Consider the following 121,896-nt stretch of genomic DNA (forward strand, 5'->3'; position numbering starts at 1 on the left):
TTTTGTAAAACTGCTTTTTAGCACATAAGTAGAAACACCACATGAATTAATGTTACATGTTTGCACTTGCTAAGTGTGTCCCAAAAGAAAAAAGAACCAGAGGCTTGTTTTTCCAGCAAATGACGGTGACGAAAGCTCCAGACAGAGGATCCGACCTTTTGGAATAAAAAGAAAAATGCCGCATTCGTCACCGGAACTTACGACCTCTGCCAGAAAAACAAGCCTATGGTTCACGCGCATTCGAGATATGACGGAAGCTAGACATCAGCGTTAATAGCGCTGTCAAAATGGATATTTCTCTTAAACAAACGCATGGATTCGTTTCAGAAGACCTTTGTGAAGACCACGGAGTCGTGTTGAGCAGTTCTTTGATCGATGGATGCACTTTTTGGAGCTTCAAAAAGTCAACACCCATTCACTCCCATTCATTCTACCGCTTGGAAGTAAAATGATACGTGGTATTATAACTCCGACTGCATTATTCTTCAAGAAGAAAACCATATTAGGTTAGGATGCCTTGAGGAGGAGTAAAACATGGGGACATTTTGATTTGGTAGTAAAGTATCCCTTTAACTGACTAAAATAACTGGCATTTTCACCTGTCTGGTCAAAAATTACACTAAAAACACTAATAACAGGTTTAACTTGGCAAATGAAATGACCATGGTATAAGCGGGATAAACCACAGCTTGCCGTGCATTAACGTATTTTAATGCACTTCGCAGAGGTTCTACGTTTTAATGCACGGCTAGCTGTGGTTTATCCTTCACATAACACATGCGTTTTGTTTTCAAAACTGTTCAATTACGACGTAATGGATTGCTTTTACAAGGATACTTGCTAATATATTTTTGCAAGAAGACGTGAAAGAGAACTGAATCCATAATAGAGAACAGAAGGCTTTTGTTGAGTCACCGTGGATGAGCTTAACCCACGTCTTTTTAATTCCTATTGTTTATTGTCTTTTCTTCTTTGCAAGTTCATCCATATTTGCAGTTTAATATGTATTTCCACAAGCCAAATCGACTGAACAGTCACACATTGCCCTGATTTTCTTTTTTTGTGTGGAGGAATTGGCGGCAGGGGGCTGAGATTGGTTGATGACAGGTGTCAGAGATCATTCGTAAAGTCACCATTGAAACAAAAGCTGTGATTGTCTTCATTTCCGTATAGCTTCTGAAATTAGAAATAATGTAGGGACATTTAATTCAAATTCAATTCAATTTTATTTGTAAAAATATCCTTTCTCAAAATGAAGATGTAATTTACATAGAAAATGACTCTGTCCTAGATCTGATCCGTTCAATTCAATTCAATTTTATTTATACAGCGCTTGTCACAATGTGCATTGTTCCAAAGCAGCTTTACAGGAGAAAATAAGATAAACAGAAAAATACAGAAAAGGTCAAACACAGCACAGTGCATGGGGTTTATAGAACAGGCAAGATCGTTCTGATAAATAATCAATAATAAAAGCAGTTTTTGCTCTGAGCTTATGGGAGAGAAAGAGGAAGATTTATATAATGCTGTGTTGCACTGTGACTATACTATATACTGTATACTGTAAATATAATATATTTGCTGTAAACGTTATTGAACAATAATAATTATTCATTGTTTAAAAGTTACATGGTTAACAACAAAACATGGCGCCGAACAAAACGATGAATGAAAGTGTTCTGAACGTCTGAACAATGTTGAAACTTAACATTTCTGTCGTCACTGTGTTGCAAGCACATACAGAACAACATTGCCAGAGGAAAAATGAAACATGGTTTCGTTTTCCTATAAGCGTGACTGACAGCAGGTGCAGAAAAGAGGCGTGACTGACAGTGTTGTGGTTCTGTTTGCTGTGAAGAATCACTCTCATAACTGTGAGTTCCATTGCCAAAGGAAGACTTTAATATCAAAGACACAAAGCTGAGTTGCCTGCAGAACAACTGACATCTCTTCCTCCAGCCCAGCTGAAATACTCGTCTTCTCAGGCACATGCCACTATTATTAATTACCATAAGAAGTAGGAACAAGGGGTCTATTCTCATACAGCCCAATATGGTCACAAACACATGTCGGAACAAAAGGCCTATTCTTTGCATCCTGATTTGATTTTCAACATGTGATTATAATCATGTGAGCTGCAGACTCTCTCTCTCATGTGAGTAAGCTGTTCTCTCCCATCCTCCGTACGTGCAGCCATAGAAAACTACATTGCATAGAATAATTAAAATACATAATGGTAGAATAAGTTTATACTTATAAGGGATTATTTAGGCTATAAAATCTTCAACAACAGCAGGTACGGAAACTGAGAGCATGTGTGAATATGTCTTTATCCATTTAATAATGTAGATTTGTGTCCACAGATTAAGATTTTAGTTTCCGGTGTCAGTCGGCTGTTGTCTGTGTTACTGCCAAAAAAACATAAGACTTATCATGTTTTTCAAAGAATATCCTTTGTATTTCAATAAATATCAATCACATGTCCTGCGATTGAATACAGCTCTTTCATTATTGCTTGTGTTGACTTCATTCCCAAACTTTTCCAGGCTAAGAGAAGAATTGAGTTTTCTGCAGATAAAAGCTCTGGACCTGGATGAAGATCTTTATGAAGTCATTTATTAGTGTAAATAAACTGTTTAATCTAACTTGTGCATTATTTCTAAGATACAATGTCAATTTTGCCATGCTGCTTTATTTAAGGCGAGTGAAAACCTACGGAGCCCGTCTGGTCACCCCTCGGAGAAAAGAAAGTTAGACACGCAAATCCGTGCCCACAGTTTTGTAATTCGTTCCCTCAGTTTTTGAAATCTGTGCCCACGCTTTCATAATCCGTGCGCACGGTTTTGCAAACTGTAGCCTACTCGTGGAATTGAAGCCTCTGTCTGTCAACAGAACAAGCTCCTTCCTACAGGAACATTAACCAATATTGTATACTGTTTTATATATAAATTGTCCTAATGTGTTTACACACGAGCGCGTGGCGCATATAAAGCATGCGTTCATTGCCGCGTTTCACTGGCATAAAGTTGGTTTGACATTAAACTTTCATGAATTTAGGGACCATCTCTAAAGTACACATTAAAATACCCTTTTCCAACTTCAAAAGCATTTAAAGGGAATGACTTATACCCACAAGACTAACTGTACATTGTTCATGTGTGTGTCAGCTATTATGCACAACTTTTAGATTATTGAGTATTAAAATAAACCATCAAATCATATGTACATATTCCTATACGTATATTGAGCTTTAAATAATGGTATATTTGTGTATGAGACCATTATACACATAGGAATGTTTGCATGTGATTTGACGGTTTATTTTAATACATATCAATAATCTAAAAGGTGTGCATTCTATCTGACACACACATGAACACTTTACAGTTAGTCAGGCAAGTCATTCCCTTTAAATGCTATTGAGCTTTAAAATGTGTATATTTATGTATGAGCCCATACAGCAGTGAAACACATAAGAATATTTGAATTTGATTTAACTGTTTATTATAATAAATATAAATAATCTAAAAGGTGTGCATTATATCTGACACACACATGAACACTGTACAGTTAGTCTTGTGGGTATAATTCATTCCCTTTAAATGCTTTTGAAGTTGGAAAAGGGTATTTTAATGTGTACTTTAGAGATGGTCCCTAAATTCATGAAAGTTTAATGTCAAACCAACTTTATGCCAGTGAAACGCGGCAATGAACGCATGCTTTATATGCGCCACGCGCTCGTGTGTAAACACATTAGGACAATTTATATATAAAACAGTATACAATATTGGTTAATGTTCCTGTAGGAAGGAGCTTGTTCTGTTGACAGACAGAGGCTTCAATTCCACGAGTAGGCTACAGTTTGCAAAACCGTGCGCACGGATTGCGAAAGCGTGGGCACAGATTATGAATTCGTGGGTACAGATTTCAAAAACTGAGGGGACGGTTTACAAAACCGAGAGCACGGATTGTAAACTCGTGGGTACAGTTTATTAATCCGAGAGCACGGATTTCTAAACTGAGGGAACGAATTACAAAACTGTGGGCACGGATTTGCGTGTCTAGCTTTCTTTTCTCCGAGGGGTGATCAGACGGGCTCCGTAAAAACCAGTGGCAGCTGGTGCACAAATTTTTTTGAGTAGGAGGGTCTGGGGTGCACAGACGTTCTGATGCGAGCCAATTAGAGAGCAGCCTCAGGTCACCTGCCTGCCAAACGTTTGTTCGACGTCATGCGGCGCTGCGCATACCACAGGAAAACATTTAGTTATAATATTTAGTAATCAAGATAAAAAAATCTAGCATTCATAACATTTGATCATTGAGTATATATTGCACGTACTGTTTGTTCCCATATAAATATGATATATACACATATATACAGAATAAGTTAAATAAGACTTCTAGTTCCCAGCATGCTTTGCTTCTGACTGTTGAAGGAGAGTAAAATGAAGTTCTAAATGTGTTATTTCATGTGTGTGTGTTTTTTTTTTTTTTGTTAATAATATGGGGAGATCTGTTAGTGTTTAAAGTTGTATTATTTTGAAGTTTAAAAAGGTTTCTGGTATGTGTAAATGTGTGGGGTTAACTGGTGCTGAAGAACAGAACGTGTGGTCAGGAAAACGACTGGCCAATCACCATTAAGATTATATGTTGCTTTATGTAAAGTAAAGCTGGGCACTTTTCAGCACAGTGATTGGCTGTTCACTAGTTCTTATGAGAGCAGGTGTGCTTATGCGGTTGTAAACGGAATATGTTTTAAAACAGGAAACTATTGTAAATTATTGTCAAACATAAGAAATATATATTTCCATGTATGTGAGTAAATCAATATATTTGTACACATGCAGTATATCTCATCACATGTACATTTATACATTATAAAGTGTATTACTGAATATAAAATGACATATATTGTCACATATTTTTCAATACGAAAGCGGCAATTCCCTGTTGTAATATATATATATTTTAATTATTCCGTGTGTTCTTTATAATTTACCATTATGTCATTTCATATATTGATCATTCATATATTCGGAAATATATTTCCTTTTGTAAGGGAAATAGCGCTGAGACATTTCAATGAAGCTCTTCAAGACTCCATTTACATGTTTTGTACATTTGTAGTTAAGCAACTAAAAAATGTTTTTAATTGGTTTAATATTTGTAACACTTTAAGGAATATTTAGGTTCAGTATAACAAACAGCAGTCACAGAAGAAAGGTTCAGATTCAGTCACGTTACTGCAGCCCATCATGAGTTGCACCACTAGATGGCGCTGTACACATCACACGGACGATATAAGAGTCATGACAGACCATAGTCATTAATCACGTCTTTGTGACAGGTAAATTGAGTCCAAATGTGTGTTGCTGTCTGTTTTTCTCTGTAGAGTAGACTATTTGGTGTATTTAAACGACAAACAGTTATACTAAAATACAATACTCTATATTACACTGACATGTTTAGGCATTTATGTAGGTCTGATTTCTATTTGTTGCTCGTCCTTGAGTGTCATGAAAGGTCCTTTAAAACATGTATGTTGTTGAGTTGTGGTGTTATAGAATGGTTTGTACATCAATGAGCTGGTGTGTTATGTTGTGAGCTGGGTGTGGTGGGCCGCTCCTGCATGGTGAAGAAGTCCAGAGCCACTTTTTAGTCCAAGTTCGACCTTGACACCAGACATTGCTAGTAAAATCTGTCACAGAGAAACTGCTGAATTTGAATACATTTGTCTGTATGTAGAGGACTTGATGATAAGCAGAAAGCTTGAAGAACAGCATTTGTGTCACGATCCCTTGTTTTTGGTAGCTGCTTTGATATAATACAAATAAAGCACTGTAAAAATAAATCTGACTTGACTATATAATTAGATATTACATATAATTTCCTAGTAAAACCTAGGGTTGCACATTTGATTTTAATTATGAGTTATGTATTTTGTAAAACTGCTTTTTAGCACATAAGTAGAAACACCACATGAATTAATGTTACATGTTTGCACTTGCTAAGTGTGTCCCAAAAGAAAAAAGAACCAGAGGCTTGTTTTTCCAGCAAATGACGGTGACGAAAGCTCCAGACAGAGGATCCGACCTTTTGGAATAAAAAGAAAAATGCCGCATTCGTCACCGGAACTTACGACCTCTGCCAGAAAAACAAGCCTATGGTTCACGCGCATTCGAGATATGACGGAAGCTAGACATCAGCGTTAATAGCGCTGTCAAAATGGATATTTCTCTTAAACAAACGCATGGATTCGTTTCAGAAGACCTTTGTGAAGACCACGGAGTCGTGTTGAGCAGTTCTTTGATCGATGGATGCACTTTTTGGAGCTTCAAAAAGTCAACACCCATTCACTCCCATTCATTCTACCGCTTGGAAGTAAAATGATACGTGGTATTATAACTCCGACTGCATTATTCTTCAAGAAGAAAACCATATTTGGTTAGGATGCCTTGAGGTGGAGTAAAACATGGGGACATTTTGATTTGGTAGTAAAGTATCCCTTTAACTGACTAAAATAACTGGCATTTTCACCTGTCTGGTCAAAAATTACACTATAAACACTAATAACAGGTTTAACTTGGCAAATGAAATGACCATGGTATAAGCGGGATAAACCACAGCTTGCCGTGCATTAACGTATTTTAATGCACTTCGCAGAGGTTCTACGTTTTAATGCACGGCTAGCTGTGGTTTATCCTTCACATAACACATGCGTTTTGTTTTCAAAACTGTTCAATTACGACGTAATGGATTGCTTTTACAAGGATACTTGCTAATATATTTTTGCAAGAAGACGTGAAAGAGAACTGAATCCATAATAGAGAACAGAAGGCTTTTGTTGAGTCACCGTGGATGAGCTTAACCCACGTCTTTTTAATTCCTATTGTTTATTGTCTTTTCTTCTTTGCAAGTTCATCCATATTTGCTGTTTAATATGTATTTCCACAAGCCAAATCGACTGAACAGTCACACATTGCCCTGATTTTCTTTTTTTGTGTGGAGGAATTGGCGGCAGGGGGCTGAGATTGGTTGATGACAGGTGTCAGAGATCATTCGTAAAGTCACCATTGAAACAAAAGCTGTGATTGTCTTCATTTCCGTATAGCTTCTGAAATTAGAAATAATGTAGGGACATTTAATTCAAATTCAATTCAATTTTATTTGTAAAAATATCCTTTCTCCAAATGAAGATGTAATTTACATAGAAAATGACTCTGTCCTAGATCTGATCCGTTCAATTCAATTCAATTTTATTTATACAGCGCTTGTCACAATGTGCATTGTTCCAAAGCAGCTTTACAGGAGAAAATAAGATAAACAGAAAAATACAGAAAAGGTCAAACACAGCACAGTGCATGGGGTTTATAGAACAGGCAAGATCGTTCTGATAAATAATCAATAATAAAAGCAGTTTTTGCTCTGAGCTTATGGGAGAGAAAGAGGAAGATTTATATAATGCTGTGTTGCACTGTGACTATACTATATACTGTATACTGTAAATATAATATATTTGCTGTAAACGTTATTGAACAATAATAATTATTCATTGTTTAAAAGTTACATGGTTAACAACAAAACATGGCGCCGAACAAAACGATGAATGAAAGTGTTCTGAACGTCTGAACAATGTTGAAACTTAACATTTCTGTCGTCACTGTGTTGCAAGCACATACAGAACAACATTGCCAGAGGAAAATTGAAACATGGTTTCGTTTTCCTATAAGCGTGACTGACAGCAGGTGCAGAAAAGAGGCGTGACTGACAGTGTTGTGGTTCTGTTTGCTGTGAAGAATCACTCTCATAACTGTGAGTTCCATTGCCAAAGGAAGACTTTAATATCAAAGACACAAAGCTGAGTTGCCTGCAGAACAACTGACATCTCTTCCTCCAGCCCAGCTGAAATACTCGTCTTCTCAGGCACATGCCACTATTATTAATTACCATAAGAAGTAGGAACAAGGGGTCTATTCTCTTACAGCCCAATATGGTCACAAACACATGTCGGAACAAAAGGCCTATTCTTTGCTTCCTGATTTGATTTTCAACATGTGATTATAATCATGTGAGCTGCAGACTCTCTCTCTCATGTGAGTAAGCTGTTCTCTCCCATCCTCCGTACGTGCAGCCATAGAAATCTACATTGCATAGAATAATTAAAATACATAATGGTAGAATAAGTTTATACTTATAAGGGATTATTTGGGCTATAAAATCTTCAACAACAGCAGGTACGGAAACTGAGAGCAAATAAGAAGTGCTGAGATGTTAAAAACTAGGTGTTCAGGCTCTCCAGACTCCCGCTCAGTTTGAAGAAGGTAAAGATTTTTCCTTTTAAATAGCTCATGGAAGTATTTTTCTCTGCAAGTGTTCGGCTCGGTCATGTGTTCTATACATGAATACAGTAAGGGTTAGTTATCATTTTGACTTTTAGGAAGTTCATCTGCCTTTGTCTTAGTCTGTTGCTTTTTGCAGGACTTCACTGTCAGTTTTCACGTTTTTTCCCTTCAAAGGTTTTCATCCATACTAGGTGTGGACAGATTATACTGTAGAAGTTTAAACCACAAACAAAGTACTTGTATACAGATATTCTTGTGATTAAATCCAGGCGTTTTAATCAATTAAATTCAACAATTTGAATAAAACGTGATATAAATTATTCCTTCAAAATTTTCAAACAATAAAATCTCTTTATCTATTTATCAACATGTCTACCTTCAGTATACAATAGTCCCACAACAACAAACACAACTCTGTCTGTCTGCCTTCTCATGAAGACGCTGCTGTTTTTCAGAAGCGCAGCAGATTTTTGTCTTTTTAAAGCTACTTGAATAAAATAAAGTGATGTGATTAAATCAAGTTATACATTTTATCTTTCTCATTTCAGCTGATCATCTTTAGTCATCTTTACACACACCAAAAACAAAGAGCCTAGTGACATTGCTCAGGTATTGTATGATGTTTATAGTGTTTAAGGCATTTGAAACGGCACTTTTCACACGGCATGACATGATGGCATTAATGTTGACACTCTCCAGGACAGGATGAATAAAGCGCTTAAGAAAGAAGAAGAGCTAATCACTTAACATGTCCTAATAATGAATCATTTAAATGATAACCTTTTTTTCACTGGTATTCACTTGAATCTTTTTTTGTATGTGATCTGTCATTTCGACAATTCATAGATTAAAATCTGAAACATATGTAGTGACTTATGAAACATTTGACTCAAAATGCCTTTAAATGAGCAAAACCAAAGATGATCGAAATCGATGCCCATCACATAAACAGAAAAAATGGAAACTAGGTTACCTGATTACCTTAAAAATCCATAGATATCGCTGATACTATTAATACACTTTTTCCAACAAGCGGATGTAACGAGACCAGTTTACCGGTTTAGTCACGTGACATTCGACATCTGTCCTAACATTAGAAGACCAAATCCCTGCTGCTGTGAAGACAGATTTCCGTCTTATTTCCCTCTTCTCCGTAACTTTTGCCTGTCTATCACCATCTGTGTTAGAAACAAAATGTATAACCCGCTGACACGAGAGCCAACAGCGTGAATGGCTGAGGAACAGACTCATGATAGATCCAACTATATGGCTTGCAGATCCAAAGATTAGAGTCCAGTTTCACTAGATCTCTCTTCGTCAGGAAATGACTAAATCTGAACATATTAAAACTGTAAATCAACCACCAGGTAGACACAGAGACGAAGGGAAGAACAGCAGGCAGGAGACGAAGTGATGTTGAATAAAATGAAAATGATTTATTGAATCATCTCCGTTGTCCTTCAATGCTCAGTCGATCTCCGTCTGACTACGAACAGATTCAATAGATATTATTATATCTTTCTACTCAGACCTATCACTCACCTGAGCCAGAAGAGGAACCTCACACCATGGAAGCACATTCTGTTCCTAGCATTGTAGAGTCTGTAGGTCATAATGGCTCTCAAGCTATCCTGGACAGTATGGCTTTGACAGAGGAGGAACGGAGCGCCATTCAGGAGGCAACAATTGGTCAGCGCGACAATCCAATGTGGCATTTGTTTAGGAGAGGGAGGCTGACTGCCAGCAACTTTGGAGATGTCCTAATGTCAAAGGATGTGACAGCTGTAGTTAACAAGGTGCTGGGAAAGCAACCATCCCTGGAGGGTCATCCAGCTATAGACTGGGGTATTGAGAACGAGAGTAAGGCCATCCAGAAATTCATAGATGAAACTCAGAGGGAAGTCCAGGAGTCCGGCTTGTGGCTGTCTCCGTCAGGAGTGTTGGGAGCATCTCCAGATGGTCTGGTGGGGTCGTCTGAAATATTGGAGGTCAAGTGTCCCTACAATGCAAGAGAAATGACAATTGAGGATGCAGTGAAAATGAAGCGCTTCTATGTCAGTAAGGAAGGGGATACTTACAGCTTGCGCAGAGACCATCGCTACTGGCACCAAGTACAGGGGCAGCTTCACCTCACTGAAAGACAAACCTGCTACTTCGTCGTGTGGATGACAAAAGACAGTGTCATTATACCCATATCCAGAGATGACACATGGCAACCAAACCTGCAGGTCCTGGAAGACCTTTTTAAGACCCACGTGCTTCCAAGGCTGCCAGAAATTTAATTGTGAATATTTCTCTCTCTCTCTAAATATATATAATACAGTATATATAAAAACAGAGCCACTATACCTCAGTGGTGAGACAAGAATATACTGTTAGCCTGAAGATAATGAAATGTTTATTCTTCTGTCAATAAATATCTGCTTTAAACCCGGTATATTGTGTTGAGGTCATTGGTTTTTGAATTCAATATGTAAATATAATGTCTGACGCTGAGGGACACTTTTATTTATATCGCGCTTTTTTACAGTGTTGCATTGTTTCAAATGAGCTTTACAGGAAGAAAACAAAACAAAAAGAAAAACAGAAAAAGTAGAATACAACAGTACATGGTATAAGAAGGGTAAGACCATTCTAGTAAAGCAATGTTAATGGAATTTACAGAAACTAATCTAACACCAGCAGTCTCCCGGTGAGCAAGCCAACACTGGCCAGTGGTGAGGAACAACAACTCCAATGATGAGAAAAAAATCTTGGAAGAAACCATTCTTATCCGGGAGGGCCAGTGCCCGGATTTTTGACGGACAAAAATGGCTGAGTTTATGGAACTCGTTGAAGAAGATTACGTGCCAAGGCGAATATTTCGCGACAGGGAAAACCCTTTGGATCGTCTTAGTGATGAAAAATTGTTGGAGGATTATCGATTTGATCGTCGCGGGATACTTGAAATAGTTTCCAAAATTGAGGGCAACCTTGACCATGTTACGCAGCGTAACCACTCACTTCCTCCGGTGTTACAACTGTTAATAGCGCTGCGTTTTTTTGCAACTGGGAAAGTCGGTCCAGTCGGTCGTGGGAGATGTTTTCCACGTACACAAGTCTTCTGTCAGTAGAGTGGTTCACCGGGTTGCAGGGGCTCTTTGCCGTCATTTAAACCAAACTGTCAAGTTTCCATCTCGACGTGAAAAAGAGGTCATTCAAACCAGTTTTTTTCAGAAAGCAGGTTTTCCTCGAATAAGTGGTGTAATTGACGGAACACACATCAGAATACAGGCGCCCCGGACACACGAAGATCAGTACGTCAACAGAAAAAACTACCATTCAATAAATGTGTAGTTAGTGTTTGACCATTTGTGCAGAATAACAAATGTCGTTGCATCGTGGCCCGGGAGTACACACGACTCTAGGATTTTAGCAGAGAGCAAGATTGGGAGAGATTTTGAACCGGGAATGCACACTGGTCTCCTACTCGGGGACAGTGGTTACCCCTGCCGACCTTGGCTCATGACACCCTTCATGAATCCTCTTAATGCTGCACAGGCATGTCAATTATAAATTCTTATGTCTGTTTTACGAATGTAACTTTGGTGCCTAAAAGATTTGCATGCGTATGTAAGGTTTGCAAAAAAATTTATCCAATAGTAAAAAACTTAAAGTATGATTTTTTTGTAACACCTTTGCACCTTGTCGACCACTAATTTACTTTCCTGTTATTTATCTTATACCATTGTTGGTACTGATGCTGATCATGGATTTTCCCCTGTAGGAAAGATACAACAATGCCTTGACCCACACAAGGTCGATAAAAGAGAGGACCATCGGACAGCTGAAACGCAGGTTTCACTGCCTGCACAGCGAGCTGCGTGTTGAGCCTCAAAGGGCTTGCAAAATTATTGTAGCCTGTGTTGTGCTCTTCAACATTTCGAAGATGTATTATGCCATCGAAGAGGAGAATGAGCACGAGGAAGAACAGGGTCCTGAAGAAGTGCAACCGATCCATGAAGATTTCCAGCAGGCTGGATATGCTGCCTGAGATGCCATCGTCAATGCATTCTTTAATTAGTAGCCGTATAGCAACATTAGTAATTGGTGTATGATTATTAGTAGTAAGTTAATATTTAAGCTAATTATTGTAGGAACCGTTTCAAGTAGGGCTAATATTAGTGATGTTTATTATTATTAATAGCAGAAGTAGTAAAAAAGCAATGTCATTAGTATTATTTATTATATAATTTTTTTTATATTATTGTTGTTGTTATTATTACTATTATAACATTAAAAACACAATACTTTTCAGATCTGCCATACAAAAAGTATTTATTCCTCAAATGGTGTGATTGTTATTTTCCCTTCTCTCTGAAGCTGCAAAAGTTGGTTGTTTAGAATAATTTGATAGAGTTCCTGATTGTCCTTCTCCTTCCTTATTTTCTCAATCTCTAGCTGCAGTTTTTCTTTTTGTAGCTGCAGAACCTCTCTCTGTAGTTCCAACACTTCTTCTCTTGTTGGAACTGTTTGCGGTCTTCTGGAACACAGAAGCGGGAAGAAATTAATATTATAGTAGTTCCAAGTCAAAATAATAGTAGCTTAATACATTAGATAACATGCAGCAATAAATCCTCACATTGCTGTTGCCTGGGCAGGTGCTCTGCTGGCGCTCTGGCGGTGCTGTATCTGCTGTTCCTCAGACGGCTGTAAAGGTCTAAGTGTAAAAGGAATGTCTGAGCCACCAGAGTGAAGTTTAATGATACATTGTTTAATGTTACACTGATACATATTAACAATGTTGTCTCACTCTGTGATACATTGTTGCACTGGCTCAACTTCGCTCTCTACTCCACCAGGAATGCCAGCTAGGATAGGTGAGTCCGCCCCAAGGATGTCTTGCACAATTTTGGTACAGTCCGACAAGTCGGCCGGCGGTGGTCCTCCACCTGTTTGTTAGTTTAGTTTTCGTTAGCTCTCTGTGACACTATACGGCAGCACAACGCACTCTCCACTATACGGTGCAGTGATAACATAATCTTAAAAATGCAATAGTGTAGTTTTAACTTACCCGTTTTGTTGGATTCCCTCTTATAAAGACTCAGCTCTTTTTTAGCTACCACAGAGATGTTTTCGTATTTTTTTATGACCTCCTGAACCGTCCTCTTCACATCGAGATTTCGTGCGTTTATTTTTTCCGTTATTTCATCCCATTGCTTTTGTTTTTTTGACGCAGTTACGTTGGGATTTAGTTTGCTTTTTAAAATGGCCTTTCTTTTCCCATATTCATCTAGAAGAATACATTTCTCCTCCTCTGTCCAATTTGGCTTCCTTTTTTTGTTTTCTTTATCCATTTCTCAATGGGTTTTGTCCTCCAACTCCCGTGAAACCTCTGCCTGCGTTTGTGTAAACAGAAGCGTATCTATGGCAACGACATAATTTTATAACGGCAAACCTGCGCCGATGTCGTGAAACACTTAAACACTTCCCTTAGGGTAAGGGAAACCTTTAAGGGATTTTATGCAATGGCCTTAAGGTATTCCCTTAGATAAGGGGAAATCACCCCTTAAGTGTATAACTTAAGGGAAAAACTTAAGGTGCTTTATGCAACCGGGCACAGGTGTCCAGGTAACTCATTGATTAGTGAGGAAAGATAATTACTAGTGATTTATTACATTTACAGTTCCAGTTTTCATTTGAAAATCCGCCACAAAAGTCAAATGGATTATCTGATCCTGGATAGCAAAACATGGGGATTTCAAATCCAGACCATTATGATTCAGATTTAACTTTTTGAACAACTGGCCCCTGCAGTGCTCGCTTATATGAGATACAAACTTTTTAGACCAAACTTATGTTTTCTGATGTTGTGTGACGTGTGTGTGTTGTGAAAAGCTCTCACTTGTAAACATACAGTAAACAGCGAACCACACGCCCATCAACAGGTTTTCTTCCTCCTGTTCTTCAAATGTAAGTTACATTTCTGCAAGCCCACGTCTCTGAACACAGAAAAAGATATTTGGAAGAATGTTAGCAATTTTCAGTTCTGTGACATCACTGATGTAAAGTGACATCACCAGTTGAAATGGTACTCAAAGGTGCCCTAAACTGTTTCCTAAATTCTTCAAAATATCTCACTTTGTGTTCAACAGAACAAAAAAATGATACAATATTTTTTCCTACTATGGTAGTGGATGATGTCACAGAACAGAAACTAGCAAACATTCTTACAAATATCTTTCTTTGTGTTAAACCGGTTTGAAACAACCTGAGGGTGAGCGAATGATGACAGAATTGTCTGTTTTGGGTGAACGAGCCCTTTAATGGGTGCCAGTGTAGAGATGATAAAATTGGGGTTATGGGATCATGTTTTCTAGATCTGGTAAGAACTCTTGCAGCTGTAATCTGAACTAACTTTAGTTTCTTTATTGATGATGCGGGGCATTACAACAGCGGTTCTCGAACTGTCACGGAATACTTTCAAAGGGTCGCGAGAGGGATTTAGCATTTTTTGGGATTATAAGAATTATTTTTTCAACATTACAAGTAAATACTACAAATAAATATTTTCTGATTGTTAAAGATATTACTGATTAGAGTGCTTTCGCGACTCGAAGATATGACATCACTGTGCAGCGACAAAGTAAATCATCAGTCTGTCTAAAGAAATATGAAGTAAACGTATTTCAGTGCATCTATATTTCCCCCAATATGCACATTTTTGGACTAAAAGCCCTGCGATCACAAATAAACAGGAGCAGACGAAGATGAATATGTAACATCATATCAATAACATATTATTTTGCTTGTTTATTTTGCACTCCTGACATAAATGAACGCTCCTGACGCTGGACAGTATTTACAGTTAGTAACGATAGGGTGGTACGGTTTAATGATAATTAAAGTATGGCAGGATATCACTAACCATTGGACGTTTTTATCGCTGTTTATCGTAGAACCGGTAATGGTTACATCACTGTTTGCCTCAGCAGGCATACAAGCAGGGCGTTGACGTCCAGCCTAGAGATTACAAGGGCCTGGACAAGTAGTTGCGCTGTGTGCTCAGTAAGGTAGGGTCTGATCTTCCTGATGTAATGCAAATCGGCATGACCTTGTTGTTTTTGCAATGTCATCGCTGAAGGACAGCTGGTCATCGAAGATTACTCCGAGGTTCCTGGCCGTTTAAAAACACTTAGACATCACAAACACAAGGAAAATCAAGTAATCCACTACTTCACTAAACTCTTTTTGTTTTTAACACAGTAGTGTGATGTGTGAGACACAACTGTGATTGATAAAAGAGCTGTGACTGAACCACAAGAGTCCCAACTAACCAAACACTGATCTCAATAATCAAACTAATCCTGTTTTAATACTTAAATGTGATGCATTTGAATTAAACTGGGTTTAATATGTAAGACTACGTAGTCCTAATGAATTTAAAACGCATTTTATTTATTCATATTATTATATAAATCTTGTTTCATTTACAAATATCTTAAACATTTGTATCACATTAAGTTTATTACTTTGTTTAGTTTAAAAATATGTCATCCAAATGGATGGAAATTCTATATGTAATCAAAATAAATAAATCTTTTTTTTTTTGAGTGCCAAACAAATATGATAGGCTAGGTCTTCAATACAATTCAATCGTTACAATTGTTGTCATTTTTGGTTAATTCCTGCCACTTTAATGCAGGTCTTCACATTTTTCACCGTAAATTTAAAGTCCTCCTGTGGTTAAAATCAAGTGTTTCATGTTGTTATGATGAATATCAGCAGCCTTTTAAATTAAAGTAACAGTTGGGCCGTCGGTCGGGTGAGAGTCCGCTCTGATTCATCAAAGAATACTTGAGTATTGCTTTTCATTTCTCTAAACAAAATAGATCATAAATATACTGAGTTAAAATGAAACAAGATCATCATAATAAAATAAAAAAACTGGTGTTTTTTTACTTATTCTGTATAATTTATATATCTGCATGGCTCAAATGCTAGAGTTTTTTTTGGGGGGGGCAAGTACGCGTTTAGTTTCGATTTCCTTCAAGCGTGCGTGACTGACACCAGGTGCAGAAAAGAGGCGTGTCTGACACCAGGTATGGAAACCGAGAGCAAATAAAAAGTGCAGACACTTTAGAAAACCAGGCATTTAGGCTCTCCAGACTCCCGCTCAATTTGGAGAAGGTAAATCTTCTGTTTTCATTTTAAATATCTTATGGAAATATTTTTTTCTGTAAGTGTTTAGCTCGATCATGTGTTGTATAAGAATACAGTAAGTGTTAGTTATCATTTTGACTTTTAGGAAGTTCATCTGCCTTTGTCTTAGTCTGTTGCTTTTTGCAGGACTTTACTGTCAGTTTTCCTGTTTTTTTTCCATCCACACCAGGTGTGGACAGATTATAGTTGCTTAAACAACAAACAGGCAGAAAAAGTACTTACACTCAGATATTCTTGCACAGCAAAATCGCCAGTGTTAAAAAGGTCAAATTAACTCTCACATATAATCCACACTTCGATAGTGTGGATTATATATACACTGTGAGTGTTAATTGGACTTTTTTAACACTGGCGATTTTGCTGTGTGTTCTTAAATCCAGGCTTTTTTAATGAATTAAATTCAACAATTAAATAAAAATGCTTTACCATAAAACTTTTAAACAATAGAATCTAGATTTATCAACATGTCTACCATCAATCTACGATAGTCACACAACAAACACAACTCTGTCTGTCTGCCTTCTCATGAACACAACCGTGCTGTTTTTTAGAAGAGCAGCAGATTTTTGTCTTTTTAAAGCTACTTGAATAAAATAAAGTGATATTATTAAGTCAAGTATTAAATGTTTTCTTTTCCTTTCAGCTGATCATCTTTAGTCATCTTTACACACACCAAAAACAAAGAGCCTAGTGACATTGCTCAGGTATTGTATGATGTTTATAGTGTTTAAGGCATTTGAAACGGCACTTTTCACACGGCATGACATGATGGCATTAATGTTGACACTCTCCAGGACAGGATGAATAAAGCGCTTAAGAAAGAAGAAGAGCTAATCACTTAACATGTCCTAATAATGAATCATTTAAATGATAACCTTTTTTTCACTGGTATTCACTTGAATCTTTTTTTGTATGTGATCTGTCATTTCGACAATTCATAGATTAAAATCTGAAACATATGTAGTGACTTATGAAACATTTGACTCAAAATGCCTTTAAATGAGCAAAACCAAAGATGATCGAAATCGATGCCCATCACATAAACAGAAAAAATGGAAACTAGGTTACCTGATTACCTTAAAAATCCATAGATATCGCTGATACTATTAATACACTTTTTCCAACAAGCGGATGTAACGAGACCAGTTTACCGGTTTAGTCACGTGACATTCGACATCTGTCCTAACATTAGAAGACCAAATGCCTGCTGCTGTGAAGACAGATTTCCGTCTTATTTCCCTCTTCTCCGTAACTTTTGCCTGTCTATCACCATCTGTGTTAGAAACAAAATGTATAACCCGCTGACACGAGAGCCAACAGCGTGAATGGCTGAGGAACAGACTCATGATAGATCCAACTATATGGCTTGCAGATCCAAAGATTAGAGTCCAGTTTCACTAGATCTCTCTTCGTCAGGAAATGACTAAATCTGAACATATTAAAACTGTAAATCAACCACCAGGTAGACACAGAGACGAAGGGAAGAACAGCAGGCAGGAGACGAAGTGATGTTGAATAAAATGAAAATGATTTATTGAATCATCTCCGTTGTCCTTCAATGCTCAGTCGATCTCCGTCTGACTACGAACAGATTCAATAGATATTATTATATGTTTCTACTCAGACCTATCACTCACCTGAGCCAGAAGAGGAACCTCACACCATGGAAGCACATTCTGTTCCTAGCATTGTAGAGTCTGTAGGTCATAATGGCTCTCAAGCTATCCTGGACAGTATGGCTTTGACAGAGGAGGAACGGAGCGCCATTCAGGAGGCAACAATTGGTCAGCGCGACAATCCAATGTGGCATTTGTTTAGGAGAGGGAGGCTGACTGCCAGCAACTTTGGAGATGTCCTAATGTCAAAGGATGTGACAGCTGTAGTTAACAAGGTGCTGGGAAAGCAACCATCCCTGGAGGGTCATCCAGCTATAGACTGGGGTATTGAGAACGAGAGTAAGGCCATCCAGAAATTCATAGATGAAACTCAGAGGGAAGTCCAGGAGTCCGGCTTGTGGCTGTCTCTGTCAGGAGTGTTGGGAGCATCTCCAGATGGTCTGGTGGGGTCGTCTGAAATATTGGAGGTCAAGTGTCCCTACAATGCAAGAGAAATGACAATTGAGGATGCAGTGAAAATGCAGCGCTTCTATGTCAGTAAGGAAGGGGATACTTACAGCTTGCGCAGAGACCATCGCTACTGGCACCAAGTACAGGGGCAGCTTCACCTCACTGAAAGACAAACCTGCTACTTCGTCGTGTGGACGACAAAAGACAGTGTCATTATACCGATATCCAGAGATGACACATGGCAACCAAACCTGCAGGTCCTGGAAGACCTTTTTAAGACCCACGTGCTTCCAAGGCTGCACAACATAAATCAATAACAATTAATAATGTTTAATATAACTACATATATAGTTTAGAAAGAGTCATGTTTATTAGAGAGTTGACTAAATAATAATTATCATAAAAATTAATGTAAGGTAATCTGGGATTTGGGATTTAATATAGTTTGATGGGTTGAGTGTCCTGTATGTGTTGTTATGGTTATCAATTCTGTTACAAATTTTTGTTTAAGAACATTTTAGAAAAATCTGAATAAAAAATCTGTTGCCATTTTTGAGTTTTTGCTGACTGATAAATACACTATTTTTACTCCCCTATTGAAAAATGGTGCAAAAGAAAAGAGGTGAAATCAGTATGAGTGTGTATATCTAAATGAGTTTCAGCTGTCAATCTCAACATTAAAGGGGTTCAGTTCTACAGTGGCATGATGAACTCCATCTTAAATGGTTTATAAAGCATTTTCTTATATATTATCATGCAGTTTGGTGATAAAAATGAACAATGACCAGTCGCAGCACCAAATTATACAGCTTTTCCCTAAAACATGATCAATAACCTTTAACCTTAAACCAAACATGGATGTGTTACGCTTTAGCCGGCCACATCACATGTTTTGTGTGTGAATTTCAGTATGAGGTGGTTCTGCAGTGCTCAAGTGTGAACGGATCACGTATGTTGTGGTGTTTGTCGTTAGTTTTGTTGTGTTGTAATGAGTTGACTGAGGTTCTGTAGGATTTAACCACTCTTCACATGTTCTACATGACCCATAGACTCACACACAGGTACAACATGACCTTTGACCTCACACACATACACTCGTTTCATTCTGTCTTTACATCATTTTTACATAGTTTTTATCATCATTAATAATCTTTAATATCTTTATCATCATTAATAATGCAGCAGAGAGATCAAGCAGAATAAGGACAGATGACAAGGATTTAGCCCTTGCCTGCCGTACGTTATCGACGACAGACAGGAGAGTGGTCTCTGTAGAATGTCCTTTCTTGAAGCCAGATTGCTGACTGTCCAGAAGGTCGTGCTGTGAGAGATAGGCAAAGAGTTGGTTAAATACTACCCTTTCGAGGGCCAAGGAAAGGAAAGGCAGGAGTGAGATTGGTCTGTAGTTGCTGACCACTGAGGGGTCGAGTGTCGGTTTCTTGAGTAAAGATGTTACCAGGGCTTGTTTAAATGAGGTGGGGACAGTACCAGTGGTGATGGAGGTGTTTATAATGTGTGCGAGTTGAGGCAGTAGAGATGGAGAGATAGCCTGTAGGAGGTGGGAAGGGATCGGGTCGAGGGGACAGGTAGTAGGCCAGGTGGACATCAGTCTCCGAGAGGGGAGAGAAAGAAGGAAGTTGAGGACAGCAAGGGGTAAGAGAGAGATCAGGGATGCGTTGTGCAGAGAATTGCCTGCTGATGGTCTCCACTTTATCAGTGAAGAAGTTGGCAAACTAATCAGCAGTTAGCGAGGTATTGGCGGGAGGTGGAGGGGGACAGAGAAGGAGACGGAGAAGGTCGAGAAAAGTTGACGCGGGTTAGATGCAGTTTGGTTTTGGCTGCAGATATATCAGTAGCGAAGGAGTTAAGAAGATATTGAATGAGGAGTTGCTGCAAGGAAAAGACAGAGGAGTGAATTTCCAGGTGTTGGAAACAAGCAAACCTGTTCCCCTCCTTGCCCAGAAGGACGAGGAGTGTCTGTGAAGTTGTTGGAGAGGGTCGATGGAGTAGCAGTGTTCTCTTTACAGATCCATGATTCAGTCAGTGCCAGAACATTGAGATTAGACTGACTGGTGAAGGCCGGGATGAAGTCTGCCTAGTTGACAGATGACCGGAAGTTCGAGAGCCCTACAGTGATGGTGCTGAGGTCTCCGCTGTGTACGTTTGTAAGTGCGTCTACGGTGGACAGTCTGAATGTACTGGAAACACATGTAAGTAGCATAAAATAGACAGTAGGAAAGTAAGGGAAAGAAAAACTAAATAAAAGCTTAACGTGGCGTACCCTGCTGGTGTCGCTGCTCGGTGGTCTTCACACAAGGAGAGCTGCACACGAGAACTGTCGCTTCAGAAATCAGTGCTAATATGATACAGGCTCCCTGATTGCTTAATGGGTCAGTGATTGCTTCACAGCTGAGCCCACCTTCTCAATTAACAGCTCAAGGCTTCAAAGTGATTAAAAGTGCTAGGTGAAAACTCAAGCTATATGGCTATGTGCTAACAACAGCTACTTAACAAACAACAGTTCACCTTAAAAGCAGTGCAGTAAGTTCAATAGTCCTTTGCTAACAAACAGCTACTAGTCCAGATCAAGCAAACACAGCAAGTTCACTACAGCTACAGCTAGCCAGGCCAACAAAATGCTTCTCCCATTCAGGCTGGATTTGTTGTCATTCTAAGTGTAATTTGACATTTATTAAATATTCTGGATCCGTATGGAGTGCAACTCAGAAAGAGGAATCACTGTCTTGTGCTGATGTTGGCTACCGTACAGTGGGCCGTGGTTAGCCAATGAAAACATGACATTTGACCTATGTCCATCTGCGGAGAAAACATGTCGCTTTCATGAAATAATATGTAATTATTATGAGATAATATATCATTTTAACATTACATTATCCCGTTAAATGAGAAAATATCTCTCGTTATTATGACATAGTATTTCGTTTTAACGACAAATTATCTCGTTATTATGATATAATTGAGTGAAAAAAATCAAATGTATGTGGCAGCAATGTGCCACCGGACATGACAGATGCTATAAAGCCTTGCTTTAAAACTAGTACAACTTCTGTAATAAATACAATTTCAGTAATATTTTTATTTGAATTTTATTATGTATCATGAGAATGAGAACTCACACCTGAGTAAACTCAAATTAAAATGATTATTTCTATAAGTTTATTCAATCTAGAAAATAAAAACACAGTTGTAAATAAATTGTGAGTGGTGCTTTCTAATGTTCACTGATATTATGAATTACTGAAAGTTATGGGTTTGTCAAATTGCACCACCTACTGTTCAAAAGACACAAATGCACTGGATGAGTTTTCCTCTTTAATTCCTTTGATAAAGCACTGGACATTTTACAAGTGAAGCCGCAACTTTGACACAAAAAACAAGACCTTTAAATAACACAAATCATCATCTTGTCATGGTTCTGCCTCTCTTAGTCATGTCTTTCTTGATCTTGTGGCAGAATCATGGCAGGATCCCCTGTTTATATGTGGTGAGAGACATTCTGACCCTTTCGGCCTTGCATACTCTCTCTCCGGTCTCGTCTCTGTTCCCGCCCTCTCGTTCCTCTTTTAGCTCTCCATCAGTGTTTCATCCCCTACACCTGTCCCTTGTTAATGATCCTCTGTTAGTCTCCCTATATATTGCCCTCGTGTCTATTGTCCGGTGCGCTTTCGTTTTGCGTCAATGACTGTGTGAGTATTTGCCTTGCATTCTCTCTTGTGTTTACCTTGCCTTGTCTCATCCTGCCCTGCCTTGTGTTTTGACATTGTGTCATTGTTTAGTTTCTTAGTTTTTTGTCTTGCTGTTTTTTCCCCCCACTTGGGAAGTATTTTGTTTTCTGTTTTTATCATTAGTCCTGTCCTTGTTACCCCATCGTGGGTCTTTGTTTTTTGTATTAATAAATTCTTTGTTAACCCCTTCAACGCTGCCTGCATCTGGGTTTTCCTCTGACAAACATGACACATCTAGGAAAAATAGCCTATTAATACATTTCTGTCTCACGCCACTATGGTACAGATATGTGACGCAGACAAGAGTTGAACACATGACTCTTTTCAGTCAATGAAATCACAGCGGCAGCACCGAGATGACAGTTCGGTTGATACACTAACAAAATGTCATGTGGATTTGTGTTCATTCAGCATGCAACTAAGCGAAACATCATTATTGAAGAGGAGAGAATCAGTGCTTTGTGTGAACATGATGAAAATATTAATAACAATATAATAATATACAAAACGATTTCAATGCACCTGTTTATATACAGTATTTCATTATGTGTAAAGATTCAGTGCAGGTTTTAGTTTAAAGTGATAAACATCAGATGCATGCTCAAAGAGAAATACTACCAGTTGATGAGTATATTTCAACATGTTACAGTTTTCATTATTTTATTATTCATTTATTCTTCACATATAGGTTATAGTTTGATAAATAATGTACGGAACAATATGTTTTTGTCATGTGAGGTGCGTTTGGCGCCTCACCCGTGTGATAACCAAAATAGATTATGTTTGCAGAGAATCAGGAACTAAAACCAGCGCAGTCTGACTGAAACTGCTTACCAAGGCTTACAAGAAATCAGATGATTTCTTAACTCAACTCAACTTTATTTATATAGCGCTTTTACAATTTTCATTGTTACAAAGCAGCTGCACATGAGACACATTGACACTTAAGAAGAGACCGCCTCGAAAACTGAACTTGTTTGTGTCTGTTTATAAATACTGGGTTGAGGGAGAGACGAGCAGTTCAGAGTTCCTGACAGAAGACTTGTGTAGTTTTGTGTAACTAGGGACAGACGAACCCAGAGCTCTGTATGCTTTATTCATGTGGTGTTTGATTTAATAAATTTTTTGAAAAGAATTTCTACTCTCCTGAGTTATTGAACACGCGGACTTGAGGATTGCTTTGCCAAGTCCAACACAGTACACTGTAGATAAAACATCATTAATAGTTGTGGCACTATTTCGGGTTGACTACAAGTCAAATTTTATTTACAGGATCTGTAGTAATGTTTTCACTTTCAAACATTGAACATGTTTTCACTTGACCTTTCGAGTAAACTTTCCAAGTGTAGGTGAATCGTATGAAAACACCTCACCCCGAAATTAAACGAAAAAAAACTTTGCAACATAACTGTAGCGAGGAAGGCGGGGCGAGAGCCGTGGGGCAGCGTGTCGGGGAACCGGACCACAGTTTTTTTTTTAACATTTAACAAAACTTTAATCAAAAATAAACAAACAATAATCCAAGAATAAACGACCGGCCACACAAACATAAACAAACTTAACAGTTTCCGGGCCCGGGTCCTCTCTCTCGACAGTCCGGTCGTTCGTCCTCTTATGCTCCCGAGCTCCCCCATGAGGCATGTGGGACCCGTACGCACCGTACAGCTGACACTCATTGTCACCCACGCCACCGGCCCCGCCTTCCTGCCCCACGGCTCTCGCCCCGCCTTCCTCGCTACAATAACATTTACGCATTTGACAGACGCTTTTGTCCAAAGTGATTTACATTGCACTATACTACACATTTGTATCAGAGTTTGTGCAATCCGTGGGATTGAATCCATGATCTTGGCATTGCTAGTGCCATGCTCTAACCACAGGGCACTCACTTAATCCTTGGTGTTTCGAGTCAGATCCGTGGGCGTGGCTTGTTGGTTTTGACTTAATCTTTGGTGTTTCAAGTCTTACGAAACCTTTACCCTAACCCTAACCTTACTCTATGTCGTGATTCTGCCTCGTCGTGTCATGTCTTTCTTGATCTTGTGGTAGAATCACGGCAGGATCCCTTGTTATGTGTGGAGAGAGTCATTTTGACCATGTCGGCCTTCGATACTCTCTCCGGTCCTTGTCTGTATTCCCGCCCTTTTGTATCTCTCGTTATTGGTTGTTTATTAGTTCATGCCCCACACCTGTTCCCCTTTGATTTGTCCCTCTATTTAATGCCCCTGTGTTCTCTGTCTGGCGTCGGATCATTGTACTGTTATGTTGCACTGTGTCGTGTGGGTGAGTTCTGGTCATGTTAGTTAGTTAGTTAGTTAGTCTAGTTTATTGTGTCCCTATGTGATGTGTTATTAGTTTAGTCTTGTCAGTTTAGTTAATCTTGTTCTTGTTCCTCTGTTTTGTTGTTTACCCCCCACGTGGGTCTTTGTTTTGTATTTTGTCTTTGTTATTAAATGTCATGTTAACCCCTTAACCGCTGTCTGCATTTGGGTCCACTCTCCTTGTCTCTGTGTCTCACCTCACCCAAGAATCTTGACAGAATGACCGAAACATTTCGAACCCAGCAGGCGGCTCCCAAGGACGGCAAGGCGTCGTCTCCCCGATGCGGCCTGGCTCACTTTGGACTGGGGTTCCGCCAGGGGAATTATGGGGACCAGGAGTTCGCCAGAGCATTCTCGGCGGTGGCAGAGGCGACCGGGTTCAGTGATGCGGAGTTGAAGACAATCTTCAACTGCTGCCTCACCCGGCGCCTCACACCGTCGGAGAAGAGGCTGCTGGCTCCTCTCGGGTTTGCGGATATGGTCAGGTACGTGGCCAACCGGGATGATCCCGGGAGTGGAGTTCCATTTGGAACTTCCGCTCCACGGTCGAGCATCCCGGGGGGTTTCGTCCTGGCTGCCGCTGCCCGGGGGGACTCAGTACCCTCTGGCTGGAGCTCCATGGTTCCCGGTTCGCCTGGTGGCGACGGTGGCGAGTGGGGAAGCAAGGACTCGGGGATGACGTCTGGGGGTTCCCCCAATGCTGAATTACCTCCGGTCCCCACGGGTCAGCCAAGGATGGCTGCAGACCCGGTGGTGCGGAAAAGGAGGAAGGAGCGTTACGGGGGAACGTGCTGTCCAGTGCAGCCGGCCACCACTCCGGTGCAGCCGGCGTCCAGTCCGGTGCAGCCGGCGTCCAGTCCGGTGGTCCAGCTGGCGTCCAGTCCGGTGCAGCCGGCGTCCAGTCCGGTGCAGCCGGTGTCCAGTCCGGTGGTCCAGCCGGCGTCCAGTCCGGTGCAGCCGGCGTCCAGTCCGGTGGTCCAGCCGGCGTCCAGTCCGGTGCGGCCGGCGTCTAGTCCGGTGCGGCCGGTGTCCAGTCCTGTGTCCAGTCCTGTGTCCAGTCCTGTGTCCAGTCTTTTGTCTAGTTATGTGTCCAGGCCTGTGTCCGGTGATCCAGCCGGCGTCCAGTCCGGTGATCCAGCCGGCGTCCAGTCCGGTGATCCAGCCGGCGTCCAGTCCGGTGATCCAGCCGGCGTCCAGTCCGGTGTCAAGCCCTGTCCAGCCGGCCTTCCAGCCGGCGTCAAGCCCTGTCCAGCCGGCCTTCCAGCCGGCGTCAAGCCCTATCCAGCCGGTCTTCCAGCCGGCCTCTAGTCCGGCAGCCAATCCGGCCCCGGGGAGACCCCCAGGGTCAAGGACTGTTCCCCCCAGGACTCCTCCTAAGTCCCCTTGGACTACGCACCCTCAGGTGCAGCCGGGGACTGGGACTTCTCCCCATCCCCATGGACTGCCCCCTATGGGCTCTGGTTTGCAGTGGTGGACAGTAACGAAGTAAATTTACCCGAGTACTGTACTTAAGTACACTTTTTTGAGTATCTGTACTTTACTTGAGTATTATTTTTTTACTTGTACTTGTACTTTAACTTCACTACATTTGAAAGACAAATATCATACTTTTTACTCCACTACATTTATAAAAAGGTCAAAAAGTAGAAAATGGTTTCTATGCAGCGGGTTTTCCGGTGTGCGTCATTTATCTTGCTTGCGATCTTCCAGGACCTTTTACTGTTGCCAAGTATTTTATTTTTTCTAAGCTCGCGGTTTTCCGGCAAGCTTTGAATGGCCATTTAGCAAAATAATTACGCAAATCTGGCAACTCTGGGATCTTCCCCGCTAAACTAATGTAAACGTAGGTGCTGCTACACCATTGATAGCGCTCTAAAAAGACAAATAGAAGAATAAAAGACGAAAAGGGCACATGTTAAAGTGTGGTGTAATCATCTGTGGGTTACGATCAGTCAAAGATCATAGAAACATTGTCATGAAAATGATCGGCATAACGGCTAAACGGTAAATAAGCATCACATACACCTTGAGCTACGCGTGCGTGTTAACTTCTGATCTGCTGCTATATCATTTAAAGCGATTTGGAAAATGAATGATGTTTTTACTGAAGTTACTATAGTTGAAGTATTCCTGTTGAAATAAAAACAATAGAACCCTGCCCAAAATACAACAGAAAATGTAATGGATTTAATGGTTATAATGGGAATTGTACTATGGATACTTGTTGTCTACTTGTATGTGATGGATTCTATTGGTGGGATGGTAAATCCTATTGGAATAAAACCCAAAACACACTACAAAGAGGAATTTAATTTAAAAATCTCATTCTAATTCAAAAATTCATTGTTTTTTTCAGCAGGGATGGTATTTGCAGTAAAACCACAGTATCAACATATTTACCATTTTCTATATATGGGAACCATACTCCAATTAATAATCTTTAGTAAAACCACAGCAACTAAACATATAATGAACATAGTTCATTATACTAGCTATAGTTTACAGTATGTTTGTAGTTAAATTATGGTAATACAAATGGTAATAAATCCAACAAACACATGGCTTCTACACTTTACTATTTACAAGAACCTTACTACTTACTGGTAAATTGCTGCTAAAACTGGTAAAGGGAATATACAAAATAAAAGAACACTGCTCATAAATACATATAGGCCTAGGGGGCTAATGAGGATAATTAGGCTAAATGATCATACAGGATTATATCTAAACTAAACATATATGTGCTAAACATATAAAGCTCTTAAAGGAGTTGCTCACTGCAAAATTTGCCCCCATTGACTTTCCATAGTAGGAATAAAAACTACTATGGAAAGTCAATGGGGGCAAATGTTGAATTGAACTACTCCTTTAATACCACTGATACTGTGAGCTACTCTGTGTATTCAGTAGGTTGCTTCAGAGGCATAAGGTATACGACAATAAAACAATGCACAACTGACATAAAGGACATTTACTTTTAATACTTGAGTACTTTTAAAAGCATGTACTTCTGTACTTTTACTTAAGTAAGAATCTGTCTTTACAACTTTTACTTGTAGTGGAGTAATATTTGACCAGTAGTATCTGTACTTTCACTCAAGTAAGGAAGTTGTGTACTTCGTCCACCTCTGCTGGTTTGGCCCCTCCCATGTTTGTTATTTTTGATGTCCCACCCAAGTCCTGTTGTTGTCTTGTCATGTTTGCCCTTGATTTTGTTTTCTTTGTTTTGCCTTGTCCTGTCTGTCTCCCAGTCTGTCATGTCTTGTTTGTCAACCCCTTGGTGAACACCTGGGGGTGTTCATTAAGGGGGGGGGCTCTGTCACGGTCCCACCGTCTTGTTTATGATATTCTAGTCGTGTGGTGGGATTGGGGCAGAGTCCTTAGGTTATGTGTGGAGAGAAACATATTATTGTCCGTTTGACAATAATATACGTTCTCTCCAGTGTCTTGTCATTGACCCCATTCCTCTCTTTTCCTTGTCATCTTCTCCTGAGTGTTTAATTACCCACACCTGCCCCGTGTCATTATCCCTTGTTTGTCTTACCTATATATACCCTCATGTTTCTTTGTCCTGTGTTCGGTCATTGTGTTTGTGCGTGGTGTCCTTGCTATGTACTCCAGGTTCGCTGTGTTCCTGTGTGCTGTGTAAATACCAGTCCTAGTAAGTGTTTAGTCTAGTCCAGTCATTTAGTGTCTAGTGTTATGTTAGTTTAGTCCAGTCCAGTTTATTGTTCCTGTCTATGTTCGTGTATTATTTATCTGTTAGTGTTTAATCCCCTTGTGGATCTTTGTTTTGTGTTTTGTTTATTTAATTAAAGTTTTTTGTTAACCCCTTGATCTCCGCCTGCCTGCAATTGGGTTCTTTTCCTGCCACAGTCCTTGACACTCTAACCATCTAAACTACCTATGGTTGTTAAAATTGACGAAAAAACACGTTTGGGTGATCACGTCTGACTCGAAACACCAAGGATTTAGTGAGTGCCCTAACCACTGAGCTACAGGGAAGCATTTCATGCACACGCACACATGTCTGGTTTACTATCTCCGTGGGGACAGTCCATAGGCGTAATGAGTTGTATACTGTACAAACTGTATATTTATCCCCTATCCCTAACCCAACCCCTAAACCTAAAGATCATAGAACACTTTTTGCATTTTTAGATTTTCAAAAATGATCGTTCTGTACAATTTATTAGCTTTTGTGCCCATGAGGACATCAATTTTGAGAGGTGAGTCCCCATGAGTTGGTGTGCATTCAGGTTTAGGTCCCCACCAGGATATACAAACATGTCCGCACACACACACTGTTGACTGTCTTGTTTGACGAGTCACCTACTAGTCACACCTACTTGTGACTCATGTTTTAGTAACCAACTTTCGATTTCTTTAAACTGGTGACTGACAGTGATACCAGCTAAAAACCAGATGTGGGCTGAGAAATCAAGTAAGAAAGCATCTTTTATACTCTCCAGAGGCACATTCAACTCTGACAAGGTGAAGTTTATCTTCCATCATCTATCTATGCATTAACAGCAAATCTTTTCATAGGGACAACTGAGCTGTCTATATTAAAGTTACTTTTGTAAAAAAATAAAGTGAGATTATTACAGCGAGTCGTGAATCTCTTTTCAGCCATTTCATCTTTAGCCTTTTTCACAGACACACTGAGCATCCAAAAACATGTCTGAAGAGCCAGTGTTCAAGAGAACGAAGCATGCGGACATGATTTCATTGAGTCGTGTGAGTAACACTGTTCCATTTCCTGGTTTCTCTGCTTGGATAAAGAGTGTTTCGGCTCAAATTTTCAGATCACAGCTGAAGTGACACATCACTTGTTCAACCTCCACATCATCTAGTCACCTGTGCACATCATAAAAACAAAAAATTGCTATTCATGCTTTTCCTAATTGCTTAGCAAAATATATTATACTGCTTCTCTGTTGGATAGGTTTACACTCCGAAACGGTAAAACCTTTTCTCAACCTGTCAAGCACATTTTCTATACATTCCTACTCGATTTTTGAAGGGCCATGTTTGGATACAACTATTGCTTTTACTAGAACTATAGATACTATACTAGATACTAGATACTATAAGTTTCTATTGCTGTGCTTTTCAAGGGAAGATCACACGACAGTAAGGAGGTGTAGAAAATCTGTGCTGTGATTCTCTATCCAGCGCTGCTTGTACAGGGCTCTTTTCAAGTGTTTCCTTCATTCCTATTCTGCTGTAAAATAGTAACTGTATCACAATATTTGTTGAAACACAGTACACGTGTAAATTGAATCCTGTTCAATCTCTTGCAGTCAGTATCGTACGTACATTTTGTACTTTTGATATTGATCAAAATTGGCCAACTAGAGTGAGAGCGCCCCATGCCGGACCGATCGGCGATTCGTAGAGCAGGTGTGGGTAGGACCGATTACGTAAGCCATACAAAGATACATCCAGCTTTGTGCATTTTCAATTATTGTCATCAAAACTGTAGCCATAGTTTACATCAAAACTGACACTCTCGCTATATTGACAACATAGATCAAAAATGTGACTGTCTTGTTTGTAAACAATGACACAAGCACTAGCGATTCTGATGTCGTTGATGTGTTCATTGCATAAAAATGTACTTTTGAGAGATAAAGTAAGGATTTTGTGAGGGATGCATATTAACTGAAGCCTTGATTTCAGAAAGAGATGGATACGTCGAATAACACTGCAGATACAGAGACGCCACCGACAACCAACGACCTACAGCAGGTATATCACTAAACATGCACCCCTGATAGCAAGCAACCGTTGAATCAATGTTAAACATTGTTGATTTGTCAATGTTAATTTCATTGAATCAAGATCACTTTTGCACCTGCGAAAAACGAATGAAACGATGAAATCTCATCAAACCACCATTACTGTCATCAGTGTTTGCTTTACTTGAGCTCTTGACTCTTGGGTTTTGATGTTAAGTTTTCATTGTCTGTTGTAACAGTGTGCTAAAAGAAATGTGTTGGGGCAATGAAAACTAAGATCCATTGGGGTCAGGTGATGGTGATTGTAATCATTGTAAGGTTTTCTAAATAATTGTTGTTATTAATGTGTGAATATTGTCTGATAGCACAGTGCGAGAGTAAAGCAGTGGCACGGCTATCGAACTTCTATGAATTAACAGAAAATACTTAAAAAAATCAGTAAATTGTGAATAAGACATCAAGAATCAACGAATGAAACTCAACAGTGGTGACAATCATCAAAAGAACGCTTCTGTCATGATTCTGCCTCTTCAGGATCATGACAGAACCATGTGTTTTGTGTGGAAGCGCATGTGTATGGCTTGTTTTTTTTAGCATCATCTCGTTTCCCCATTAATTATCTTGTAATGGTTTCATGCTCCTCACTTGTTCCCTCTTGATTTTATCCCCCATTTAATGCCCCTGTGTTTTCTGTCTTGTGCCGGTTCGCTTGCTCTGTATCCCTGCTAATGACGTAACGTCTCTTGCTTTGTGAATTTTATTCTTCAAGTTATAGTCTAGTCATATCAGTCAAGTTCGTCTCAAGTGTCATGTTAAGTTTTATTTAGTCAGTGTATTGTTTCTTGTCAAGTCTGTTAATATTATTATCTCATGTTTATCGTGGTTTTTTGCTTTGTCTGTGTTTATTAGTCTTTTGTTTTCCACCACCTGTCTGCGCCTGGGTTCTCTGTGTCCCGTCCATGACAGCTTCATGCTGAGTATCAATATAGTACAAAACTAATTCGGGATTCCTAGCATGCATTGCGGTTCATCGGTTTATCTGAATTAGTATGATGATTGTCACCATAATTTTATTATTCTCATCATTATTTCTCAACTTTACTACAGCAAAAAGTAACCTACTCCGACGTACCTTAAAAGATCTGTTTCTTTATTAATGCACAAGCTTGTTCAGCACTGAAACACTATTGTACGCACTTGAAGAGGAAAAAGAAAGAGAATTCAAGATTCATACTAAAGTATGTTGAAACTTCAACATTTTTTCAACGTTAATTGCGGGTGAAAAAGTGATATTGATTCAATTCAATTAACATTGACAGATCAACAGTTTTCGACTCAATGGTTTTCACCTGCTCTCTTGCTATCAGGGACAGTATTAAATAATCATGAGTTTAATCAAAATGAGTTATTCTCTGTTTGAACATAAATCTGTATACGTATTTATCATTTGCAAAGATCAGCATGAATTCTTAAAGCTAAAAGCTAACTACATTAACATTGTTCTCAGAACAATGTTAATGTTCTTCAGGGGCAGTTGTGGCCTAATGGTTAGAGAGTCGGACTCATGACCAGAAGGTTGCCGGTTCGATTCCCAGGGCCGGCGGGTAACAACTGAGGTGCCCTTGAGCAAGGCACCTTACCCCTACTTGCTCCCCGGGCGCTGTAGTGATAGCTGCCCACTGCTCCGGGGGTACGTGTGTTCACTACTCTCTGGATGGGTTAAAATGCAGAGGTCACATTTCGTTGCCTTGTACATGTGCAATGACAATAAATTGAATCTAAATCTAAAAATCTAAAAAAGAAGTTTGCGTACTTACAGTAACATTAATGTGAACAGGAAAGGATGGATGAGTCACGTAGGAATGAAGTTGCAAATGAACCTTTAGAAGACCAGCAGCAGGTCAATCACTTAATACATGTAATAATTGATCATTAAAAATACAAATGGTTATATGTTCGTACATAATCGATTGTTTGTTTTCATTTAGCAGGAAGCAGAAGAGAAAACATTCAAGTATCGTTTAAACACTCAAATATATTCAGTAACTTGTGATACATCTATAACCGTACTAGATGCTCTTAATGCAACTGATGTCTTCAAGAAAGAAAAGGAAAAACATAGAAACAAAGAGCATCTTGTACTTCTGCGAAGATCTAAAGACATGCGCACAGCCGCTGTGAAGACGGATTTCCCCTGCTGTCTTATTGACAACGATGAGATCATAGATGTAACCTTCATTAGAAATAATGAAAGCGCTTCTACCAAACAAAACACGACTGAACAAAAACAACATAAACCTGACATGTTTGTCAATTTCTATGTTAACAAAGAGGGAGGTGAAAAAGTGAAATACATACTAAAGAGCAAAGCACTGAGAACCAGAGTAGAATATGTTTGTGTATATGCACACAAAGAAGAGACATTGAAAACCGCTCTTATGCGTGACGGGCGATTCACCGATAAAATGTTCCAGAAACACTGTGCGCTCTCTGAGTTGGGTACAGAGAGCAGACATGAAATGTCACAGCCGGTGAAACCTCTTGACCAAAAGATTTTCAAAGTAATTGTTCTCAATGACACCAAACAGCCCGATAGTCAAGATGATTTAGCTCGCGTCAAGACTAAATCCAACGTCACCTCAGATACTGATGTGGCAAATACCAGCCAGAAACCAGTAAACACCGAGCAAGAAAACAAACCCAACGAACACCCAGCAAAGCCCACACCTAAAGACACTTCAACATCAAACTCTAAAGAGATTCTGGAAATGTTCCGTGATCAGTTCACAGGTTTTCTAGAGAACCTAATGAACAGAGAGAACCTTGGGAACAAAGCTCAGGTGCAAAACTTCTTCAGAGAAGAATACGCTAAAAGTGTTCAGAGTTTCTTGGAGGTGAAGAAAGTGAAGATGCTTGCAAAGCTGTCTGATGCTGTCTGTCAGATTCTTGTGGAGGGTAGACCTGAGGGAACTGGCTTCTTACTCTTCGACAGATATGTCCTCACTAATGCACATGTTATTGAGCCCTTTGCTAGTTGCATTCAGGTGGATCCTTATCCATTAATACAGCTCCAGAAGACTGTAACGACTGTATTTAATTTTGAAGATTACCAGTCCAAACAACTGATAGAACTACCAGTTAAGGCAGAACTTTATGCTTTTGCATATGGAGAAGACAGCAAGGGCAGGCGTCTTGACTACGCTCTTCTTGAACTGGAAACCGATCCACCTGCTGACATTCCAAAATTGCTCGATCGTCGCAGCTTTACCCCTCCACGTGCCGGAAGTCAGATCTGCATTGTGGGTCATCCAGGTGAAGGGGTGAAGAAAGTGGACCCCTGCTTCATCATTGGCTTGGTGAATGCACAAAGACCTATGGATAATGCCCTTCATGTCATTACACAACAATACTTTGAAAAAAACAAGATCACTTATGACTCTTGTTTCTCTCACGGATCTTCTGGTTCTCCAGTTTTTGATGAACACTGCTATCTGATTGGCATTCACACTGGTCATTTTCCTTACAAAGATGAATCTACCACTGAACAGAGAAATATAGAATACGCCTTTTCTCTGCAGCCCATCCTGGAAGATATTGATCTGCAGATGGAGAGCAAAAAACGTTGTTGCTAGATTAGCTGAGTTTTGCCCAGCCCGATATCCTGAGATTCTTCTTTCAGACAAATACAGTCGGAGTTAGATTTCCATTTATCTCGGCTCTTCCAAGCTTTAGAATGGGAGTGCATGGAGAATGAGATTTTGAAGCTTAAAGGGATAATTCAGCCCCAAAACAAAATGACACCATGTTTTACTCACCCTCAATGCATCCTAGGTGTATATGATTTTCTTCTTTCAGATGAATACAGTCAGAGTTATAATAGCATTTATCCTTGGCCTTCCAAGCTTTAGAATGGGAGCGAATGATCCATGGATGCACTTTTTGGAGCTTTAAAATCTCATCCACCAAAGAACTGCTAGACCGTATTATTATACGACTGTATACGTCTGAAAGAAGAAAGTCATGCCTTGAGGGTGAATAAAACATGGTGTCATTTTTTATATGCCTCTAAAATACACCTTTACTGTCACACTTTTGGCAACCCGAGTCCTGGCTAAAGGTCCATTCCCGACCCTGACCCTTCTCTCTCCCATTTTGCTTTCTGTCCTCTTTCCACTGTATAACAAAAGGCCTAAAATAAATCTTGAAAAAAAATTAATAATCCCATGCAGACCCCACATGGATAATGTAGTGCGAGCGGGTGTTTTATACCTCTCTGTATTAATCTCTGCTCCTGCAGTTCCAGTGGAAGTGATTTGGATGGGCGGAGATTCTCTCCATGAGCACATCATCAAGTGACACACCCTCTTTCTCAGGCTCCACCCCTTTATCTTCATCAACATCTGACAGTAAGACTAAACGGAAAAAGCAGTTTGGATCATTCCCATTACCTTGACATCTCACGAGTGTCTGGACAATCTACTTTGACTTCTTGTTTTTTTCCATTATTCTGTTCTCAGTGTTGATTCCTTTTTTTTTTTTTTACTTTATTTTGCACTATGGGAATGAGAACGGGGGTGGGGGTATGAGATGTGCTTAATAGTTCAATAATAATTATAACTCTAGCTCAAAAAGTCATGGGTTCTGAATTATAAACTATTGCTTTGTGTGCACTGAATTCAGTCTACTAAATAAACGCATATTTTAATAAATTGCGAGTGGTGCTTTCTGATGAATCACTGATATTTTGGTCTCTAGATACCAGGCCTCACTCTTAAAAATAAAGGTGCTTAAAAGATTCTTCACAGCGATTCTATAGAAGAACCATTTTAGTTTTTTTAAGGTTCTTTAAAAGTGCCATGAATTAAAACAATTTTAAACACAAAACACAATTTTAACCCTAGCTTTTGTTATATAAGTAGTGTCAGAACTGAAAAACGCCCTTGTTACTGAGATTACATCTGTTATTGACACCAGGCCCAGCAAACGCCAGGTTCTGGAATGCACCTGTCTATGACGATAGGTTGAACACCGCCTGCACAGGAGAATATCAACGACTACTTCTCTAGCCCCACCCACTGGTTCACGCACGACAGTACTGAAGTAACACAAGAGGGCAAGTAACTCAGAAAAAGTAATTAATTACTAGTTAATAATTACATATTCAATAGTGTAATTAGATTACTGTACAAATTGCTCTCTCCAAAAAGTATTTCATTACTTATTACTTTCAATGTCCTATATCAACCTTGATTAGTCAAGCGATTCAAGGATAGAGATGAAACTGCTCTTAATTCATTCAAATAAATAATATTAAACTACATAAAGTACTCTTATTAACTGACCAAAGTATTACAAATGTGAGAATTATACATTAATGCACGGATTTTAAAGTTGGACTTTGAATTTTGATGTCAATTCTACTATTGCACACACATATATTACACAAAGTATTTAGTTTAATTACATCAGAAGTAACTAATTAAATTATAGAAAAAATAAGAGCACAGGACAGAAAACACAAGGGCATAAAAGAGGGAACCAAATCAAGAGGGGAACAGGTGTGGGGCATGAAATCGTTAACAAATTCTAATAAGGAAACGAGAGGGCGGGGACATAGATGAGCCTGGAGAGAGCACATGTTATGTCAAAACAAACAATGGCATGTCTCTCTCTACACAAAACATGAGGCTCTGCCAAGATCCTGCCATAAGACCAAGACATGACATGATGAGGCAGAATCATGACACATTATATCAACATGCCTTATGTAAACCATTATTGGTGTGCATCTTAAAACAAAACAATGGCACTGAAATATTTTAGGATGTGTCAGGTGTCATTTGTATTGTCACAATAGAAGAAACACAGTAATAGTTTGTCCACTTAAATCTTTATCTCTGCTTTATAACACATTACTATGGTGACCGGGAGGAGACATGCTCGTTTCACTTAGTTTTGTCGTGGCCATGAGATATTACCTCGTGGGAACGCGATATTATGTTGTGGCAAAGAGATCATCTTGTTGAGGTGATCCTTTCTCGTGGCCACGACTTCGTATGTTGAGGGAACGACTTCCTTATCTTGTGGCCACGACTTAAATGCGTGCGTGTCTATTAGCGCCTGGAACTATCAGAAATATATAGGACTATAATAATATGTATTTTTAATTAAGATATAGTGCTGAACTAATTAAAAAAACACACATTCGTTTCCTTTTAGTCAATTTTATTTTTTCCTGTGATAAATGAATAGGTTTAATTGCGATATGGCTGGGCTGCACGATTATGTCAAAAGCATATTTTTTACATTATTCCCCTTCATTGCTTTAGAAGTACTGCGCTTCTGGAGCACTCCGCACTTCTGCAAAACACACGTAACGTGTAACGTACTGTGTTACGTGTAATGTTTTTGTGAACGGTTAGGGCGGTCATGGTGAATGAAATTCTCTTGGTTTAGGTGGCTCAATAGCCACTTTCCTTATATTTAGTGCCAAATATAGGCCCAAATAAGATTTATTGTTGGGTTATTATTATGTAGTATATATTGTTGCTTTTTAAATGTTAACAAAAACTAATTAAAAATGACATAAAAAGTTAACACATTTCACATGATCTGGTGCTTTCTGATGGATCACTGACATTTTTGGTCTCTAGATACGACACGAGTCACTCATTCAGACAGAAGCTGTGACACAAACAGTGTGTGATGATAATACACAGCAATGGGTTTGTCACATTGTACCACCTACTGTTGAAAAGACACAATGACACACTGGATGAGTTTGCTCTTTAATTCCTTTGATAAGACTGAGATTTCCAGAGCACAAAGGGCCAAATAAACACACTACGTTTTACAAGATAAACCGCAACTCAATGAAAGTCCTTTAAATTACACACACAGAATCATCTTAAAATATAAATATCTTCTCTTATTTCTGTCTCACACCACTATGGTACAGATCTGAGACACAGACACGTGACTCTCTCTTCAGCCAATGAAATCACAGCAGCAGCCAAAGTTCAGTTCTGTTGATAAACACATATGAACAAAAGGTTTTGCAGGTAATAAATACACAAGTGGATTTGTGTCTATCAGCATGCACTCGAAACAACGAGAGAGACGAGTCAGTGCTGTGTGTGAACTGAACAAATACTCTGAAATCACCTCATCAAGATGTCCATTTACATGTTTTGTCCATTTCTGACAGTGTTTCAGTATCTGTAAAGATTCAGTGCAGGTTGATAAAGTAATAAACACCAGATACATGCTCGAGGTCCAATATACTGGAATATCTGTGGCATTTTAAGGAATATTTCAAGATAAAAGTATTTTTTTTAATAGCACCTGTATCCATGCTTTCCATTTCATCAAAGTTTGAATTTTGAGCCCTCGAGTGTCTTTAAGTCTTGATGAATCATATTAAAAAGCACTTCACCCTGAAATTAAAAGAAAAAAGATAATACAGCATATCATTCTGGAATTTTTATTACAATTCAGCACATCTTCCTCCCACATTCTCATTTGGAATTTATTTTGTTCATGAATGATGATCCTCATTAAATACACTGAAGACAAACCATGTATTTTTTTCATTGTGATGATAAAACTTAATTGTCCAACTGGGCTTAATTTTCATTAGGACAAATGAGTCTTAATTGCCCTAAAATAGACCTTCAGTCTTTATTCTTTACACACAACACAGGGGTCACCTGAAAACCTCACAGACTTGCATTTTAAAGTGATAGTTCACCCAAAATATCATTTACTCACCCTCACGTCTGTCCAAACCTGTATGACCTTCTTATGCAGAACACAAAAGAAGATATTTTGAAGAACATTGATAACAAACAACATGAACTTTCACAAAAGAGTCAGATTTTGAATGACATACAGTGAGAGTGAATGAATGACGACAGAATTTGTATGTTTTGGTGAACTTTCCAGCGTGAAAAATCAACATTTGTTGTCTGCAGATGTGAAATGATTCAAAATAAGATCAACAGCACGACACAAATGTTTTCAATAGAGTTTAACCTGTGATGAACCCAGAACATGTCCGGCTGATAATCATCGTACTAAACCGGTCAACAAAACTATTACTGTGTGTTAGAAAGTATCGTTTAGCATTTAAACCTCGATCTCATCTCAGATCAGAACCACATCACCTCATCTGAAGCCATGCCAGATGCTTTCTAGGTCACATTTTAACCCGAAATCAAAAGAAAGAAATCCTATTGAACATAAATAAAACTCATGTTTGGGACAATCAAGAACATTCACTCAAGTTTTCGTCACGATGTAAAGAAAATCCTATTTCCATTACTGCAACATGAGGGAAATAAAAGTATTTATACGTCAGTGTAGTTTTTGACTTGTGATGTTGGGGTAAACCAGTTCTTGAGAGGTTTTTGTTTGATATTCACAATCTCAACACTATCAGTCACTTGACGGCTTTACTGTCCATCACGTGTGTCAATGTGTGTCAGCGCTCACGTGTGTCTCCTGCGTCTTAAACAGAGCTGCTAATAAATACATTTCACAAGACAAAGATGTCAAGCACATGACAGATCCCCAAAAACACCACACGAGTTCCAGTGCGCTTTTCAAAAATACTGAATTCTGATTGTCTGGAGGTCATACAAACCCACACGTGTACAAACACAGAAGAAAAATAAATAGTGTAAATGTAATTGATCTGCTCTCAGCTTTCATAGACAGAAGTCCTAACAGACCGCCGCAGAGTTCAGGAGCGTTTCTGTAGTGTTACCATGACTGACACATCAGCGTGACCTTTCATCTCATCTGTACATCCGGCGCTCTTAAAGTGTAAACAGCATTTGTTCTAGTTCTAGTCTTTGTCTCGCTCTCTTTCACAGTCTGAAGACATTATTTGGTAAATCGTTCCCCGTGTTTCTCCAGTTTCTCCTCCGTGCAAAGCTTGATCTCTATTCCAGTGTCTGAAGATTTTACAGTGAAGGTGAGCGATGTTCTCGTTCCTTCATGCTCTCATCCACTTCAGCGTTTTCTCCGTCCTGTGGTTTCTATGTGTCCGTGTGCATGAGATGATGGAAGACGAAGCGGAGGGATGAGAGTGTTGAGGTGTTTCAGAAAGTTTGGAGGAGATCTCAAGACTCTGACGTCTCCACTGGAGCAGATTTTGGTGGCTTCGCCAACACGGCTTCAGCTTCATCATACAGCTGGAGACGACAAACACCATCAGACAGAAACACTAACACCATTAAAGGGGTCATATGGCACGAATACGTGTTTTTCTGTGTCTTTTGTGTGTTATAAGAGTTGAGTTTGTCGTGTGTTTGTAGCGCATGTTGTTGCTTTGTGTGATCTGCAAATGCAGACACGCGCGCAACGTGAAAAAAGACCTAATCATCAGTAATTATGTTCCAACTAGAGGCAACAAATGTGGTGTTTATAATGGGGTTTATTGTCTTTGTTGAGTCGTGACGAGAAGTGGCGTAACAAATCTTTATAACGTTGTATATAAAAGGTAAAACAGTTAGCTATAGTTTTTAACTATTTAACATAATTTTTTTTTAAAAACCTTACCAATCCTTTACATCCTGCTCAAGTCGCGCTGGCAAAGTTGATGTATCGGCTTGATCATCTTCATTTTCCCGATCAGATTCGGGCCCGATTTGATAAGAAAAGTACGGATGACATTTTATCACCTGTCAGAACAATTGAAGAGGAACCTGATGTTCCAAATATGGTAAGAGGCGTTACATTTCCCTCACACGCTTGCAGTATTCCACCAATCACTACGCACTGGTGAACTGGCCAATCATAGCACACCTCTCTTTTCAGAGCCATGAGCTTTGTAAAAAATCTGTGCGTTTCAGAGAGGCGGGGCTAAGAGGAGATACAAACATGCACGGTATGTGGAAAATACAGCGTTTTTGAACCCTAAATCGTGTATACATAATACCGAAACCATAATATTCGTTTTAGCCGTGTCATATGACCCCTTTAAATGTCCCCATCAACCTGTTTTTATGAGCATTTTTTGTGATGATGCATTAAAAACACTGGATGGACAGGCTAAGATGTGCATAATTTCTAATGCTGTGATCACACCAAACGTGAATTAAGTGTTTTGCACGAGTAAATTACATACAAAGTCAATGCAAAGATGCAAATGACACGAAAATCTCGTCTTCTGCGCAAGTTGAAAAACTTCAACTCGAGCGGGAAATCTGCGCAAAGAGCTCATTGACACCGAAATGTCCGGACGCGTGAAGACACTCCTCGTCGCGCGATGTTTTTCGCATCACTCGCGCAAAAATAACGAACTATTCCCGTGAGCGAGGAACGTGGTGCTTCGTGTTTGGTGTGAACACAGCATAAAAATGCGCATATGCGTTCAACTGAGTCAGAAAGCATAATTGGATTAAACAGTGGACCGATCTTGTGGCAAAGCATCTGGAATGTCGCTTTGGTGATTTTGAAAAACCTTAGCCGAAGTAAAAAAATGCATCAAAGTGGTATGTTCAAAATATATATAAAAACTTACAGTGGCTTTTCCCATTGCAAAAACCTCTATTAATATAGTGATATTTGACACCAATTTTTTCAGGAGGTTACGGTTTCGTTCCCTTCGGCTGGATGCAAATGGAGCTTTTTCGCAAACAATTAATGCAGTTCTGTGTATAAGTTAAATTTACAGCTTTGGATGGAAACACATCTAGAGACAAACTCAAACATCTAAAGCTATGAGCTTCATATGATCTCTGGAGGTACATTACATTAAATAAAATCTCGCAAAGTTGCATGTAACTGGAAAACTTATTTTAAAAACATAATAAAAGTATTATTTTAAAAGTCTTGGTGCAAAGACAAAGACAGGTCAAAGGGCGTTATTTCTTGGATGTTACAATATAAATGTGTGATGTGGTCACATGCATTTTGACCAGCAAAATGTTTTGGTCCTAGTTTACACCTGCATTTCTGTATAATTTTAGAGTCAACAAAATGACTTGTGATGGTTGCAGTGTGACTGAACAGAACAGAAAGCACACATACTGAAATGAACTGCACGTCCTGGAAGAGCTCCTGAATGAAGCGTCGTGAAGTCAGACGAAACGTGCAGTTGGCCAACAGGAAGGAGACCTCCGAGTAAAGACAGATGTCATCGAACGCGTATGGAAACTTCTCCTTTATCCTGTTATACACAAACATCACATGAGTACACTGTAACATCAACATCTGTGGCTAAAACACAAAAGCTACTTTTATCAAATAGTTTTTTGCCACTGCTCTTCTGCATAAATGAATCTGATTCCCACCAAAGGTCCTACAGCACGCTTACATCTAATAACACCTAATAAATCAACTGTCTGAGCAAACAGGCATTACAAAATACTTTTTTCTTTGTTAATGAACAATGAAACCCAACAATCTTAAAGGGACAGTTCACCCAAATATGAAAACTGTCATCAATTACTCACCCATAGGTTCTTCCAAACCTGCATAAATGTCTTTGTTCTGCTAAACACAAAGGAAGATATTTGTAAAAATGTCAGTAACCAAACAGATCTCATCACCCATTTACTGCCATAGTAGGAAAAATAAATACTATGGGAGTCAATGGGGGATGAGCTGTTTGGTGTTTAGCAGAACAAAGATTGTATAATTGATACAGGTTTGAAACAATCTGATGGTGAGTAAACGATGACAGAATTTTCATTTTTGGGTGAACTGTTCCTTTAAAAGTTACATCATTTCTGATGGCTTACTGTAGTCAGGGGCGGATTTAGTGATTTGGGGGCCCTAGGCAAATCCATGTATGGGGGCCCCAACTATGCGCCATTTTACTTTACTGCAACCCTTATTTTTCTTCCTCCTCAAAGCACAAAACTTTTCACCCCCAGTCAAAGTGACAGGGGAAAACTAAGCTTAATAAACACAGATAAATTCCCAAATGAAAACATAGGAAAACCCATAGAATACATCTGCAGGGTTTTTCCTGGCTAAAAATGAGGCGGAGGTTGTGCAACCCGCTTATAAAGTTATATAAAGCATTACATTTATTCAATCAAACAGAAAAGTTGACTTCACCTTCACATGTTAGGACTTTGTCCTAAACGTGGGACTTTTTAAGTAACCAGTCTAACCAAAGGAGCAAAGCTCTACTAATTCCGCCGCTGCGTTAACTTTCTCTAGCTAGTGTCGAACTCGTCTCGCGCATATATGGTGCTAATGGAATGGTCCACTCTAATCTATAATGGGGGGGGCAGTGCCTTCGTACAGATGTAATAACGTAAAACGTTATGGGATATCCCGACTATTTGGATGATTACTTATGATGATGACACGGCTTATTGGTTAAGTCCACCCCTTGCTTTTGGAGGCCCCTGGTAGCTCGGGGGCCCCAGGCGATTGCCTACCTTTACCTAATGGTAAGTCCGCCCCTGACTGTAGTGACAACAAACCAACCAAAAAGACACACTCGATATCACACACACTTGCGCATCATTTGTCATTGGTTCTTACGTGAGCAGTCCGGTTTCATGACCTTTGGTCCCGACGGATGAACTGAGATTGATGACCAAACGCAGAACCTCTTTTCTCAACAGGACTCTACAGGCGGGTCCGTCCTCAGATATGGCTTTACCACCTGAACACACATACACCAGTATATACATTACCCCTGTTACAATATCCATCTATGTGGTGTCTTACTCACCCAGTATGAGTTCTGTACTGGGAGTGCTGCTGGCCGAGCCCTGACTCACAGCGGCGTCACTGCAGCCCGACACGCCCGAGTACTTTGACTGCGCGACCACCTCCAGGTGATTATGGGATGGCTGACTGTGCCACTGAGAGAAGCCATCCGACAGATCTGACAACAAGTGACGAGAGAAACTCTGTATGAGCATTTGTATTGCATCATAATAAAAGAAAGTCACTTAAGGAATGTGTATAAGATTGACCTGTGCGAGTGTGTGTGTTGTTCAGATGGTTGTGTGTGTTTGAGTGGAGTACAGCGAGAGCGCTGCAGTACAGACAGTTCTCCTCCGTGTGTTCCTGTAAACCTGACGTCTCGTCATCACCCAGCAGATGATGCTGATCCGACCGACTGCTGTTCAACAGCTCTGTAATACTGACCTGCTGCTTCAGAGCGGGACCTCGACACGACTCTAAAACACACACAGATTTATATCAAGTATCGCTGTTAAAAATCATTTTTATACAACATGAAGAATATGATCCTTTACCATCCGTTTCTCCAAAAATAAACTGGGATGAGTTTTCTCCGGCAGGTGGGCTTGTTCTCTTCTGGAAATATGACGTTTCTTTAATCTAAACAATAAATAAATAACATTTCAAACCGTAACCAATATATATGCATAATGCACGATAAACTATTTGTTTTGGGGAATTATCATGCTTTTTTATTTGGCTTAGTTTCAAGCAAAAACACTTTCCGTCAGAGTGAGGGCTGCGCAATAAAGAAATGATGGAAATATTACAAATGTGCATACTAATGCAACAGTACTGATGTGTACCTGGAACAGATGGTTGATGTCCATGGGCAACGCGAGGCCGATGTAATCCTCACTGCAGCCAAAGGTGGCGCTGGAGACCATAGAGCGCAGAGACGATGAACGCTGCAGGGTGGAGTGATTGATCGGACTCAACAAGTCCTCTTTATCCAGAGACGCAAAACTCAAAGCTTTCAAAAACCTGCGAGTCGACACAAACACGCTGTGAAACATCAGCTTTATAGGCCAATATCTCTACTACACACAGACTCTAAAATCTGCACAACTTCTGTTTAGAGTTCACATAAAGGCTTGGGAACTTCAGGAGACCCTGTTCTACACAACACACTAGTTCATGGCTATTTGAGGGCATTTCTACATGACAACGTCTACAGTCTTCTATGATGGAAACGCTACAGCGAATCTTGTCTAATGAGAGGAAACCTATTCTAGAACCGTCCCACCCACCATGGTACCAGAGTTCTGGACATTCTGCGACGGCAGCTAACCGGCCCGGAGTAGCTGAACCTTTTACGAGAACTCCTGAAGACCAGCCGAGAAAAAAAAACAACCTACAACTTCTAACACAACAGTCAATTTATCAGAAAAGCTAAATGCGCTCTTTAGAACTAAAGGTCAATCTCACCAAACCAGTGAATAATAATAATAACACATACAGTACAGCACTCCAAAAATCAAAAGAGAAAATACAATTTTTGATTTTAATTTTTGCAGACAATTAAAATGACCTTTCATGTAATTTTAACATTTATTTTGGCGTGAAACAACATTTTCAACGGATTTCATGGAACTCACACAAGGTAAATTCAGAAAAATGAAAGTTAGCGTACCCGCGTGGTGTGAGGCGTGTGTCGAGGCTGCGTGTTTTCATCGTGATGGTGTCTGTAAACAGCACGTCTTTAGCAGGAGAAGAAAGAGCTTCGCTGTGGGACAGAGACGGGTGAATCCTCTGCTGCTGCAGACGCTTTAACATGTCGTATCCCAACGCGTCACGTGGACTCGTGTACATAAAACTGCAGTCCACGAGGCTATTGATGGTGGCCACGGAGGGAGATTTCAGTGACTGGGCCCTGCGAGGGAGCGTGTGCGCCGACCCGGGCGGAACCAGAGATGTGGAATTGGATTTTGACAACGGGATGTGGCCGCGAGCGGAATGGGGACTGAGCGAGTTTTGCATTTTCACAGTTTTGGCGCTCACCACAGTGTTGAGGCTGGCGCAATCCGTATCCATGGCGACAGCCGTCTCTCTAGTAGGGGAGGAGCTCATGGAACTGATGCCGCTAGTGGTGGTGTCTGTGTTGAAGCTCTGACTGCGACTCTTAAACGTGCCACCGCCGGGCAGCACGGAGGCGCCATCACACGTCAGTCGCTCGCGCTCGCTGTCACCCGGGGTCACGGCCTTGTGCTGACCTCGGACCTCTGAATCGGAGTTTTCGTCTGACAGAGCTTTTATGACCACGAAAGATGTCTCCAGGTTGACCGTCGGGCTGCGGGACACACGACCGCCGTTGCAGAACACGTCACCCTGTCCCGAGTGACCAGGAGAGCAGTTTGAAGATTCAGTTGTTGTTCGGCTCCGGCGCATGAGCCTCAGCTCCTCGGGTGATTTTCCCACATTAGTGCCTTTCGAGTCGCTCCGACCCTTCTTACTGGGGAGAGACAGAGAGTTCAGGAAACGGTTTCTGAGGTGTGACGGCGTCAGGATGGTGAACGGGCTTCGGTCATTCGGAGGTTTCGTGTGTACGAAGAGAGAAGAGTCATCGTACATGTCCAACCCTTCACGATCATCATCCATGAAATACAAACCTGACAACACACACACATCCAAGATCACACTTTCTGAATGTCAGAATGTACTGATATTATATTGAATCCACTTATTCATAACTCATGAAGTCTCCTCAACAAAAGAAAATATATATAAAACGTTAAAACATTTCTATACAAATATTATTCTAACTTCATTCATTTTTCAACACTTTGATGTGGGTTCAAAGATTTTATCCAGAACAGATTCAGAAGGATGATTCCTTCTAAGGAGCATTTTATTTTTCTGGATCTGTAGATGCTTTACTTGTTATAACAGCGCCCCCTACTGTATCACAGCGAAAACATGGAAAACCCAAAAACTTGTCAATGACCATGAAATGTGTCAATATGACTGAAAATCAGAAAAGACCTTATTTTGTGTTCAGAAGATACACAAACAGTGACAAACGTGTCATTTCGTAAGACAGTAAACAGTGATTTTGGACTCACTCGGCTGACTTTCGCTCTCACTGTTGTGTCGTGAGCTGGTGGATTCGGAGGTGAGACTGAGCGTGCTGGGTACAGATGAGAGTTCACTGGGCAGCGGAGCGTCCACCTCATCAGGGACCACGGGCCACTGCTGTCTTCTGCTGTGACGTACCGAATCCCATCCTAACACCTTCAGCGCATCCCCGCCCTGCCTCGTCCGGCTGATCACACCCAACACATACACACACGTACTGCACACAACACACTTCATCACCTCACTTTGCACTTTTCATCGCTATTTTAGGTCTATTTAGTTCAAAAGGTGAAAACATACTAATACATTTGGGAGGAAAATGTTATTGCTCGGTTGTTGCTCTTTCAAGAGATTTGATGGATTTTTATATTGCGTTTCATTTATGGTCGTTTACGTTAATTTATGTAGGTTGAAAAGGTAAAATAATCTGGATTTGGATATGAACATATGATTTGACAAATGTGAGCACAGTTTGACACATTGTTGACATCACTTCTGAAACTAATGACAAAGACATTTGTCAGATTTCGGACCCTTTTTACTCAAAAGGAATATCTGAGACGCAGATGAGACTTGAGCAAATCTATTTAATCTCACTGATGTCTAGGAAAAATACTTCAGATATTAAAGATGTCTATGACAGTCTTACCCGCGTACAGACAGAACCTCGCAGTGTTGTGCCAGTGCGATAATATCTGGCAACACGTTCTCCTCCTGCAGCAGGTTGAGTCCCCAGTTTGAGCTGCCGATGTTTCCCTGAAAACAAGGACGAGGTTTTCATTTCTCGTCAATAAAATGACACATCTAGAAAATGCTCAAAGAACGCGACTGACCAGAGCCCAGAGCACAGCTTTCAAGCGTTTAATGCCTTCCCATTTATCCAACATTGGAGATCGAACCGTGTAGCAGAGATCCTGAACCACACCCTAACAAACACACATAAAGCATCGTAAACCACCGGACTTCAGATGATCGGACGAGAAGCATGGGAATGAATACACACCTGTGCTTCTAACAGAAGACAGCCGGTTTTATCATGAACCAGCTGCCCGTACAAATGAACTGGAAGAAAGACGTTTGGCCTCTGTAACCTGACGTGAGAACGAGATGTCTTGGTTAAAATGATCGAGTGCAAAATACATTTCTTTAATAATACGATGAGAAACCTTTGGTTGCTGCGACGGACGTAGTTGTCTCCGTCGACAGGTTTGCGATAGGTCGTAAGCGCTTCGTTCAGCTGCTCTTCGATCATGTCCACATACTTTAAGTTATACTCCTGCAAACAGAAAAGCATTCGTTTAAGACACAATTAGATGTCAAACCATGAATTGAGGACTTCGAGGCGTTTACCTTCTGCCATATTTCCAGCTGTTTGTTGACGTAACCTCTTTCATTCAGGTATGTGAAGCCTTTCGGGATAGACAGAAACCTGCACGAGAGAAGACCGAAGACAACAAACAGAGGTCGGATAAGAGCACAAAAGATTCCTGTAATAAATCAAGACATTCACATAAAGTTCAATGAGTTTGACCTCAACAGCAGCAGAAGTCCTTTATCTCCCAGATGAGACAGCGCTGGTCTCATGTGAATCAAAGTGTGCAGGTTCGCCTGTGCTCATCAAACACACACCAGATACAAACACATTAGCATTCTGGCTAGATCTGTACCAACTAGCGATGAAACGATTCGTTCGGCTCACAATGTGATACGATACACAATACTGATTTGTTTTAGAAAATGAGCTGAGACCAATTAGAAATGAACAAGTGCCCTTTTATTCTTTCTCAAATGCTGCACATTTCTTTGTCAAATTAAAAGACCTTTTATGTCAAATAACAAAACCAAACCAAACAAAAACGAATCATACAAAAGTCTCTAGTTTAATATAAACTAGTGCTGTCAATCGATTAAAACAATTTAATCTGATTAATCACACATTTTTCTTTGTGATTAATCACGATTAATCGCACATAACATTAATGTTTTTACATTCTAAAAATTTCACATTTAATCTCTAATTTAATGTAGAAACAACAGATTTCTTTATCAACATCATTTTATGAATGAAAGACAACATTCTGATATTAGTACTGCAACTGACGTCTCCATTAAATTGATTATTTTTTCTTTATTATAACATTAATATTAGCAGTTCATCACTTAAGTACAGTGTAATTGAGAGCAATCATGTCTAACAGGTAGGAAATATACAGAAATTGAATGAAGTTCTCAAACACTTTACAGTCTTTAATGCTAAATTCTAAATTCTATATCCATGTTTGCCGTAAACACAGCGGCCCCTGCTGTTCAAAACATGTATCGCGATTCATTTAACATCTCAACCGATTTGCGTCGCATGTCATAATAAATTTTCAGCAGGCTCACAGTGAACCATTCCATCCCTAATATCAACTGTCTAATAAAAATCCCATGTTCGCATTTATTAATATCGCTAATGACAAATGATGTTAGCCGTGGGCTTCACCTTGTCCTCACAGGCTTCATCCAGGATGTCCAGCGCTTCCATCGAGATGGTTTTGTTGTGGTCGTGGAGCTGCGTGACCAGTAACTCCATCCCCCAGTTACTGAAGAACTCAACGTTAGCTCGCAGCAGCACGCGCAGATGTTTGGTGGCGTACAGACGACAGTTCTGTCACAAGACAAACACAGAGATCAGCACCGATGCATCTATACATGGTGTGTTTCATATAAAAAACATACAATCTTTAACATGTCCGTTTTGACATACAAATCAGAAATTTCCAGTAGAAATGAAAGAGAAACTATTACAATGTCCTTAAAAAGTGTGTTGCTGTGTGTGAATGTAAAGTCGTAAAAGATGTAAAGTCGAAAGTGAACAAATAACAAAGTTATTGACTTGGGAAAAAAGGAGTCGACTCGGAATCACGCGAACGAGTCGTCTGCCGTCTAATTTCAGTTCCAGGTCAGATTTGCGTCACTCGGTATAATGCCCGCCTACCTTCCATTAGCAACATTGTCACGCTGTACGCGGTAGACCAATCACAGTGACAGCAGACAAGCCCTCTGACCAATCAGATCAGAGTAGGCTGACAGAAAGGAGGGGATTAGACAGATGAATCGCCGAACGAATCATTTGAGAGTCACTCAAGAAGTACGGTAAGAATAACTGCCTATTATTAGAAAACGAAAGTGTTTTTATTGTTGAACACTAAAAAAAAACAAAGACCTTAAAAACCACAGAATATTTACTCTTAACACAATTATTATTTTTAATTTGTATGTTTTATTTACATAACCATTTGGAGAAGCAAGGAAAGTTTGAAGCGTCTTGACGCAGGCCTGCCTCAAGCATCCCTTACATGTCATGTCGCAAACACACACGTCAGGTTTTTATGTTTTATGAAGAACTTCCTCGTCTAGTTTTAATTGATTAGCTGTTTTCTCTGCTGTGACCAATACAGGTCTTGCATCATTTCAGTATCATTTCGTGCTATTGTAATAGATTTTTGGTTCATCTGGGACGTCTTACGTCAGTGGCTGCGGTGAGGATCTTGGACAGGATGACTCGAGAGAGTCCATCTCTGCTGTAGTCCAGCGTCGACACGGTTAACTTCAACAGATGCTCTTGGTTTTTCATTAAGCACATGTTTAACAGACTGCACAAACAACAACAAAACTTCATTACACTGAGCTACTGTCTACTAGACATACTATGAATTTACCATGTTTACCATACTCATAGTTTCTCTCCAAGTTCAATGTAGTGCTGTTCCCTAAAGTAACGCAAGTTATGTAAATACTATTATATATATATATATAAATGATCATTATTTACTACCACAGTATACGGCAAAGTACCACGGTTATACCATCCGACAGCATTACTTCTCTCACCACTGAAATACGCCACATTTCTCCAGCATCTTGACTCCGGCCGGCTGTGACGACAGCGTACCCACAAACAGGAAGTAGTGCTGACTGAGTGTGTTGAGGAGGCCGTTGCTATGGAGACCGCGTTCAGATTTGAACCCCGAGGAGGAAGCGAGCCACTGTACGACATCCTTCACCAGCTCCTCTAAATACATCTGACCGTCCTACAAAACAGAACAACACAAACTGTCGGGTTGCTGTCGAGACGAGAGTGTCTTGTTCAGCGAGGGCGGTGCGAGTCTCTCACCTCCTCAGAATCCAAGAGGAACTGCACGAACTGACATCCGGCTACCGTCAGCTGCCTGGATTTACTGTGATCCAACTCCAGGGCCGAGTACAGCTTACTGCTGGCCTTATAGAAATACAGCAACCTCCTGACAAACCTACACACACACAACAACATCACAGTGAAGATCACGAGACAAAACGCTGTACGTGTGGTGTGGTGTGTGTGATGACGGGTCACGCGGATCTTACTTGTGCATTTGTTCGTCTTTGTTGTTTTTAAGGTTCACGTTCGGCCACTAGAGGAGAAAACAAAGCAACCGGTTATAAACACAACTTACCTACAGTAGGAATGGTGAAGGTCATGTGACCAATCCAAGACATTATAAACAAGGGAGGGAGAGAGATGATTTTACCTTCAGTATAGTGATGATAAGAACCCAGTTCCACTCCAGATTCTGTTTGTGACTGAGAATCTGACTGTCCCGCAGATTCATCATCAGCGCCTCCTCAGTATCCTACACACACACAAACATATAAACACACACACATATAAACACACACACAAGCCGAGCAAGAAACAACTTGTTCTATAGAAGTTAGAACTATAAAATGTTTGAGCCGGTGAAAAAACGGTACAAACCCCAAAAGTATTTTTATTGTAAATTACCGTTTTCTACATAAATCTATATCATGTAAAGAACACCGTATGAAAACATAACATTGATATATTTAATAATGACTAAGTAAGAACATTTTTTGGATTGAAATCAAGGATTGGGTCAAACGCGACTTTCTGTATTTTATTGTACGAAAGAATCATTTGTGGTGTCAATACGTTATTTATCATACAAACAAAATTTGAGTTCTGTATCTTAAAATGAAATGTAAAAAATGTGTAATTATGTTTAAAAAGTTTAGTTTTCTTGAAAAATGACCAATCGTTTTGCTCGACAACACCCTTATTCATCGTCTGGTGTCGTTTAGAGCCTTTTGCAGCTGCCATGAAATTGAAATTTGGACCTTAACCAACAGCCCCCTGTTGAAGTCCATTATATGGAGAAGATCTCTGGAAAGCATTCCTAACAAACCTCAATTTGTTTTTTGACAGAATAAACACACAGAATAAAATTTATTATATAGTGAACTACTCCTTTAACGGCAAAGACGTAATACCTTTACGATATAGACGTCTTTGTGCGACCGGTGATCTTTCTTGTGTGTGGATGTGGCCGTCCTGCGCAGAATGTGATCCAGGTAAAGACTGTACGGGCTGGGCCCGCGACGTTTCTTCTCATGGAAGCGCTTCAGGTGGTTAACAGCCGCGCTGGCTTGTCTGAAGAAACACGAGATTGCGAAGATTAACAGCAAAGAGAAAAGCACGGCGCTGCTGGAAATGTAAAGCAGGCTCGGCAACATTCAACCAGACTTAAAACATCAGTGGAAGTGTATGAAATGACGTCACTTGCGTTGTACTCACAATCGTTTCTCCTGATCGATGTCAAATGAAGCTGCCATGTTGACCAGCGTTGGTAAACAGTGTAAATGATGACTGTGAGCGTGAGGAAGAATCGTATTGGCCTGAAAGAGAGCGGACGACACACAAACATGTTTATTTTCAAATATTACAGTCTGATGTTACTCCTGCTCCATGTAAATCTACGGCAAAACTATATCAGGTTTTTTAAACGATGTGGTTAAAAACAAGTTTCTGGACTGACGCTGTGTTTGAAGCAATTCATAACGGTAACGTCATCGTAATCTCAAACTGTAGAACACGAGACATCACGAACAGAATGTTCTCTGCATGTATACGTGAGCACTGTAGGTCAACTGTACCATGTGTAGAAGCTCTCCGAGAAGTACAGTAGCTCTGACTGATATCTGTCCATCACTGCCGGTCACCACCTCCACCAGACCCTGCGCGAAAACACACGCACACCATTAGCGTGAAAGATATCAAACACATCATGTTCCATGGTTAAAGAATGAGAAACAAATCAAGTGATGAAATCTTTTTCTACCTCCAGCAGTCCACTGTTGATAAAGGCTGACAGCAGCAAAGCCAGATAGTTATCCATCAGATCTGGTCTGGAAAAACAAAAAACGCCCAAAAAAAGATATTTCTTCCATGTGATCTGTTTAGACCAGTGTTGGGTCGCGGAGTGCACGGTCTAAAGCTCAGTTTATTCTCGTGCGTTGGACCTACGCCGCAGGCTACGTGTCGGTTTTCATTTATAATTCTGCGTCGTCGTCCGCGTCGACAGGCAATGACCACTAGGCGTCAGTGTCCACGCGCGTGTTGCTTGTGTAACCAAGACAAGAGCCGAAGAAGAAGCATTAGCAGCGATAGCGGCAAGTAAACGGTCCCTTTTGTTGCAGCTTGAGATGTTAAATACAGAATAACAAATAATATACTTAGACAATTCATTCGGAAATGCGTTTGAGTAAACATGACGCTATCGCGGAGTTTTTTCACCCGAGGGAGGGGTTCAAACAGACCAATCACAGCGCTTGTGGTCCGCATTGAGTTGACGCGTAGGTACTACGCACGAGTATAAACTGAGTTTAAGAAACAACATCAACAACAAAAAACATAATTCTAAATGTTAGAGACTTTTATTTTGAAAGACGTGAGTGAAAGGTGTGATAAAACAGTCAAATACTTTATGTAGCGTATATTTACCTGGATCGTGCTCTGTGAGGCAATATGACTTTGGCCTCGGCGGCTACAAATCCATCAGATAACCTCCAGCCGTCCTGAAACCTGCTGGGGTCTGAACATCACAATAACACGCTTCAGACATACAGACAGCGGAACATGCAAAATAAAGGACAGGCGTGACAACACATTACTATCAGTTTCTCACCCACACTGTGCAGGGCTTCCTCAAAATCATCCGTCACCATGGGAACAGGCAATCTGAAGATGTCATACATGACCTCTAATAAAGCTTTCTGTAGAAACAGACGCATGGCATCTCAGATCAGAACAGCAGCGGGGTTGGAAACGACATGACGGTGAGAAAATAAGACATTTTCATTCACAGGTGAACTAGATTCCTGCAGCTCAAACTGTGAATTCCAACGAATCAGTTTATAAAAGATTCAACGATTCATTTACAAGCTCTTGCTTATCTGAATCGTCTCTTGAACATATAAAAAATGTATTCGTTATCTATACCCTACAGCACCGCTTGGATGATTGAAAAGCATTAGTGAACCGTTTAAGACTCACCCTGACCTCCATGTTCGGTATACAGAGCAGACCGATCAAAGACTGAACGCCTGAGTTTCCAGCTTTACACAGATTGATGATACCTGCAGGAGAACACACGAGCAGACGACATGAGAGATGAGATGCGAGAGGCGGCGCTTTTCATCCAGACGGACACTGAAGTGGACGTCATACCTGACCATGAGCGGAACGCAGCCACAATGGCCATTTTACTGGATAAAAAACGACTCTCTCTGTCCTCTCTGTGAAAAATGAGGAGTTAGAAACACACTTATGAAGTCAACCGCAACAGATTTTTCTAATTGAAGCATACAGTAGTATGAGACTGAGTGCCAAGAAACATGAAGCTTATTGAAAAAAAATTGAGCTTATTATAAAAAAGGCTGAAAATTGTGTGATGTGAACGTGGTTTGGGTGAATTATTCATTAAAGTAGGATTGAAGGTGGTTAGTAAATAAGTGTGTAGTTAATTTGTACTAGGAAAAAAATCAAATACACACATATGAAGAAAGTACTCACTTGATCTGTGCCTCCGCTGTGTCGGGGTTGTGTCTGTAGTGAAAGTCTGTGTAAGGTGCAAGAATTTGCTGGAAAAGATAGATACAACGTCAACAACTAGAAAAAGATGTGAAAAGTGTAAAGTGAGAGAGATAGTGTGAGAGAGAGAGAGAGAGAGAGAGAGGATAGGGATGAAAACATGAAACGGGCCAGATTCAACATTTATAAATAACAGAAATATATAGACGGTTTCATCTTAACGACATAAACAAACGTTACTGCGCATGCGCACTTTGTGACCCCAACTTAACTTCCGGTACACATTCAAAAACAATAGACCTTTAGATTGTTTCTGATAACAAGCAAAAGAAATCGAGAAGAACCGTTACTTGGCTAAACTTGCCTCACCAAAAGTTTGAATTTAGACTGCGATACCAAACTCAACCACTAGATGTAAATGTACCGTACGGTTTCTTTAAATGCGACCAAAATACAGGACCCATTCAACAAATCCTTTATTTAATAAGATGAACATACAACAAAATTACAAATTTTGAAAAAAAAAATACAATTATGATACAGTAAAATAATAACACAAATGAATTATTAACATAAATAAAATAATATATAAATAGTTATATTATTAGAACTAGCCAAACAGAGGCCAGAAGTTAACTGGGGGTCCGCGCGTCCGATGAAACGTCTATAGATATAATGTAGACATAAAACAATTGTTGAATTAAAAACCAACATTTGTGAGATTTGTGGAACTGTTTCTTACGAGTTTGCTTAAAGCCCAAAAGCTTTTTGGTTTGTACATTAAAATGTGAAAATATTGTCAGATGAGTACAAATCTGAACTCTGATAGCTTCTCTATTAGCGTAAATACAGTGATAAGCGCCACACTCTCATGACGTGTTTTTACCGTAACAACAGATATAAGCATACAGACTTCTCATGAATGAGATCGCATGGGTGTTCGAATCGAGATCGCGATCTGATAACGATTCATGGTGCCGCTCTAACACATTTGATTTTGGAGTTCTGTATGTCACACACTCTCTTCATGCATCAGTTTGTGTGTTTGGTGTTGTGTGTGTACCTCTAGTTCAACATCAGCGCGCAGGTATTGTCGTGTTTGTGGGTGATTGAGCAGGTGCAGTATGGTGGTGATCAGAGCTTCATTGATCCGGCTCAGCTGACAGTCCAGAACGTTCTTTAGGATGGTGCTCAGACCTCCCTGCAGGGCCACCACCTCTGGATTTCTCAACGCTGAAAGACAACGAAAAAACCTTTCGCAGTGAATATCAAACACATACTGTACATTAAACAGTGATAGAGCTCACAACACGCAATAGAAACAGTAGTGGAAGCAAAGCCTCGATCAAATTGCCAGCGACAAATATGAAATATTTGAAGGGGAATAAATTGGTCAATTGGTTGAATGCAGCTTTAAACACACTAAGAGAATACAAAATAAGGAAAAAACAACAAAATAACTACACTCTTACCAAGTTCACAAATGGTGGCGATACACGCTCGCACCATCCGATCTCTCTGCTGCAGCCCATCGTTTCCCACGGCGATCAAAGAATTCGTCACCGACCTCGGGAAGAGCTGCGCGTTCACCGTTATCATCTGAACGGGAAAAATAACGGAGATTGACCACAGAGAAAGATGACAGAAACCATTCAAAAGAGAAACGAGCGTTAGGTCAAAGGTCGTAGTCGTACCTTTCTGACCAATCGGAGGGCTTGAGTTCTTTCCACCTCATTACTCTGCTGGATGTCAATACACCTGAACACAAACTCATACATCTCAGAACAGAAGACGTTTTGGCGTGTGAAATATGGAGGAAGCGGGCGGGCAGGTTTACCTGGAGATGAGGTAATCCACCTGCAGCTGAAGAACTTTCTGAAGGACGCGGCTCTCTCGGATCAGATGGCGCAACGCTCTCAAACCCGCTGCCCGAACCTCTTTCACCTCATTCAGCAATGCCACGCGCAAACTAACACCGCAAAAACGCGAGAGGATCATACAAACACATCATTTACGTCCACGTTATTCTCTGAAAATGAGTTCCGATAAGAAAAACAAAGAAGAAAAGGAAATAAACTTCAATCTGATAGTGTTTTTACTCTGAATAGTTATTTGTGATGCTCACCAAATGATGATTTCCTCAAATGTAAATCCTAGCTTTTCTTCACAATGATTGACACTGTTTAGGAGCTGAAAAAGAGAGACAGTTCATCTTTTCTTTCCGTCAGAAAACAAAACGTACAGATCTCAATTCATTATCATTTTATCTATAATAGCACTGTTTATCTATAAAATCTCTCAAAGCTCTGCAATAAAAAACAAGAGGAACACAAAGTGTTGTTTTCATGTGTTACTGTGAAGCTGCACGATGACCTTAGCAGGCCTCTATGCATGTGCACATGTTTGTGATGATGTCAGACCTCAGGCAGTTACAGGGGTCATGTGACCCCGTGAGAGGATTAGATCTCCTCTATGTCAGCAGCCTTAAAAGGCCACGCACACACACACACACACGCGCGCACACGCACACACACATGCACACACACACACACGCACACACACACACGCATGCACGCGCACGCACGCATACACACGCACACGCACGCACGCACGCACTAACCAGAAGATGAACAAGACATATTTAATATCTGGTGTGTGCGTATTTCAAACATGTACAGACACACAAAACTAAACACAAACTGCCTGTTGTTGTTTACCACAAACAGATCTGCCCAGAGTAGAAGAATCAACAAACAGAATAATATTACATTAACAGCTCTTTCTAGAGTCTGCATAAACACCCGCACTGAATCTAGATTTGATCATTTAAACGGTATCACAAAGCTAGGGTGTGTATTGTCACATTACATTTATGTGAATACGTTTAACACTTAGTCTTGGCTTAAGTGTGAACAACAGTAAAAGAAAGTCTTGCCCAATACTGAGGAGTCAAATATTTGGTCATGAACATCCCTAAACCTAACCATAACCTATGCAGACTTCCCCACAAAACGGCACAAAAAAAAAGAAATACAATTCTTTCGATTTTGTCCGGGCCTGGTTGAGATCTCCATGCTGACGTTGCGGCAACATTCACTGAAGCTCTGTTACCTTCACAAAGTTGTTCAGATGGCCAAGCTTCCTCATGTTGGAGACCCCGTGAGGTTTAGCGATGTTCTGCAGGATCTCACGCATGTTATCGGAGGGTTCTGTGGAAAGCAATAATCACAAGATGAAGATCTGTGTGCATCAGGAGAGATTATAACCAGCAGCGCATCTCCATGCACACCATCAAAAAGAAGTCTTTTAATAAACATTTAGGATCTTGTGTTAGCATGTATACGATATTATGACCAATATTCTGTGATACCGATTTCGTCTTTACACAAAAAGGGCACTTTTTATTTCAGATCGCGGTATAAATCACACAAGGGTGCAAGAAAGCATCAATGCACCTTAATAGCACTATTCATTCCAAATGAAACAAAGCCGTTGCATGACTAGGTGGTGGCTGAAATGATATACTTACTACCGACGTGAAAATATGATGTACTTTAAATCACAATATAATAGTAAAACACCTACACTTTAGTATTAACCACTGATAAACCGCAATACATACTGTAATAGTATAGCTAAGTTACGGTTTAAAAATACAATAACATCATCTAAGAATGTTAATAGAGAAAATACTAAAGTACTTTCATGTGGGTGTATGACACAGAGCTGACAGCGTACTTGAGGCATCACAGAAGATGTCTATTTGGGCAGTGTGTTGTGTTTAAGACACAAACATCATCTCATACACCCATATTCTTATTTCTCTGCAGGCCACAGATTGAGATGAAAAATGAAAACGGTGATGTAATAACGCTAGATTTGATTACTGTTGGGATATTGGGAGCCACACAGATGATGTTAATGGTGATAGGGAGTGTTGTTTATTGTCTTTAGGGGGACTCACCCCGCGTGAGATCCAGCGGTACATTCTCCTCCCCGCTGTCATTCCGACCTGGTAAACACACAGAATGACATAATAAAGATGCGCGAGCCTCAATTCAAGTCATACAAATTACACAAAAGGGAGGTTTATTAAAAACGCCGGCCTTTAAAGGAAACCGGCTTGTGGGTGGTGTTAACTTGCCTCGCATCCGTACACTCCGGGTCTGACGGCCGCGGATGCTGCCCGCCATGTTGGCTGGGACGGTCATCTTCACAACACCGGAACTCTCGCGATGTTTGTGAAAAGCCCTCTTCACAGATGCAACCTCAGGACCTTCTTATCTACATTTTTACGCATTTTTAAAAGCGACTTACAGTAAATTATTAACTATACGTTTTTATCAGTATCTGTGTCCATTTTTTTATTTTAATGAGTATTTTTATATATTTATGTGAAACATCTTTCGGCCTCAGCACCTAGTGCGATGACAGCTTTTAAATGTTTATAAAACGAAAAGCAATTTAATACGTCAATATTCAGTAATTATTAACTACAGTAATGATCACAATAATGTAATATAATTAAATTTGGACTGTTATAAATATAAAATAAATTAGGGCTGTCAAACGATTACCCACGATTAATCGCATCCAGAATAAAAGTTTGGGTTTACATAATGTATGTCTGTGTACTGTGCATATTTATTTTGTAGTTATAAAAACATACGCATTTATTTAAGAAAAAATAAAATATTAATAAACACATTTAAATTATTGGCAAATATAAATAAATACATGCAAACATTTTCTAAATATATACATGTTAGTGTTTATAAATACTAAATTAATATGCACAGTACAGACATACATTATGTAAACACAGACTTTTATTCTGGACGCGATTAATCATTTGACAGCCCTAAAAATAATAAATTTCTCCTAGGATTAAAATGAGAACTCTTCATTTGGAGGCATCATTTGATAAACTCCTTTAATATCCTCTAAAAAAACTAGTTTACAGATCTGTCTGTAAGCCTCCTTTAAACATTAATATTTCTGAAAATTTTCATTTTCGACAGGCAGCAGTCCGTTTCTAAACACTATTTTGGTAATTTCACATAATCGCATAAATAAACATAAGCAACGAAGGTGAGCATGACAAAAATGGTTTCCTCTGAGACAAGACGAGACCACGTGATGTTCAGTATCCAATAAGGTTAATATACGCTGCATGTTCATCCTCGCTTAGTCGTTGTCATAGATACACTCTGTAACAAACAAACAAAACATGATTTGCAGCAAACACAGCATAAACAACAACAACAAAGACAGACACATTTATCGACATAGGATATTCAAACTGACCTTCTCCAACATCATCATAAACAGAATCGTCCCTTAGACAGGAGGGAAAATGAGACCAAATAAGCTGTGTGAACCCAGTGAGCTTATAAAAAACAACCTTCCTTACTAAAATCTGAAGAAATCAGAAAAACTCGACTTACTGTTCTACATTAGCAGTGGACACATAACCAACTGGAATAGGAATAGAGATGTATTGTAAAATATATTTTTACATTAATTAAACTTCATTGAACCTTGAAACGACCACCTACTGGATAATAACATGATTTAAATACGACTTAAAAGTAAATAAATCATTATGTTTTGTCTGTTTATTACGTTACAAAAGAACAGTTTTTTTTCCATTGTTCCCTCATTTTACAACTTTATTCTCCTGAGGTAAAGCGCATTTGACTCACCTTCAGGATTAAATTCAAGGTCAGGGGGTGGTGGGGGGAAGCTGCCAAATCACGGTAAAATTACAGTAGAGATGATACAGGTTGCAAGTGAACCTTTTGTAAGATTGCTTTCAAATCCATTGCTCGGATGTTCAGAAAAATACTCACCTGAAATCCTCTTCCACATATGCATACACATCAGCATCACTTTCATCTGCTGTTACAAACCAATCATGCTCATTTACATTTCCTACAATTAATACGTGCTCAAATATCGCAATGGTCCATACGCATTTTTTTTACATAAAGAAAGTGATAGTTGTGGCTTACCAGCAGGTAAACTGAAAAAAAAAGACAATATCAAATGAAACCATTAAAGAATGGGATGCAAATAATCCGAGGAGTGTCCATATTGCTTTCTTACTTTTTGAGGTGATCATCCGTTCCCGTGTTATTGTGATTATACAAAACATTGCGTGTGATTATTTCAGTGCACTCATCTACCGTGTCAGGCTTTACAAAACCGTCTGTAAAAAACACACACGCAAAGTGAAAATAGCATCACGGCTAAAGTTAAAGCAAAAAGGAAGTTTGAAGAATATATAAACCGATGCTGCAGATGAGAACCACAGGAAATATAAATATGATCTGTCACATATGTGAAGTGCTACACGTTGACCTTCAATTTTAGTCCTGGTTTTAAACATGGCTTTATCTACTGCAAGTATTGTCAGACAAAATGTTAAATGCTCTCTCACTTTAGATAAAAATGTCTGTTAAATGGATAGACATGATTATGTTGAGAAATATGATTTTTGAATAAACGAAGACTACAATTTAGCAATAAGTTTGTTTCTTAGGGGACTTGTCATATAGAATATATTTATTTTAATTTAAAATGACTTGATAAAGGTGAATCTCACGAACCATGTCTTATGGGGCTTTTAAGATTTTCATTATCATGTCCCTGAACACACAACACGCACTGTGTGTCGCAGCCTTAAATTATGAAGTATAATCAAACTGGTTTACAAAAGTCATTACAGCTGAAAATGTTTCATCTTGACTAGCGTTGAGTTCAAGGTGATAAAACTGCAGACTGGAGATCTCTAAAATTGGTGGTCAACTCCAAAAGTGGGTGTTTAGGGTTAGGCGCATCGTGCCACGCCCCCTTTGAAATTTCCTGCCCATATTTGGAGATCTCCAGGTAACTTAAAGGGACAGTTCACCCACAGATGAAAATTCTGTCATCATTTACTCGTTGTTCCAAATCTGTATAAATGCCTTTGTTTCGATGAACACAGAGAAATATATTTGGAAGAATGCTTCCAAGCACACAGTTCTTGGTCACCATCGACTACCATAGAAAATTACAGTGGTAGTTAAAAGTGTCCCAGAACGGTTTGATTTCCTACATTCTTAAACAAAGAAATTTATAAAGATTTTTTCCTACTATGGGAGTCAACTGCGTTAAGCAATCTTCCAAATATCTTTCTCCGTGTTCAACAGAACATATAGATTTATACAGATTCGAGGGTGAGAAAATGATGACAGAATTTTCATTTTTGGGTGAACGGACCCTTTAATTTTGCTTTAAAAGTAGATTTTGTTTCACTTATTTTGATGAATTAATGTATAAACATATGTGTCATGACTTACGGATCACATCATTTTTTACAGTGTATAACTGTGTTTAACTGAGTATTTGATATGTCAGACAGACTCACAGTGGCCTTCTCTGTTTCTGGCCAGCCAGTAGCTCTTTGGGTTTTCAGTTGTGCGAATGATGTGGATGGTCTCGCCCCGTTTCAGCGGAAGCTTGTTCTTGCCGCTCTTATGGTCTACATTAGCTTTCACTGTTGAAACCACCATGACCGGACCTTTGATCTGTGGCACAGAAACACAGTGATGTAACATTATCACACGATCCACACACGGTCATTTGGTTTTCCTTTCGACTTGGGGTGATGAAAATGTTCTTGAGACGAAGATTCTTATAATCACTTTAAACTTTTTCCTGGCCTCCTGCTCTCTCTTCTCCTGCAGTCTCTTCTCTTTCTTCTCCTGCTCCGAGCGCTTCTTCTCGTCTCTATCAAATCTTTTCTTGACTGCTTTCGAATCGTTCGTTTTTTCTTTCTCACTCGATTCATTGTCGTGTTCGGGCCTGTGTGGGTAAAGAGAGCGTTGTTTTTCACATAATCTCTTCTGAACCGATTTGAAATGGAATGAAGCCCAGATGGTTTGCATCATCAGGCGTTTAAGAAATACAGTCAGTTATTTTTTTACTGTATTTGTTTGTCACTAATAGAACGCTCATCTAAAGATGGTTTGAATAGCTGTGAGCTCAAGTGTGAGCGGATCTCACCGGCTGCTGTCACAATCCTCATACGTTTCCTCATTCGACTCCTACAGCAGCCACGAAACATAAAGCAGCAAGAACATCAGCTTCACAGTATACCAGACATAAAAATCAATGAATAAAATCATTGAAAACTAAACTAGAACAGAGTTGACAGTCATTCATTCGTTTTCTGCATAATCAAACTGAATGTTGGTGATGATGTCACTTCCTGTTAAGACGTTTGCTTCTTCGCAGTCTATTTTTACTACAGTAAGTGTCACAAAAAGCCGTGACATGCAGTGATACAGTGAAGTAAACGAAGTTAAGGTTTTCTCTTTACCTGAAGATCACCGCTGCTTTTACCTAAAACACAAAAGTGACGATTAATTCAGAGTCAAGCATTGCTAATGGAACAAGTCGTCAGATATAGTGAACACGTGAAGTCTGACGTCTAAACGTCATTGAATTAGAGAACAAAATAATACACCAAATAAAGTTCAGAACTCCAACTTTTTGGAAGTCACGTTTAAAATACATCTCACTTGGTAACACGGTTTACTTTTTATGTCAATGTGCTGTACATATCAAGCATTAGTTTGAAGAACTTCTCTGTGAGTGCAGGAACAGATGATGACCTAATGAAGATGGCGTTGTGTTCATGAATTCCACATCATCATAACCCTCCAGAAGACCCGGAACCCTGTTTTACAGCAGACGAAATAAAGACATGAAGCATAACATGTTTAAACTTATTTACATATAGCAGACACTTCAATCCAAACCTTCTATGAAATGATCAACAGTAGCATGATATATTTTGCAAGCGTTACAGTATTGTGTACAATATGAAATACACTCACAATGAAGGGGGCACAGGAGGGAATATAAAGTTATCTGGTAGAGGCGGAGTCTCAGATGTGATTGACAGGAGATCAGGTGGTGGTGGGAATAATTCTGTATTGTTGGTTTCTGATAAAGTTGGACACAGAGCAGTGACGTGTGTTAACCACACAAACTTTTGTTACAGCTAAATTAATTCATCACCTCATGTGCAAAAGTTGAGTTATGGGTCACAGTGGCCACAGGAATGTTTTTAGAAACTTTAGACTGGTTTTACTTTTAATCCAAGATGTAACACGGACCAGAAACTTTGCTTACAGGTTTAAAAGACGGCGTTTCTCTGTTTTTAACAATTCAATCCTAGCCTAAACTTCTTGCTGCTCGATGCTTGGTTTAGAAAATGTGCTTAAAATAATTAAATTGCCTGCTTTGGTATCTTGGTGTTTAACACAATGTCAATAATAACGGTTCATAAAATCATGGCCATTGTCAATACCCATTTATTCGGACACCACCGTTGTACTCCTGACAGGTATTCACACATTATTCCAGATGATTATTATGAATCTGAATAATAAAAAACACATTTCAAACTTACCTGGACTGGATTTCTTAGCGTTTCTTCTGAACACATCACAGTTGACATGCGGAGGTCTCTGTGGTTTAGGAGGACACTTTCCCAAAGCAAACACACTGGGGAGAGGTTTTCTTTTTGGCATTAATAAAGCACCCTGCGGCCGGCCGGAGATCTTCACGGGTGTGTTCGTATCTTCCTGAAAACCAGGTTCCCATGGAATGGGCGGTCTGGGAAGACCCAGCCGTCTTGTTCCAATCGATGCCATGTCAAAGGGTGGACAGTCTAAGATCTTGTGAAGTCAGTTTTTATATATACAGCAGCCTACAGGTGTTTTTCTACACCTATAATGATGTCCCTACAAGAAGGTTTGTTAGAAACACAAGGTTGGAAACAAAGTGGAGTCCAAAGGTTTGAGTTTTTCAATTGAATTTATGAGCTATTTCGACTTTGGTTGGATCAGAATATGATGCAGACCAGGTTCTGACTGGTTTTCTCAGAGTTAAAATGAGATTATCACAAGATTCTGTTTCATTTGTCATTCAGACTAAACGTTTGTACCTTGAGGCTAAAGTACACTACAAGACTTTTGCTCAGATTTTCAGTCTGGACTTGTTGCAGAAAGTTTGTGCAAGTCTGCAGATTTGATAAATTAGTGCGTTTCTATCTGAAACTTTCAAAAAGTCTGCAAGTGTGTGATGTCTAGTTTAAAAGTCTTGTAGTGTATTCCAGCCGGTTTTAAGCCATGGTTGGCTCAAATATGGACAAACCCACCAGTTCACAGTAAATTAAACTAGAAATTGACCTAACCATGAAACATGCCAGTATTTTTAGTCAGTAGATGCATGTGCAGATATGTAAAAATCCAAGTGATTTTTTTAACCCAGTTGTGCAAAAGGCCCTTAGAACTTCACTGTGTATATAGTTTAATGTAAGCCTAACTGTGTCCAGTAGAGGGCAGTACACCATTGTAATTCACTGCCGGTATTGCGTCATTCAGGGGTTGAGCTGCAGCGGTAGGAAATGGCAGAACTGCGCTGAGAGCCGGGTGTTTATTCCTTTAGTTGCTGCATTATTCTCTCTTTATGGTGAATCAGTTTAAGTCAGAGTGCGTCTAAGACAAATAACCACTCACTCGATAACTCTACGTCTCTCACGTACCCACATACTTCAACCTACATCAATATTCACCTGCTTATTGGATTTGGATATAACCTGTATGCTATACTGTGCTGTTGTACTCATGTCTAAACCGGAGTAAACTTGTTCAACTTGATACTGTCTCCCTGAGTCTTGATCGACATCCTGTGTTGAACGCAATTTACAACCAGATAAAGTTACCATTATTACCTCTTCCATCTTAATATGGTCCTTCGAGCCCGATGTGGTTTGCTACAGTGACAGTATGGTTGATAAGCAACAGAGAGAACCTGCCTCAGAGTCCGAGCGGCCAAACACCAAACGCGTCCGCCAACTTTGATGATTTCCAAGTGGACTATGGTAGATATCAGCCTAGAAGGGAGTGTCCAGAACTCAGCACTGCACGGTATGAGCATATCGAAGAACAGGAACCTAGGGAGAGCGAAGAAGGTGCACTGCAATCCGGATATCAAGCTTCAGGCAGAGAACCGCATTCATTATCACATACCTCAGTGGCTGGTGGCCGAGATTATCCATCTTTATTATCTGAGATACCTAGGAGTCAGTATAGGGGCCTATCACCTTCAGCTTTACATCCTATCCATTCAGTAGCATGGAAGTCAGCCTTCTCAGTACCCCAGTTTCAATTAGCACCTCCTAGCATAATGGATTGTCCCACTCAATATGCACAGCGGCTAGGCCCAACCAGTAGGCTCAACGATCGACCATGTACCAGTGCTCCTCCTACCATCTATGATGATCCTGCAGTAAGTGACTTATGTAACACTCCTTCGTACAGGGTTTCCCCCCTCCTTCATTCTCCTCCAGTTTATCCTACTCAGCAAAGGAAGGAGTTTACAAGTCTGAAGCCCCGAGAGCTACTGATGACATGATGATCATGATCGACAAGATGATGGGTCAGTTACAGCTTATGAAACACAAAGTCTTCTCTAGGCATGCAACTCCTATGAGGCCGATACCCAGCCCACTACAGCCCTATGAAGAGCCACCTTTGATGCTCTATGGTTACTCTGAATCACAGCGGTATCCAAGTGAACACCCGTATGCTGAGGACAGAGTTTATAGATTCGCTGGAAGATTTCCTGGTAATCCTGATCCTGCATCTAGAGTAACGAGCAACCCAGCCAGCCAGCATTAGCACCTGAGCACAGACCAGAACCGGACTGGGTACAGCATCCTTATAATCAGCCAAGGTTGTTAGCTACAGAGTACAGAGGCCCTCAGCCCAGTATACCCAACCTGGTGCATAAAGATCTGAGTGAGTTCGCTCAGTTGAAGCTCGCTCTGCATAATTTGCTGCCTAGAGATTGGCCTGAGTTGTTTAAGTATCAAATCTTGGTGGATCATTTACATCTAGAAGAGGCCAGGCTGATCGCAGACTCCTACCTTAACTCTCCTTATCCTTTTACCGACAGAATGGCAGCACTGACAGAGAAGTTTGGTAAGCCTCACCAACTCGCACGGCGTAAGATTGCCAGCGTGATGGATGCACCTGATGTTCACGCAGGAGACCCTGATGCCTTTGAAAGGTTTGCACTACAAATTCAAGCTCTAGTAGGACTGCTAGAATCTTTGGGACCAGATGGAGAGGCGGAATTGATGTGTGGCTCCCATGTAGTCCGCTTGTTGACGAAGCTGCCATCTGAATTGAGAGCTGCCTTAAGGAGACAAATGCTGCATAGTCAAGCCTCTGCCTTTACATTACAGGAGTTTTCGAAGTGGTTGCAATCTGAATCTTGGTGTCAGAACGGTGACATTATGAGGAAGGATCAACAAAGATCATGGCTCAAGCCACGTATTGAAAAACGAAGAGAGCCAAAGATGAGACCAGCTACTGCCCTGCACGGAGCGGGCAGTCCCTCTACGAGTCCAACTTCCCCTCCAACGAAACTTGCCCCTTCATTGGAAAACCTACCTAAGCCAAAAGCATACTGTCCCTACAGTGAGAACACAGATCATTTTCTCAGTCAGTGTCCTACCTTTCAGCGGCTTACCAACGAACAGATAAAACAGTGGATTCAGGCAAACAAGCGTTGTTGGAAATGTGGAAGATCTCACTTGGCTTCTCAGTGCAATCTTAAGAAACCTTGCAACAAATGTAAAGGGAAACATCTATTAATACTGCATGACATCAATCAGAAAGCAGTCAAGGATACAGTCATTCCAAGCTCTACTGCTGAAACTTTGTACCTGGACAGACCTGGGACAGACAACCGTGTTCTGCTGAAAGTGGTCAAAGTATTGCTGCGGTATAAGAACCACACTTTGGACACATACGCAATCCTTGACGGTGGATCTGAGCGCACTATCCTGTTGGTTGTGGCGGCAGAGAAGTTGCATCTGAACAGTGAAGATGAGGAATTATCCATCAGAACTATCCATCAGAGTGTTTCAAGGCTGCAAGGTTCTACAGTTTCCTTTAGTGTATCACCAGCGGCACAACCTCACAAGACCCATCACATCAAGCACGCTTTTACAGCTAACCAGTTAGGATTGGCACAGCAGTCATACCCTATGGAAGCTCTTGTGAACAAGTACAAACACCTAAGAGGTCTCCCTATCCAGTCCTTCGAACAAACCTTCCACCCACTTCTGCTGATTGGTGCGGACCAACCTCATTTAATCACTCTGACTGAGCCAGTATGTCTAGGACCCCTGGTGGACCAGCCGCCATCAAGACAAGACTGGGCTGGACACTCCAGGGCCCTGCTAAGCTTCTGCTGAATTCCTTGGACCACCGCCAGTTCCTTTTTACTTCAGTGACATCCCAACAGGAAGAGCTGATGAGAAACGTTTCAAAGTTGTGGGAACTGGACACCTTTCCTTATCGTAATGAGAAATCAGTCACCCGTTCCAGAGAGGATCGTGATGCCCTTGAGCTTCTGAACAGAGAGACTGTCAGAACCACCATAGATGGTGTCCAAAGGTATGCTACCCCGTTGCGCAAGCTAGGCATGAGTTGCCTTAATGCCTCCAAAGAAGCGGTCATGCCAAACCTGCGGAGAAATGAGAAACATCTCTTGAGAGACCATGAGCGCTCAGCTGCCTACTCAGCTGAACTCAACAGGCTCGTGAAGGAAGGGTATGTAGTCAAGCTGAATCCTGATGAGTTACTGAAGAGCAACGAAAGTTGGTTCATCCCTCATCAAATGGTCACCCACAATGGCAAGCATCGACTGGTCTACATCTGCTCCTTCGAGTACAAAGGGATGAATTTGAATGAATCACTGCTACCTGGGCCCACACTTAGTTCATCTCTCCTGGGAGTCCTGATACGATTCAGAGAACATTCTGTGGCAGTGACTGGAGACGTCAAAGGGATGTTTCACCAGGTCCGATTATTGGAGTATGACAGGTCCCTCCTTCGATTCATTTGGAGGGATATGGAACGAGGCAGAGAGGTGGATATCTATGAGTGGCAGGTGCTCCCTTTCGGCTCCATTATTCTCTCTTTATGGCAGTGTTAATTTCGTTGACGAAAACTACGACGAAAAGTATTCGTTAACGACATGTTTTCACTGACGAAAACTAAATAAAAATGAAAGCATGATAACGAAAATTGTAATAAAAATATACTGACATTTTCGTCATAAAAACGAGACGAAAATATTCTTGTCCCACCTGGCGGACATCAGTTTGCGCGCATGTGCTTATCTCATATAAACGGCAGAGAGAAGTCTCTGGGAGAAGGGGAAGCACACACGTGTATTCTGTGTCTCCACGCGGTTTACAAAGCGTCTTATTTTCTTCACGATCGCCGGTAAAATGCCGCAAACTTGAAGCATGACTGCAGGTGAGTCACCCCGAAACATTACGAAGGAGCACAAATGTTTTTATATGCCAATGTTAACTTAACACGAGCTGCTGCTTAACGTGAAATGCAACATAGAGTCAGCCAAAAGAAACCAGCGCTGTCCTCTACTGATTATAGAAGTGATGAAGTGAGTCAAACTGTACGTTCCAACCAAGTATGTAACATGTTTGCATGACTAAAGAAATGTAATACAATTTATATGAAAGCTATTTCTCATTCATTGCTGTATCAGGCAAAGACAGTGCAGCTCTTTCTTCAAAGAGGCATGCCATGAGCCAATAGCCTTTGAGTGTGAGCCCTGTCAGAGCGTTTCATTGGTTGAATGAACTGAATGAACACGCCCTACTTAACGAGTCAATTGAGTCAAATGGGATTGAATGAACTGGAACATGTCGTTCATGGTCTAATACTCTGCGTTCCAACAATGCAAATCTTGTTACTGAACTTTTCTGAAAAATAAAGGTAATGACCTGGTTTTATTTCATTCTAAGGTTAAGTAAATTATGTCAAAACAGTTGAATCTTTGTATGGAACATTTAATTACACCAAGTAAATGATTTAAACCATTTAGATTTTAGTAGACTAAATATAATGTGTATTTATTCGACTAAAATGTTTTTCATATTTCGTCGACTAAAACTAAAATGATGGGGATGACTAAAATGTGACTAAAACTGCTCAATTTATATTTGACCCAATGATGAGATAAATCAACCCAGAATTTTGGGTTAAAACAATCCAACATAGGTTAATTTATAACCCGACAGTTGGGGTTGTGGCTTTTTTGACCCAACTCTGGGTTTAAAAGAATCCATCATTTTTTAGAGTGTATGTGGACAAATCTTACCGTTGGTTGAAATGAACCTATAACAAATGTACATGTTTGACTTGACCCTGGGTTAAAACCCAACGTACATGTTGGTTAGTTTAATCCCAATGGACGGGTTTGTCCATATTTTACCCAAGCAAGAGCTGAAATAACCTGATACTTAGTTATTTAAGTGTGTATAGCCTTTACAGATTCTGAAAGCAGTATGTCTTGCAAGCACAACTGCACATACAGATACTGGTACTGCATTATTTTTTTTTGTAAAGCACCGTGAAAAACACTTTATAGAAACAAACCTGACTTCACTTCAGCAATATTAGAGAAAATAAAGAGGCAAAAACATCACACAGCAGAATGGCTCTGCTAACTCACCCACGCGGCGGTCAGATAAGAGCGACGGTAAAGTGTGCGTGAAGCTGCTGAGAATCTCAAATACACACAGAGGAAATAAATGTTTCCATCACTTTAATAAGGAAGAGGTGTGACCAGGGTTTCACTCTCACCATGTGCCACAGCCCTGATCTGGGGTCAGGTTTATCGTTTTCTCATCATACGGACAGCCACAAAGGACAGAAAACAACACAGTGGTCAGAGACTCCAGAACAACTCGTTTTCATTTAAAACTTTCACTAAGAAGGTGCAAAGAATCATGATCTAATCATTGGCTGATATGACCATATACAAGAATAAAGCATCTATAGTGTTCAGATGAACTGGTGTTACTAAATGTATCTACAAGCTGTTAAAAGAGGTGTAAATTTGTCTGTGAATGTCGTGATGGCACAAGCAGAACTGATCAGTAAAACATCTGCCACAGCGCTGCTTCTTCCTCTTAAAATGCTTAAGTTAATGATCCAATGATTTAGAAACATTTATTAGTAGGGAAAACCGATAAATAATTACTTATTAAATAACATGTGCATTCAAACATGTGCATTTGTATAAAATTAGATTCAGGTAGATGCCGGAATGACTTTCTGATATCATTAAGCTTCGTCTTATTCAGAAATGTTGTTCAGATAAGAGTGTGTTAATGTCGCGTATGGCTCGAGACGTTTTCTGCAAAGCGTCAGAGATACAGTTCTCTGTGAGTTTGATCTCCCGGAGGTCAGAGGAACGCTCGCCGCTCAAACATCTTCCGGTAGAACGCAAGACAGGGCTGTTCTCCAGCAAAACTGATACGGCCGATTTAAAGAAAAAGCATCTTCGCTGCAACAGTGAATTACGTATGATTAAAACTCAACACGAGCACATTTACATATGATTTCACATGAAAAGGATACAGTTAAACCTTTTTATCTTTTCCAGTTCAGAGACGACCGATCTGAAAGGGTGAAAGACAGAATTAACAGAATTAAGAAAAAAACAATCCACATGAATGATTACACACTGTAACAAATTGTTGTTTCGCTCGGCCTTTTTATAGTTCTTGCACAATTCTGTGGTGCTAATTATTGTGGTAATATTTATTTTCGTGTAGCATCCATGTTTTGGTGTATATTCAGTGTATATACAGAAATCATGGAGCTAAATTGAATACTTTTTAAGACTCTTTCCATACATTTTGAGACCGCATCACCACTTCAAGTTTTAATCGTACATTGGCGACACTTTAACTTACATTTACTATATACGGATCGTAAGATAGCACAACTAAACAGTCTTAGCTTGTGATAACTCCTTATAAATGCACCAGAATTCAGAGTTTGAGTGACTAACCCAATGCAAGGTTTATTAGAAAGAGAACCGAGGCTACGCTTATCGTCTGACTACGTCCAGAACTTGGTTCGTGAGGACAGTATTAGTCATAAAAGACAAAAACCATCAAATGTACACTTGTGAAGTTTTGGACTACTCATTTTTAGTAACGGTCATGTTAAACGGTTGTTTTGAGCTCAGTGTTATACCAGTACCTTGTCATTTCTGCGTACGAGTAATAATACCGAAATGTATAAATATGTTTTTTAGATTTTTGGTGAGTACCGTTGATGGTAAAACAAAATTACGTGATTTTCAAATTCAGCATTTTAAACTTAATAAAGAAACAGTAAAAATTGAAGCGAAACCACTTTTTTAAAATATGTTACATATGTTAAAATATGTAAAATATGTTACAATATGTTACAAAGCAGCAGCAAATAACAGTTCCATTATACCTGCAGGTTATTGGCTGATGTGTAATAGAATGGGCGGAGTCTGGGATGGCCACACCCTCTACACTTTTGCTCCGTTCTGTCTGCTTAACCCAATCACACCACTCCACTAACGCTGACACATACCTGTGACGGAGAAAACACTCATTTTACAGCAGTGCCCAAACATGCTGAACTGTAAAAATATTGAAATGATAGAAGTTATAAAATGTATAGAATAAATATACATTTAAAAAATATTCTTGTCTTGTTTTTGTCTGTTAATGACCAATGATTGTTCATTACACCTTTTATGTTATATTTTATAGACAATGCATTGAATTGTCATTGTCAGAGTTACGCGTTTACCTTTACGTGATCAGGTCTTTACCTTTCATAAGTTTTGTCTGTGTCCACCTGGACGAGCGTCTGATGGCCGTCGGGCAGTCTGATCTGACACCATCTTTCAGAAGCTCTCTGCTTACACAAGGAATAAAAAGCTGAGAAACTGAAAGCAAAATGATTTACCTTATATTCTAAGCTATAGACTATAATATAAATGCAGAAATCTTGCAAGATTCCAAAGTTTTAAATATCAGAATTGTTTGTTTGTTCAGGTTGTTCAACGTGTTGTATTATTATCCATATTTATACTGATATATTAACAATCTTGTATAGTAACAATATTTTGGTCGGTGTAATGTGCATATTCATTTTGTATTTATGAACACATACTGTACACATAAATGCATATATTTAAGAAAAATATAAAATATAACAAACTTTTATTTAGAATTTCAATTCTTGGTCAATATAAATTAATACATTTAAATATTTCCTAAACATATAGACAAGTATGTGTATGTTTTAAATACAAAAATAAAATACATAGTACACAGATATATATTATGTAAACAAAAACCTTTATTCTGGATGCGATGAATCGTTTGACAGCCCTAGTTAACTTGGATGAAAATTAGGCTAAAAATGAGACCTGTGCAGGGGTGTATGTGTGTGAAGTCCACATCATCTGAGCTCTGACTCCATTCACAAGCAAAACCTCAGCAGTTCCATCTGAGAGAGCTTTAAAACGTCCCGTACCGACCACGTTCACCTCCTGAACCACGTTCACACAATCGCACGCTGCCCTCTGCTGAAAACACAAGAATACAAACTCCTGTCACATCAACACACATCTGTACACCAAACGTTAAACAAATGTGATGTTCACCTCCTTCCAACAGGAAACAGAGAGCTGCGTCCTTACAGACGTTCTGGCCTGGATGTAGCATTCCAGAATCCTAAAGAATCACACGTCACTTCTCTCATACTCGTGTTGTGTACTCAAAAGCAAGCTTCGCTATTAGCATTCTTCATAATGTTGCGGATCACATCTGCATTTTTTGTAAAAGAATGACTTCAGCTTTATCTGAATGATGGTGTCTGTGTCTCACCTGCTGGCCCGTGTGACCACCGATCTGACAGAATACAGCTGCCCAGGTACATCAGGTGGAAGACCACTCAGGTAATACACACACTCCACAGTCTGCAAACACACAAGAATCCTTACACACAACCTTTGGAATAGTAGACTCACGACCAAACAAGTGCAACAGTCCAAAAGGTCTCACGCATGATGGAATCATTCTGCAACCAACAGCATTGATATTTTGTGGGTTACACAATAGTAAAAGATATTCAGCTGGTGATGTGACCTCAACATGAAAACAGCTTTTCCTGGGCCGGTGACATCACCAGTTTCATATGTCAGAAGTCCTTTTTTCTTAGTCATACATTTTAAAAGTGACCTGCTTCACCAAGCGTGATGAAGGAGATTAAAGTAGCTCCTTACATCTCTGTGAGCAGCTTTAGATTTGTGATGTGTGAAGTAATTGGCCAGAGCTCCATTAGATCGGATGAGTGAACCTTCACCAGGTGAGATCTCAACTACTGCTGTCACTCCATCAATTACACTGAAAAAAAAAACACATTAAAAAAAATTCAAATAAAAAATACAGTATCAAAAGCATTGTTGACCTGGGGCCAGATTCACAAAACATTCTCGCCTTCGAGTTGTTCCAAATCTGTATAAATTTCTTTGTTCTGATGAACACACAGAAAGATATTTGGAAGAATGCTTATAATGTTCTTTTTGACCACTTTTTAAGAAATGTTTGAGAATCTCACTTACGAACATTCTTACGAACTTCCTATAATTTATCTTAAGAACGATCTTAGATTTTGTCTTAAGAACAGTTTCGTGAATCCGGCCCCAGATTCTTAACGGCAAACCTGTTTTATAGAAGAAAAAAAACACTAAACAAAAACTAAAGAACCGTTTCATTTCTTTATAGAAACGGCTCAATTGCAGTTGTTCTCTGCAGTGAATTGAACAAATGCTCAAGCCATAACCCCCCCCCACCAAATTCATTTATGCTAAAGACAAGTAAAATGATTTTGAATCTTTTTATGCTGTTATTTTTCATAATGTAGATGAAATATAAGATTACTCACCGGTATATGACGCCTTTACACCAGACCACTTTTACCAGCTCTGTGGTGACTTCCACTTCCTGCTCCAGCAAATCAGGATTCACTCTCTCGTACCTCCACCTGAGCATCACATGATCAATATTACTCACCCACATACTGGCCGCACCAAACACACAATACTGTGAGATAATATACAGATCAATCTTATGTAAACATGTTAAGGTCACGTTTCACCCCGAAATCTAATTGAAATGAAACTATTTTCCTCACAGCCCAGAAATTCTCATTGAAACATTTGAATAATTGAGGTGTGTCGTAAAACGGGATCGCTGTGGTTGTGTATCACCTGTGCTGATGAGGAGAAGGACATTTCACAGGTAAAGCATCAGGGAATTTAGACATCTGGACGTGTCTGTCCTGTACATCTGCGGGGTTTGTTCTGTGTTGTCCAGCGGTTCTTTCCGTTTTTTGAGATTCCAGATGCCTGACAGCTAACAGTAGAGGATAGTGCCACGTTTGTGGGTAAGATGCTCGAGAAAACTGCTGGATCGCTCTGGTGTACAGATTTCTGGACTTCACGCTTTCTGCATCTTTAGGGCGGTGTGCGCGAGAATCCTCCGCGGCGCCTGAGAAGTTTACATCTTTAACTGATGACAGGTCACTTAGTAAACATGTGCTTCTGTGTTGGATCCCCTGAAGCTGCTGATTCTGTGTGTCTGCTTCCCTCTGGCTGGACCTACAGGTGAACTCCACCGTGAACTCCTCTCCAGAAGACGACAGAATAAGTTTAGCATGTCCATCTGGAGAGCAGACACAGATGTCCCCTTCAGGTCCACCTTCTATGTTGCAGGAGTCACACGAGGGCCACTGTACCGCAGTCACTGCATCACTGAAAGTCTGGACGGGAGAGGAAAATCATTTATATGAGCGATTGAGAAAGGAATAAAAATGAGATCTTTAACCTTAATTCAACTGAAATCAGAAGCTCAACCTTTTTTAATTCCACTGCTATAAGCTCTTCAGGCAAATATGGAAGAGTGGAATATTTATTTCTGAACTCCAGCGCATTAACCACCAATGTCTAGAAAAAACAAATTGCATGTTGTTCATTTTACTTTTTATACAAGATAGATATACAGCTCTGTGTGTGTGTGTGTAAATATGTACAGTATGTGGATATGAATGTGTGTATGTGTGTGTGTGTGTGTGCGCGCATATGAAGTTTGGGAATACTGAAAGTGCATAATTATGTGTATAAATCTGTTTGTGTGTCTGTGTATCAATGAGTTTATAAATGTGTTTTTTGTATATGTGTGTACAGTAAACATATGTACACACTTAACTAATTTTTGTAACAAAAGTGAACAAAACCTGACCAATTTCTCTGGGGACGTCCTTTGTAAAAACATTTAAAATAAAAAGAATATAGTAGATAAAATTATTTTTTCAAAATTGTAAAAAAAAAGAAAAAAAGCTTTCTTTTATGGTTAGAGTTTGGGTAAGTTATGTTTACGTTATAGTATTTATAACAATTTGTGTCTATGAAATGTCCTCATTTGCATATGAAGAGTTTGGAAGAACTTTCAAACATCATTGTGCATTCCAATTAATGTCAATCAAACTGCATTTGGTTTGTTTTGATTTAAGCCATAATAACAAAAAATACCGCTAACACAATAAAAACGTGATTTTTGGGAAAAAAAATGAGTTATCTCATTTTGGACCAAACTCTTCATATACAAGTTAAACACGTGTGTGTTACCTTATACTCGCTGATGGTGAATCGTGTTCTCTGTCTCACTCTCTCTCTAGTGTGCAGCGGGTGAGCACAGGGCGACAGCGGGTGTTTGTCTATCATGAACTCAGAGCCGCAGGGTGAGAGCTGCAGTCTGCGGCCGTCTGTATAAAACACATCCACAGACTCATCCACATACATCACCATAAACCTTACCGCACACATCACAAACAAACTTCACAACAAACACACGACTGACATATCAACAAAACAGCGTCACCCTACACTTGTTGCGTTGGGGTAAATATTCGCGCTCGATGACGAAAACGACGCTGATTGGACGAGTGTCTTCTTCTCCGGTATTGACGAGCATGCGCGCTCTTACGGTCGTTTACTGCCACCTAGTGGGAAAAAAATATAGAATAAATAAAAACAAGGCTTAATTAAATAAAGATAAGCTTTGATATTGTGCGTTGACGTTGTTTAAACGCTAAGCCAAATTTTATTTTAGGGATGATTTTTTTTCGTTGGATTCACCTTTTGATTACATGTGAAGAAAAGTTGTTTTTTAATTATGTTTACAATCATTTTACAAAAAACACCATTCAAAGACGATGACAATGTTTTGAAGAAGATTTATTGCAGGCAAACAACAGTAAATAATATTTACAATTATATTAAAATAAACATTCCTTTATATGGGATCTGTGAGATGTTAATGAAGATAATCACAGTGGCGGTGAATCCGTGTGAACCCTTTAACCGGTGCAGAGCTTTTTTTCGGTCATTTGACAGTTAACATATATCCTGCATGAACTGAACTTATCGTCACCCTCACCTCGTGCATTAAATGACAGTAAAACTGTAAAATTGTTTGCATTGTCTGTGAAAGGAAGAACAGTAATAAACATTTTTGTCTTTCTACATGTGTTCTGTAAAGCATTTGAATGGAAAATTAACAATTTAAACAAAGTTAGTTAGAACATAAAACAAAACTGTTATTGCACACTTCTAGTCTCCTGGGATTTATTTTACAGCACTCGTTCACTCGATGCTTCTACTCTTCGCTTTCTATTAAAATCTCACTGCAAACGTGTTTGGATGGTTGACGAATTAGACACAAATAAAAATTATAAACCATACAAGCCAAATGCCAAATCAGTGGCTTGACGGATTGCCAATTGTCGAGTTACAGTCAAACAATAAACACTGTCAAAAAATCCAATGACATTGTAGCCGTGAAGTTCTTGTTGAAAAATTAAACAACACAACAAAAATCAACCCAAACACTTTTTGGTTCTGCCAACATTCCAGCTGGTTGGATGGTATGATGGTGATCTTCCGGTCCACGGATCTCATTTCCGTTCTCTCGACTCCGATTCCATACAAAATCTCTCAAAAGCCTCTTCCATCTCAGGATCCATTTCATCCTCCTCACGGCAAAAACTTCCAAAGAGAAGCAATAACACAATATTTTCAAATAATGTGAATTAACACTCCAAACTCTGCATAGAAACCATCACATTTTGAATGGTAGCTCTAAATATAAATGGTATTTTCTGTGCATTCAAACTATAAAAGTTCTGCTGAAGTTGGAAAAGTAAAAAATCATTTAAGGTTTCATAAATCAACACTTACGAACATGATTTTGATGTCTCTCCGTCTGTCTCTTTCTCTCATTATCATGGTTTAAGTTTTATTTGATTTTAGAATATTAAGCAATCGTGTGAACGCTCTAAATGAACATGAATGCAAATGAACCCTTGATTTACGGCAAATCGAACTGGATGAAGACTAAGCTGAATGAGACCGTCAGTTCTTGTTAAAGGGATGGTTCGCCCAAAAATGAAAATTCTGTCATCATTTACACACCCTCATGTAATTCATACCTGTATAAATTGCTTTGTTCTACTGAAGACAAAGAAAGGTATTTGGAAGAATGTTAGCAATTTTCAGTTCTGGGACATCATTGACTACCATGGTAGGAAAAATGAACTGGTAGTCAAAGGTTCCCCAGAACTGTTTGTTTTCCTAAATTCTGCGAAATATCTCCTTTTGTGTTCAACAGAACAAAAGCACACTTTTTTTCACTATGGTAGTGGATGATGGCCCAGCACTAGAATTGCTCACATTCTTCCTAATATCTTCCTTTGTGTTCAACAGAACATACAGGTTTGAAACAACTAATATTGGGATTTTAAAAAAGTCTACTCACGATTCGGTGCCGTTCTCTTCAAACGTGTCAGGGAAATAGTCTTCTCTGTCGAGAATCTCCTGATATTTTTCGGAGTAGTCTGTAGTGACGAAAAAGACAAGACCACTTGGTTGAATGGACACGACCTCTTTCTAAGGAATTGTCATTTTCTTTCATTTCACTATTATGTGTATTTGGATGTCTCGCTGGAAGACACATAAAAAATGTGCACAATTTTGATTCTGATGGAATCCTGTCATGAATGTGTATGGATCATTTTCTAAAAAAGAAATGATAGAGAAAATGCTCTTTATTCTGGGCTTACTGATACAGTCACAAAGCAAAAAACAAACAGGTCCAGCAAAACAATTTTTTTATCTTATAATGCGACACAGTTTTAGACACTCACCCGGATCGGCTGCTGTGAACGGAGTCCCATCTGTCGTGTAGAAGGTCGGTTCATTCTGAGAAGCAAAAGTATAACATTTGTATTGAAGTATGTCGAAACTTCACACTCAGAAAAACCACAAAGTCTTGCATCAACAATCTGATTCGGTGACATTCAGGACTGGTGTTTTACAGTATACACACCATAAAGTAGTTCGGATCGTTGTCAGGTGTAGCATCACACAACATAGAAGCCGCGTAAACTCGTCCCCAGTTACTCGACCTCAACTCCACCAGTTTCAACAGCATCTGCCTTACATCTCTGCAGACAATACCGTATATAACGTGTCATCGCTACAGTATCTGTGTACATGCTCCTTCAGACTAAAATTCACATCCTTTTGTAAACGCAATGGTTATAAACATGAATCTACTTTCGCCTGATTCACTTACCTGCTACATTTGGCATCTAACACAATCTCTTCAATCTTCTTGATGATCTCATCCATGTCCGATTTTTGTCTCTCTTTCCATGTGTCCTCCAGAATTGAGCCGCACAGCTTTTTTTTTTAAGATCAGAACAGTGAAAATGTCAACACAACATATCCAATTCATTTATTTCTACTAATGCAGTATCTGCCGAACTAAAATGTCCTATTAGTACTATTGTTATATTGCACAAAGTGGCTCTATAGTCACAGAAACTTCATGGTCTTATTTTACATCAAGACCGAGCCTAGAGGTCTCTAGACGAGTATTTGTGTTTCGTGTCGTCTAACATTATATGATCATTTTACTCAAATCAATACTTCATGTCCTTTTTCTATCTTCGGTAGATCGCCGTGTAATAAGCGGGATAAAATTCAGCACAGTGAGGTGATTCTTTTTGCAAAATACCACATCCATACGCTTTCTATGAAGGTCCTGATCATCTGAATGTGTATTATCCATAACATACATGTCGGGTTTAACTAGGAAAGGGCAATATTGTGAACCTTGAGTAATTTGACAGCACAGATTAGGTTTGGGTCCTCAGGATGAGAGAAAAGTGTGTCCATGAGATCTTTCAGGGCTCCCAGTAAGACGTCAGCTCGCCCCAGCGTGCCTTTACGGGTTTTGACCTGCAAGACATGAATTGCATCTCTAGCGTGTATTGCTCATGTTTATCATGCTTCGTGATCATGTAGATAATGAACTGACCTTTAGGTTCAGGTAAAGCTCCCCTAGAAACAGCACATAGGAGTGAAACTGTTTTTGAGTGTCCTTATCTCCTCTGACAGCTTGATCTTTCTGGTCAAACTCGATGTGACACCTACACAAACACACACATACACGACAGCACAGAATTCAGCTGAAGTAGAAACTAGCAGAATAAATGAAACTGAAAGTAAAGGAAATTGTTCCCTAAGAGGGAGTGAAATGATTCAAAACACCGAATGAGAGGAAAGATGGCGAGGGCTTGTAAATGCACTTGCTTTCATAATGTGACATATTTCCAGTGAAACAGTGTACAAAACAATCCCCCCAGGATTTTTCGTGTCATTGTTGCGATTAAAATGGCAGTGTGTAATTTTAAAAGATGTTTGCTATGTTTTTATAACTACAGCCGCGGAAAATATGAAAGACCCCGGCTTTACTTCCGTATTTTGACGCATTTCCGAGTGAAATGGAATTTCTAATGAGAAAAAAAATAGTAGGCGTGGCTTTCGTATTTCTCTGCGATTTGATTGGATGTATAAAAACAGCCGTTGCATTTTGAAATGGAACTGGTAGCAGACTGCTAGTTGAAGGGGAGGAGTTAACGGATGCTCCGCCCAAGCCGACTAACACACGTCATTTTAGATGGACAGTCATTACAGGACAGAAGTGCATTTTCAGATTTTAACTCAAGATTATGAGGGCACACGAATTTTTAAAAGAGAATGACCCACATTGATAAACTATTTACAATAAACGCTGCAATATTTCATGAAAAAATAGGCAGTCATTTTTTATTTAACTGGGACTTTAAGAGACCGTTTTCATGATTTCAAAATTGACTATTTAAAGGTATCTGTGCTTAGGTAAAATGATCATTTTGTTTAACTACTTAACAATATTTATCCCACATTTCTATCTGCGTTTATTTGCAGAAATGAAAACTGGAGAAGCAGGTGAAAGTAACAGAAAAGATGCTCTGTATTTTTTCATTCATCTCAAAAACGGCAAAGAAAACAAGTTCATATTTCCTTTTAAGCAATACAACAGTCATATTTCGACTTATTTTAAGGAATATTATATTAAATATTATTTGTGATAACCTGGATTTTTATCACAGTTTTCATGTGTCTTGTCATGCTGTCAGTCTATCACATCGCTGTTGGATGACTTTATGTCACTCCTGAGGTTTGATTTTGTTGAAATTCAACAAACGCTGGACTGGAATGACCACAATACATCTAGAAATGGAATTTGGAATGGTCTCTTCTTCAGTATATATGGGTAGTTGACAAATAAATTCTAAAATATTAGTCTGTTAAATAAATACTTAATCTATTTATATAAACAGACATCATTTGTAACTATAAATTATAATACTTGTCTAATATATTGTCATGTGAGATATTTTTTATTTTTGCAGTAATTTTGCAGTAAAATGACAAATTATCCAGGATTGCAAAACCATTTGCAGACTAAGCTGCTATCACAGAATCCCGACAAACTGGAGGGACTGAAAAACAGTACAAGATTTTTTTGGGTGTTTTTTTACTGTATTGTAAAAAGGGGTCTACAGTATTTAACAAAACATCTGAGAGCTGAGTAAGAAGCTATTTTAGAAGTTATTACCTCCAGATAAGCAATTTTTTTAATAACCTGCACCGAATTATGGACAATAAGACCAGAAACATTTATTCAACATATGTTACTGTAAATAAATAGGTCCATTTTACACCCAATTTTGTGGGACTTACACCCTCACATTGCTGAGGATGACTGACAGACGGAGGTTTACCTGACTAACAGCAGCTGCCGGAAGTTTCCGTTAGGTGGACTGAGTTTGATGTGTTGAGACAGATCGTTACAGAGCCGAGCTCCCATATAAGCAAAGTTAGGGATGGATGTGGACTGTGGAGAACAAACATGTTTCATGTTGAACTTTGAATGCATTCAATTCCTGCCAACTATGATATGTTTTGACACAGTCCCTTGAATATTAGCTGAACAAAACATTTCATACACACAGTACACAACTAAAGAAAGTTGTAAATGCGAAAACAGTTTTAATGCACTTTTAATTTGGAGAACACCTCAGTAAAACCAATTTTGCAGAAATTTACCAATTATATAGAAACCGCACATTTAAGGGCTTTCAGACTCGAGACTACTTAACCCAGACTTTAATTCTAGCAGTGTGCATTGTGAATCTATTTGGTGACAATGTTAACGGTAAACGCTGACCTTGCTACAAAAAAACGGATTCAAACAATTAATTATTGCTTAAATCAAATATCAAAATAAATATCAAATACAATCAAAAGGCATTAGCCCCCTCGAGGCTGACAGCAGATCTTTTCATTTTGCAAAGCCTGTCAAGTTTAAACCTAAGAAAATTCTCTACGATCTGTTATGAGTAATTCACCTGTACATAGATGAGCTCCACCAGCTCCTTCAGAATTGCCTCTGTGGTGACCCAGCTGTTCAGCGTGTCGGTGATGTAATCGATTTCTGACTCGAAGGAACCCGGCGACGAAGTCAAAATACTTACAAAATCATGTACGAAATCATCCAGCGTGGCGTCAGGGTTGTGACCTTCAGATCCATCTGAATACACATCATCCTGTGTGGACATGAACACAGACATTCATCATGACTGAATGAATATTTATTAAAGAAATAAAGCAAGTTTTGCATTTGCTCGACTCACCTGATATGATGCATAACCGCTGGGGATAAACTCTGGAGCGGCAGCGGACAGTTTGGAGTTTTTCACCAGTGAATCTCGAGATTTTAACGCCATGCCACTAGTGCTGTTGTGAACGAATTGTGAAGCTATGAAACAACAGAAGATGAAGCAGAATAAACATTAGCTGTTTACCAGTAAAACCAACACATCATTTCTACATGTAGTGTGTTTGGGTCTCATTCCAGTATGACGTAATGATTTTCTGTTGGTTCCCAATTAAGGACGAGACAAAAAACATTGATTCTGTAACCCTTAAAAACGAAAACCTCCAAAGTGAACACGAATGACTTATTGTGACTCTGAGGTAAACAAAGTATACACAAAATATATACACATGAATGGTTTTTGTTCTAGGTAGATGGTGATGTTTTATGATGTGGTGTTGTTTATAATTCATCAATTACCTTTAACAACAAGACGTACTAAAATGAACCACTATTTTACTAGTTTAACCACGGTATTTGTTGTAAGATTATAGTTAACCTTAATTTTACCATTGTATACAGTGCATCCGGAAAGTATTCACAGCGCTTCCCTTTTTCCATATTTTGTTATGTTACAGCCTTATTCCAAAATGGATGAAATTCATTATTTTCCTCAAAATTCTACAAACAATACCCCATAATGACAACGTGAAAGAAGTTTGTTTGAAATCTTTGCAAATTTATTCAAAATAAAAAACGAAAAAAGCACAAGTACATAAGTATTCACAGCCTTTGCTCAATACTTTGTTGAAGCACCTTTGGCACCTATTACAGCCTCAAGTCTTTTTGAGTATGATGCTACAAGCTTGTCACACCTATTTTTGGGCAGTTTCTCCCATTCTTCTTTGCAGGACCTCTCAAGCTCCATCAGGTCGGATGGGGAGCGTCGGTCGGTGCACAGCCATTTTCAGATCTCTCCAGAGATGTTCAATCGGGTTCAAGTCTGGGCCACTCAAGGACATTCACAGAGTTGTCCTGTAGCCACTCCTTCGTTATCTTGGCTGTGTGCTTAGGGTCATTGTCCTGTTGGAAGATGAACCTTCGCTCCAGTCTGAGGTCCAGAGCGCTCTGGAGCAGGTTTTCGTCGAGGATGTCTCTGTACATTGCTGCATTCATCTTTTCCTCGATCCCGACTAGACTCCCAGTTCCTGCTGCTGAAAAACATCCCCACAGCACCACCACGCTTCACTGTAGGGATGGTATTGGCCAGGTGATGAGCGGTGCCTGGTTTCCTCCAGACAGGAGTTCAATCTTTGTTTCATCAGACCAGAGAATTTTGTTTCTCATGGTCTGAGAGTCCATCAGGTGCCTTTTGGCAAACTGTCATGTGTCTTTTACTGAGGAGTGGCTTCCGTCTGGCCACACTGCCATACAGGCCTGATGGTTGTTCTTCTGGAAGGTTCTCCTCTCTCCACAGACACATGCTGGAGCTCTGTCAGAGTGACCATCGGGTTCTTGGTCACCTCCCTGACTAAGGCCCTTCACCCCCGATGGCTCAGTTTGAGGGGCGGCCAGCTCTAGGAAGAGTCCTGGTGGTTCCAAACTTCTTCCATTTACGGATGATGAAGGCCACTGTGCTCATTGGGACCTTCAATGCTGCAGAAGTTTTTCTGTACCCTTCCCCAGATCTGTGCCTCGATACAATCCTGTCTCGGAGGTCACCCGTGTTAATTTTGACAGCAAGTTTTGATTTAGTTTTAGTCATAGTCTTTTGACGAAAATGCAATTTAGTTTTAGTCACATTTTAGTCATCCCCATCATTTTAGTTTTAGTCGACGAAATATGAAAAACATTTTAGTCGAATAAATATACATTATATTTAGTCTACTAAAATCTAAATGGTTTAAATCATTTACTTGGTGTAATTAAATGTTCCGTACAAAGATTCAACTGTTTTGACGTAATTTACTTCACCTTAGAATGAAATTAAACCAGGTCATTACCTTAATTTTTCAGAAAAGTTCAGTAACTAGATTTGCATTGTTGGAACACAGAGTATTAGACCATGAACGACACGTTCCAGTTCATTCAATCCCATTTGACTCAATTGACTCGTTAAGTAGGGCGTGTTCATTCAGTTCATTCAACCAATGAAACGCTCTGACAGGGCTCACTCTCAAAGGCTATTGGCTCATGGCATGCCTCTTTGAAGAAAGAGCTGCACTGTCTTTGCCTGATACAGCAATGAATGAGAAATAGCTTTCATATAAATTGTATTACATTTCTTTAGTCATGCAAACATGTTACATACTTGGTTGGAACGTACAGTTTGACTCACTTCATCACTTCTATAATCAGTAGAGGACAGCGCTGGTTTCTTTTGGCTGACTCTATGTTGCATTTCACGTTATGCAGCAGCTCGTGTTAAGTTAACAGGCATATACAAACATTTGTGCTCCTTCGTAATGTGTTTCGGGGTGACTCGCCTGCAGTCGCGCTTCAAGTTTGCAGCGTTTTACCGGCGATCGTGAAGGAAAATAAGACGCTTTGTAACCCGCGTGGAGACACAGAATACATGTGTGTGCTTCCCCTTCTCCCAGAGACTTCTCTCTGCCGTTTATATGAGATAAGCACATGCGCGCAAACTGATGTCCGCCAGGTGGGACAAGAATATTTTCGTCTCATTTTTATTAGTTGACGAAAATGTCAGTATATTTTTATTACAATTTTCGTTATCATGCTTTCATTTTTATTTAGTTTTCGTCAGTGAAAACATGTCGTTAACGAATACTTTTCGTCGTAGTTTTCGTCAACGAAATTAACACTGGCGGTCACAGTCAATTCCTTGGACTTCATGGCTTGGTTTGTGCTCTGACATGCACTGTTAACTGTGGGACCTTATATCGAGAGGCGTGTGCCTTTCCAAATCATGTTCAATCAACCGAATTGACCACAGCTGGACTCCAATCAAGTTCAGATCAGCGGAAACAGGCCGCACCTGAGCTCAATTTTGAGTGTCATGGCTGTGAATACTTATGTACTTGTGCTTTTTTCGTTTTTATTTTGAATAAATTTGCAAAGATTTCAAACAAACTTCTTTCACGTTGTCATTATGGGGTATTGTTTGTAGAATTTTGAGGAAAATAATGAATTTCATCCATTTTGGAATAAGGCTGTAACATAACAAAATGTGGAAAAAGTGAAGCGCTGTGAATACTTTCCGGATGCACTGTAGTAACCGTACTTCAGCCATGATACTTGTCATAAATTATAGTAAACTTATATTTACCATTATCTTACTATAGTAAGCATACTGATATCATATTTGTAGTAAATCAAGGCTTACCACATTGCGACCATAGTTCAACAATGATATTTGTAGTAAAATCATAGTCAACTCAGACTTGCCAAAGGTCTCACTATAGTAACAACAGTTTGACAACAGTATTTATAGTAAAATCATGGTAAACAGTATTAACACGGTATAGTTTAACCACAATATTTGTAGTAAATCTTACCATAGTTAACCACGATTTGTAGTAAAACCACGGTAAACTCAAACCTCCAATTGGAGTAACCACAGTTTCACTATGGCATTCGTAGTAAAACATACAACTTTTACAAAATTAACCACAGTAACCTTAGTTTAACAATGATATTTGTAGTAAATTGTGGCATTACAAATAGTAATTCGCCAAAAACATTTCTTTCACTATAATAAAACCGTGGTTATATTTCCAAATGGGGGGGGGGATTTATCAGATTTACGACTGTGCTTTATAGAAGTCAAAGAATCATGCAATTGTAAATCAACGTGAATTTAATGCGTTTATTTCGCTCCATATGTGTGACACGTTGTTGTCATTAGCCGCTAGCAGACAGACATGCTAATTAGTAGCGACTTGAAGTTCACCTGCGCTGATCGGAGGAGAAGATCGCGGTTGTCGGAGAGGTTCGCCCAGATTAAACGCCGAACTTCTGATATCTCCAGCCTCAGATGGAGCCGACAGCGATGGTGTGATGTTGTTGAACATGACGCTCCGTCGGATCTCACGGCTCCGATAAGAACTTTCGCTCAAGAGACGCGAATAACAGCGCTGGTTCTGACGTCTGGAGGCCGCTGAACGCTAAAAACACTTACAGCTTTAATCTCACGCACTGCTTCTCACTTTCATGTTTACTATTTCTGTTTCTGGCATCTGGACAGGACACTGATCACTTCCTCGCTCATTCTCCATTTAGACCCGCTTACTCGAACACTGCCCTCTACCGGCGATCACGTTTTATGCACTTTTCAAAAACCGTAGAAGGAGCGAGAAAATGAAGGTCTGTTGAGTCTTCAAGACAGTTTTCTTGGCCAAAAGGTTACACAAATATATAATTTATTATGTAAATAAATCTAAAATGTAAAGGATCAAATATGAAGGTATTTTTGGTGCAAAACTACTGAGCACCTGTGAGAGTGGAACTTGTAGTTGTAAAGGTCGGCCACACATGTGTATCAGTAAATTTGTAGTCAAAATTTGAATTTGCAAACTTGTAGATTTTTTTTCTCCCCCGCAAACACAACACAACAGTTACACCTTCTTGAATCCTTCAGTGCAAGCGCACAAATCCAATTCTACAAATCACAAACTGAGATACTCGTGCACTCACATTTTTTTGCTACAAATGCTGCAGTAAATATGGTGCAAAACACATTCACACACCTGCACCAAAAGACGTGCGTTCACAGACGAGTTTTGCACATCCGCAAACAGTATGTGAATTCATGCAATGAGAGTTGAATGCTTGTCAAATATTTTCTCACAAATTAAAGGTTTTATTCTTGCACATTGTTCTAGCACAAACACAAGAACATAACTACAACTGCTTGAATCTGCTGCTGCGAGTCTCTGACACAAGTTCGCACACACTATCATTTTGCACCACATATCTGTGTGAAATATGATGCAAAAGTGATTTGTGCATTTGCAGCCAAACGAGCTAGTTTTGGCGCCCAGCAGGTGGCGCCCTAACGCGCAAGTGAAAAACTCTGCGAGAATCATCCCGAGCTGCTTTATTTTCCTGAAATCACTAATCGTAATAGAGTACATTGGTTTAGTTTAAATAAGTGTGCTGGTCAGCTACGTTGACAATCCCTTATGAAAATTACAGGCCTACAGTTAAACAAACAAAACACACGTTTTTCTTACAGTTAAAACAACAACAAAAATATGGTTGCTGTAGTAAAACCATGATTAGTTTTCGTAAGGGATTGTCATGTAGCGGACCAGCATATTTATTTAAACTAATCCAATGTACTCAGAGCCGATCCTGCCTATACGCAGACTTCGCAGGTTGCGTAGGGCTTCTAAACCACCAGGGGGCCTCTTGAGTACCGAATCAAAAACACTATTGTAAACAATTAAGACGTTATTTTTATAATTTGTGGATCCAACTTTAGAGGCATTATTTGGAAATTTCCTTTTCGTACTTAATTTATTTAATGACTGTGACATTCTCGGACATCAGTGCGGGGCAGGGAATGACATGCGCGTGATGTGCTGCTGATGTCCCTTGCCATGGTTTTAAACGGCGCCATCCGTCTGGAGCGAAAAAACAGGTAAACGCCAACAACGCAAAGTAAAAGAACAAGAGGCATGTGTTTTCATAGTATTTTAAACTCTTGTTTAGTTTTTGCCAAATTATGCAAGAACGTATTTACAAATTAAGTATGGACACACTTAAGTTCGTTGCTTGAGGTTGGACGTTTGATATTCGTGAATTTAGGGACCGTCTCAAAAGTTACATACACATTAATACACGTTTCTAACTTCCGTAGCATTTAAAGGGGATAACTTAGACCACAAAACCAGCTCTACAGTGTTCATGTAGGTGTCAGCTATGCACACCTTTTGATTTTTTATATTTATTACAGCAAACTGTGAAGTCATAAGTAAATATTGCCATGTGTTTTGCTGTGTATATTATACCCATCTACTATATGGGTTCCTTCAAAAGATATATATTTACAGCTCAATAACATTTAGAGGGAATGATTTACAGGACTAAAACAACTACATTGTTCATGTGAGTTTCCGCTATAATGCACACCACTGCATTTGGTTTGCCTATGATAATATGTAAAAAAATTAGAGAATTATTGATGTGTTTTCGTATACTTGGCTTTATTAAGTAAACTATATTTATCATGCTTTATTTTTGTTAATCACTCATTTGGTTAGAAAAACACACCACTTATAGTTATGCCACACCACATAACGTTATAGTTTTTTTTTACAGCTAGATGGTTCCAAGCCACGTGTTAATTAAGGAAAATAATAATTTACATGTCAAACAAAAGGTGTAACTGTTGTGTTGTGTTTGCGGAAGAGAAAAAAAATCTACAAGTTTGCAACTTCGAATTTTTACTACAAATTTACTGATACACATGTGTGGCCGACCTCTACAACTACAAATTCCATTCTCACAGGTGCTCAGTAGTTTTGCACCAAAAATACCTTCATAGATCAAAAGAATTATGCTGATCATATTTACAGAGGGAATGAACAATTTTGAGCACAACTGTAGTTCTGTATGATGCCTTTTCTTCAGTGGACCACAACAGAAGATAATTTGATAAATGTGTCGGTGGTTCCGTGTTCACACAATGAAAGTCAATGGCGTTTAATGTTGTTTGGTTATCAACGTTCCTCAAAATATCTTCTTTTGTGTTCTGCAGAAGAAAATCAAAGTGGATTTTAATGATAAAAGGGTGAATAAATGATTAAAGAATTCTCATTCTTGGCTAAACTGTTCCTTTAAAGCCAGTGTCATTAAAAGAAAAACATTATTATTGAAACACAATGACTGCCACACACAGATATCAGTTTGTAAGTACAAACAGACGCTGCATATTAACAATAAAAAGCCTTTTAGTCTTTCATCTATTGCTTTTACAAACGCTGTATCATTCAAAAGGCAAATACAGATAAATGAAGTATCAACACAGACTTTTCACATAGGCTGAGATTATTAAACAGAAAAGCTGATGTTTGATCATTAAATGTGAATTCAGAAGTGGATTTATCAACACTTTTAAACAGAAAAACCGTGTGGTAAACATGTTTTTGGCGAATTACTTTTTGTAAACAAAAACATCACACCAGTCCAGTATTTCTCACACTGTCCACTTATTTCTCATCCCCTCCTTTCTTCTTTTTCTTTTTGTTTTGTTTCTGCTGTGTTTTGGCTTTTTTAGCAGGCGACTGAGTTGCCGTCTCTTCTTCTTGCCGTGGCCGTTTCCGTTTCTTGTTTTTCTTTTTCTTCTTCTTCGCTGCTTCTCCAGGTGTTCCTTCAGCGCTTTCGGTGGCGGGCGTCTCTTTTCCCTCCAGTACCGTGGGCTTCATACGATTCTTGCGTTTCTTTGTTTCGGGAAGGAATCCCTTTTTCTTCTTTGCGGGCTTCTCGGTGTCCTCTGCCTCCACGACTTTCTTCACCTTCTCTATCTTTGGTTTTCTAAAGGTGGGGAATATAGAGATGTTAACGTGACGAAGCACAGATTCATGACGTTAATATGTGCAACTACACTAAACTTAAAATAACAAACACATGCAAAGACGTCCTTTCAATTGGGACTATTTTAATGCATCGAATTGAAATAACATTTTAAGATTTGTTAGTTGCTTTGGATAAAAGCGTCTGCCGAACGCATGAATGTAAATGTAAACGTAATATCACAGACGCTCAGTGTGTACCGTTAAAATCAAAATAACGACGACTTACAGAACGCCAAATAATCTCATCACACTCCAGTACGTGTCCTCGAGCTGTCCTGCTTTCTGCAGACATCCATCTGCATTCATGGACTTGAGAACGCTCTGAAGGACATCCAAAACAACCGGCATCTTCTGCTGAAAGAAATAGAAAAAACATTATTCACAATCTCGGATTATGAGAACTGTATACGGTATGAAAGCGGATTTATTACCTGATTCTTAGCGGTTTTCACAAGATACTGACAGAGTTCCAGAGCTTTGACCGTTTTCTCATGAACTGCTTTGCTCTTGCACTGCACGTTCTCAAAAACCTGTACGAAAGAGAAAAAACAAACAGAAAAACAAACGTGTCACTCATCCCATTGAGACAAAAACTGCTCCCGGGAAGAAAGCAGATTACAAACATGTGAATTTTGTTGAGACGCGTGAACTTCGGCGTACCTTAGTGATCTGTTTCACAATCTTCTGATAGAGTTCAGTCCACTGACTGTCAGACATGAGCTTCTTCACTTCTTTCGACTGCAGGGCTTTGAGCACCATGACACACGCCTGACCCTAAAACAACCCATCAGTCAAACAAATAATGAGCATTATACGTCATGACAATAACACAACCAAACATTTCCATTTATAGAGCGTTTAATGTACCTGTTGATGGTCTCTCAGGCCACCTGTGATGTTTTCCACCGCAGTGTCTAACAGGTTCACACACAAAACCTTCAAACACATGAAAAACAGCTCACGTGACGCACCGACTACATGTAGAATATGACATCACAAGATTTTTCTAAAGAGCAGAGTTCAATATAAAGCATGGCTTATTTAAGATATTTATTTCATAAATATTCACAGTTTAATAAAATAAACACAGCAACGAAAATGTAATGACACGTATAATAATATTACTCTTCCACAGTTCTTCAGAAGTTAAACCACTGTAGTAGGGTTATAAAGTGAGGCGCGTCTTCTTTTTACAACGGAAGCTGCACAGACACGCGTCTTCTTTATACAACGCGGGCTGCGCAGACACGCGTCTTCTTTATACAACGTGAGATGCGCGGACACGCGTCTTCTTTATACAACGCGGGCTGCGCAGACACGCGTCTTCTTTATACAACGCGGGCTGCGCAGACACGCGTCTTCTTTATACAACGCGAGATGCGCAGACACACATCTTTATACAACGCGAGATGCGCAGACACGCATCTTTATACAACGCGAGATGCGCAGACACGCGTCTTTATACAACGCGAGATGCGCAGACACGCGTCTTCTTTATACAACGCGAGATGCGCAGACACGCGTCTTCTTTATACAACGCGAGATGCGCAGACACGTGTCTTCTTTATACAACGCGAGATGCGCAGACACGCGTCTTCTTTATACAACGCGAGATGCGCAGACACGCGTCTTCTTTATACAACGCGAGATGCGCAGACACGCGTCTTCTTTATACAACGCGAGATGCGCAGACACGCGTCTTCTTTATACAACGCGAGATGCGCAGACACGCGTCTTCTTTATACAACGCGAGATGCGCAGACACGCGTCTTCTTTATACAACGCGAGATGCGCAGACACGCGTCTTCTTTATACAACGCGAGATGCGCAGACACGCGTCTTCTTTATACAACGCGAGATGCGCAGACACGCGTCTTCTTTATACAACGCGAGATGCGCAGACACGCGTCTTCTTTATACAACGCGAGATGCGCAGACACGCGTCTTCTTTATACAACGCGAGATGCGCAGACACGCGTCTTCTTTATACAACGCGAGATGCGCAGACACGCGTCTTCTTTATACAACGCGAGATGCGCAGACACGCGTCTTCTTTATACAACGCGAGATGCGCAGACACGCGTCTTCTTTATACAACGCGAGATGCGCAGACACGCGTCTTCTTTATACAACGCGAGATGCGCAGACACGCGTCTTCTTTATACAACGCGAGATGCGCAGACACGCGTCTTCTTTATACAACGCGAGATGCGCAGACACGCGTCTTCTTTATACAACGCGAGATGCNCATGGCTTGGTTTGTGCTCTGACATGCACTGTTAACTGTGGGACCTTATATCGAGAGGCGTGTGCCTTTCCAAATCATGTTCAATCAACCGAATTGACCACAGCTGGACTCCAATCAAGTTCAGATCAGCGGAAACAGGCCGCACCTGAGCTCAATTTTGAGTGTCATGGCTGTGAATACTTATGTACTTGTGCTTTTTTCGTTTTTATTTTGAATAAATTTGCAAAGATTTCAAACAAACTTCTTTCACGTTGTCATTATGGGGTATTGTTTGTAGAATTTTGAGGAAAATAATGAATTTCATCCATTTTGGAATAAGGCTGTAACATAACAAAAAGTGGAAAAAGTGAAGCGCTGTGAATACTTTCCGGATGCACTGTAGTAACCGTACTTCAGCCATGATACTTGTCATAAATTATAGTAAACTTATATTTACCATTATCTTACTATAGTAAGCATACTGATATCATATTTGTAGTAAATCAAGGCTTACCACATTGCGACCATAGTTCAACAATGATATTTGTAGTAAAATCATAGTCAACTCAGACTTGCCAAAGGTCTCACTATAGTAACAACAGTTTGACAACAGTATTTATAGTAAAATCATGGTAAACAGTATTAACACGGTATAGTTTAACCACAATATTTGTAGTAAATCTTACCATAGTTAACCACGATTTGTAGTAAAACCACGGTAAACTCAAACCTCCAATTGGAGTAACCACAGTTTCACTATGGCATTCGTAGTAAAACATACAACTTTTACAAAATTAACCACAGTAACCTTAGTTTAACAATGATATTTGTAGTAAATTGTGGCATTACAAATAGTAATTCGCCAAAAACATTTCTTTCACTATAATAAAACCGTGGTTATATTTCCAAATGGGGGGGGGGATTTATCAGATTTACGACTGTGCTTTATAGAAGTCAAAGAATCATGCAATTGTAAATCAACGTGAATTTAATGCGTTTATTTCGCTCCATATGTGTGACACGTTGTTGTCATTAGCCGCTAGCAGACAGACATGCTAATTAGTAGCGACTTGAAGTTCACCTGCGCTGATCGGAGGAGAAGATCGCGGTTGTCGGAGAGGTTCGCCCAGATTAAACGCCGAACTTCTGATATCTCCAGCCTCAGATGGAGCCGACAGCGATGGTGTGATGTTGTTGAACATGACGCTCCGTCGGATCTCACGGCTCCGATAAGAACTTTCGCTCAAGAGACGCGAATAACAGCGCTGGTTCTGACGTCTGGAGGCCGCTGAACGCTAAAAACACTTACAGCTTTAATCTCACGCACTGCTTCTCACTTTCATGTTTACTATTTCTGTTTCTGGCATCTGGACAGGACACTGATCACTTCCTCGCTCATTCTCCATTTAGACCCGCTTACTCGAACACTGCCCTCTACCGGCGATCACGTTTTATGCACTTTTCAAAAACCGTAGAAGGAGCGAGAAAATGAAGGTCTGTTGAGTCTTCAAGACAGTTTTCTTGGCCAAAAGGTTACACAAATATATAATTTATTATGTAAATAAATCTAAAATGTAAAGGATCAAATATGAAGGTATTTTTGGTGCAAAACTACTGAGCACCTGTGAGAGTGGAACTTGTAGTTGTAAAGGTCGGCCACACATGTGTATCAGTAAATTTGTAGTCAAAATTTGAATTTGCAAACTTGTAGATTTTTTTTCTCCCCCGCAAACACAACACAACAGTTACACCTTCTTGAATCCTTCAGTGCAAGCGCACAAATCCAATTCTACAAATCACAAACTGAGATACTCGTGCACTCACATTTTTTTGCTACAAATGCTGCAGTAAATATGGTGCAAAACACATTCACACACCTGCACCAAAAGACGTGCGTTCACAGACGAGTTTTGCACATCCGCAAACAGTATGTGAATTCATGCAATGAGAGTTGAATGCTTGTCAAATATTTTCTCACAAATTAAAGGTTTTATTCTTGCACATTGTTCTAGCACAAACACAAGAACATAACTACAACTGCTTGAATCTGCTGCTGCGAGTCTCTGACACAAGTTCGCACACACTATCATTTTGCACCACATATCTGTGTGAAATATGATGCAAAAGTGATTTGTGCATTTGCAGCCAAACGAGCTAGTTTTGGCGCCCAGCAGGTGGCGCCCTAACGCGCAAGTGAAAAACTCTGCGAGAATCATCCCGAGCTGCTTTATTTTCCTGAAATCACTAATCGTAATAGAGTACATTGGTTTAGTTTAAATAAGTGTGCTGGTCAGCTACGTTGACAATCCCTTATGAAAATTACAGGCCTACAGTTAAACAAACAAAACACACGTTTTTCTTACAGTTAAAACAACAACAAAAATATGGTTGCTGTAGTAAAACCATGATTAGTTTTCGTAAGGGATTGTCATGTAGCGGACCAGCATATTTATTTAAACTAAACCAATGTACTCAGAGCCGATCCTGCCTATACGCAGACTACGCAGGTTGCGTAGGGCATCTAAACCACCAGGGGGCCACTTGAGTACCGAATCAAAAACACTATTGTAAACAATTAAGACGTTATTTTTATAATTTGTGGATCCAACTTTAGAGGCATTATTTGGAAATTTCCTTTTCGTACTTAATTTATTTAATGACTGTGACATTCTCGGACATCAGTGCGGGGCAGGGAATGACATGCGCGTGATGTGCTGCTGATGTCCCTTGCCATGGTTTTAAACGGCGCCATCCGTCTGGAGCGAAAAAAAAGGTAAACGCCAACAACGCAAAGTAAAAGAACAAGAGGCATGTGTTTTCATAGTATTTTAAACTCTTGTTTAGTTTTTGCCAAATTATGCAAGAACGTATTTACAAATTAAGTATGGACACACTTAAGTTCGTTGCTTGAGGTTGGACGTTTGATATTCGTGAATTTAGGGACCGTCTCAAAAGTTACATACACATTAATACACGTTTCTAACTTCCGTAGCATTTAAAGGGGATAACTTAGACCACAAAACCAGCTCTACAGTGTTCATGTAGGTGTCAGCTATGCACACCTTTTGATTTTTTATATTTATTACAGCAAACTGTGAAGTCATAAGTAAATATTGCCATGTGTTTTGCTGTGTATATTATACCCATCTACTATATGGGTTCCTTCAAAAGATATATATTTACAGCTCAATAACATTTAGAGGGAATGATTTACAGGACTAAAACAACTACATTGTTCATGTGAGTTTCCGCTATAATGCACACCACTGCATTTGGTTTGCCTATGATAATATGTAAAAAAATTAGAGAATTATTGATGTGTTTTCGTATACTTGGCTTTATTAAGTAAACTATATTTATCATGCTTTATTTTTGTTAATCACTCATTTGGTTAGAAAAACACACCACTTATAGTTATGCCACACCACATAACGTTATAGTTTTTTTTTACAGCTAGATGGTTCCAAGCCACGTGTTAATTAAGGAAAATAATAATTTACATGTCAAACAAAAGGTGTAACTGTTGTGTTGTGTTTGCGGAAGAGAAAAAAAATCTACAAGTTTGCAACTTCGAATTTTTACTACAAATTTACTGATACACATGTGTGGCCGACCTCTACAACTACAAATTCCATTCTCACAGGTGCTCAGTAGTTTTGCACCAAAAATACCTTCATAGATCAAAAGAATTATGCTGATCATATTTACAGAGGGAATGAACAATTTTGAGCACAACTGTAGTTCTGTATGATGCCTTTTCTTCAGTGGACCACAACAGAAGATAATTTGATAAATGTGTCGGTGGTTCCGTGTTCACACAATGAAAGTCAATGGCGTTTAATGTTGTTTGGTTATCAACGTTCCTCAAAATATCTTCTTTTGTGTTCTGCAGAAGAAAATCAAAGTGGATTTTAATGATAAAAGGGTGAATAAATGATTAAAGAATTCTCATTCTTGGCTAAACTGTTCCTTTAAAGCCAGTGTCATTAAAAGAAAAACATTATTATTGAAACACAATGACTGCCACACACAGATATCAGTTTGTAAGTACAAACAGACGCTGCATATTAACAATAAAAAGCCTTTTAGTCTTTCATCTATTGCTTTTACAAACGCTGTATCATTCAAAAGGCAAATACAGATAAATGAAGTATCAACACAGACTTTTCACATAGGCTGAGATTATTAAACAGAAAAGCTGATGTTTGATCATTAAATGTGAATTCAGAAGTGGATTTATCAACACTTTTAAACAGAAAAACCGTGTGGTAAACATGTTTTTGGCGAATTACTTTTTGTAAACAAAAACATCACACCAGTCCAGTATTTCTCACACTGTCCACTTATTTCTCATCCCCTCCTTTCTTCTTTTTCTTTTTGTTTTGTTTCTGCTGTGTTTTGGCTTTTTTAGCAGGCGACTGAGTTGCCGTCTCTTCTTCTTGCCGTGGCCGTTTCCGTTTCTTGTTTTTCTTTTTCTTCTTCTTCGCTGCTTCTCCAGGTGTTCCTTCAGCGCTTTCGGTGGCGGGCGTCTCTTTTCCCTCCAGTACCGTGGGCTTCATACGATTCTTGCGTTTCTTTGTTTCGGGAAGGAATCCCTTTTTCTTCTTTGCGGGCTTCTCGGTGTCCTCTGCCTCCACGACTTTCTTCACCTTCTCTATCTTTGGTTTTCTAAAGGTGGGGAATATAGAGATGTTAACGTGACGAAGCACAGATTCATGACGTTAATATGTGCAACTACACTAAACTTAAAATAACAAACACATGCAAAGACGTCCTTTCAATTGGGACTATTTTAATGCATCGAATTGAAATAACATTTTAAGATTTGTTAGTTGCTTTGGATAAAAGCGTCTGCCGAACGCATGAATGTAAATGTAAACGTAATATCACAGACGCTCAGTGTGTACCGTTAAAATCAAAATAACGACGACTTACAGAACGCCAAATAATCTCATCACACTCCAGTACGTGTCCTCGAGCTGTCCTGCTTTCTGCAGACATCCATCTGCATTCATGGACTTGAGAACGCTCTGAAGGACATCCAAAACAACCGGCATCTTCTGCTGAAAGAAATAGAAAAAACATTATTCACAATCTCGGATTATGAGAACTGTATACGGTATGAAAGCGGATTTATTACCTGATTCTTAGCGGTTTTCACAAGATACTGACAGAGTTCCAGAGCTTTGACCGTTTTCTCATGAACTGCTTTGCTCTTGCACTGCACGTTCTCAAAAACCTGTACGAAAGAGAAAAAACAAACAGAAAAACAAACGTGTCACTCATCCCATTGAGACAAAAACTGCTCCCGGGAAGAAAGCAGATTACAAACATGTGAATTTTGTTGAGACGCGTGAACTTCGGCGTACCTTAGTGATCTGTTTCACAATCTTCTGATAGAGTTCAGTCCACTGACTGTCAGACATGAGCTTCTTCACTTCTTTCGACTGCAGGGCTTTGAGCACCATGACACACGCCTGACCCTAAAACAACCCATCAGTCAAACAAATAATGAGCATTATACGTCATGACAATAACACAACCAAACATTTCCATTTATAGAGCGTTTAATGTACCTGTTGATGGTCTCTCAGGCCACCTGTGATGTTTTCCACCGCAGTGTCTAACAGGTTCACACACAAAACCTTCAAACACATGAAAAACAGCTCACGTGACGCACCGACTACATGTAGAATATGACATCACAAGATTTTTCTAAAGAGCAGAGTTCAATATAAAGCATGGCTTATTTAAGATATTTATTTCATAAATATTCACAGTTTAATAAAATAAACACAGCAACGAAAATGTAATGACACGTATAATAATATTACTCTTCCACAGTTCTTCAGAAGTTAAACCACTGTAGTAGGGTTATAAAGTGAGGCGCGTCTTCTTTTTACAACGGAAGCTGCACAGACACGCGTCTTCTTTATACAACGCGGGCTGCGCAGACACGCGTCTTCTTTATACAACGTGAGATGCGCGGACACGCGTCTTCTTTATACAACGCGGGCTGCGCAGACACGCGTCTTCTTTATACAACGCGGGCTGCGCAGACACGCGTCTTCTTTATACAACGCGAGATGCGCAGACACACATCTTTATACAACGCGAGATGCGCAGACACGCATCTTTATACAACGCGAGATGCGCAGACACGCGTCTTTATACAACGCGAGATGCGCAGACACGCGTCTTCTTTATACAACGCGAGATGCGCAGACACGCGTCTTCTTTATACAACGCGAGATGCGCAGACACGCGTCTTCTTTATACAACGCGAGATGCACAGACACGCGTCTTTATACAACGCAAGCTGCGCAGACACGCGTCTTTATACAACGCGAGCTGCGCAGACACGTGTCTTCTTTATACAACGCGAGCTGCGCAGACACGCGTCTTTATACAACGCGAGCTGCACAGACACGCGTTGTCTTTATACAGTTATAAAGTAAACTGCGCATCCTCTTTATACAGCACGAGCTCCACAGTTATTCTGATGTTATATTCTATAAAAGAGTTACAAAGTGAGGGGCGTATTCTTTATACAACGCGAGCTGCGTTGTGTTATAAAGCTGACTTTATAACTGTATAAAGAAGACGCGTGTCTGCGCAGCTCGCATTGTATAAAGAAGACGCGTGTCTGCGCAGCTTGTGTTGAAGCACCTTCTTAATACAACACTGTAGTGTATTTTAGTATCAACTATAGTAAAGTGTAGTACGCTATAGTATATTTATTCTTTAGTATATATATTCTACACATGTAAATACATACCATAGTACTGTGTAGTGAACTCATGAACTGTAGTAAATACTGTAGTATATTTGAATATTTACTATGGTATTGTTTAGAAGTCACGTGGACTCACAGGCAAGCGGCTGAAGAGGTCGATGAACATGGCTCCCGTCAGAGAACTTTTCCTCCGCGTCATGAAGGACGTCAAAGCATCTCTGAAGCAAGACGTGACCCTCTCTACATCCACATTACCCATAATCCTTCCCTGTGAACAACACACACGCAGACAAACAGAGTCGGCCTCAGTATTGATCCTCACTGAATATAAAAAACGTAGTGAAATAAGGTCTCATACCTCAGACTCTGCGGACTGTTTGTTTGTCGGATCCTGTTCGCTTTTCACACCTTTTAACACTTTCACTACATACAGAGCAGCGCTGAGAAAAACAAGTACCAGTCAATCAAAACCATTAAGAATGAAAAGAACTCAACGTAGTAGAAAATGTTATTTTTCTGTTGAACACAAAAGAAGATATTTTGAAGAATGTCAGACAGCAAACAGTTCCGGGTCACTTCTTCTACTATGGTAGTCAACGGTGACCAAGAACTGTTTGGTTACGAGCATTCTTCCAAATATCTCTCTCTGTGTTCATCACAACAAAGAAATGTATACAGATTTGGAAAAACTCCAGTGTGAGTAAATGATGACAGAATTTACATTTTTGGGTGAACTGTCCCTTTAATAATAAATATTCCAGAAGCCCTCACCTGAAGTAATAGAGCGACACAGATGAGTCTGTGAGTTTTTGAGCTCGACCAATCAGGCGCTCCAGCATCTCATAAAGTTCCGCCTCTCGTCCTTCAGTGTCCCTGCAGTAATATTTGCCCCGACAGAGCTGGTTCCTGCCAATCAAAGATTTCTTGACTTTATTCAACAACATCTGTTAAAAAGAACATCTGGATCTGCAAATAAATGAAGAATTGAAAATGTCACCTGAAAATGTCAGCGGCTCTGCCCAGGTAGTCTTGCTCCTGTTGGCTGGCCTCAGAGCTCATGCCGTTCTCGATCACGCCGAGCAGCGGCTCCACCAGCCCGAGAACAAGACAACTGCTGCCCTGTTTATTCAAAAAAATCTCCACCATATCCAGAACCTGAATTTAACACAACACAAGTTTCAGACGTGAGGTCAACAATGTGTCAAACTGAGCTCAGATCGGTCAAGTCTGCAATCGAAAGTCAATATTAATGAAGATCTCGATATGAACTCCAACATTTCTCATCAGATTTACTCAAATCCAGATTCGTTTTACACCTCCATACTCTTCACGCATCGAGCAATAACAGCACTTACTTTAATCTTGAAGTCTCGTACGAGGACCTTTTCCTTGCGCAGTCTGTCCTTCTCGTCCTTTTTGGCTTGAATCCTCTTCTTCTGCTCCAGAAAGAGAGATGCCAAACTTCCATCCAGCTTCATCATACCTTCATCATCCAGCTCATCTTCATCGCTGCCGTCTTCCTCTTTGACCTACGCATGAACAGCAGAACACCTGTCATCGCCGACGCATTTTATCATCCAACAGAAGTGTTGCTATTCATACCAGAGCGTTCTGACCCTGCAGAACCTTCATCAACTCCAGCCGGAAGTTCTGATCCACCTCCCCTCCTTCCTCCATAGCCTCCTCTTCATCATCATCATCATCATCATCTGAGGAATTAGAGTCTTCTTCATCCTGATGAGATAAGAATGAGATTCAAGACACCGTTCTGTGGGATAGTCTCCAGAGTTATTTACATAATATTTTGAATTATAGTTTCTAAGAATATTTTTCGTTTTAATTAGCATTTGTAAATGCTTCATTTTTTAAGTGTAAAATGTAATTTAAATTATTAAATTGTTTATCTTGTTATTTAATTTTTTTTTATTTAAAAATTTCGATTTATTGCCGCTGCAACATTTCTAATTTGCGTTAAAGAAATGTAAATATATATTTACGCCGATATTTTATTTGGTTTTAATGAACAAAGAATAGTTTAATAGTAACCTCATCCTTGCCCTCTTCATTCCCATCCTCATCTTCATCTTCATCCTCCTCTACTTTGTGTTTTTTCTTCCCTTTCTCCTTCTCGTCGGTCACCACAACACCGCTTTCGTCCTCATCTTTGTTGGGATCCAAAACCTGATGAACATGAACCCAAAATGAACCATTTTTATTTCCTAATACACAACCCAATTCATGCACGGCACGCACATCATTTCTAAAGAAATAAAAAGGGTTTTCTCCACCTGCAAGTTTTTATATTGATGATGTAACTAATGCCACATGGGAGGGACAAAACAAAAACCAACCGATAGCAACACGGGCTAACTTCCACGATCCAATCAAAAACCTGTAAAAGCCTCATTTTCATCTTGCCGTTATTGCGTGTTTGATGATGTTCTCTTACGTTCAGGATGGAGTCGAGCGCTCCTTGCGTGACCTCAGGGCAGATTCGGGTGAACACGACTCGACACACGTTACGAATGAGACGACTGGGCTGAGACAGAAGTGAGAGGAGGATTTCAACCACCACCTCCACCCAGTGCGGCTCCTCCTCGCAACCTGTAACACACAACAATCATCAGAGAGGCTGTATTTACCCAGGAAGTCCCTGTTGAAACGGCAGATGTCATACCCGTGGCCTTCTTCTTTTTAGATTTCTTAGCCTGAGCTTTTTCCATGCAGCTCCGCAGGTCCTTCAACAGCTCCACGCTCTCCTTCGGATCCTGAACGCACACTCAACATCAATTCTCAAAAACCCTGGAGTTCTTCTTTGGATTAAACGGTGAAAACAAATCGTTGTATAGCATGCGAATCGCTCAAACCTTGAACATCTGAACGCCGATGAGCAGAAAGAGATGCTGGAAGGCGGCGTGTTTAGGGGACGAAGATTTCTTTGATTTTTTTCTCAAAGCCTCCACAGACTCCAGCAGGCTGCACACGGTTATGTTCACGGTTATATCAGAGATTTATAACTATTTCATTTCAATGATATTGTCGTGGATTCTCATGTAATCATAATTAAATCTGATGTCGTGATGGAAGAAAAATACAAGACTTCTTACGTAGATGTGCCAAATAAATGCCTCTTCAAGCATTCATTGTAGGGATGTTCAACCGTTAACCGATAATACACATTTTGACCGATCAGTTAAACGATTTAAAAGGTATGTTTATTTTTTGAAGTTAAATAATTTTAATGATTTTTTTATAATAATAATTATTATTATTTAATAAAATGTTTTTTAGTTTTCTGTATGATGAAAGAAAAACATGCTATACATGTGTGAACTCGTGGAGCGTGCAGATGCTCTCCAAAATGCTTTCGAGACGGATTAAAATCCGATCACGCAAATCACATGACAAAACTGGACAAGTGTAATTCACCTGATTGTTGAGGCCACAGGTAGGCCTGCTATTTTTATTTGATGAAAAAACGTTCTGACGGAAATAACCTTCATAAGAAGCCGGATCTTATGTGATTTTGTTTTGTTAATTATTTAAGTTATTTTCTTGCCTGTTAATTTTATGCTTTGGATTTGTATTATTTTAGTTTTACTCATCTCCATTGTCTAAAGCGCTGCAGGCTCGTGAAATGTGATCATATGTGAATGCAGGTGGCGTTGCTCATCTATTCGTTATGCTGCTGTTTGCATGTTAAAATAAATCTGTGAATTTTTTATTGATTTTTAACCCGTCACAGACCCTCGTCAACTGTAGCTGCGTCTCATTTCGAAGTCTGCGTCCTCCGGATGTCGCATGCGAAGGCGTATGCGGCCGACAAAAGCGACCTCCGGAGGACACAGCCTTCGCAGCATGTTTTTTATTAATTCCAATTAAATACTAAAATCTTATCAGTTAACGGTTAATGTCCGGATGAGCATCCCTAATTCATTGTAAGATGTGATCGAGTACCTGTCCCATTCCTCTCTCTGTTCAGGACTGAAGGCGTCAATGATCTGGGCGTGTTTGCTCTGGTTGAGGAGCGTGGCGGCATACTGCACCACACAATAAATCCACAAAGTACCATCTGCTTTCACTCCCAGAATCCTCCTGGAGTTCTGACCCTCCGTCTCCGAGACGTCTCCTAACACGGGCATCGAGTTCAAGCTCTGCAGGAGACTGAGGACACGCGATGTGTGCGTTAATACCAAAAAAGGACAGCGTGAATTACATTTGCATCATCAGATGTTTTTATCCAACGCGACTATTAACAGAACGCATTAGGAAAAGATTTCAAACTAAACCGAACGGCAGGTCAGACCTGTAGAAAGCAGAAGCAATGCTGGATCGCGTTTGCTTTTCTATTGGCACTGAAAGCGCTCGTGTCGTCTCTGGAATATCTGAGGTGGGTTTCTTCGCATCAAAAAAGGCATGGAAGAAAATAAACCTGCGGAACAACACAACATCGTCACTTAGGATCAGAAAAACAGAGGTCACGTGAGCAACACACAAAAGACAAAGATGAGTCACCTCGTGATGTTCATGACCAGATCCTCGTCTTTCTTAATCTGATGGTCTTCACCGATGAAGGCGAGCCGCTGTATGATCCATTTACGAAAGCGGGCCATACAGTCGTCTTCCCTACAGAAAAACACAAAGCAGATTTACGCTGAGACCCAAACAAAACTGGCCCACATTGACTTTCATTGTACGGAGACATTTCTCAAAATATCTTCTTTTGCGTTCACGTACAGGGTTTGATTCACACATGAATAAAGGACGCCAGGGGAACTCACTTGACTTCAGCGGTGTCCTGGTTGCCCTTCTGTCTGTGTGTGGTGAAATCCAAACACGCGTCCAGCTGTGGATTGCAGAACTCCTCTATAAGCCACTCCGTGTATCGCTGCAGTGCAGACGGAACCATGTGCTCGAGCACCTTCCAGTGAGACGGAACCACAGGGAAACCTCGGTTAGTGAGTCGAGTGAAACCCACCACGACGGTCAGCTGTCTGTCAGCATCACTGCAGCGCTGCATGAACTCGCTCGCGTATCTCGCCATCTCTGGAGCGAACTTGAACCGATCGGGCAACTGAAGATAAACACACACAATAAACAATCAATATACAGCAATGAATTACAAGCAACCGAGCAAACTTGTGTGCAACAGTGAAAAGTTACATATATCAAAATATTGCAATGGTTTGCCATAGGTTATGTATGTATAAGTTAGTATATCTAAGAGTCATCTCAAACCAAATAACCTGCACTTGCTTGGACTGCAGAGATCAAAATCTCAATCATATAAATATTTTTTTACAGCTTAAGATGCAAAGGCTACATTATCCAATAGCTAAATGTAAATATAAAAGCTTAACGGTGGATTAAACCGAAAGGATAAAGAGATCATTGAGAATGAGTGTGATGATGATGATGATGATGCAGACGACAGACCTGCGCAGACAGCACGTGTTCGCCATAATGTCTCATCACATCACCCGACAAAACAAACTCAAGCTGAGAGATGGACAACAGCGGCAGAGCGGCTCCCAGCAGACGAAAACTCAAATAACTGAGAAACAGAGAAAAAGCATTTGTGTGTGTATTTGTAGTAAGCTTCATAGTAAAATGTAGTAATTAATTAAAAAAATGAATGAATACTTCAATATTTTGTACTAGTATTACTAGAACTATTAACACAAAAATGTACACATACATGTGTATATACAGGAACTATTTCAATGTATTTATTTATATTTACCAATAATTGAAATTACACGTAAGCGTTTATTACTTTTATGTTTTACTTTTTTATCTATGCATGTATGTGTATGCGTTTATAAATACAACGCTAATATGCACAGTCCACACACTTATATTATGTAAACACAAACTTTTATTCTGGATGCGATTAATCATGATTAATCATTTGACAGCCCTAAAACTAGAACTACTATATTTTAATGTTTACTATGGTATGGTGCAAAAACACTATAATACTTTGGAATTTGACAACAACTTGTTACAGTAAATAATAAAGCATACTACAGTATTTTTAATGTGGAATAACACTCCATCGTTTTACAAATGTACAAATATTAAAATGTAAACGGTTCAAATGAAATATGACATTTCACTGAATTTAACAGCTGAATGATTAGTGCTCATGTAATCCCCAAACACAGAAAACCCCAGCATCAGGTGAGTTTGAGCACTTCTCTGGGTGGTAATCTACTCGTATTGGTTTATCTGATGTCGATTAAACCCGCTTTAATGTAAGACACCTAAACCTGCAGGTTAAGTAAGGAGTAAACTCACTGTGTGTGTCCGGGCATCTCAGACATCATGCCTTTGATGATAGCTTCGGTCCAGAACATTTCAAAGTTGTCCTCACGCAGAGACGCCTGCAGCAGATCTAAAGCCACCGGCGGCAACACCGCCTCCTTCTTAACGGAGCGAGCGGCCATCTTCAGAACACACACCAACCTGAAAGAACACGAACACGCGTCACACAAACTGTGAACTTACAAAGCATTAAGCACACAAGTCTGCCGGGTATAAAACATTTCAGTACTTTCAAGTTATGTAACAAATAAAAAAATATAAAGTACATTTGTCAAATTTTCATTCATGTAATAAGCCGTGGGAAATAAGACAAAACCGGACTATAATGTAATAAAGAGAGAGACTGACTTTGGCAAACTCTCTTCAGTGATGACGGTTGTGGTTCCCAACAGTTTCTTCAGTTTTTGGGGTTTGAGGACTGAGGGAAACTTGTGTATGGCCACCAGGAGGAGCTCTAACTGCTCAGGCGTGTTGAGGGCTGAGGTGAGGTCAGACTTCAGGGCCTTAAACAGCACCTCCTCAAACACCTCCGTAGACGTCTGCACAACACACCAAAACACAATTCAGACCTCAAATAAAACCCTTGACATTTCATCTGATATGAAAAAGCATTCGATGACAAGCTATTCCATCATTTAAAGAAAGGGTCACCTGTGACAGAATGTCCACTATGGTTTTTCTGGGCAGATCTCTCAGGTGTTCTCTGTACTGAGACAGACTCTGTAGCACCTGCACACACTCCAGCAGAACCTGCGGCTCCTGAAGGTCACATGACAGACGGATGAGATGCAGTCACTGGATTTATTCCACCATCTCCATACGCATATGATCCATACTAACTTATATTGCACACTTAATAAAAAAAACACAATACTCTTGTGCAATTCCTTTTAAGTTGTATATGACTAAGAAGTGAAGGACAGCAGATTTAAAGCATATTCAAGTTCTTCACTGCTGACTTTAAAAGAGGTCATATCAGATACAACTCTCTCACCCTTCAATGATCATTTGTAGCAGAATAATACAAACCTTATGATATAGGAATGAATTGATTTAGATGCCGATCAAAAAGTGTTAATATCAAGTAATATTATGCAAATGCACACTTATGTCAAATTAAATATTCAAAGAGGTATGGACGTCCCCCACCGCCATCCGAGTTCGAATATGCATATTAAGATGCGTTTTATTCGCAGTTTTACCTTCTGCAGACGCGTAGACTGAGACAGGGCGAGAACTCCAAAGAAATTTCCAAACACTGCATTTCGGATCAATTTCTGTCAACGGAAAGTTTTGCATTGTTCGGTCGGATATGTAAAACAATTCACCACAAAGGGGATATAATGTTTCCAGATGAGCGATGCATTCCTCACCTTCTTGGCTGTCTGGAGTTTGTGCTTTTCTTTGATGCTGTCCAGCGTGGATTTTAGTGAGATCTCCTCAAAGACGCTCAGCAACTTCAGGCAGAAGCAATAACAGTCAAAGACACGACAAACCACACTTCTCCTGTAAAAAAAGTGTGCAGTAAACAAAAGCTTACCTGAGCCAGCGCTACGCTGAACCCTGAGCGTGCATCCTCTCTTGTGTGAGACAGACCGTCTACAAGCCTCTTCAGAGAATATTTCAGCTCATCTGACTGCCAGAAAGCAAAATAAAACGCGTGTGAGAAATGAAAATAGCAGCAGACTTGCTCGAAGCCACAGATGAGTTTTTCACCTACTGTTGCACTTGTGTATATGGCTGAGTGACAATAAAGGGATTTGATTTGAGATGTTTTCATATAGGACACATCAGATGTAAGTGATTCTTGACATTGAATTCAGATTTACAAACTGTCACTGTCAGCCTGCCAATGACGTGCTCACTTCTCATCTATAGGATAATCATGATGGCAATGACAGTAGGATGTTGGCCAGCTATTTATTACAAAAAGTCTGCATAACAAGAACAAGTGCAAATGAAGAAATATGCAACAAATCGTCACACTTCAACACTCAATATTTCAGAAGAAACTGACATAAAAAACTGCAAAGCTAACTTATAATAATATTAATAATAATATATAACACTCTCTAAATTAGTATCCATACTTACAATCCACGTGGGTACATCGACAACACCTTCATATAACGTTAGGTAACTATATCGTTTTTTGACAATTTAGTATAGCAGACAAACACTGCAGACAGCAACAAACAAGAGTTTAACTAAATAAAGAATCATGTAAAGTGGACATCAAGATGTTCACACGTGACAGTCGTCCCGTTACCTTCTCAGACTTCTTCAATTGTTCAATGAGATTCTCGATTGCTGCGAGGCGGATCTCGCGCTCGGGCTTCGCGATGTCCCAGAAATAATCGAGAAATTCCCGGTTCTGTTTAAGAATGCCTTTGGCATCGGTCACTTTAGGTCTCACGGTTTCTTTATCCACTTCTCCCATGTCTGTGTGCATCACTGCGACCATCAGAGTGAGGCGCACACGTGGGGAGAGATCGCGAAGGCGTGTACTTCCGGCGGCACTTCCGCACAGGGTCGATTTCAAAATAAAAGTACCCGATCTTAAACGACACGGGAATGTGTTTAAAAGGGTTGGTTGAATATTGCGAAATTTTTATTAATGATAAGGGGGAAATATCATTTTCTAGAAAACTTCTGTAATCCAAAAGTCATGGGTTTGATGTTTTGTAAGTTTCTGTCTAAAAATGTCTGCCTAATGCATTTTGATAAAAGAAGCCTCGACAAACATCCAAGGGGCTTCTGGATAAGACAAAATAATCATAAGAAATCAATTTTACTACAAAAAAGTTTTTGGAAATTTATAACTAAACAAACAAACTTTTCGAGTTATGTGTAATTCTATCATTTATTTTTGGAAAGAGCTTCAAATTTGCTGTAAAAACAACAGGGGGCCTTGAGTCAAATAAGTTTGAAAGTCACTGTGCTAACAAGAATGTCAAGACAAATTAATATCTGATGTTTGATGACAGCGGGGGTAATTCAGTCTCTAAAACTCTAGAAATATCCCGACTAAACCAGCATGACAGCCACTAATAAGGAAGGGCCGTATAAATCAAGTCTGACCTCCCCATAAGGCTTCAGGGGGCCACAGCGGTCTGCCCACCCTAGTTAACAGAGTGTGTGTGCGTGTGTGTGTGTGTGTGTGTGTGTGCGTGTGTGTGTGTGTGTGTGTGTGTGTGTGTGTGTGTGTGTGTGTGTGTGTGTGTGTGTGTGTGTGTGTGTGTGTGTGTGTGTGTGCGTGTGTGCGTGTGTGTGTGTCAGCATTGCTCATTAGAAGATTGGCCTGAAGTGTTTTTCCACATGTTTCTCTAAGCTGGATCACATTATTTGAGTGAGCGCCTTTTGCTTCCAAATTTTCAACAGCTATTTAGATAAAAGATACAGAGATTTACTTCCCGTTACAGAGCGTTGTTTCTTTCTGTAAATGGCTGAGTGTAATGGAAATAACACAAATGTTTGTGAAAGTGGATGCAAAAAGTGTGATACTAAACAAATGCTGTGATAAGAGCTGAGGAGCGAGTGGAAAATTTAATGAGGTTTTTGGGATTCATTGGAATGTTTTAGCAACATTCTTCTAAATGTTGACGTTTTATTTTAGGTCACATTTGTTTGTCCCATAATCATTTATAACCAAGTAGCATCCATGACCCTGTCAACTTAAAATCTACATGTTGTATTACAAGATAACAACTGCAATGCAAAAAAATGATCATTATTATTATTATACAGGTTTGATTTAAAAGCTCTTGTTTAATTGTAAAACATTAAGCTGTAATGGACTTTATTTTATCTAAAACATATTTGCATAATAAAATATTATTTAGATAATATTCGGACTGATTTAAATGTAAGAATCATTATATTGTACAGTATTGAGGATCATTTTTGAGAATTATGATTTAAAAAAAACTTGAAAACTAAAACATATGGAAGATTTAGGATAAGAAGAACTTGTGTTTAATTGTCAATATTTTTATAAATAAATTTTAAAATAAATGATATATTATTTTAAAAATGTAATTAATTAAATTATATATTATTTTTATATATAATTTATTAAAAATAATAATTTGTTAAATTATAAATTATTTTTTTATCATATATTTTATTTTATTTAGATTTCAGTTCAAATGTGACCTGTTTTATTAGATTTTTCTTACACCATCAAGTACATCCAGAGTCTAAGATGTCTTTTGGCCAGAACAATCAGAGTAAAAAGTGTGAAAACACAGAACTAGGAGCATAACAAAATAGATTTTATTTCACAGGAATTAAAGGAAGTTATCCATTTTATATGCATTTAATATGTTTTAAAAGTATTTTATTTAAATACAAATAAATAATTTACTTTAAAGCAGTCCAAAACAGTTCTTCAGAACAGATACAAATTTCTGTATTCACATATCCCCAGTTCCTCTCTCTCTCTCTCTCTCTCTCTCTCTCTCTCTCTCTCTCTCTCTCTCTCTCTCTCTCTCTCTCTCTCTCTCTCTCTCTCTCTCTCTCTCGCTCTCTCTCTCTCTCTCTCTCTCTCTCTGTGCAGTACATGTAGCTTTAGTGTAGCTACAAGATGTTCAGCAGTCCATTAAATAAAAAAATAAAAGTAAACAGACCTGTTAAGGAATGTGATCCTATTATTAAGAGCTTAAAGGAAAATCCTCCACACATAATCCACAACTTTAGATTTGCAGTTATCTTTCCTCGTTCATTGACCTGCTCCCCTGTCCAGTACATGATACAACTCAATATGAACTTGTGTGAGAATATAATGTCTAGTGCCAGCAACCGAAGAGCAACAAAGGTGCAAACAAACACTGAACATCTCAAATGAGCACAGACGTTATGAGGAGACAAAGTCTTTAATCTCGTTTTGCTCTCTCTCTGTCTCAGCAGCATTCTGAAAGTCACACCACGATGGGCAAGAAGTGTGTTGCTGTGTTCCTCCTGCGAGTCTTTCTCCCGCGGAGAGGCCTGCCGTGAGCGCTCAGACCCGCAAACATCTGACGCTTCTTGTTCCTCCACTGGGCAGATGCGTATGTGTTATACCCGTTCTCCTCGATCCGCTCCTTCAGACGACAGTTTACACCGTAGTTTCTCTGGAAATATACAGAGCAGATGTCAACTTAGTCTCAAATTAGATTGTCATTTTTGAACGTAGATTGTAGAGGTCAAATAATCTGGATTTCAGTAAATTTGATGGGAAATGTTTGAGCTCATATCGAGATCTTCAATGATATTGACTTTTGATCGCAGACTTGACAGATCTGAGCTCAGTTTGACACATTGTCGACATCACGTCTGAAACTCTAATGACAGACACATTTGTGACAATTCTGACTCTCAGTAGAAACATTTGAGATGCAGACGAGACTTAATAAAGTTTCCATTTGCCCCTCATTTTTTTCATTGATGTCTAGGAGAAACACTTGAGAGCTCTCATCTGTGATTTGGTCTTATTTTGAGTACTCACCGCCCCATACAGCTCTCCCTTCTTACTGATGGCCAGATAGAGGTTACTGCCCAGACCTCGGATGGCGACGATCCCGATATCCACTGATGTGATCTCCAGAATACCTGAAACACACCACCAACACGTAAGAGTCATTTCATTTTCTACACATCAGATGAAGTGGAGAGTTTGTTTAAGTCACATCTACATTTCAAATATTTCTCCCGAAAAAGAGCCAGAAATCTCACAATTGTCACCATTATTGAAGATAAACATCAAGCCACTCAAACTCAAACATTTCTCATCAAATTGACCCAAATCCGGATTATTTTACACCTCCACGCTCTTCACATGTTTCAAACACTCTCATGTGTTTCTCTTTTTATTTCTCTCAAGCAACTTTAGAAACATCTGAGACTACATAAATAAATAAAATTAAAGGGACAGTTCACCCAAAAATGAACATTCTGTCATCATTTACTCACCCTCAGATTGTTCCAAACCTGCGTAAATGTCTTTATCCTGCTGAACACAAAGGAAGATATTTGGAAGAATGTCAGTAACCAAATAGAGTAGATCTCACCCCCCATTTACTGCCGTAGCAGGGAAAATGATTAGTATGGGAGTCAATGGGGGATGAGATCTGTTTGGTTGCTGACATTCTTCCAAATATCTTCCTTTGTGTTTAGCAGAACAAAGACATTTATGCAGGTTTGGAACAATCGGATGGTTAGTGATGACAGCATTTTCATTTTGGGAGAACTATCACTTTAAAAGAAGCACAACAGCTCTCTCTCTCTCTCTCTCTCTCTCTCTGGATGTCATGTGATGGCTGGTTATCAGAGCCTGATAACCCCTCTGGTTGCGGGTGTGAACCCTGGGGCTGGAGGTGGGGGGGGGGTGCTCTTTGATCAGTGTAATAGTGTTGAAAGACATTGTTATCATGACAGCTGAAGTTGCTGCTCAGAACAGTTCTGTTGCCCCCGACTAAGGGAAAGACTCACTGGATGAGGTTTATAAAGCCACACACGCTTCTAAATGACTTCATTACACTCTGATGTCAATCAACTTTATTTACTCTTATCTGTGCGACTTTAGGAGTACGCTACATTTGTGTCCACTTATGATTTTTGATTCCGTTACATTGTAGCGTGCTTTGCATTTAAACACGTTTGTTACATTTTGTTATGGATGCTGTGTTAAAAACAAACAAAGCATCTTCATTTTCATCATATAAGATATCGTAACAATTATTAGGTAGTTGTATTTATCCAAATGTTTATATAATGTTGAGTCTGAAACGTGTGGATGTGAAAGAGTGAATGTGTGCGTGTACAGGTAGTGTCAGTGTGTGCGTGTGTGTGTGCGTGAAGTCTCGGGTTCCAGGTATCAAGTGAGACGGTAAAACTATCTGACTGTGTCCTCTCAGCTCAGGATGAAAGCATGAAAGAGCGAGAAACACAGACAGCGTGACATTGAGATGGATTATAGAAGCTTCAATGATCGGTGATCAAAGAGCAGAGAGACACCAGACTGCAGATGAATGGAGCTCTCCCACACACACAGAAAGAACGGCTAACAATTTCAAGTTAAATCAGGTGAAAATATGATGTTGACATACACGCCTGCCATATGTTTAATACCACACACGTTCACATATAAAGATCTCATGTACAGCTCCATTAGGCAAACATTTGGATACAACTGACTAGAATCCTGTCATCATCCTTTATCAAAATTTAGTATGTTTTTTCAAATGGTACTCTAATATAAGTAAAAACACGGTTATAAACCATGGTAAGCACAAATGAACCATGGGTTTACTACAGTATCAATGGTATTTGCAGTAAAACTGTGTTTATACAAACTGAAATTGATATGTGACCCTGGACCACAAAACCAGTCTTAAGTAGCACAGGAACATTTTAGTAATTGCCAAAAAAACATTGTGTGGGTCAAAATTGCAGATTTTTCTTTTATGCCAAAATCACTAGGATATTAAGTAAAGATCATGTTCCATGAAGATATTTTGTGAATTTCCAACCCTAAATATATCAAAACGTTATTTTTGTGAGTACTGTGCTATGCATTCGGACAACTTTAAAGGCGATTTTCTCAATATTTAGATTTTTTTGCAGATTCCAGATTTTCAAATAGTTGTATCTCGGCCAAATATCATCAGATCCTAACAAACCACACGTCAATGGAAAAGGGTACATGGCATTGTATGAATCTCAATTTTGAAAAATTTACCCTTAAGACTGGTTTTGTTGTCCAGGGTCACGTACTGTATGCCAAAAAACTTGTGTTTATTTTAAAAGGACGTTTAAAAATTGGCAGAATGCACCCGAAGTTGATTTGTACACTATGCAAAGAAATAAAAATACAAACTATAGGTTTTATCTGATCAACATTTTTCGGTCACTATAAACTTGAGTTTTATTTCATAGTTTCTAAAATGTGGAAAAAGCAATAAAAGTAGGTGTGTTTAAACTTTCAATAACTAGTTTGAAAGTTTTCACTTTAAAAAGAAAAGTTCTTCACATCAATGCCATAGAAGACTCTCCTTTATCCTAAATGTGTGCTCTCACTGAGCGTGTGTGTGTGTGCGTACTTGTCTGTGTACGTACGTGTGTGTGTTGTGTGTGTGTGCGTGCGCATCCGTGTCTGTGTGTGTCTCTGTGTCTGTGTGTGTTGGTGCGTGTGCGTGTTGTGTGTGTGGAGTGTTTTGTGTGTGGGTGTGTCTGTCTTCTGTGTTTCAACCTTTTCTTGTTTTTGCAGGTATAACTTTGATTGTTTTGCTTGTAGTCAATGTGTCTCATGTGCAGCTGCTTTGTAACAATGAAAATTGTAAAAGCGCTATATAAATAAAGTTGAGTTGAGAGTTGAGTTGAGAAGAACCAAATCTCCATCAAAGATCAAAGATATTTTTACTATCAAGAACCTTTTGTATAGCAAAAAAGGTTCTTCTGGCATCATGACGCACCTTTATTTTTAAGTTCGATGTCTATGACGACCCTAAACAAACCCCAAGAGAGCGCAGCGAGAGAAAGCAAGCCAAGTCATTACAGTAAATCTGTTTGTAATCGCCTGTATATTTCACACATACGATCCAAACACCTGCATGAGAGAGAGAGAGAGAGAGAAATCACAGCAGATGTGGAGAAACACGGCGGGAGGTCAACATTAAACGCTCAGCTTTTCTTTGCATGCTGCATGTTTTCTCGAGCATGCCACGCTCGACTGCACGTCGTTACTCAACGCTGGGTTGTAGTTGTGTTGTGGAGGTGCATTTTCCACAGCGCTCTGCCAAAATCCACCATTCTTTAGAGCTATATCTGTGTCTGGTGCCTGAAAAGGTTGTTTTTGTCATGAAAAACAAAACAAACAGTTGTAGTTTCTGAGCAAAGCACCAAACAATGTTGCATCACGTCTGTTGGTACTGATACACAGGAGTCTGCATTGGTTTTATTGTGTCGGTGGAGACGTGACGCCATCTGTGGAACACATGGCAGCGGTCTCGCTCTGTACTGGTGGTCTCCTGGACGTCTGGCTCATGCCTGAAGCATCCAGACGCGCTGACAACTACAAAGACGATGTTTGAGGACATGATACATGTAAAGGTTGCCTTAAAAACATGAGATAAAGATTTGAGTTCCATTACATGTATTCATTTGGCAGACGCTTTTTTAGAAGTAAGACAGCGTTCAACATGTTGTTGACACATTTTGTTCATTGAATGACATTTTGTGTGTGTACTTCTAAATATTGTCAAAAAGTGTAAATATATGCATTCACAATTTACAGTCTTTCTGAAAAAACAGATCAAATCTATTGATGACTCATCACGTACAAATATTTGTCCAATCAGATATAGAATGAGACCACCCCAGAGTTATTAGTTTTGTTAAGTTTGATAACTATTTAGAAATTTGCTTAGATTCAGTTTTTATGTTAATTTTAGTTAGTTTTAGCTATTTTGTTTTACGATTTTGTCATTTTACTATTTTATTTATTAAATTTTTATGCTGCTTTATTAGATTCATTAATTTTATTTTATTTTTATTTTATTTTATATAACTTTTTGTTTATTATTACTTTAGTGCTTTAAACTTATTTCAGTTTATTTCTGAGGCAACAATTTTTCGTTTAGTTTAAGTTTTTCCCATAATTTTTAGGCCAATATTTTATTTCATTTCAACGAATAGAAACGTTTTCAAAGTTTTAATTTTAGTAAACTAAAATAACCTTGGACCACACCTCCCCCTAACATCTCCTTATTTGTGACCAGTCTTAAGGGTCAATTCAACTGAGATTTTTACATCATCTGAAAGATGAATAAATAAGCTTTTCATTGATGTTTGATTAGAGAATATCTGGCTGAGATACAACTTTTTAAAACTCTGGAATCTGAGGGTGCAAAAAATCAAAATCTTGAAAAAAATTGCCTTTAAAGTTGTCCATCAGAGGTGCCATAGCAGGCCGATGATAAGAAGAAACAGGTTTGTTTTAACGCTCTCTATTGGCTTACTGCTGTAATGATGTTGTGGCGAGTATGAACCTGAAAGATGAAATTCTAATCTTTACATACATACCAGATTTGAGTGGGTAATTCCCAAAGAGTGGCAGCAGAGAGGGAAATTTGTAGGCTTGTTTCCGTCCATTTTTGTTAGCGATTTTGCTGCATCCACTCACAAAATAAAGTTTTAGATATTTGCCATAGGAAATTTACAAAATATCTTCATGGAACATGATCTTTACTTAATATCCTAATGATTTTGGCATAAAAGAAAAATCTAGAATTTTGACCCATACAACGTACTTTTGGCTATTACTAAAAATTTGGTATTGAGACAGTACTGTAAACAATTGAAAATTCACCATGGTTTTACTACAGTAAAATTGTACACTGTAAAAAAACCCTGTAATTTTACAGTTTTTCTGTTATTTTAAAGATTTTTTAGAGAAATGTTACTGTTTTTTTACAGATTTTTTAAATGTATTTTTTGAAACACCGTCAAAAACCGTAAAATTACAAAAAAGACAGCAAATTTACAAGAAAAACAGGGGGAAAGTGTCATTTTACAGGGAAAACCCGTTATTTTACAGTTTATTTCTGGCGCCCCAGCTGCGGCCAGCTGTGTCTCAGCTGCCAGAAAATTTCAGGTTTTTTTAACATGATTTCTTTTTTTAAGGTTTATTTTTGAAATAATGTCAAAACTATAAAATTACAGAACAAGACAACAAATTTACAAGAAAAATTGGGAAAACTATTTCACGTATATTTCTGTTTTTTTACAGATTTTTTTACAGTATTTGATGGGCAGATTCCTATTTGTATAACCACAGTTTTACAAAAAACACCATGGTTTAACTATAGTAACTATGTAAAACTCATAAGGGATAGCCTGATGCAAGGATAGCATCCGCCCTGCAGCACCGCAAGTGACAAATGTTAATTTATATCGAGAAAGAACTTTTGCCTGTGTGGTTTAGTTATCACGACACATTATTAACATCAAACACGGTCTCACTCAGACACACAACAGACTCCTGCTTTATCAAACAGGATCAGAATGTTTTAAACTGGAACCCCTATAAAATGCTATAAATCTGTTGGAGTCTCTCGAGAGGACAGACCAGACGCCATGTTAAAAGCTCTCGCTGTGTTACAATCATTAGTAAGAACAAGAACAAGCAGTATACGAAAAAGTTAATTTAACTTTTATTTCATGATTCTCGCCTCGAGAATCTCACGAAAAGCTATTTCAAACAATTTTGAGATATCATACATAGATATTGTATAACATTATTTTATATAATAGATTTTACATTTACTCATTTGGCAGACGCTTTTATCCAAAGCGACTTACGAGAGCACGCTAAACACCGTTAGTTTAGATTGGCTGTAAACCTGCATATGACTTTTTCTTCAGTGAAACACAAAATAAGATATTTTGAGAAATGTCTCAGTGGTTTTGTGTTCATGCAATTGAAGTCAAAGAGGTTCAACATTCTTCAAACTATCTTCTTGTGTGTTCTGCAGAAATAATGTCATTCAGGTTTGACATGACATACGGCCCATAAATGATTTAAGAATTTTCATTTTTGGCTGATTTTTCCCTTTCAGTTTACTGTAGTTAACTAATGTTAACAAATGCAACCTTATTGTAAAGTGTTACCAATTCAATTTTCGTCTGTTCATTTTGCATCACGGTCATCGGCATGATGTCACACACCTCACAAAACCCTTTGTTTCCCTCTTTCCCAGCCAATGGCGCTCTTTCAAACGTGTGACATCATTCAGAGGCATCTCAAAGCATGTCTTGCCTGAGGAGAGCATCACTTCTGCAGTATCCATTTCCATAAACACTGGACCTGCGCTAGAAAGACTCGTGTAATTTCACCCGCTCGCCATTATTCTTCTGTCCGCATCCCATTGCTGATGGTGAATAGACACTCACCTTTGATGTGTCTGCGGTGATATTCACATCACGCCATTCATGAAACCTTGCCCGCTAACAGAAGATTCTCTGTCTCTGGCCGGATGTGTCGATAATGTCAAAGGTAAAATGATCTGGATTTCAGTAAATGTGATGAGAAATGTTGGAGTTCATATTGAGATCTTCAGTAATATTGACATTTGATTGCAGACTTGACAAATCTGAGCTCGGTTTGACACATTGTTGACATCTCTTCTGAAATATTTCTGCCTCTTTCTCAGGATATACCTGAGACGCAGATGAGACTAAGCAATCATTTCCCTTTGAAAGAGCAATGAATGTTCCCCCCTGGAACAAAATGTCGACCGCCTCAAAATATCTGACGACGATTCATTTGACTCAAGTCTGACCGTAAAGCCCTTCGGTTTAACCTGATGTTTAGCTTCTCATGAGACCCTTTGAGACGCTTAAAGTTAAATGCAGCTAATGAAGAACATGTGTGTCGTTGCTGCCGTTTCTCATACACACAAACAGACGTTTGTATAATCACAGAAACATGTGTTAACTCCTATAGACATAAGAACAAGCAGCTGTGCTGTACACCACTTCAATAAGAGACATGCTTGTGAATGCTGTAAATGAGTTGTAAAATTGGAAAAGACTCACTGAGTGTGTGCGTGATGTTATCAGAGATGAGGATATCAGTAGGAAACTGACTCATGCACACACACACACACACGCACGCACGCACGCACGCGTGCGCGCGCACACACACACACACACACAGTATCTGATAGACATTTCCTCTGTCACACAACCACAGTCACAAACACACACAGTGATAACACAACTGACTGATACAAACCCAAAGCAGCTGCACTTTAAGGTGTTACAGTAAAAAACATTACAGTAAAAAAGTTACAGTGAGTAAAGTGTTACAGTCAAAAAGTGTTACAGCAAATAACATTTTCTCATATGTTCCTCCTTAAAACTGTAACACTTTACGGTGTTACAGTAAAAATCATTACAGTAAAAATTGTTACAGTGAGTAAAGTATTACAGTCAAAAAGTGTTACAGCAAATATAATTTTCTCATATGCTACTCCTTAAAACTGTAACACTTTAAGGTGTTACAGTAAAAAACATTACAGTAAAAAGTGTTGCACTGGGTAAAGTGCTACAGTCAAAAAGTGTTACAGCAAGTATCATTTTCTCATATGTTCCTCCTTAAAATTGTAACACTTTACGGTGTTACAGTAAAAAACATTACAGTAAAAATTGTTACAGTGAGTAAAGTATTACAGTCAAAAAGTGTTACAGCAAATATAATTTTCTCATATGTTCCTCCTTAAAACTGTAACACTTTAAGGTGTTACAGTAAAAAAAAACATTACAGTAAAAAAGTGTTGCACTGGGTAAAGTGTTACAGTCAAAAAGTGTTACAGCAAGTATCATTTTCTCATATGTTCCTCCTTAAAATTGTTAGGTGAATATAAACGTCCTCTTTACGATAAACCGCCATTCCAATGCATAAAATCATTAAGATCATTTTATTCTTTTATAAAAAACTTGAGACTGATGTTGACTTCAGTATCATTTGAGCAAAGTCTGAGACATTGCCGAGCTCGCGTTTGAAAGTGTAGTTAGAACACTTTTAAGACGTCACTTTTGGATACAACTTTGGATTGATATCCAATTTCTTACCCAAATGTATCCAATTATTTGGATAGATTATACTTGTGTGATTACAGAGAAAAGTCTTTTTACAAAATAAATATTTAAGGAACAGAAGACATGAGCAAAAGTCTGAATTTGTCCTCCATTTATCTCATCACTCTATTCTTGCTTATGGGAATTTTTTTTATTCTATATCATTATTTATTTTATATTACTTATTAGTAATTAGAATAAAGCACCAGAAACAAATAAATGTGTCTAAGAGAGATGACCCCCTGCCATGGCCTGGAAAAGGAAGGGATGTCACACGTGCACGCGCGCACACACACACACGCACACACACACACACACGCACACTCACGCACGCACACACGCACACACACGCACACACACACACACACACACACACACACACACACACACACACACACACACACACACGCACACACACGCACATTCACGCACGCACACACGCACGCACACACCCACACACACACACACACACACACACACACACACACACACGCACGGACACGCACACACAGGCACAAACTCAACTNACACACACACACACACACACACACACACACACGCACACACACGCACATTCACGCACGCACACACGCACACACACACACACACACACGCACAGAGGAAACAGGAAGACTCTTATCTGCACATGGACTCCATATGAGCAAAGCCTAATAAACTTTTTGTGTGTAAAACTCATTCTGCATCTCACTAAAATACAAGACATCACCAAATCACTTCTATAATAACAGACATTGTACAGAATATATAATCCTGGAAACTCAAGCATCAGTCTTTGGGATATGTTTATGAATTGTCACTTATGTTTTATGTGCTGTATCCGTCTAAAAGATGTCTGACAGTATGTGGGTTAATGGCTGTCAGATTTAAAACACAATTAAAGCAGATATTACACCCAACCGCACAATTCCTCAAACGCTCCATTCATTGTTTGTTTTATTGACGCAGTTCATTTTAAACATCAATATTATTATTCCTGTTTGGCTTCACACATCAACTCACATCCAGACATCATTTAATGCCCAATAACATCAATTAGCAACACTTATGAGTCAATCATGATTAAAGTCTGTAATGTAGATTCAGACAGAAATGCCAAGATTTTTTTAACGAATATATTCGCATTAAAATAGACTACTGATCTGATCTTTTTTTTAAATGTTTTGTAAATCATTTAAAGCTATTAAGTGCTGTTTTGCAATAATATTACATGTAGGAACTTTTATAATAGTCTTACACTTTCAATATTTACAACAATATAAGGCTATAGGAATTCATGAATTTAGCCTCGAACAAAAGGCTAATTAAACATTCAGTTATATATTCTCATATATACATTTATAAACCGATATTTGAATTGGATTGTACATTAACTACACATTAAAGAATCGTTTAAGTGTTTATGATCAAATTTGACATCATTGTTTCTGCTCATGAAAATTCAATTTAATGACAGAATTGAACAAACTTCATAAAAAACTCATTATACTCTTAAATAACAAACTAATATTGCTGTGTTATTTGTGATAGACACTGTGGTCTGTTTACAATACAGACAATTATTATGAATTATTAAATACCATGCATTCTATATTTCATAATTTTCCTCTTTTTATTTTTGGGTCCACTATTTTTACTAATATTTACTGAAAAGCTGTTCTGCAACAATACAAAATGGTATATACAATTTTTAAATATAAAAATGAATTTGAACGGAATTGAAAAAGAGGTACATATACACTTCTAATTTCATCCCGAGCTTTGTATTTTGAGTACTTTGAGAAAAATGTGTGTTCATTTAAACAATCTCCACACCCACATTTCCGGACACTATCTCCTCTAAATTCAACATCAAATAGATTTTTCTTGCTGGTGTAATTGTCAAACCCTAAACTTTGAAGGATGACTAAACTCATAAGAACTCACTGTAGGGGTCGTCTTTGCTCTTGGTGCCGTTGACTCTCCCGTCTTTCCCGATCCTAAGAAAGAACTTCTGGAAGGAGAAGAGTTTCCTCTGGCGCACGTCGCCCTGCAGGTGAACGTAGCTGCGCACATGCCGCCCCGAGATGGTGGAGTTGGTGACCCTGGGCGGCCGGTTGGCCCGACACCCGCTGCGATGACACGCGGCGCCCGACGAGAGGACGACAAACACCAGCAGAAGATAAACGACACGCGCCGTCCGGCATCCAGACACGGCGTTACTCACTGTCCATCTCATGGTATTCCACATGGAAGAACATGCTGCTCATGAAACGTGCGTGGATGCCCCAAAAACATGAACCAAACTAAAAAGGTTCTCGTTAGACGCGCAGGAACCTCACCGATCCCATTACAGTGCTTATTCCTCTCGTATTTCCAGGGAATTATTCCACGGGCGAATGTCAAAAGCAGCCGGTTCCTGGCATGCCTCCTCCTGATGTGATCTTTTACCTCCAGCGAGGTTTCTCTCAGCGTTCCTCACCCCTCCCTAATCCCTCATCCTGACTGCCTTCCTCTATTCGCGCACACCCCGCTCGCCCCTCCTCGCCGCGTCCCCCCCCCTCCAGAATTCCATCCGTCTGTGGTCTGTAGGTACAGGGTTTGTGTGATAGGGCTTTTGTGAATGACTGTTATCTGAAACTCTTTGATAGTGGACCGGAGAAGAAAAGCGCAGACGCTGAAAACGCCGAACAAACCTAACCGGAGGGCACCTTTGATTGGTCCCGTCTGAAGATAAGAAGCTTGCTAATCGGCGTGTTTAGAAAATGTGCATTCGCATGATGTGGTTTCCGTGGCTTGAGAAGGTGTGATTTATACAGCCGTCTTTTTTCCTTTGCATTGATCTCACGGTTTGTACGGATGAACTCCACTGCTCGTGTGGTTTATCTCCTGCTGCTCAAACGTCACTATCTTATCATCATTTCCTGCACATCATCCTCACAGAACCCCTCAGTGCTCGTGAACGGCTGACAACCCGAAAGAAAGAAGAATCACAGATCAGGTCGCTTTTCCTAGACATCCATGAAAGTAAAGGAAGTCTCGTCCGTGTCTCAGATGTTTCTCCTGAAAAGAGTCAGAAATGTCACAAATGTGTCTGTCATTAGAGTTTCAGAAGAGATGTCAACAATGTGTCATCTCAGATTTGTCAAGCCTGCAAGCCAAAGTCAATATTATTTAAGATCTCGATATGAACTTTTCTCATGCAATATTTACCCCAAACCTCCACAATCTCCATTTATTGTACACCTCCAAACTCTTCGTGTGTTTCAACAATC

General features: G+C 39.5%; 10 protein-coding genes and 1 long non-coding RNA gene across 19 annotated transcripts; 3 read left to right on the top strand and 8 right to left on the bottom strand.

The window, feature by feature from the left end:
• The first annotated feature begins 8,103 nt into the window (after positions 1–8,103).
• LOC130564247 (uncharacterized) lies at positions 8,104–12,409 on the top strand. Its single transcript, XR_008964226.1, has 3 exons — positions 8,104–8,321; positions 8,891–8,951; positions 12,109–12,409. It is a non-coding gene; the product is annotated as an uncharacterized LOC130564247 (long non-coding RNA).
• Positions 12,410–12,572: 163 nt separating this feature from the next.
• Positions 12,573–15,490, bottom strand: LOC130564227 (myb/SANT-like DNA-binding domain-containing protein 4). Of its 3 annotated transcripts, none has more exons than XM_057350179.1 (5): positions 15,250–15,490; positions 13,396–14,323; positions 13,135–13,273; positions 12,964–13,041; positions 12,573–12,864 (listed from the first exon to the last, which is right to left on the bottom strand). In XM_057350179.1, the coding sequence occupies exons 2-5, from the start codon at positions 13,676–13,678 to the stop codon at positions 12,660–12,662; spliced, it is 705 nt and encodes a 234-aa protein (XP_057206162.1). In that variant the 5' UTR covers positions 13,679–14,323; positions 15,250–15,490; the 3' UTR covers positions 12,573–12,659. The 3 variants fall into 3 exon arrangements, 2 of the variants coding, with proteins under 2 accessions (XP_057206162.1, XP_057206166.1); XM_057350183.1 differs by having other exon boundaries at positions 15,436–15,451; XR_008964224.1 differs by lacking the exon at positions 13,396–14,323 and having other exon boundaries at positions 12,656–12,864.
• A 932-nt stretch (positions 15,491–16,422) lies between these two features.
• LOC130548466 (uncharacterized) lies at positions 16,423–19,150 on the top strand. The gene is made up of 3 exons (XM_057325258.1): positions 16,423–16,511; positions 17,188–17,248; positions 18,169–19,150. The coding sequence occupies exon 3, from the start codon at positions 18,208–18,210 to the stop codon at positions 18,925–18,927; it is 720 nt and encodes a 239-aa protein (XP_057181241.1). The 5' UTR covers positions 16,423–16,511; positions 17,188–17,248; positions 18,169–18,207; the 3' UTR covers positions 18,928–19,150.
• Positions 19,151–25,919: 6,769 nt separating this feature from the next.
• LOC130550347 (serine protease FAM111A-like) lies at positions 25,920–35,121 on the top strand. Of its 3 annotated transcripts, none has more exons than XM_057327797.1 (5): positions 25,920–29,171; positions 29,310–29,417; positions 30,363–30,431; positions 32,259–32,321; positions 32,413–35,121. In XM_057327797.1, exons 2-5 carry the CDS (start codon positions 29,358–29,360, stop codon positions 34,051–34,053), a joined length of 1,833 nt encoding a protein of 610 aa, XP_057183780.1. In that variant the 5' UTR covers positions 25,920–29,171; positions 29,310–29,357; the 3' UTR covers positions 34,054–35,121. The 3 variants fall into 3 exon arrangements, with proteins under 3 accessions (XP_057183780.1, XP_057183787.1, XP_057183775.1); XM_057327804.1 differs by having other exon boundaries at positions 25,921–29,121; positions 29,337–29,417; XM_057327792.1 differs by having other exon boundaries at positions 25,922–29,171; positions 29,337–29,417.
• A 2,769-nt stretch (positions 35,122–37,890) lies between these two features.
• Positions 37,891–60,227, bottom strand: rictora (RPTOR independent companion of MTOR, complex 2 a). 2 transcript variants are annotated; one of them, XR_008964445.1, is made up of 39 exons: positions 59,433–60,227; positions 58,270–59,335; positions 58,090–58,137; positions 57,237–57,334; positions 56,251–56,315; positions 55,963–56,094; positions 55,820–55,883; positions 55,598–55,724; positions 55,189–55,358; positions 54,108–54,175; positions 53,763–53,830; positions 53,589–53,671; positions 53,221–53,308; positions 53,037–53,127; positions 52,375–52,441; positions 52,190–52,270; positions 51,831–51,931; positions 51,527–51,686; positions 50,767–50,868; positions 50,603–50,649; positions 50,373–50,508; positions 50,090–50,289; positions 49,725–49,851; positions 48,699–48,863; positions 47,745–47,821; positions 47,564–47,642; positions 47,380–47,489; positions 47,217–47,304; positions 47,047–47,139; positions 46,863–46,969; positions 46,201–46,430; positions 44,772–45,747; positions 43,945–44,463; positions 43,654–43,738; positions 43,369–43,575; positions 43,122–43,277; positions 42,929–43,052; positions 41,459–41,597; positions 37,891–39,618 (listed from the first exon to the last, which is right to left on the bottom strand). XR_008964445.1 is itself a non-coding variant. In XM_057353535.1 (39 exons), the coding sequence occupies exons 2-39, from the start codon at positions 58,334–58,336 to the stop codon at positions 39,547–39,549; spliced, it is 5,076 nt and encodes a 1,691-aa protein (XP_057209518.1). In that variant the 5' UTR covers positions 58,337–59,335; positions 59,433–60,227; the 3' UTR covers positions 37,891–39,546. The 2 variants fall into 2 exon arrangements, 1 of the variants encoding a protein (XP_057209518.1); XM_057353535.1 differs by having other exon boundaries at positions 43,945–44,122.
• On the bottom strand, positions 59,978–64,024 carry LOC130566236 (FYN-binding protein 1). The gene is made up of 9 exons (XM_057353548.1): positions 63,589–64,024; positions 63,011–63,119; positions 62,786–62,850; positions 62,491–62,513; positions 62,175–62,215; positions 61,814–61,973; positions 61,537–61,696; positions 60,234–60,336; positions 59,978–60,150 (listed from the first exon to the last, which is right to left on the bottom strand). The coding sequence occupies exons 1-9, from the start codon at positions 63,830–63,832 to the stop codon at positions 60,066–60,068; spliced, it is 990 nt and encodes a 329-aa protein (XP_057209531.1). The 5' UTR covers positions 63,833–64,024; the 3' UTR covers positions 59,978–60,065.
• A 5,726-nt stretch (positions 64,025–69,750) lies between these two features.
• On the bottom strand, positions 69,751–76,101 carry lg2h5orf34 (linkage group 2 C5orf34 homolog). Of its 3 annotated transcripts, none has more exons than XM_057321549.1 (12): positions 75,756–76,101; positions 74,985–75,074; positions 74,340–74,890; positions 74,015–74,113; positions 73,353–73,473; positions 72,955–73,046; positions 72,732–72,801; positions 72,495–72,650; positions 71,892–71,977; positions 71,525–71,647; positions 70,652–70,692; positions 69,751–70,543 (listed from the first exon to the last, which is right to left on the bottom strand). In XM_057321549.1, exons 1-12 carry the CDS (start codon positions 75,951–75,953, stop codon positions 70,371–70,373), a joined length of 1,800 nt encoding a protein of 599 aa, XP_057177532.1. In that variant the 5' UTR covers positions 75,954–76,101; the 3' UTR covers positions 69,751–70,370. The 3 variants fall into 3 exon arrangements, with proteins under 3 accessions (XP_057177532.1, XP_057177522.1, XP_057177539.1); XM_057321539.1 differs by having other exon boundaries at positions 72,495–72,653; XM_057321556.1 differs by lacking the exon at positions 74,985–75,074 and having other exon boundaries at positions 72,495–72,653.
• A 247-nt stretch (positions 76,102–76,348) lies between these two features.
• Positions 76,349–86,419, bottom strand: paip1 (poly(A) binding protein interacting protein 1). The gene is made up of 11 exons (XM_057359179.1): positions 86,090–86,419; positions 82,214–82,338; positions 81,929–82,126; positions 81,302–81,414; positions 79,510–79,621; positions 79,305–79,430; positions 78,763–78,869; positions 78,514–78,631; positions 78,332–78,386; positions 77,944–78,022; positions 76,349–77,174 (listed from the first exon to the last, which is right to left on the bottom strand). Exons 1-11 carry the CDS (start codon positions 86,208–86,210, stop codon positions 77,084–77,086), a joined length of 1,245 nt encoding a protein of 414 aa, XP_057215162.1. The 5' UTR covers positions 86,211–86,419; the 3' UTR covers positions 76,349–77,083.
• Positions 86,420–88,325: 1,906 nt separating this feature from the next.
• Positions 88,326–90,694, bottom strand: LOC130572096 (myb-binding protein 1A-like protein). The gene is made up of 5 exons (XM_057319057.1): positions 90,585–90,694; positions 90,378–90,491; positions 90,149–90,247; positions 89,944–90,071; positions 88,326–89,676 (listed from the first exon to the last, which is right to left on the bottom strand). Exons 1-5 carry the CDS (start codon positions 90,663–90,665, stop codon positions 89,352–89,354), a joined length of 747 nt encoding a protein of 248 aa, XP_057175040.1. The 5' UTR covers positions 90,666–90,694; the 3' UTR covers positions 88,326–89,351.
• A 4,567-nt stretch (positions 90,695–95,261) lies between these two features.
• LOC130548117 (myb-binding protein 1A-like protein) lies at positions 95,262–107,516 on the bottom strand. Of its 2 annotated transcripts, none has more exons than XM_057324652.1 (27): positions 107,277–107,516; positions 106,548–106,643; positions 106,381–106,464; positions 106,210–106,284; positions 105,659–105,766; positions 105,356–105,546; positions 104,981–105,148; positions 104,117–104,234; positions 103,462–103,754; positions 103,196–103,306; positions 102,987–103,112; positions 102,638–102,844; positions 101,548–101,656; positions 101,358–101,448; positions 101,130–101,284; positions 100,727–100,861; positions 100,283–100,414; positions 100,036–100,209; positions 99,678–99,835; positions 99,452–99,586; positions 99,039–99,120; positions 98,817–98,948; positions 97,521–97,589; positions 97,314–97,427; positions 97,085–97,183; positions 96,880–97,004; positions 95,262–96,612 (listed from the first exon to the last, which is right to left on the bottom strand). In XM_057324652.1, exons 1-27 carry the CDS (start codon positions 107,469–107,471, stop codon positions 96,288–96,290), a joined length of 3,807 nt encoding a protein of 1,268 aa, XP_057180635.1. In that variant the 5' UTR covers positions 107,472–107,516; the 3' UTR covers positions 95,262–96,287. The 2 variants fall into 2 exon arrangements, with proteins under 2 accessions (XP_057180635.1, XP_057180625.1); XM_057324642.1 differs by having other exon boundaries at positions 96,880–97,007.
• Positions 107,517–109,298: 1,782 nt separating this feature from the next.
• On the bottom strand, positions 109,299–121,050 carry fgf10b (fibroblast growth factor 10b). Its single transcript, XM_057323400.1, has 3 exons — positions 120,569–121,050; positions 110,493–110,596; positions 109,299–110,118 (listed from the first exon to the last, which is right to left on the bottom strand). The coding sequence occupies exons 1-3, from the start codon at positions 120,870–120,872 to the stop codon at positions 109,927–109,929; spliced, it is 600 nt and encodes a 199-aa protein (XP_057179383.1). The 5' UTR covers positions 120,873–121,050; the 3' UTR covers positions 109,299–109,926.
• Positions 121,051–121,896: the final 846 nt, after the last annotated feature.

This window comes from Triplophysa rosa, linkage group LG2, assembly GCF_024868665.1.
Source record: "Triplophysa rosa linkage group LG2, Trosa_1v2, whole genome shotgun sequence".
NCBI classification, from domain to species: Eukaryota; Metazoa; Chordata; class Actinopteri; order Cypriniformes; family Nemacheilidae; genus Triplophysa; species Triplophysa rosa.

Bases quoted from the DNA above. Each gene is read 5' to 3' on its own strand.
- LOC130548466 (XM_057325258.1), top strand. From the start codon at position 18,208: ATGGAAGCACATTCTGTTCCTAGCATTGTAGAGTCTGTAGGTCATAAT.
- LOC130566236 (XM_057353548.1), bottom strand. From the start codon at position 63,832: ATGGCATCGATTGGAACAAGACGGCTGGGTCTTCCCAGACCGCCCATT. The intron at 63,120-63,588 runs GTAAGTTTGAAA...CAACTTTATCAG, and splicing joins CGCTAAGAAATCCAGTCCAG to AAACCAACAATACAGAATTA. The intron at 61,974-62,174 runs GTGAGATCCGCT...TTACCCACACAG, and splicing joins GAGGATTGTGACAGCAGCCG to GCCCGAACACGACAATGAAT.
- LOC130572096 (XM_057319057.1), bottom strand. From the start codon at position 90,665: ATGTGTTTGAAGGTTTTGTGTGTGAACCTGTTAGACACTGCGGTGGAA. The intron at 90,492-90,584 runs GTACATTAAACG...GGGTTGTTTTAG, and splicing joins GCCTGAGAGACCATCAACAG to GGTCAGGCGTGTGTCATGGT. The intron at 90,248-90,377 runs GTACGCCGAAGT...TCTTTCGTACAG, and splicing joins TTGTGAAACAGATCACTAAG to GTTTTTGAGAACGTGCAGTG.
- LOC130548117 (XM_057324642.1), bottom strand. From the start codon at position 107,471: ATGGTCGCAGTGATGCACACAGACATGGGAGAAGTGGATAAAGAAACC. The intron at 106,644-107,276 runs GTAACGGGACGA...GCTTTCTGGCAG, and splicing joins AATTGAAGAAGTCTGAGAAG to TCAGATGAGCTGAAATATTC. The intron at 99,836-100,035 runs GTAAGTGCTGTT...TGTTAAATTCAG, and splicing joins TACGAGACTTCAAGATTAAA to GTTCTGGATATGGTGGAGAT.
- rictora (XM_057353535.1), bottom strand. From the start codon at position 58,336: ATGACCGTCCCAGCCAACATGGCGGGCAGCATCCGCGGCCGTCAGACC. The intron at 58,138-58,269 runs GCAAGTTAACAC...TGTGTTTACCAG, and splicing joins CCGGAGTGTACGGATGCGAG to GTCGGAATGACAGCGGGGAG. The intron at 44,123-44,771 runs GTACGCTAACTT...GTCGACTCGCAG, and splicing joins ACACGCCTCACACCACGCGG to GTTTTTGAAAGCTTTGAGTT.
- paip1 (XM_057359179.1), bottom strand. From the start codon at position 86,210: ATGTTCAACAACATCACACCATCGCTGTCGGCTCCATCTGAGGCTGGA. The intron at 79,622-81,301 runs GTAAACCTCCGT...GTGTTTGTGTAG, and splicing joins CGGCAGCTGCTGTTAGTCAG to GTGTCACATCGAGTTTGACC. The intron at 77,175-77,943 runs GTGAGTAGACTT...TCTCTTTGGAAG, and splicing joins GAAGAGAACGGCACCGAATC to TTTTTGCCGTGAGGAGGATG.
- LOC130550347 (XM_057327797.1), top strand. From the start codon at position 29,358: ATGTCTGAAGAGCCAGTGTTCAAGAGAACGAAGCATGCGGACATGATT. The intron at 29,418-30,362 runs GTGAGTAACACT...CCTTGATTTCAG, and splicing joins ACATGATTTCATTGAGTCGT to AAAGAGATGGATACGTCGAA. The intron at 32,322-32,412 runs GTCAATCACTTA...TTCATTTAGCAG, and splicing joins CTTTAGAAGACCAGCAGCAG to GAAGCAGAAGAGAAAACATT.
- lg2h5orf34 (XM_057321539.1), bottom strand. From the start codon at position 75,953: ATGTGTGCGGTAAGGTTTATGGTGATGTATGTGGATGAGTCTGTGGAT. The intron at 74,891-74,984 runs GTTGAGCTTCTG...TCTCCCGTCCAG, and splicing joins TAGCAGTGGAATTAAAAAAG to ACTTTCAGTGATGCAGTGAC. The intron at 70,693-71,524 runs GTATAATGGAAC...TCACCCTTTCAG, and splicing joins CATCAGCCAATAACCTGCAG to ATCGGTCGTCTCTGAACTGG.
- LOC130564227 (XM_057350179.1), bottom strand. From the start codon at position 13,678: ATGGATAAAGAAAACAAAAAAAGGAAGCCAAATTGGACAGAGGAGGAG. The intron at 13,274-13,395 runs GTAAGTTAAAAC...ACTAACAAACAG, and splicing joins GAGGGAATCCAACAAAACGG to GTGGAGGACCACCGCCGGCC. The intron at 12,865-12,963 runs GTGAGGATTTAT...TCTGTGTTCCAG, and splicing joins CCTGCCCAGGCAACAGCAAT to AAGACCGCAAACAGTTCCAA.
- fgf10b (XM_057323400.1), bottom strand. From the start codon at position 120,872: ATGTGGAATACCATGAGATGGACAGTGAGTAACGCCGTGTCTGGATGC. The intron at 110,597-120,568 runs GTGAGTTCTTAT...GGTGTGTTTCAG, and splicing joins GAGCAAAGACGACCCCTACA to GTATTCTGGAGATCACATCA. The intron at 110,119-110,492 runs GTGAGTACTCAA...GTATATTTCCAG, and splicing joins AGGGAGAGCTGTATGGGGCG to AGAAACTACGGTGTAAACTG.